At 45.7% G+C, this 117,694-nt stretch overlaps 2 protein-coding genes, 1 long non-coding RNA gene and 2 other non-coding genes across 9 annotated transcripts; all 5 read right to left on the bottom strand.

Moving 5' to 3' along the window:
* Positions 1–14,399: 14,399 nt before the first annotated feature.
* Positions 14,400–44,300, bottom strand: CCNB1IP1 (cyclin B1 interacting protein 1). 4 transcript variants are annotated; one of them, XM_068271533.1, is made up of 4 exons: positions 44,273–44,300; positions 32,650–32,959; positions 25,653–25,953; positions 14,400–14,681 (listed from the first exon to the last, which is right to left on the bottom strand). In XM_068271533.1, exons 2-4 carry the CDS (start codon positions 32,944–32,946, stop codon positions 14,521–14,523), a joined length of 759 nt encoding a protein of 252 aa, XP_068127634.1. In that variant the 5' UTR covers positions 32,947–32,959; positions 44,273–44,300; the 3' UTR covers positions 14,400–14,520. The 4 variants fall into 4 exon arrangements, with proteins under 4 accessions (XP_068127634.1, XP_068127633.1, XP_068127635.1 ...); XM_068271532.1 differs by having other exon boundaries at positions 44,223–44,285; XM_068271534.1 differs by having other exon boundaries at positions 25,830–25,953; positions 44,223–44,285.
* A 14,227-nt stretch (positions 44,301–58,527) lies between these two features.
* On the bottom strand, positions 58,528–69,473 carry LOC137521881 (uncharacterized). Its single transcript, XR_011022233.1, has 8 exons — positions 69,364–69,473; positions 68,011–68,066; positions 66,122–66,199; positions 65,461–65,489; positions 63,156–63,214; positions 62,721–62,814; positions 61,863–61,890; positions 58,528–58,733 (listed from the first exon to the last, which is right to left on the bottom strand). It is a non-coding gene; the product is annotated as an uncharacterized lncRNA (long non-coding RNA).
* LOC137532940 (small nucleolar RNA SNORA79) lies at positions 59,440–59,584 on the bottom strand. Its single transcript, XR_011024079.1, has one exon. It is a non-coding gene; the product is annotated as a small nucleolar RNA SNORA79 (small nucleolar RNA).
* On the bottom strand, positions 63,288–63,433 carry LOC137532943 (small nucleolar RNA SNORA79). The gene has a single exon (XR_011024082.1). It is a non-coding gene; the product is annotated as a small nucleolar RNA SNORA79 (small nucleolar RNA).
* Positions 69,474–75,330: 5,857 nt separating the features above from the next.
* Positions 75,331–117,198, bottom strand: LOC137554876 (granzyme-like protein 1). 2 transcript variants are annotated; one of them, XM_068271530.1, is made up of 5 exons: positions 117,139–117,198; positions 113,111–113,261; positions 96,452–96,587; positions 90,790–91,059; positions 75,331–75,638 (listed from the first exon to the last, which is right to left on the bottom strand). In XM_068271530.1, exons 1-5 carry the CDS (start codon positions 117,191–117,193, stop codon positions 75,483–75,485), a joined length of 768 nt encoding a protein of 255 aa, XP_068127631.1. In that variant the 5' UTR covers positions 117,194–117,198; the 3' UTR covers positions 75,331–75,482. The 2 variants fall into 2 exon arrangements, with proteins under 2 accessions (XP_068127631.1, XP_068127632.1); XM_068271531.1 differs by having other exon boundaries at positions 90,803–91,059.
* Positions 117,199–117,694: the final 496 nt, after the last annotated feature.

Below are 117,694 nucleotides of genomic sequence, written 5' to 3'. Positions count from 1 at the left end.
TGTCTGAATCACACCAGGAACAAGCATGCAGCTAATCTTGTCAGATCTGTCAAATTTGTCATAAACACCTGATCTGCTGCATGCTTGTTCAGGGCCTATGGCTGAAAGTATTAGAGGTAGAGGATCAGCAGGGCTGCCAGGCAACTAGAGATGCGAAGTTCGGATCTTTTTAATGATCCGGATGATTCGAATCCAATCATTGAAAAGATCCGGATCTTTGATCCGAATCTCGGATCATTTTACAAGGGAAGCATTCGGGGGTGAAATGACTAGCAGGACAGGAGAAGGGGAGGGGGGTGGACACACAGAGAAGGGGAGAAGATGGACAGAGGGCAGGGAGTGGACAGAGAAGGGAGGAGGGAAGAGCAGAGAGCAGAAATGTTTGTTTGCACACAATACCCACATGCTGCAATCATATGCTTTACATATATTTCACCTATATGTTCATCTGTATACTCTGCATGCAAACGTCGCACAGTGAAAGAAAGCATTCCCCAAAGCATTCCCAGAAGTGAAGTGAAGCTGTTTAGAGTGCAGTGCAGGAGGATCATATTGCACAGCAATCACAGTGCCTGCAAAGTTACTGAGCTGTGCTTCTGAGCCAAAAGCTTCCAATTTGTTCACTGTGCACAACTGGAACAGACAGCCTATAATGAGCAGCACATTGCAGCCAGTATGTGTGCTCTACACATATCTGGCAGCAGTGGCACCCATGTCCCCTCACTCTCATCTTCCTGTCCCTGGCTCACCTCCAACAGAGCGATCCATCTCTGCTCTGCTTCCAGGACCCCGCTGGCTGTCCGCTGAGAGGGGGGCGTGTCGCTCCTGGCCCCGCCCCCTTTGCGATCCGAATCACTCATTTTGATGATTCGGATGATTCGACTCACAAAAGAGATTCGGATCAAAGATCCGAATCGTTCATGATCCGGACAACACTACAGGCAACTGGTATTGCTTAAATGGAAATAAATATGGCAGCCTCCATATCTCACTACAGATCTCCTTTAAACAATACCAGTTGTCTGGCAGCCCTGCTGAACTATTTGGCTGCAGTAGTATCTGAATAATAAAAGAAACAAGCATGCAGCTAATCTTGTTAGATATGACAATAATGTCAGACATACCTCATCTGCTGCATGCTTGTTCAGGGTCTATGGCTAAAATTATTAGAAGCAGAGGATCAGCAGGACAGCCAGGCAACTGGTATTGTTTAAAAGGAAATAAATATGGTAGCCTCCATACCCCTCTCACTTAAGGTGTCCTTTAACTCAGTAATGCTGCAAGGGTCAATGGGAGTTTATTTCAGTAACCACTGGCGCACGGAAGGGGGTGTTCCGGGTGTCTGGAACACCACCCCCCACCCCCACCCCCGCACCGAGACCGGAAGTGGGGTGTGTGCGGCGAGGGTCTGACTGAGCAGTATGAGCAGGCCTTATGCTGCGGTGTGCCTCGCTTGCTGCTGGCGGGTGACGACGAGAGCTGCGGGGAGAGAGAAGACTTTTCACTTATGGTGCCTGGATCCTGCGCAGCTTCTATGTACTTCCTGTCCCGGCCGGCGTCTGTCGCTGTGGTAGTAGCGCCCCCAGGGATGACGTAACCACATGTCATCAAAGGGGGAGCTCTTGCCGATGCGATGTGTGCCGGGAGAGGCTGAAGATAGAAGCTACGTGCAGGATGAAGGCAGGTAAGTGGAAATTCCTTTCTACACGCAGCTCTCCCCGCTCCCCCCTGCCTAACTAACTTATACTGGGGCATATACCTATCTAATCTATACTGGGGGACATATACCTATCTAACTTATCCTGGGGGACATATGCCTATTGCCTATCTAATCTATACTGGGCATATACCTATCTAACCTATACTGGGCATATACCTATCTAACCTATACTGGGGGACATATACCTATCTAATCTATACTGGGGGCATATACCTATCTAATCTAAACTGGGGGCATATACCTATCTAATCTATACTGGGGGCATATACCTATCTAACCTATACTGGGGGACATATACCTATCTAACTTATACTGAGGGACATATACCTATCTAATTTATACTGAGGGACATATACCTATCTAACTTATACTGGGGGACATATTCCTATCTAATCTATACTGGGGGACATATACCTATCTAACTTATACTGGGGGACATATACCTATCTAACTTATACTGAGGGACATTTGCCTATCTAATCTATACTGGGGGACATATGCCTATCTAATCTATACTGGGCATATACCTATCTAACCTATACTGGGGGACATATACCTATCTAATCTATACTGGGGGCATATACCTATCTAATCTCTACTGGGGGACATATACCTATCTAATCTATACTGGGGGCATATACCTATCTAATCTATACTGGGGGACATATACCTATCTAACTTATACTGGGGGACATATACCTATCTAACTTATACTGGGGGACATATGCCTATCTAATCTATACTGGGCATATACCTATCTAACCTATACTGGGCATATACCTATCTAACCTATAGTAGGCATATATCTATCTAACCTATACTGGGCATATACCTATCTAACCTATACTGGGGGACATATACCTATCTAAATCTATACTGGGGGCATATAACTATCTAATCTATACTAGGGGACATATACCTATCTAACTTATACTGGGGGACATATGCCTTTCTAATCTATACTGAGCATATACCTATCTAACCTATACTGGGCATATACTTATCTAACCTATACTGGGGGACATATACCTATCTAAATCTATACTGGGCATATACCTATCTAACCTATACTGGGGGACATATACCTATCTAATCTATACTGGGCATATACCTATCTAACCTATACTGGGGGACATATACCTAGCTAATCTATACTGGGGGCATATACCTTTCTAATCTATACTGGGGGACATATACCTATCTAACTTATACTGGGGGACATATGCCTATCTAATCTATACTGGGCATATACCTATCTAACCTATACTGGGCATATACCTATCTAACCTATACTGGGGGACATATACCTATCTAAATCTATACTGGGCATATACCTATCTAACCTATACTGGGGGACATATACCTATCTAATCTATACTGGGGGACATATACCTATCTAATTTATACTGAGGGACATATACCTATCTAATTTATACTGGGGGACATATGCCTATCTAATCTATACTAGGCATATACCTATCTAACCTATACTGGGGGACATATACCTATCTAATTTATAATGGGGGCATATACCTATCTAATCTATACTGAGGGACATATACCTATCTAACTTATACTGGGGGACATATACCTATCTAACTTATACTGGGGGACATATGCCTATCTAATCTATACTGGACATATACCTATCTAATTTATAATGGGGGCATATACCTAGCTAATCTATACTGGAGGCATATACCTATCTAATCTATACTGGAGGCATATATCTATCTAATCTATACTGGGCATTTCAGGAATCCCCCCTTGAAAATCCTGGATTTGCCCCTGGTAACAGAGCTTTGTCTGTGTGCATGTAAAATAGCCATTGTAGAAGACAGAAACTGGCAAATATGTTTTCTTCCTGTGAATGGATTAAAGTATTAAAAATGAGTAGTAAAAACCTCTTGTCCTGTGTGAATTACTCTTGCAGCACAAAGGGAATTTCTGGTCAGTCCCACTGCAACAGGACTCCTAACTAGGCGATCCACGAATATACATGTGAGCACATGGCAGCACCCTAAGGCCCCTATTACGCTTAATGTGATGCGCTGCATTGCGTTTTGAATGCGTTTTTTTTTCTATAGCAGTGCACTGTGTAAAAAAAAAAACAGTTTTTGGCCTCTTGCACACTACATGCGATTCCAATTTTTTTATACGATCCAATTTTTGATTCCGATTTAAAAAAGTACTGCATGCTGTTTTGCTTTTTAATCGGAATAAAAAATCGGAGCGTATAAAAAAATCAAAATCGCATACAGTGTGCAAGAGGCCTTGCAGCATATAAAGAAGCCATTGGACTGCTCATCAGTTGTCCTTTCAGTTACAACTGACAGCAATTGATATAGTGTAAAAAGACTCTAACTGCACTATGTGTCACCTGCTGAAACAGTTGTGGTTATGTACACTGCCATTCAGCTGCATCATACAACAGCAACCAAATGGCGATCAATCACCTGTATATTCTACTAGTCACCAACTAATGTACTGTGGGTGGCCAACCAGTTATTTATTGCACTACCCAAATATGAGGTGCGACTCCAGTAACCTACTTACATGTAACCTAGCCAAAAACTGGAGTCGCTACATGTGCATAAAATTCCAATTTATTCAAGACTTATACATAACAGTATACTGTGTCATACTTGCACAAGTACAGTTGGCGGCATTGAGGAGGAGACAAGCTGTGGTACGCAGCACTTGGAACGCGGAAGGAAGAGGCGAGTAATTACTTCCCGGCCCCCTGGTGACACATGTGCAGCGCTCATAGCTGGAGGGCGGATCCAGGTAAGGGAGGGGAGGTCTGACCCCACCCTCCCATTGCTGTTCCCACTGCCCCCCCCCCCCCTCTACTAGCTGCTACCCCCTCCAAGCTACCTATACTGAGGCAATTATACTACCTATACGGGGGCAACTATACTACCTGTACTGGGGCAACTATACTAGCCACCTATAGAGGGGGCAATTATACTACCTATACGGGGGCAATTATACTACCTACTAGTTGACCTAAGCCCGTTTAAAGACGGACTCTAGATTTTTTCACGCCACTGCCAGTCAGTGCGCTTGCGCGCGCACCCGCCTGCCGCGATACCGGCTCCCTGACCCCGTCCTCCTGTCCCAACGGCTGTCTGTCCTGCATATATGCAGTAGTGCAACACACGGACACAGACAGGATGACGCAGGGACACGGATATTATTAGATAGGATACTGAGGCAACTATACTGGAAGCAACTATACTGGGGGCAACTATACTAGCTACCTATAATGGGGTAACTAGACCTGGCTACCCTATACAGGGGGCACCTATACCTGCCTACCTACCTATAATGAGGGGTACAATTTTTGGGTGCTGTGCGATCGTTCCAATTGCCTCAGGCAGCAAAAAGTCTAGTACCGGCCCTGTCTACGACGCAGCGATCGGGAACAGTGAAGTAAACAAACATACACTTATAGATGTGCAGCAGATTTGACCATCAGATAGCTTTCTGTCAGATGCCTGTCAAGTCAAATCTGACAGGAATGTATCTGATGTGTGCCACACACTAGGAACAGATTTCCCAGATTTCAGAATGAAATTTATGGGAATCTATTGAAAACCGATCTAAATGCATTTATTGGACCATTAGATCCAATGCAACTCTATATGCCATCGATCTGCTGCCAGCAGCAGATCAACCTAGATTTTTCATCCTGTCAGATAGATCAAATCGATAGAAATCGTCTGCAAATTGATTGATCGACCAATGGATCGGCAATCGATTTCCGATCGACCGATTCAATCGAATCAATCAATTGATCAAAGGCTGAAATCGACCAGTGTATGGGGAAAGTGTTTTTTATAGCTGTATTTTGTTATCAGTGAGCTGACTGAGTCCTGACTGGAGAAAAACTGTCAGTTCCATAGCTGATTATAGACTCTTTCAGGCAGGGAAAAAACAAAAGGAGCACAGCACAAGTGTCTGTATACGTGGCACTGTATATACACATGTCTGTCTTACCATGTCACGTCATCTCTGGTACACTTTAAGTGTACAGCTGGCATAACAATGTACATTTGCTGTCCCATCAACAAAAACTCAACACACAGCTATTAAATGTCTAAACTGCTGGCAAGAAACGTAAGTACACCCCCAACTGAAGAATGTCAGAATTCTGTCCAGTTATACATTTTTCCTCCCTGGGGTCATATCACTCATTAGTGCTACAAGGTCCTCTGAAAAGATATAATAAAATATATACAAGAAGAGAGGTGCACTCACTTGTGAGATACTGTATATGTGAATGGGGCTGTACCGCTTCATACTCACATTAGACTAGTTGCCTGTACACACAGGCTCTAATAGAAATTGTCAGTAACCCCCAATATCAAGGATGATAACAGTTCCACACGGCAGAGCTGTCTATGCCCTGCGCATTGCTGCTAAAACTATATCTAATGTAACAAAAAAATTCAATTTTTATTTTTGGTTCCCCCAAATCACAAATTGCACAATTTAATGTTCAAAACCATTTGTATGGAAGTGTTCTCTCTTATCGCCCCAACTGAATGCTAAGGAATTATCACATGCAGAGCAGATTAAGGCTACGTCCACACTGGGAAGCTGCATTGCGGTTTCATTAAAAAGGAAAGAGTCGCATGGAACATTATTTCTGAGGTGCGACGCATATAGTGAAGCATACAGTACATAGATGGTATGCTTCACTGCCACTATTAACGCTTCCCATTATGCATGCATTGTATTATGACTGACGGTCACACCACACTACTAGCGCTGTTGTGAACGTACCGTTACAATATAATTACATCGCTCTAGCAATGGGATTATATTACTGGGAGGGAGCTCCAAGCTCTGTACCTTGGCTACCCAGACACTGCTTTATTTGATCTGAGGAAGCGGACTGAGCTACGTGACACGCGTTATCATTTTTGTGTCTGATTATTAAAATTTCTTTCTAATATTGGCGTTGCCCCTTCTTCTTAGAGGTAAGACATTTTATATTTATTACAACCAAGGCTATTTTTTGGGTTCCTTCTCCTTCCCAGTGATATTGTTTACAGCCCCCTAGCTAAGGGCTCTTTCACATCAGAGCTTGCGTTGGAGAACGCTCAAAGCATGCGTTTTGTTGTATGCCTTTTAATGCGTTTTGATATGCGTTGCACTGCAGTGAGTGTGCGTTTTTAATCCGTTTTCAATCCGTTACTGCACATAGAAAAACGCAGGTAATTTTTTTTCTTTTAGTTTTCAACTTTCTACATTGTTCCTCTGTTGCATTCTGGGACTGATTGCCTGCGTTAACGGATTGAAAACGCGCATAGTGTGCGTTTTACATTGACTAACATTGTAACGCATAAGCTAGCGTTGGCTGAAAAACTGCGCCTGGGTGCAGTGTAACGCAACGCACAAAAAGGCTGCGTTATATGTGAAAGCTAAAATGAAAGTCTATGGACTTTCATTTCACTTTGGGTAACGCAAACTTTACCCTTTGCGTTGAAACGCAGAAAATCTGCCCTAATGTGAAAGAGCCCTAAGAGATTGCTGTCTATTGTTTGTTTTGTGTACCCAAACAATTGTTTTTTCTGGAGTACGATCCATACATTTGAAGACAACCCGAGTGGGGACAGAATTTCCTCACTTGCTTTTATACTCTGCTTGCTGGTCTTGCAACCCACCTTTGTGATTAACTCATCACTTTGTATTTATCCAGAACCTGACATTAATATACTAACAACACGATAAGGGGCTCCTGGTTTCTCTCTGTATTTTTCCTGTATCCATAGGAAATCTTGGGACTCCTCTGGACTACACACCTCCCCACATATTGTCTGGTGCTACATACTGCAACACCCCACTGTGAACATAGCCTATGGGCAGAGAAATTGGTTCAGGCAAGTTGTGAGACTAGGGCTGTTTTCCACTAGGAATAGCAATTGCATCGAGACCTGACAGGTGTCACGTTGCAATTGTTGCAAACTCAATTGCAAATGTACGCAAAATGCAGAAGGATACATCACACAGCACAAATGGAAATGATCCCACGTGATTTCCATTAGTGTAGCACGAAGCGTTTTGCGTTTGGAATCGGATCATGAAAAGTCACTAGTAGAAAAAAAAGCTCAGGGGGGGGCAACAATTATAACTGTCAATTTTAAATACATTTTCCTCCCTTCAAAGGTGTAGAATCACTTTGGCAGTAGTGTGGGGGATCTCTAGAAGGTAGGAAGGTACCAACGTTCCTTCCCTCCTGGACTAGAGGTCCCCCACACTACTGCCAAAGTGATTCTATCAAGTGTACTTTACACGAAAGAGCAAAAGGGTAATGTACCATGTTAGCCATCGGTAAAAGCAAGAAGTTTAGAATCGGGATGATATTAGAATCAGGACGATACCATTTATTGGCTAACTTAAAAGAATAAGAGTAAGCAAGCTTTCGGCTGTATAGCCTTCATCGGGCTTCAGTCCTGTTGGATTGACCTATTGGATCTAACAGGATTGAAGCCTGATGAAGGTTATATAGCCGAAAGCTTGCTTACTCTTATTCTTTTAAGTTAGCCAATAAATGGTATCATCCTGATTCAAAACTTCTTGCTTTTACATGAAAGAATAATGGACATGCGCCATACATTTGGGTGGTAGACAGAAACAGAGAGGTGTCCACAAAAGAGCCTGCTTGAGTGCTGGGGCCTCAGAAGCTACACTACTTGCTAGTAAGTGCAGAATAGCTAGGTAAAGTAGCTTCAGCAGTGGTGCAAAGTACCGCTAGAAGGTAGGAACTTACCTCTGTTCCTACCACATCTTTGAAAGGGGAAATATTCATTAACCAGCTGGGCGGTATGGACGAGCTCAGCTCGTCCAGTACCGCCGGAGCCTGCCGCTCAGGCCCTGCTGGGCCGATTTGCCCCAAATAAAGTGCAGCACACGCAGCCGGCACTTTGCCAGCCGCGTGTGCTGCCCGATCGCCGCCGCTCTGCGGCGATTCGCCGCGAGCAGCGGCGAAAGAGGGTCCCCCCAGCCGCCTGAGCCCTGCGCAGCCGGAACAAAAAGTTCCGGCCAGCGCTAAGGGCTGGATCGGAGGCGTCTGACGTCAGGACGTCGGCTGACGTCCATGACGTCACTCCGCTCGTCGCTATGGCGACGGTGTAAGCAAAACAAGGAAGGCCGCTCATTGCGGCCTTCCTTGTTTATTCTGGGCGCCGGAGGCGATCGGAAGAACGCCTCCGGAGCGCCCTCTAGTGGGCTTTCATGCAGCCAACTTTCAGTTGGCTGCATGAAATAGTTTTTTTTTAATTTAAAAAAAACCCTCCCGCAGCCTCCCTGGCGATCTTATCAGAACGCCAGGGTGGTTAAAAAAATGTCAGTTTATTTTTTGTTCCCTACAATTGAATGAGCTGATCGGCATCTCATAGTTATTTGGGATGAAAAAAGACATACGTACATCGAGTTCAACCAGTTGCTAACCAGTTAGTATTGAGTTGCTAACTATTAAGAGCCACTAAATAGGTGAGTATTGTGACGCCTCTGCTTATAATTTTTTGTATATATTTTTTTAAACTTCTACAACATACCTGTTTCAATGTTATTTCATTATTTCATAAAAAATAAGCTAATTCACTATAGTGCCCCTTTAGCGCTATTGTGAAAATTAGGCTATTAGGGTAACTTTGTAAAATGTAGCTAATATTAGGCGCTTAAATTATTTAGCCTTTTTTTAAAAAAAAATGTGGTCTTGAAAGGTTTTTTGACAGCATCTGTAGAGATACAGCCCGACATTTTCTCTAGCTATGCAACGTATCCCCTCCCACAAACCCCCCACCACCGCGCGCTGTTACAACTGATTTACAGATCATTACTCCGTGCTCAAACTGTACGGGATATGTAGACTGATCAGGGAGTGCTGGGGAACATCATAGCTCTGGACACAGAAGGAACCAAGTCATTTCTCTTGCTATCCTCAGCTGAGAGACACAAAATCAGCTATTACAATGCAGCAGAGTCAGCGGAGGGGGACAACAGGCAGGATCACTACATATGCTGTCTAAAACCTCTCAAGTAGACATTTAAAAATATTAAGTATTTGATGCTTCTAATATAACAGGGTTATCCGACTAGACTAATTTTCACCATAGTGCCCCTTTAATTTATCATATAAAGGCGCGTATTCAGGGCTGGATTTACCATAGGGCACTGTATGCACGTGCCTACAGGCGCCTGACAATAAAAAGGCGGCTCACTCCCCTCCTCCAGTGCCTCCCTCCCTCCTTCCCTATACAAAATCCCGAGCAGAGTGTAAATGAGCTCTCCCTTCAGTTGGCCACACCACTAGCTACTTAATACTTGGGGGCACCTCTAGCTACTATATTAACCACTTGATGACCCAGCCTTTACCCCCCCTTAAGGACCAGCGTTGATTTTGCTGATCTGTGCTGGGTGGGCTCTACAGCCCACAGCAAAGATCAAACACCAGGCAGAGCGACCAGATGCCCCCCCCTTTTTCCCCACTAGGGGGATGATGTGCTGGGGGGGTCTGATCGCTCCTGCCTGCGTGTGGCTGGCGGGGGGGGGGGCACCTCAAAGCCCCCTCCACCGCAGGATTCCCCCTCTCCTCCCTCCCTTCCCCGGAGATCGGAGGCTGCACAGGAATGGATCTGTCCTGTGCAGCCTCTAACAGGCTCCTGCCTGTCATGTGACAGCGATCCCCGGCCGCTGATTGGCCGGGGATCGCTGATCTAGTACAACGCTGCTACTGTTAGCAGCGTTGTATAAATGTAAACAAAGTGGATTATTTCCACTTGTGTTTACATTTAGCCTGCGAGCCGCGATCGGCGGCCCGCAGGCTATTCACGGAGCCCCCCGCCATGAATTGACAGGAAGTAGCTGCTCGCGCGAGTGGCTGTTTCCCGATTAATTAGCCTGCAGCCGGTGACGCAGATGTGTGTCGCTGGTCCTGCAGCTGCCACTTTGCCGACGCGCGTTATGAGTGCGCGGTCGGCAAGTGGTTAAGGGATACCTGTAGCTACCTATGACAGGCAAGGGAAATACTGAAGAAGTGACAGCCAGCACACTTGTGGTGCGGTTCAGTGGGGGTTTGTAGAGGGTGAAGTCTATGGTGCCAGGACCCAGGACATCTGTGCCTGTAGCCTCCTGTGATATAAATCCGGTCCTGCTCGTAATTATTGTTATAATATTAAAAATCATGTTGTAATAACCGGGACAAATGGGCAAATGAAATGTGTGGGTTTTATGTATCAAAGCACAATTTATTTTAATGCTATAATGGCTGAAATCTGAGAAATAATAATTTTTTCCCTTTTTTTCTTATATTTCGGCCAGGCCACTCCACCGAGACTGCCCTCACCAAGGTCGTCAATGACCTCACGCTTGCCAAGGCCGAAGGAAAATACACTATCCTTCTCCTCCTAGACCTCTCATCAGCATTCAACACTGTTGATCACTCCCTGCTACTCCAGTCCCTGCAATCTGTGGGTATCCAAGACCGTGCCCTAGCATGGTTTTCCTCCTACCTCTCAAATCGCTCCTTCAAGACCTCCTTCAATGGTTCCTCCTCAACCTCCTTCCCACTTTCAGTTGGGGTCCCCCAAGGCTCTGTTCTTGGTCCCGTGCTGTTCTCCATTTACACCGCCTCCATCGGAAAACTCATCTCCTCTCTGGGTTTCAACTATCACCTATATGCAGATGACACCCAGATTTACCTCCATACCACTGACCTCTCCACCACCACCATGGAGAAGGTGTCCTCTGGTCTCTCAGCTATTTCATCGTGAATGTCTGCCAGGTTCCTAAAATTAAACCTGGATAAGACTGAACTCCTAATCTTCCCGCCCCGTGCTGCTTCACCCCCCACTGACCTCTATGTCACTGTCAATGGCACAATCATTCATCCAACCACACAAGCCCGCTGCCTGGGTGTCACCCTAGACTCGGCCCTCTCCTTCACCTCCCACATCCAAACCGTAGCTAGAGCCTGCTATTTCCACTTACGCAACATCTCCAAGATCCGGCCTTTCCTGACCCCAGACACTACCAAACTCCTTGTCCATACCCTCATCATCTCCCACCTGGACTACTGCAACTCCCTCTTGTCAGGCCTTCCTCAAAACCGCATCGCCCCCCTAAAATTCATCATGAACGCAGCAGCCAGACTCATCTACTCCTCCCACCGCTCTGTCTCCACAACTCCCCTACGCAAATCCCTTCATTGGCTTCCAATTCACTTCAGAATCAGCTTCAAGATCCTATGTTTGGCATACAAATCCTTACACAAGTCCTGCCCAACCTACATCTCTGACCTGGTCAGCAGATATACACCTGGCCGCCCACTTCGCTCCTCCAACGACCTCCTCTTAACCACCCCACGCATCTCGCACTCCCATGCCAGACTGCAGGACTTCACTAGAGCTGCCCCTATCCTGTGGAACTCTCTCCCACTGCCCATCAGGCTCGCTCCCACCTTCAACACCTTCAGAAAAGCACTCAAAACTCACTTCTTCAAGGAGGCCTACATCAACTCAACACTACCCTAATCCTTTCTGCCAATAACTTCTTGATGCACCGCCTCCTTTTGTGTCACCAGCCCCTCCCTCTAGATTGTAAGCCTTTGGCAGGGCCCTCTCCCCTTGTGTATCATACTTGACTGTGTGCACTTTACCCAGAATTTGGAACTGGTAATCTTTTACCACTACCATTCCAGTTTATGATCTGGCATTGTACTATTATCTGCATTGTGTTGTGTATCTTATTGCTATTACCTGTATTGTTGTATCTATGGTCTGTTACCTGTATTGTTCTGTCAACCCTGTTATCATTGTCTGTAATCCTATTTATTGTACAGCGCTGCGTAATATGTTGGCGCTATATAAATCTAATAAATAATAATAATAATTCCCTTTAAAATGTATATAAAATGAAATAATTCTTAGCAAAAAGTACCATCCAAAGAAAGCTTGATTTTCTGGTGAATAAAACAAGATACAGATCATTTCAATGTAATAAGTAACAATAAAGTTATTGGCGATACAACGGGAGGAAAAAAACCTGTGGTTGGGAAGTGGTTAAAGGACTTACGAGGCCAGATTTGTAAAAAATACATAAAAAAAGTTAGATACCTGTGTGTGTTTGCAAGGCACGGAGGACGCCGTCCGCGCCCTCCGTGCCGTTCCACCTGGTCCCCGCTGCTTAATATGCCCCCGAACGACCCCCGACCGCACGGCCCGGGTCGGGCTCTCCAGCCTTCAAAAAGCTGGCCGCGGCTGCGCAGTCCGCATAGCCGCGAGTGCGGCTGCGCAGCTCTAAGGCCAACTCCCCGATCGACGCTACTGTTACGTGGATCGGGGGGTTGGCCTTAGAGCTGCGCAGCCACACTCGCGGCTATGCGGACTGCGCAGCCGTGGCCAGCTCCGGCGGCCATCTTGGTACAGGCTGGGGAGCACGACCCGGGCCGCGCGGTCGGGGACTGTTCGGGGGCATATTAAGCAGCGGGGACCAGGCGGAACGGCACGGAGGGCGCGGAGGGCGTCCTCCGTGCCTTGCAAACACACACAGGTATCTAACTTTTTTTATGTATTTTTTACAAATCTGGCCTCGTAAGTCCTTTAACCACTTTACCCCCAGCGGTACGAATTTCTCCGCCCCTTTTTACCCTCCTAAAAAACCAGGGACGGAGAAATCGGTACCTTCCGCGCTACCGCCGCTGTCCGCGCTCCCGCCGCTCGTGCGCGCGCACCCGCCGCTCGTGCACGCCGCCGCCCGCTCGCCCGGAGATCAATGAACGGGAAAATCCATTCCCATTCATTGATCTAGCCCCCGCAATGATCTGCTGCTTCTTTCAGAAACAGCGAGATCATTGTGCGTCTCCCAGCCTCCTACTGCTTCCTGTAAGCGTCCTTCCGGACGCTTACAGGTGGCATGTAAACAAACACTCTGTGGCCATCTTGTGGCCAAATAGTAAACTACACCCTAAAAGCATTTTACATATACAAACATTACATTTACACAATAAATTAACTCATTACCTCCCACACTCCCCAATTTTTATTTTTTTTTTGTAATTAAAAAAAAAAAAAATACAATAAAAAAAAAAACATAAATAGTTACCTTAGGGACTGAACTTTTTAAATATTTATGTCAAGAGGGTATAACACTGTTACTTTATAAACTGCGGGCTTGTAATTAGGGATGGATGCAAAACTGAAAAGAATGCACCTTTATTTCCAAATAAAATATTGTCGCCAAACATTGTGATAGGGACATAATTTAAATGGTTTTATAACCGGGACAAATGGGTTAATACATTTCATGGGTTTTAATTACAGTAGCTTGCTTTATTTAAAAACTATAATGGCCGAAAACTGAAAAATAATAATTTTTTCCCACATTTTTTCCTATTTCCCCATTAAAACACATTTAGAATAAAATAATTCTTGGCATAATGTCCCACCTAAAGAAAGCCTAATTGGTGGCAAAAAAAACAAGATATAGTTCATTTCATTGGGATAAGTAATGATAAAGTTATAGACGAATGAATGGAAGGAGCGCTGAAAGGTGAAAATTGCTCTGGTGGTCAGGGGGTAAAACCCCTCAGTGGTGAAGTGGTTAAAATCATACATTTGGAGCAAATAAATGAACAAGACACAGAAGCTAAATATTCAGTAAACCTGGTATTTTATTTACTTAAATAACAGTATTAAAAACAATTAAAATTCAACATAACCGTGGCTGAGGAAATGTGACCATCCAGATTTTTATTTGTAAAGGGTTTTTTACTTTATCTTTTTGGAATTTTACATCCTCATAATTTTGAATCCTCTGGATGAAGGTGCATTATGCTGCTCTTGTCTATTCAGAGGAGAGCAAAAGGCTGAGTTTCTAGCATCATCAAAGGGGGAAGAACAGAAGAAGGGTGGAGAAGGAGCCTCAGATGATCTCATCCGTGGTGGGTTTCCTAAAGGATAAATAAACTTTATCAATACTGTGGATGTGTACAGCAAATGTGATACAGTATAAATTACTGTATATCATACTAGCACATTCAGGGCAGAGACATCAGCAAGCAAGAAAATGTTCAGGAAATTTTGACAATACTTTTTTGTACTTTTTCAGTTGCAGGCTGCTGAAAAGTTATTTTAAACAGAAGATGGATTCACATTGTGCACATTGCATAACGCACGCATTGTAATGTGTGTGAACTGCAGTGGAGACTTTAGACATCAACTCAAAACCTGAGGCCCCTTTTCACACTTCCACCGGTGTGTCATGTCACAAAAAATCAGTGCATCTTGGCACAGAAGCAAAGATAGCCCTACGGAGCTATCATATTGATCGTGGTACAGCACAGCGGGTACCAGTGCAGTAATGGTGCCCATACACGTTACAACAAAAACAATTGATTTTTTTTAATAAAAAACTGAACAATTACCCTGTTTTATTGATAAAAATTGGGCAGGTTGGAAAAATCTTTATAATCAACCTAATGGAATAATCAAATGAAATTATCTAATGGAAAAAAAATGAAGAAATTGTACCATGTATGCGCACCACAACATGCAGTGTGTTAAAGCCCCGATCACACTGCTTAATTTCCATTGCGATTGTTCTTCAATCGCAATGCAATGGCTACGAAAACTGGCATTGCACCTTAATGGTGCAGCACAACTGTAAAGTGAGGCCTACATTATCATAAGAGTAAGCCTCGCTGCCAGCACATTGTCATGTATGGCAAGAGTATCCCTTGTGTTGCCCCGACGGAAGACATCACATTGCACTGCAAGCAATGTGATAGGCCCATGCGCCGTTATGCGCCGATTTGGTGCAAAACAATGGTGCAAGTGTGAAAGGACAATTACAGTACAACATGCATGTTTCCACTGGAAGTGAGGCATAATTGGCTGGTACTGTATGCCTCACTGTATGGCTGCACTGTGTGGTACAACCTTTTGGGACCATTGTACTGCTATTGAAAACGAATCACAACGCAACAGCGAGTAACAGGTGTAAAAGGGGACAGCATGCAGCGAGTTGGAACAACGTTATCCGTTACAACACAGAGATGTGAACAGGCCCGAAGAATTGTGTGGGGAGTGAGTTGACATGCAACATAACTGATGCAGTGTGAAAGAACACTAAGGGCTGGGTTACACTGCCTCTGTTGCTGTCCATGTGAAGAATAGGTCTACACAGTATGTTTACCTGCAGATACTTCCTCGGTTCCAGAAAGGCATCATATTTCTAGTAACTTACACCAACAATTTGTGGTGAGGCATCTGTCGTATGGACTCACATGTTGTGGTAACCGCAGCCATATTCAGATGTGACAAGAGGCGGTTCTTTGCAGCCTAATAACAGCACTGCAAACGCTACCATTCAGCTGCATTATATTGTAGCAGGAAGCCTCTCAGTGGCTGCCAGACTGGAGGCTAAACTGTCTAATAGGCACACATTTCAGCCTCCTGTGTGAAAGAGTATTAAAGGAGTAGCTTAGAAAAATGATTTTACCTCATAAATGATGCACTCAAATAGGGGTGTGCAGTTGTAGTCTCCACTTTCTTAGTGCTGAGGCCTATTTTATGGTTTAGTCACTTTTCATATTCACAGGATAGAAATAAAGCAGCCAATAGCTTAACTAGCTTTTTTGTCAGGGCTGGTGCACACCAAAAACCGCTAGCAGATCCGCAAACGCTAGCGGTTTTTGAAGCTGTTTTTCAGGGCCAATTCACACTAGAGCGTTTTGCCGCGATTTAGGCAAAACGCTCAAACGCTAGCGCTTTTTAAAAGCGCTAGTGTAGTGTAATGAAACCCTATGGGCCCGTTCTTACTTGGGCGATTTGCGCTAATAGCCGCAAATCGCCCAAAAACGCAAATGCGTTGCCTGCACCATTTTCAGGCGATTTCCCGGCAATCGCTTTTCAGTGCTATAGAAGTGCTAAACGCAATCGCGGCAAAATCGCCGCAGTGTTCAGTGATTTTTCTGCGTGAAATCGCAGAAAAATCACTCCTGCAAAACGTCGGCAAAAATCGCCGGCGTTTTGAAAACGCAAGTGTGAATGGGGCATGTTTACAGAGATTTTCTAAACATGCCTAGCGTTTTTTTAGCGTTTTTGTGTAGCAGATTTTATATGTTGTTACAGTAAAGCTGGCCCCATTCACACTACAAATCGCTAAACGCTAATGCAAACACTGAGCGATTTTCTGGTAGTTTTTTGCAAGCGATTTTTCACTGTACAGAGAGCGTTTTTCCAATGTTTTTTCAGCAATTAGCGTTTTGCGATTTCTAGTTCAATATAAGTCTGCAGAATCGCTCCAGAATCGCTCAGAAAATGCTGCAGGTTACGAGTTTGCGTTTCAGCAAATCGCTTAGATGAGAACACTTCAATATACTTTCATTGTACACAAGTTTTTCAAAATGCTAGCGATTTCCAGCAATGCTGAAATCGCCTGAAAAGCGCTCTAGTGTGAATGGGGCCTTACTGAACAGCTTCTGTAACAAAAACGCTTGGAAAATTGCTCTGATCTAGCGTTTTTCGGAGCAGTTTTCCACTTTCCTATATTATACATTGAGGCAGAAATGCCTCAGAAATCTCAAAAATGCTGCAGGACCCGAGTTTGCGTTTGGGAGAAACGAGCCGCTCTGGTGTGCACCAGCCCATTGACTATAATTAGCCAAACGATTTCCCCCCCCGAAAGCGTTTAAAAAACACTCAGAACCGCTCTTGGTGTGCACCAGCCCTAATTCAGAGAATTCACCACGCTGACAGTACAAGAAGCAAGGCATGCATACTATACACACATCTCATGTGCTGTACAGTATTGGCTTTTGAATATTAATCTTATAAGAGAAAACCTCTGATGAGTTGAAACAACTAGGGATGATAAGTGAGATGCAAATCATTTCTCCTAACATTCAAATGTATTGTAAATTATATGCAGCTTGAAATTGGACCACTCAGTATAACTTCCTGTCAATTTTCATTGGTCCAAGTTCAAGCTGCATATACTGTCTTATAGTCCAAATGCAGGGAGTTCCTGACTTGTGAACGCCTGCCAATACGAACCTCCAACCCGCTGCAATGTTGGGGACTCCCTGTACTGTGACACAGGGGGACAAACCGAGGACACAGGGGGACAAAAAAGGGGCATAGAGGAGGACACAAGGAGGACTGAGGTGGACACAGAGATACACAAGAGATACAAGGAGGCATGAGGTACAAAGGGAGCATAATCCACAAGATGCCCCTTCACCATGGATGCACCAGGTTTAGTATACAGTGGCTTGCAAAAGTATTCGGCCCCCTTGAAGTTTTCCACATTTTGTCATATTACTGACACAAACATGAATCAATTTTATTGGAATTCCACGTGAAAGACCAATACAAAGTGGTGTACACAACAGAAGTGGAACGAAAATCATACATGATTCCAAACATTTTTACAAATAAATAACTGTTAAGTACTTAAATGATAACAGGGTGTGCATAATTATTCAGCCCCCTGATTCAATACGTTGTAGAACCACCTTTTGCCTGCAGTTACAGCTGCCAGTCTTTTAGGGTATGTCTCTACCAGCTTTGCACATCTAGAGACTGAAATCCTTGCCCATTCTTCTTTGCAAAACAGCTCCAGCTCCGTCAGATTAGATGGACAGCGTTTGTGAACAGCAGTTTTCAGATCTTGCCACAGATTTTCGATTGGATTTAGATCTGGACTTTGACGGGCCATTCTAACACATGGATATGTTTTGTTTTCAACCTTTCCATTGTTGCCCTGCCTTTATGTTTAGGGTCGTTGTCCTGCTGGAAGGTGAACCTCCGCCCCAGTCTCAAGTCTTTTGCAGACTCCAAGAGGTTTTTGTCATGATCGCTGCTGCAGCAGGTATTGCTGGAAGTAGTAGTGCTGCAGCTCAGGCAGTTCTGATCTCTTTCCATGCAAGCTGCATAGCTTTGTCTGCCTTTCCCTGCTGTCAGCTTGTGACTGATTATCATTCACCTGTGTGGGAATCTGCATGTCTGCTCCCATTGGATGACCTCAGTATAAAGATCTTCTTCCTGCAGGACTCCTCGGGTTTTCATAGCTTCAGTTTAAGCCTGTCTTGCTGTCACTTCAGCCCCTGATCGTGTTTCTTGTTCTAAAGATACTTTGCTGGTTTTGCATCATATATTGGTTGATTGCCCATATATATGCATACCAGCACGTTTATTATTTTCCTTGTATTCGTGTTACGTTGATACATCAGTGACGCTGATATATACGTACACGAACTGTTTATATCCTGTGTTCAGCTAGTCAGTTCTAGCACGTTGATCACCCGTGCTGAGCTAGTTATCCTGTTCCTGGTCCTGTTTGTGGATTGCGTTCATCTCTGCGAGGAGATAACGAATCCTTCTGAATCCTGTCCTGTTACCGTTTGTGGATTGCGTTCATCTCTGCGAAGAGATAGCGAATCCTTCTGAGTCCTGTTCCCTGTATCGTTCCAGTCCTAAGTCAGTGTTCCTGCTTATGTCATATATCGGTTCATTGCCGATATATACATATGTTAGTCAGACGTTACAAATAGTTTCATTGATAGCTGTAATTGTAATACGCTAGGAAATCACACTTATTGTATATCTATCTGTGTTACGTTCATCTATCTTGATCCTGCTATTTCCTGACTATCCTGTCCTGTCTTTGTGAGGCACGCCATCGCCGCTACGCATTGGCTGCCTCATTCCAGTCTGTCTTGTTGTGGACGCTTGCTGTCACTGAGTAGCGGCTAGCTAGCAAGCGTTTATTCTGTCTACCTGTCCTGATCTCCTCAGTTCTGGTTTATGCGCTCAGCGCTACTTTGCGCTGAGACGTTATAGCGAAAGCATTGTTTGTGGCTGTCGGATCTGCACCGGCTCTGTGCGCCACAATCTCCTTTTGGAGTCAGTCCTCCCCTCCACTATACTAGGGATAGCCTGTTTCCTTGTGCTAGTGTGTGTACCTCCTCCACGTCAGCTCATGCGTTGCATGCTGACTGTGGAGAATACACCACCAAGCCTTACATTATGAAAACCCTATTACCAATCCCCATTGTGGGGGGGATTCCCAGAAAGTATGACACTGTTAATTATGGTTCCTGTTCCTTTAAGAAAGTTGAAGAACTTAGCTCTGAAACAGAAAATGAGTTTTTCTCTGAATGTGCCAGGTTCCTGGCCAATCCCGATCTCCAAGCGACTCCTGTTTCAACCTGGGCACTCCAATTAAGTTATATTTTGTTTAAAGGGGAATTATTTCAGTGGGCATTTGATGTTCTCAATCATTCCGATTTGAAAGAGAGACCGCTGGAATTTCTAGCGTTTGTGATCCATAACTGGTTGCGCATAGATCCATTGCCTTTTCCTCTAAATGAACTCCTGGCAGCAGGCCAATCAGCTTCCCCTTCAATTGTTTGCAAAAATGATCAGCAAGCAGAGAGTGTTCCTGATAATTTTCCTGCAGCTTTGAATAAATCACCAAAGGCAGCAGGGTCTAAGGCAAAACGCAAACGTTCTAAGAAACGTGTCCGATCTGCAGAGTCGTTATCCTTAGCGATTGAGACCTATAATGAGATTCTGCCATTAACAGATAATGAAATGCAATTGTCTTTCAGGGGAGTTAAATGGACTTATGAAACTACTAATGAACTTTCATCCCTGGCTAGGGAAAATAAAGATTTTTGTTTAAAAGAATTATCTGAGTATGATTATGAGGAGATATTACAGAGTATTGAACAAATCAACTTATTTGTGAACCAAGGGAAGTTTGCATACAGTACAGTTCAACACTTGCTACAGGTATTGGAGATTCTTAAGAATAAGGAATCTGCCAATCACCTGCTAATTAACCCAATATATGTCCCTGCCACAATCATATCTGCAAACTGTGATCAACCTAAATGTTCAGCTAGGTATGCATGGGATCCCCCATTCGAGAAGGGAGAGATGGAAGCCCTGGTCTGTGAATGGAAGAATGATTCAAGTTCATTTTGTCAATTTTACAGTGCAAAAAGTGAAATGGTATTGAATGCATGCATTAAGTCAGCCTATAACCTAATAGAGACTGGTGTGTGTAGGTATGACTGTGTGGCTCCTTTGATTGATGTGTGGGAACTGATTTTGGATGATTTTTATGTGACTCCGAATTCGCAAATATGGCGTTCTGACCCGCCTGCTTCAGCACCTTTCGCTGATTCAGCAGGTGATTCGGAGCTCTTTTTGTGTGAAATTGAAGTTCCTGCAATTCCACCCTGTACCATGGATAACTCAGTGTTACTTCCCAGTAAAACAGAAGCCACTGATACTTTCTTAACCTTGCCCTGCACAAATTTCTCAGCAGAAAATCCAGAGGTCCTGCTGACTTCCGAGTCCAGTCTAGCCAGTACTCATGAGTCTTTGTTCAGTGAAACAGACACCAGAAAAATCTTGCCTGCCTCTGCAAACACTTCTGCAGAAATTACCTGTGTTAATAAAGTTCAACTCCTGTCTGATCCAGCAGATGCCAATAGATGCACTACATCAGTTTCCGAGTCCCAGCAATCCTGTCTAGAAACCTCAGAACCCCAGCATCTGAATTTTCCAATTTTACAAATGAATGGTGATTCAGATGCGCAAACATTGTGTCTTGATCTTCCTGTTTCTACACCTCGCTCTAGCTTCGTGAATAGCTCAGAGCATCTGCTATGTGAACCTGAAATCGCAGAATTATTACCTTGTTCAGAAAATGTTCCAGTAAATTTGCCCTGTATCGTGAATAGCTCAGAGCATCTGCTATGTGAACCTGAAATCGCAGAGTTATTGCCTTGTTCAGAAAATGTTCCAGTAAATTTGCCCTGTACCATGAACTGTGCAGTAGATCTCTCCTATGAAGCTCAGGTCACAGAATCCTTATGCTGTCCAGCAGGTGCTTCCATGGTTTTGCCCTGCAATATGGACTGTTCAGTGATCCTGTCCAGTGAAGCTGGAGTCGCAGAGTCCTATGCTTCACCCAGTACTTTGGATACTTCAAACCCTCTAGCAGAAGACTCTGAGGCACTGCTTGCCTCAGTGGGTGTTGCAGCAATATTCACTTGTTTAGCAGCTGTCTTAGAATTAAAGTCCTCTCTAAATAAACTTGATGAATCTTTGTCTGATTAAGCAGAAGTCATTGAAATATGGTCCTCGTCAGCAAGTGTCTTAGATACCTTGTCCTGTACACAGTCTGATTTAACCAATATTGTGGAGTCCCTCTCCAGTGTTGTAACAGCCGAGGAACTCCAGCCCTGTCCTCTGAATGTTTCAGAAGTCTTGCTCTGTAACATGAATAATTCTGATTCTCTGGTCAAAATAACAGAAGTCTCAGAATTTCAGTCTGATTTAGTAAGCATTCCTGAAACCCTGCCTTGTATTTTGGAAAATTCTGATTCTCTGGCCGCTGTGGCAGAGGTTCCAGAGTCCCCTTCCTGTCCAGGGAATTCCTCAGTTTTGCCTAGTCCAGTGGGGGCTGCTGCAATACTGACTTGTTCTGCAGCGGCTCATGAGCTCCAATCCAGTGTATTAGATGAGTCTCTGTCCAGTCCAGAGGTAGTTGTGGAGTTCCTATCTGGTTCAGTGCATACATCAGAAGATTTGTCCTGTCTTGTTAATGCCCCTGAATCTGATTTGTTACTGACTTTGCTGGAATCAGCGACATCTAAGTCTGATCCTGCATTCTCGTGTAAAAGTCCAGTAGTTGCGAAGTCTAGTCATGATGAATTTTTGTCCAGTCCTGGTTTCGGTCCTATCTTGGCTGACCCTGAGGTTCACAGTTCCTTGACATGCCCAGAAGTTTCTCTTGTACCAGTGTGCCCAGATGTGCTTTGTGTGCCAGAATGCCCAAGTGTGTCTAAGGTGTTAGCGTACTCAGATGCTTCCTTAGGGGAGACATGTTCTGATGTTGCCAGTCTGCCTGCATGCCCAGAGATGGTTCTGGTCCCTGAAAGCCCTGATCTTGATGTTTGTCCTTGTAACCCTGACTCGGGAATTGCCATAGGTTCCATGGGGATTCTTGATAGTTCTCCATGTGAGCCTAAAGGGCGTTCTGACCTTTTGGGATCTCTTTGGAGCTTTAAAGTGTTCTGGGAGATCTCTGAGGAAGCTTGTCCTGGTACCTTGGACCGGTTCAACAGTGGGTTTTGTGTTGGTAAAGACAGTTCCGGTGGGCATTGCAAAGGCTTTGGCATTTTTGGACGGTCCCTGAAAGGCAGTGGGTATCGCTCCGAGAGCTTCGGGGGGCTTTCTTCTGGAAATCATGGTTCTGATGGGTGTCACACTGAGACTTGTAGTACTGATGGGCATGGTTCTGTAGGTTCTGGTTCTGATGGGTCCAGTCTTGTGGGGACTGATTCTGGAATTTGGTCTTGCCGGGCTGTCCCGGTCATCATGAATTATCAGTCAGACTGTTTTGTTGGGAATTTCAGTTTTGAAAAGCGTCTGGAATCCGCTTTTAAGGGCGGGGGTACTGTCATGATCGCTGCTACAGCAGGTATTGCTGGAAGTAGTAGTGCTGCAGCTCAGGCAGTTCTGATCTCTTTCCATGCAACTGCATAGCTTTGTCTGCCTTTCCCTGCTGTCAGCTTGTGACTGATTATCATTCACCTGTGTGGGAATCTGCATGTCTGCTCCCATTGGATGACCTCAGTTCAAAGATCTGCTTCCTGCAGGACTCCTCGGGTTTTCATAGCTTCAGTTTAAGCCTGTCTTGCTGTCGCTTCAGCCCCCGATCGTGTTTCTTGTTCTAAAGATACTTTGCTGGTTTTGCATCATATATTGGTTGATTGCCCATATATATGCATACCAGCACGTTTATTATTTTCCTTGTATTCGTGTTACGTTGATACATCAGTGACGCTGATATATACGTACACGAACTGTTTATATCCTGTGTTCAGCTAGTCAGTTCTAGCACGTTGATCACCCGTGCTGAGCTAGTTATCCTGTTCCTGGTCCTGTTTGTGGATTGCGTTCATCTCTGCGGGGAGATAACGAATCCTTCTGAATCCTGTCCTGTTACCGTTTGTGGATTGCGTTCATCTCTGCGAAGAGATAGCGAATCCTTCTGAGTCCTGTTCCCTGTATCGTTCCAGTCCTAAGTCAGTGTTCCTGCTTATGTCATATATCGGTTCATTGCCGATATATACATATGTTAGTCAGACGTTACAAATAGTTTCATTGATAGCTGTAATTGTAATACGCTAGGAAATCACACTTATTGTATATTTATCTGTGTTACGTTCATCTATCTTGATCCTGCTATTTCCTGACTATCCTGTCCTGTCTTTGTGAGGCACGCCATCGCCGCTACGCATTGGCTGCCTCATTCCAGTCTGTCTTGTTGTGGACGCTTGCTGTCACTGAGTAGCGGCTAGCTAGCAAGCGTTTATTCTGTCTACCTGTCCTGATCTCCTCAGTTCTGGTTTATGCGCTCAGCGCTACTTTGCGCTGAGACGTTATAGCGAAAGCATTGTTTGTGGCTGTCGGATCTGCACCGGCTCTGTGCGCCACAATCTCCTTTTGGAGTCAGTCCTTCCCTCCACTATACTAGGGATAGCCTGTTTCCTTGTGCTAGTGTGTGTACCTCCTCCACGTCAGCTCATGCGTTGCATGCTGACTGTGGGGAATACACCACCAAGCCTTACAGTTTTCTTCCAAGATTTGGCTCCATCCATCTTCCCATCAACTCTGACCAGCTTCCCTGTCCCTGCTGAAGAGATGCACCCCCCGAGCATGATGCTGCCACCACCATATTTGACAGAGGGGATGGTGTGTTCAGAGTGATGTGCAGTGTTAGTTTTCTGCCACACATAGCATTTTGCATTTTGGCCAAAAAGTTCCATTTTGGTCTCATCTGACCAGAGCACCTTCTTCCACATGTTTGCTGTGTCCCCCACATGGCTTGTGGCAAACTGCAAACGGGACTTCTTATGCTTTTCTGTTAACAATGGCTTTCTTCTTGCCACTCTTCCATAAAGGCCAACTTTGTGCAGTGCACGACTAATAGTTGTTCTATGGACAGAGTCTCCCACCTGAGCTGTAAATCTCTGCAGCTCGTCCAAAGTCACCATGGGCCTCTTGACTGCATTTCTGATCAGCGCTCTCCTTGTTCAGCCTGTGAGTTTAGGTGGACAGCCTTGTCTTGGTAGGTTTACAGTTGTGCCATACTCCTTCCATTTCTGAATGATCGCTTGAACAGTGCTCCGTGGGATGTTCAAGGCTTTGGAAATCTTTTTGTAGCCTAAACCTGCTTTAAATTTCTCAATAACTTGATCCATGACCTGTCTGGTGTGTTCTTTGGACTTCACGGAGTTGTTGCTCCCAATATTCTCTTAGACAACCTCTGAGGCCGTCACAGAGCAGCTGTATATGTACCGACATTAGATTACACAGAGATGCACACTATTTAGTCATTAGCACTCATCAGGCAATGTCTATGGGCAACTGACTGCACTCAAACCATAGGGGCTGAATAATTACACACACCACACTTTTTGCAGTTATTTATTTGTAAAAAATGTTTGGAATGATGTATGATTTTCGTTCCACTTCCCACGTGTACACCACTTTGTATTGGTCTTTCTCATGGAATTCCAATAAAACGGATTAATGTTTGTGGCAGTAATGTGACAAAATGTGGAAAACTTCAAGGGGGCCGAATACTTTTGCAAACAACTGTATATTTTTTCCCCTGTGTTTTGTTCTCTAAACCTAGGTGCATCTTATGGTCAGGAGCGTCTTATAGTCCAAAAATGTCAGTAATTTACATGAAATTTTAATGTTGGGAGACATTATTAGCATCTCATTGATCATCCCTACTAACAATTAAAATCTGCAAAAGGATGCATTTACTTAAAATGTTACACCCAAATCTTCAGCTTTCTGAATGGCCATAAACTATTCCTGCTAACCTTGCTGTCTGTTTGCAGCTGCCTCTCTGTTAGCCAAAGACAAACTGCGGAGTTTTAATTTATCATATTGCACCTGGAGCTTTTGGTACTCTCGATTGCGCTCCATCAACTTTTCAGAGAGTTCACTGTAATTTCTTTTGTACTCTTCCAAGAGCTTCTTCATGGTTGTTACTTCACCTTTCATGCCAGCTAACTCAGACTCCTTGCTTTGTATTTGATGGCTGTACAGCTTTTCCATCTGTTTCAGATGTTGTTCTGCTTTGCTATAATTATACTGCTGGTATAATCGCTCATGGTATACCTAGATGCAATATAAAGACGCATCAAACAGTACTACAGTTATACATTTAACCTCATGTCTTTTAAAAATAAACGCACAGTCTTACTTTAAAGCACGACTACTTATATATCATTACTTTGTGTCTTTGAAAACCTATAACCTAGAACCGTGCATCATTTTTAACTCCCAGGGCAGCTCAATAGAACATTAAAAATGCATGCTAAATACAGTATAAGGCTCATTAATAAAAAAAAAACCTTTCATTTTACCTCATATTTTTACATTTAGGGCTCTTTTCCACTATGAAATGTGATCGCGATTGCGATCGCGGTTCAGATCGCGATCGCAATCGCGCTTCAATTTCCACTATGCGATTGCGATTGAGCTACTATACTCATTATAGTCCAGCTCAATCGCATACAAAACGCGGCAGGACAACGATTGCGCTTTGACCAAAATCGCATCGCAATCGGATCGCACTAAGGGCCCTTTTCCACTATGAAATGCGATCGCGATTGCGATCGCGATTCTAATCGCGATCGCAATCGCGTTTCAATTTCCACCATGCGATTGCGATTGCGATTGAGCTACTATACTCATAGTCCAGCTCAATCGCATACAAAACGCGGCAGGACGACGATTGCGCTTTTACCAAAATCGCATCGCAATCGGATCGCACTAATGGAAATTGCTGCTGCAGTTTCCATTAGTTTAATGTACCTTGCGATTTGCGATCAGAAGCAAATCGCAAGCTAGTGGAAAAAGGCCCTTAAGGGTTAATTACAGGCAGTATTCTTCTACATCCTAGTAATCTGTCTGCAAGCAGCAGAAAATGGAAGGGAGATAAGGACTCTTCTAATTATACTTAATTGCTAAGCAGCTGAGATCAAACAAACCCATTCAGCATTAGGGAGGGGGAGGAGGGGGAACACTGTGCTTCAGACAGATAAGTCACACTTGATGAACTTCACTGCCATTGTCCAAACCAGGACAATGGCAGTGAAAAGGGAGCAGTGAGGGTTAAAGTGAAGTGCAACTTTTTTGGATGCTGCATAAGAATCCCCAAACAAGAGAGGAATAGTCCACAACATGTCAGACCTGTCAATTTTTATAGTCCACTGTATGTGGCGAAATCATAAAGTAGTTTTACCTAAAGAAATACACACCTGCTCAACTGATCTATTACAAAAATGTAAAAATAGCCACATTGATTAGCAGTCTGATATACCAACATCCACTGCATCAACACCCCATAAAAACAATTGTGGCATTATGAGAAAGGAGGTGCACCTCACTGACTGATCTAATTGCCTCGGAGCACTCCCATGCCTCCCACACAGCAAGCTCACAGCACCAACACCAACATGTATCAGCCCCTCTCCAGAGTTCCATCCGTTTATGTAACAGCCCTCAGTAATCAATGTAAATAATAGCCACTGAACACCACTGGGTAATTTCATATAGTGGTAAACACAGAAGGATGTCACAGCAGTCACAATGTAACCGTTCCGATGTGATCCACTTTCTCCACTACTAAGAAGTGTAGGTTGCGTGTTCAAGAACTTTAGGCTTGTCCAGCTGAACCCAGCAATCTTTGTCAGTCTCTGTAATGATATCAAACCTGGTGGCACACTGTCTATTCAAGAGAGGTCCAGCAGAGATTTAGGCTCTATGTACACATACTATGGGCAAGCTGGCTTCTCAGCATGCATACATACTCTAATGGCGTCAGTCACATGACTGCAGAAGCCTAGAGCTCACTGGACAAAACATGATGAAATTGGTTTACTGGAGTAAGTGTTGAGAAGATGCAGCCTCTGTAATCATATGACTGATGCCATTGGTGGATATATGCACACTAACGAGCCAGCTAGCCTGATTACGTGCACATATTATGTGCACATCTTGTTTAGTTTTCATGTCAGCTAGCCTGGATTATGTACACATATTATGTGCACACCTTGTGTAGTTTTCATGTCTTTAATAAGGCTTATTAAATAGACAAGTATTAAACTGCAAGGCAGCAAGTGAAGAAAAGGATGCCACTAGTACCGTGTGTGGTGGTGAGCTCCTCGTATGTCAGCTTCATTGAATGGATTACCCAGAGGGATTCTGTGCTGGATTTCCCTGTTAATATACTGGGGGGTATTGGATAGATACTGTCCAAGATAATACCCTAATATCCCTGGCGGTGTGCAGGATATTTTCCTGTGAGTTATAAGCCTAACTGTCACTGGAGCTACTGGCAACTTTTTCATATACTAAAGCCCAGAAACACCAATCATGAAACAAGCTGTGTCTACTGAAAGCAAAAGTACAAAATATACAACCAGTGTAAAAATACAAAAATGCAAATAATATGCTGCACTACCTATAAACAATACACACTTTCCAATAAAATATATATAAACAGATAATAAATTGAAAGTCCTGGTATACAGGGAGTGCAGAATTATTAGGCAAATGAGTATTTTGACCACATCATCCTCTTTATGCATGTTGTCTTACTCCAAGCTGTATAGGCTCGAAAGCCTACTACCAATTAAGCATATTAGGTGATGTGCATCTCTGTAATGAGAAGGGGTGTGGTCTAATGACATCAACACCCTATATCAGGTGTGCATAATTATTAGGCAACTTCCTTTTCTTTGGCAAAATGGGTCAAAAGAAGGACTTGACAATGAAGCGTTTCATTCAAAATAGTCAAAAGGGTCGCAAGAAGCGTGTAGAAAAACCAAGGCACAAAATAACTGCCCATGAACTGAGAAAAGTCAAGCGTGCAGCTGCCAAGATGCCACTTGCCACCAGTTTGGCCATATTTCAGAGCTGCAACATCACTGGAGTGCCCAAAAGCACAAGGTGTGCAATACTCAGAGACATGGCCAAGGTAAGAAAGGCTGAAAGACGACCACCACTGAACAAGACAAACAAGCTGAAACGTCAAGACTGGGCCAAGAAATATCTCAAGACTGATTGTTCTAAGGTTTTATGGACTGATGAAATGAGCGTCAGTCTTGATGGGCCAGATGGATGGGCCCGTGGCTGGATTGGTAAAGGGCAGAGAGCTCCAGTCCGACTCAGACGCCAGCAAGGTGGAGGTGGAGTACTGGTTTGGGCTGGTATCATCAAAGATGAGCTTGTGGGGCCTTTTCGGGTTGAGGATGGAGTCAAGCTCAACTCCCAGTCCTACTGCCAGTTTCTGGAAGACACCTTCTTCAAGCAGTGGTACAGGAAGAAGTCTGCATCCTTCAAGAAAAACATGATTTTCATGCAGGACAATGCTCCATCACACGCGTCCAAGTACTCCACAGCGTGGCTGGCAAGAAAGGGTATAAAAGAACAAAAACTAATGACATGGCCTCCTTGTTCACCAGATCTGAACCCCATTGAGAACCTGTGGTCCATCATAAAATGTGAGATTTACAAGGAGGGAAAACAGTACACCTCTCTGAACAGTGTCTGGGAGGCTGTGGTTGCTGCTGCACGCAATGTTGATGGTGAACAGATCAAAACACTGACAGAATCCATGGATGGCAGGCTTTTGAGTGTCCTTGCAAAGAAAGGTGGCTATGTTGGTCACTGATTTGTTTTTGTTTTGTTTTTAAATGTCAGAAATGTATATTTGTGAATGGTGAGATGTTATATTGGTTTCACTGGTAAAAATAAATAATTGAAATGGGTATATATTTGTTTTTTGTTAAGTTGCCTAATAATTATGCACAGTAATAGTCACCTGCACACACAGATATCCCCCTAAAATAGCTAAAACTAAAAACAAACTAAAAACTACTTTCAAAAATATTCAGCTTTGATATTAATGAGTTTTTTGGGTTCATTGAGAACATGGTTGTTGTTCAATAATAAAATTATTCCTCAAAAATACAACTTGCCTAAGGCCCGGTTCACATTAGCGGTCGCCGTCCGGAAACGCCGTGCCGGAGCCGGACCGCATGCGGAACGGACGGAACGGACGCACGGCATAGCAATGAAAGTCTATGCGTCCGTTCACATGCGTCCGTTTCGTCCGGACCGGATCCGGACCGGATCCGGACTCCGGCGTAAGACCCAACATGCGCTATTTTTTGGTCCGGCTCCTCCGGCAGCCGTATCCGGAGCGGAGCCGGACTGCACCATCCGGCCAATACAAACCAATGAGAACCGGAGAGCGCACAACACACTGGCTATAAAATCCGGATGTTCTACCCCACTTCCTTTGCGTATTGTAGCGGCGATTTTGGATGGGGACACATGGGCAAGCATTTTGGAGTGGAGCAGCAGTGACTTAACGTGCTGGAGATGTTGGCAGTATGTCGGAGGTGGAGGTGAGTGCTAAACAGCGGAGGGCCTGATTCCACAGGTCCACCTTCTGCTGACCTCCCAGACCCCAACATTTTTATTTTATTTCTACTCTCTTTTGCCAAACGGATCCGGATCGCATCCTGATGTACACCTGTACGGTTCCGATCCGGATCCGGTCCGGATCCGGTCAGGTCATCCGGTCCGTTTGGCAGAGAACCGCAAGTGTGAACCGGGCCTAATAATTCTGCACTCCCTGTATAGTGCGCTGTGGTCAGTACTCTCAGTTCTGTAATCACCACAATATATAATCCACTGCGCTCTTCTCAGGCACCTAAAAGATAACTGCACATAGCGTAATACTGCTTCAAAAATTCAATTTTCACCAAAAGTCCGTGTACAAGTGACCAACGGTGCAAAAACACTGTGCTCCCACCACCTCATGAATCAAGAGGCTCACCAGATGCAGACCACCTAACATCAGGTGGGAATTACGCTCTATCTGTATGTATCAACCCGCACATCAGTGACCATACCCAGCTTCAGCTTGTAAAATAGGCTTTTTTAATAAAACAAAGATAAAACTTCATTGCGCAGTATGTCTGCTCAAATACAACTCAACTGCACTTCTCGCGCACTCCAGCAACTTACAGGATTTAAAATGGGATGGTGTGTTACAGCGGTGGATCACCCAGGCCTGGCGTGCGCCGTTTCTGCCTCCAATTCCGCATTCCACCCTCACCATACGACATGCGTCAGGCGTACTGGCTCCGCCTGACGCATGTCGTAAGGTGAGGGTGGAACGCAGAAAGAGCCAGGTGGGAGCGTACGGCCGAAGAACGCGAATTGGAGGCAGAAACGGCGCACGCCCAGCCTGGGTGATCCACCGCTGTAACACACCATCCCATTTTAAATCCTGTAAGTTTTTGGAGTGCGCGAGAAGCGCAGTTGAGATGTATTTGAGCAGACATACTGCGCAATGAAGTTTTATCTTTGTTTTATTAAAAAGGCCTATTTTACAAGCTGAAGTTGGGTATGGTCACTGATGTGCAGGGTGATACATACAGATAGAGCATAATTCCCACCTGATGTTAGGTGGTCTACATCTGGTGAGCCTCTTGATTCATGAGGTGGTGGGAGCACAGTGTTTTTGCACCGTTGGTCACTTGTACACGGACTTTTGGCGAAAATTGAATTTTTGAAGCAATATTACGCTATGTGCAGTTATCTTTTAGGTGCCTGAGAAGAGTGCAGTGGATTATATAGTGTAGTGTAAAATACAGGCATAGTGAAAACACCCAAGCAGCAGCACATGCGCACACACACACGCACAAGCTACATGCCTCCTTGAAGGCCGTTATGCTAGGTACACACAATGAGATTTACTGGCAGATTTACTGTCAGATCGATCATTTCCAACATGTCCGATCTGATTTCCGGTTCATTTTCCATAGACGTGAACAGAAAATCGATTGGAAAGCGATCAGAGATCGAAAATTAGATGGGACATGTTGGAAATAATCGATCTGACAGTAAATCTGCCAGAAAATCTCAGTGTCTTTACCTAGCATTAGGGCTGGGCCCCACTAAAAGGAGCGATTGCACTTTGTGTATTGTTTTTTGCTGCATTTTCCGGTGTGATTTCAGATGATTTTAAAATGTTTGTTAATAAAATGAACAGCGCTTTGTACAGCAATCGCAATTTAGTGGGTATTTTTATTTTTTTATATTGTGGGTAGTAAAATCGCTGCAAAATCGTTTTTGAAGAGCGATTGAAAAGTGATTTTGCAATAATCCTATACATTGTATTAGAGCGCAAACACAGCAAAAAAGCTTCAGCTCCTGCAACTGCAATTTGGGGTAATCGCAATCATTCCTGTGGGTTCACCTCCATCCACTTTCATTAGCCTATCGCTTTTTGGAATCGCTAGCAATTGCCACCAACTTCAAAGCGCTGCTGAAAGCACTCCTGTGAGTCCCAGACCATTGTGACTGTCTAGCATGTAGGCAGGCATGGCTTCAGGGGGACCAGGAAGGATGAGTTGCCAGGCAACCGAGGATAGGTGGATTGGTGCAATTTTTATTTTTTTTTGCAAAACATTTTTATGCATAAATGATTTAAAAATAATGTTGTATTAACGGCATATAAAATGGTGCCAAAACACCAGCTTTTAAGAAATTCTCTTCAGTAACATTTGGCCTATTCTCAAAACATTCCTTTCTTTCACTTGTCAACACACAGAAGGAAATGACCAGCACTTCAGCACAAAATGACCAGGGTTACAAAAATCTTCTCATGGCTCCATATGTAATGTGCCACTGTCATAGTAAACATCCATACACAGTAGCAAAACAAGAGCGAGGCGGGCACCAATACCTGAGTATTGGTATTCCTTTATTTCACGCTTCATTTCTTCTTACCTGGTAAGTCCAGAATGCCAAAGCACGAGAGCAAATGTCTAGAACGATTTCAGGACGCAAGCCAGACAGAATGATAGCCTTTTGTTCCTCAGAAGGGCTTAGCTCAGTCCGAGCAATATCCATCCTACCCGAGAGTGTGTTGTTGCATGCTGGGCAAGTAGCTGGAGACTGACTGAATTCCATATCTCCATGCTTTTCACAGAATATATGTGAACAAGAAGTGACCCAGGCATAACCAGACAACTTCACTCTGCACTTAGGAAAGTTGCACAGCAAGAGATCATCGCACAGTGACATCACTCTTTGCTACCTGAAATAAAACATACAAAATTGTTAAAAAACACGCTGATGACACACACGGATTTCTAGTTTTTAAAATATTAGTCTGCAGAAGTCGTTTTGTATAAATTATGAAATATTACATTAAATGGCTGTTTGTGTGATCATATAACATGATAGGAGATTTAATGATAAAAGTCAAAAATATATCACTGTCGTTGCCAAATTAGCCAGCTTTGTCTCCCAGACAGTAGTATTAGATAGCCAGCTGTGTCTCCCAGACAGTAGTATTAGATAGCCAGCTGTGTCTCCCAGACAGTAGTATTAGATAGCCAGCTGTGTCTCCCAGACAGTAGTATTAGATAGCCAGCTGTGTCTCCCAGACAGTAGTATTAGATAGCCAGCTGTGTCTCCCAGACAGTAGTATTATGCTGGGAATACACAGTATGTTTATTCCCGCTGAATCGAGCCGCTAATGGGGACCGCTGATAAAATCCGACGTGCCCGATCACCCGCCGGATCGATTCCCAGCTCGATACCGCGGGCAGGACAATAGAAGAAAACGAGCAGAAGAAGTGCCCGCGGGGACGAGCGGGAATCGATCCAGGCGCCCGCGGGGACGAGCAGGAATCGATCCAGGCTCCCGCGGGGACGAGCAGGAATCGATCCAGGCGCCCACGGGGACGAGCAGGAATCGATCCAGGCGCCCGCGGGGACGCACCGGAATCGAGCCAGCGGCTCGATTCAGCAGGAATAAACGTACCGTGTATTCCCAGCATTAGATAGCCAGCTGTGTCCCTATGCTAGGTACACACTATACAATTTTCTGTTATGCTGAGGATACACGGTACGTTTTGTACCGTTTATCGAGCCGCACGATAGATTGCGGCGTGTCCCCGCGTGCAGCCGGATCAATTCCCGCTCTTACCCGCGCGCGGCTTCTTATCTTCCACTCGTTTCTTCTATTATCCTGTATCAGTATCGAGCGCGGAATCAATCCGGCGGGGTATCGGACACGTCAGAAATTATCAATCGAGCCATTAGCGGCTCGATTGATAAAAAAAAGGCACCGTGTATGCCCAGCATAAGATTTACCTGCCAGATAGATCATTTCCAACATGTTGGAAATTATCTATCTAACCATCTATCTTCCTGACAATTAGGGATTGTTCTACTCAGCAGGAGATAACCAGAACACAATGCACCAGAGTTAGGCCTGGGGCACAACAAAACCGGTAGCAGATCCACAAAACGCTAGCGGTTTTGGGTGCGGATGACAGAGATTAGTCCCAGTGCACACCGAGCGGATCTTGATGCGATCCGCCGGCCGCATCCGCCTGAGCATCCGCGTGGCTAATGTATCTCAATGGGCTGGTGCACACCGGCGGTTTGAGGTTTTTAGCAAACCGCAAACGTGCAGCAAGAGGCACGTTTGCGGTTTGCTAAGAACCTCAAACCGCCGGTGTGCACCAGCCCATTGAGATACATTAGCCACGCGGATTTTCAGGCGGATGCGGCCGGCGGATCCACCCGGTGTGCACTGGGCCATAATGACCAGTCTCCACAGAAAATAATCTAACAGAAAATCTAACAGAAAAATATAAAGCCCCATCTACGCCATACAATTTTTTGTCCAATTCGATTCATTGATTCGATTCAATCAGACATGTCCAATCGGGATTCGATTTGATTCAATTTGCCATGAATCGAATCAAATCAAATCAAATCGACCAAAAAAAATGTATAGTGTAGATGGGGCAACAGAAAAATCTAACAGAAAATTGTATGGTGTGTACTAGGCATTACACAATAGTATTAGATAGCCAACTGTGTCCCTGATGCTAGGTACACACGATGCGTTTTTTCAGTCGATTTTTCGATTTGTTTTTCTACTAAATTTTTCGCTTGATTCTCTTATCTTTTCTTATCAATTTCCATTCACTTCAATGAGAATTCGACCAGAAAAATGATCGAAAATAATATCGTACATGAGGGAAATTATCTATCGAACCATCTATCTAACACAAAATTGTATGGTGTGAACCTAGCATTAGACAGTAGTATTAGCCAACTGTGTCCCCAGATAGTAGTATAGTAGTATGAGGTAGCCAGCTGTGTCCCCCGATAGTAGTATGAGGTAGCCAGCTGTGTCCCCCAGACAGTAGTATTAGATAGCCAGTTGTGTCCCTTAGACAGTAGTATTAGTTAGCCAGTTGTGTCCCTTAGACAGTAGTATTAGTTAGCCAGTTGTGTCCCTTAGACAGTAGTATTAGGTAGCCAGCTGTGTCCCCCAAATAGTAGTATGAGGTAGCCAGCTGTGTCCCCCAGATAGTAGTATTAGATAGCCAGTTGTGTCCCTTAGACAGTAGTATTAGGTAGCCAGCTGTGTCCCCCAAATAGTAGTATTAGGTAGCCAGCTGTGTCCCCCAGATAGTAGTATTAGATAGCCAACGGTATCCCTTAGACAGTAGTATTAGGTAACTGTCTGTGTCCCCCAGACAGTAGTATTAGGTAGCCAGTCCCGCCCCCAGATAGTAGAATTTGGCAACGAGGTGTGACATCCAGATAGCATTATTAAGTAGCCAGCTGTTCTGTGCCCCAGAAGATCCTCCCTACACCCCCCCCCCCCCAGAGAGTAGTATTAGGTAGCCAGCTGTGCCCCTCTCCCCCAGATAATAGTATTAGATAGCCAGCTGTGTCCCTAAAGCCGCATCTACACTAGTAGATGCGGCCGCGATGCTCCTTATCAATCGAGCCGCTGATGCAGCTCGATTGATAAGATCCGACAGGACGGATCTCCGTACCGCCGATTCCCTGCTCGCTCCCCGCGAGGGGACAATGGCAGGGAATCGAGCGGAAGATAAGCGGCGCCGGCGGGGACGAGCGGGCACACGGAAGGGGCGATCCGGCGGCTAATCGAGCCGCCGGATCGCTGCAACATCTTATAGTGTAGACGGGGCTTTAAACAGTAGTGTTAGATAGCCAACTGTGTCCACCAGATAGTAGTATTAGGTAGCCAGCTGTGTCCCCCAGACAGTAGTATTAAGGTGGCCATACACTTTTAAGGTGCGTACACACCCGTCGTTAGCTTCTGTAGTGCGTGTGTACGCACCTATAGATTTGCAGCAGATTCGACCATCAGATAGATTTCTGTCAGATGCCTATCAGGTTGAATCTGACAGGAATGTATCTGATGTGTACCACACAGTAGAAATCTAATTTCAATAGATTTCAGAATGACAGCTCCATCCCTGGACGTGTTTAACCACTTGAGGACCACAGTCTTTTCGCCCCTTAAGGACCAGAGCCTTTTTCTCCATTCAGACCACTGCAGCTTTCACGGTTTTTTGCTCGGTCATACAACCTACCACCTAAATGAATTTTACCTCCTTTTCTTGTCACTAATACAGCTTTCTTTTGCTGCTATTTGATTGCTGCTGCGAGTTTTAGTTTTTATTATATTCATCAAAAAAGACATGAATTTTGGCAAAAAAAATGACTTTTTTAACTTGCTGTGCTGACATTTTTCAAATAAAGTAAAATTTCCTATACATTTGAGCGCGAAAGTTATTCTGCTACATGTCTTTGATAAAAAAAACAACCCATTCAGTGTATATTTATTGGATTGGGTAAAAGTTATAGCGTTTACAAACTATGGTGCCAAAAGTGAATTTTCCCATTTTCAAGCATCTCTGACTTTTCTGCGCACCTGTCAGGTTTCATGAGGGGCTAAAATTCCAGGATAGTACAAATACCCCCCAAATGACCCCATTTTGGAAAGAAGACATCCCAAAGTATTCAGTGAGAGGCATGGTGAGTTCATAAAAGATTTTATTTTTTGTCACAAGTTAGCGGAAAATGACACTTTCTGACAAAAAAAAAGAAAAAAAAAAGTTTCCATTTCTTCTAACTTGCGACAAAAAAAAATGAAATCTGCCACGGACTCACTATGCTCCTCTCTGAATACCTTGAAGTGTCTACTTTCCAAAATGGGGTCATTTGTGGGGTGTGTTCACTGTCCTGGCATTTTGGAGGGTGCCTAATTGTAAGCACCCCTGTAAAGCCTAAAGATGCTCATTGGACTTTTGGCCCCTTAGCGCAGTTAGGCTGCAAAAAAGTGCCACACATGTGGTATTGCCGTACTCAGGAGAAGTAGTATAATGTGTTTTGGGGTGTATTTTTACACATACCCATGCTGGGTGGGAGAAATATCTCCGTAAATGACAATTGTTTTATTTTTTTTTACACACAATTGTCTATTTATAGAGATATTTCTCCCACTCAGCATGGGTATGTGGAAAAATACACCCCAAAACACATTATACTACTTCTCCTGAGTATGGCGATACCACATGTGTGGCACTTTTTTGCACCCTAACTGCGCTAAGGGGCCCAAAGTTCAATGAGTACCTTTAGGATTTCACAGGTCATTTTGAGAAATTTCGTTTCAAGACTACTCCTCACGCTTTAGGGCCCCTAAAATGCCAGGACAGTATAGGAACCCCACAAATTACCCCATTTTAGAAAGAAGACACCCCAAGGTATTCCGTTAGGAGGATGGTGAGTTCATAGAAGATTTTTTTTTTTGTCACAAGTTAGTGGAAATTGATTTTAATTGTTTTTTTTTCACAAAGTGTCATTTTCCGCTAACTTGTGACAAAAAATAAAATCTTCTATGAACTCACCATACTCCTAACGGAATACCTTGGGGTGTCTTCTTTCTAAAATGGGGTCATTTGTGGGGTTCCTATACTGCCCTGGCATTTTAGGGGCCCTAAACCGTGAGGAGTAGTCTTGAAACCAAATGTCGCAAAATGACCTGTGAAATCCTAAAGGTACTCATTGGACTTTGGGCCTCTTAGCGCACTTAGGGTGCAAAAAAGTGCCACACATGTGGTACCGCCGTACTCAGGAGAAGTAGTATAATGTGTTTTGGGGTGTATTTTTACACATACCCATGCTGGGTGGGAGAAATATCTCTGTAAATGACAATTGTTTGATTTTTTTTTACACACAATTGTCCTTTTACAGAGATATTTCTCCCACCCAGCATGGGTATGTGTAAAAATACACCCCAAAACACAATATACTACTTCTTCTGAGTACGGCTAAGGGAGAAGTAGTATAATGTGTTTTGGGGTGTATTTTTACACATACCCATGCTGGGTGGGAGAAATATCTCTGTAAATGACAATTGTTTGATTTTTTTTACACACAATTGTCCTTTTACAGAGATATTTCTCCCACCCAGCATGGGTATGTGTAAAAATACACCCCAAAACACAATATACTACTTCTTCTGAGTACGGCGATACCACATGTGTGACACTTTTTTGCAACCTAGGTGCGCTAAGGGGCCTAACGTCCTATTCACAGGTCATTTTGAGGCATTTGGATTCTAGACTACTGCTCACGGTTTAGGGCCCCTAAAATGCCAGGGCAGTATAGGAACCCCACAAGTGACCCCATTTTAGAAAGAAGACACCCCAAGGTATTCTGTTAGGAGTATGGTGAGTTCATAGAAGATTTTTTTTTTGTCACAAGTTAGCGGAAAATGACACTTTGTGAAAAAAAAAACAATACATATCAATTTCCGCTAACTTGTGACAAAACATAAAATCTTCTATGAACTCATCATACACCTAACAGAATACCTTGGGGTGTCTTCTTTCTAAAATGGGGTCACTTGTGGGGTTCCTATACTGCCCTGGCATTTTAGGGGCCCTAAACCGTGAGGAGTAGTCTTGAACCCAAATGTCTCAAAATGACCTGTGAAATCCTAAAGGTACTCATTGGACTTTGGGCCCCTTAGCACAGTTAGGCTGCAAAAAAGTGTCACACATGTGGTATCGCCGTACTCAGAAGAAGTAGTATAATGTGTTTTGTGGTGTATTTTTACATATAACCATGCTGGGTGGGAGAAATATCTCTGTAAATGACACATTTTTGATTTTTTTTACACACAATTGTCCATTTACAGAGAGATTTCTCCCACCCAGCATGGGTATGTGTAAAAATACACCACAAAACACATTATACTACTTCTCCTGAGTATGGCGATACCACATGTGTGACACTTTTTTGCAGCCTAGGTGCGCTAAGGGGCCCAACGTCCTATTCACAGGTCATTTTGAGGCATTTGTTTTCTAGACTACTCCTCACGGTTTAGGGCCCCTAAAATGCCAGGGCAGTATAGGAACCCCACAAGTGACCCCATTTTAGAAAGAAGACACCCCAAGGTATTCCGTTAGGGGTATGGTGAGTTCATAGAAGATTTTATTTTTTGTCACAAGTTAGTGAAAAATGACACTTTGTGAAAAAAACAATAAAAATCAATTTCCGCTAACTTTTGACAAAAAATAAAATCTTCTATGAACTCATCATACACCTAACAGAATACCTTGGGGTGTCTTCTTTCTAAAATGGGGTCACTTGTGGGGTTCCTATACTGCCCTGGCATTTTACGGGCCCAAAACTGTGAGTAGTCTGGAAACCAAATTTCTCAAAATGACTGATCAGGGGTATAAGCATCTGCAAATTTTGATGACAGGTGGTCTATGAGGGGGCAAATTTTGTGGAACCGGTCATAAGCAGGGTGGCCTCTTAGATGACAGGATGTTTTGGGCCTGATCTGATGGATAGGAGTGCTAGGGGGGTGACAGGAGGTGATTGATGGGTGTCTCAGGGGGCGGTTAGAGGGGAAAATAGATGCAATCAATGCACTGGGGAGGTGATCGGAAGGGGGTCTGAGGGGGATCTGAGGGTTTGGCCGAGTGATCAGGAGCCCACACGGGGCAAATTAGGGCCTGATCTGATGGGTAGGTTTGCTAGGGGGTGACAGGAGGTGATTGATGGGTGTCTCAAGGTGTGATTAGAGGGGGGAAATAGATGCAAGCAATGCACTAGCGAGGTGATCAGGGCTGGGGTCTGAGGACGTTCTGAGGTGTGGGCGGGTGATTGGGTGCCCGCAAGGGGCAGATTAGGGTCTAATCTGATGGGTAACCGTGACAGGTGGTGATAGGGGGTGATTGATGGGTAATTAGTGGGTGTTTAGAGGAGAGAAGAGATGTAAACACTGCACTTGGGAGGTGATCTGATGTCGGATCTGCGGGCGATCTATTGGTGTGGGTGGGTGATCAGATTGCCCGCAAGGGGCAGGTTAGGGGCTGATTGATGGGTGGCAGTGACAGGGGGTGATTGATGGGTGGCAGTGACAGGGGGTGATTGATAGGTGATTGACAGATGATCAGTGGGTTATTACAGGGAATAACAGATGTAAATATTGCACTGGCGAATTGATAAGGGGGGGTCTGAGGGCAATCTGAGTGTGTGGGCGGGTGATTGGGTGCCCGCAAGGGGCAGATTAGGGTCTAATCTGATGGGTAACAGTGACAGGTGGTGATAGGGGGTGATTGATGGGTAATTAGTGGGTGTTTAGAGGAGAGAATAGATGTAAACGATGGATTTGGGAGGTGATCTGATGTCGGATCTGCGGGCGATCTATTGGTGTGGGTGGGTGATCAGATTGCCCGCAAGGGGCAGGTTAGGGGCTGATTGATGGGTGGCAGTGACAGGGGGTGATTGATAGGTGATTGACAGGTGATCAGTGGGTTATTACAGGGAATAACAGATGTAAATATTGCACTGGCGAATTGATAAAGGGAGGTCTGAGGGCAATCTGAGCGTGTGGGCGGGTGATTGGGTGCCCGCAAGGGGCAGATTAGGGTCTAATCTGATGGGTAACAGTGACAGGTGGTGATAGGGGGTGATTGATGGGTAATTAGTGGGTGTTTAGAGGAGAGAATAGATGTAAACGATGGATTTGGGAGGTGATCTGATGTCGGATCTGCGGGCGATCTATTGGTGTGGGTGGGTGATCAGATTGCCCGCAAGGGGCAGGTTAGGGGCTGATTGATGGATGGCAGTGACAGGGGGTGATTGATGGGTGGCAGTGACAGGGGGTGATTGATTGGTGATTGACAGGTGATCAGTGGGTTATTACAGGGAATAACAGATGTAAATATTGCACTGGCGAATTGATAAAGGGGGATCTGAGGGCAATCTGAGCGTGTGGGCGGGTGATTGGGTGCCCGCAAGGGGTAGATTAGGGTCTAATCTGATGGGTAACAGTGACAGGTGGTGATAGGGGGTGATTGATGGGTGATTGATGGGTAATTAGTGGGTGTTTAGAGGAGAGAAGAGATGTAAACACTGCACTTGGGAGGTGATCTGATGTCGGATCTGCGGGCGATCTATTGGTGTGGGTGGGTGATCAGATTGCCCGCAAGGGGCAGGTTAGGGGCTGATTGATGGGTAGCAGTGACAGGGGGTGATTGACGGGTGATTGACAGGTGATTGACAGGTGATCAGGGGGGATAGATGCATACAGTACACGGGGGGGGGGGGGGGTCTGGGGGGGGGGTCTGGGGAGAATCTGAGGGGTGGGGGGTGATCAGGAGGGGGCAGTGGGCAGGGGGGGGGGGGATAAAAAAAATAGCGTTGACAGATAGTGACTGGGAGTGATTGATGGGTGATTAGGGGGGTGACTGGGTGCAAACAGTGGTCTGGGGGGTGGGCAGGGGGGGGTCTGAGGGGTGCTGTGGGCAATCAGGGGGCAGGGGGGGAGGGAAATCAGTGTGCTTTGGTGCAGACTAGGGTGGCTGCAGCCTGCCCTGGTGGTCCCTCGGACACTGGGACCACCAGGGCAGGAGGCAGCCAGTATAATAGGCTTTGTATACATTACAAAGCCTATTATACTATGTACATGCGGCGATCCGGGTGCTAGTAACCCGCCGGCGCTTCCGAACGGCCGGCGGGTTACTACGAGCGGTGGGCGGAGCCAGTCCCCGGCGGCTGATCGCGTCACGAATGACGCGATCGCCGCATAGCCACTCCCGCAGCCGCCCCCGCCGATGGGCGTATTGCGGTCGTTTGGGCCCAGTCTTTGCCGCTGCCCATCGGCTGGGGGCGGTCGGCAAGTGGTTAAATCCAGAATGAAAACCCACCTGTTCAGTTTGGCATTTGCAGAAATATAACTTTTGTTGTACTTCATCCTACTACCAATTACTGAATCTGAGAGAGCCTAAGCGCTTTGAGTCCTATGGGAGAAAAGCGCTATAAAAATGTTATTGTATTGTATTGTAACCCTATGGGCCATCGATCGGCTGCCAGTAGCCGATCGACCCAGATTTTCCGCAAGCTAATTAATCAAAATCGGCTTCGAATCGATTGATCGGCTGATTTAAAAGAATCGATTTGCAATCGACCGATCGATTCTATGGAATTGATCGGTCGAAAAATGGCTGAAATCGACCAGTGTATGGGCCCCTTTAGATAGCCAGCTGTGTTCCTTAGACAGTAGTATTAGGTAGCCAACTGTGTCCCCCCGATAGTAGTATTAGGTAGCCAGCTGTGTCTCCCAGATAGTAGTATTAGATAGCGAGCTGTATCCCTTAGACAGTAGTATTAGGTAACCAGCTGTGTCCCGCAGACAGTAGTATTAGGTAGCCAGACGTGCCCCCAGATAGTAGAATTCAGTAGCGAGGTGTGACTTCCAGATAGCATTAAGTAGGCAGCTGTTCTGTGCCCCAGAAGTTCCTCCCTACACCCCCCCCCCCCCCCCCCCAGTCAGTAGTATTAGGTAGCCAGCTGTGCCCCCCTCCCCCAGATGAGTATTAGGTTGCCAGCTGTGCCCATAAGATAGTAGTTTTACATAGTTCCCTTACCCCATAAAGGGCAAGCTGCAGAGGAGCATAATGAAGGTCTTCAGCAACATCTGTGAGGGCCCATTCACACTTGAGCATTTTGCCGGTGATTTCGGCAAAACGCTCAAACGCTAGCGCTTTTCAAAGCGCTAGTGTAATGAGAGTCTATGGGCCCGTTCTTACTTGGGCGATTTGCACTAATCGCCACAAATCGCCCAAAAACACGAAACGCAAACGCGTCGCCTGCACCATTTTCAGGCGATTTCCCGGCGATCGCGTTTCAGTGCTATAGAAGTGCTAAACGCGATCGCCAAAAAATCACCAAGTGTGAATGGCGATGTTTTTGGAGTTAACCACCAAAAATCGCCAGAGCAAAAGCGTTTTGCTAACAGCAAGTGTGAACGGGCCCTGAGACCCCTAAGCGTACTGTTTTTCTGCTCACCCTGCTAACCACAAGCTGCTCTGTTATGCGTGTCCACCCTACTCCATATACAGTTACTGATGGGTTGCTAGCCTCCAGGCTAGCGATGCGTCTATACAGAAGTCAGATTTTAGATTTGTGCATAAATTTGCATAATCCTCTAACAACTCTAAATTATTTGCATAAACATCCCTAATTCTAATAGCTACATCCCTCCCAACTTTTTGGCCTAGTGCACACCAGAGCGGTTCAGCAGCGTTTTCAGACCCGATTGCGGATGTGGAAACTCTAGGGTAATGTATTTCAATGGGGTGGTGCACACCAGAGCGGGAGGCGTTTTGCAGAAACGCATACTCCCGGGCTGCTGCAGATTTGGGATTGCGGAGGCGTTTCTGCCTCCAATGTAAAGTATAGGAAAACCGCAAACCGCTCTGAAAAACAGCAGTTCAGAGCGGTTTTGCAAGCGTTTTTGTTACAGAAGCTGTTCAGTAACAGCTTTACTGTAACAATATCAGAAATCTACTACACCAAAAACGCTTCCCAAAACCGCAAAATGCTAGGTGAAACGCTACAGAAAAATAAGAAAAAGCGTTTCAAAATCTAATAGCATTTTGCGGATCTACTAGCGGTTTTTGGTGTGCACCAGGCCTTTAAAATGAGAAAGAGGGAAACTTAAGCCACGCTCCAGCACACCCCTAGTCACGCATACCATAAAGATTTCATTAAAAAAAAATGTTGTTTTATAATTCAAACCACACTGGTCCTTTCTATCCTGATTCATTTTCCTTCATATTAACATTTTAAAATTAGTAATATATCAATTTAAAGGATGGAAATAAAGTTTAGAGTCAATCAAACACATTTTTAGTAGAGAAATATATATATTAACATAGAGAGAGGGACAAAGTCCTGAAAGAGGGACAAATGAGGAGTTAAGAGGTACAGATGGACAGGGCTCCAAAAGAGGGACAGTTGGGAGCTATGTAGCTATGCAGTTTTATTGCCTGGCTACACATGGTAGCCATGTGGGCTCAGTCAGGGCTGAAGCGCCTCAGAGAAACAGCCTGTATAGGAGGTATGCCCTCCTTCAGACGCTTCTCTTCCTTTTCACATCGCCATGCAGAGCTGTCTGGGCAGTGCTGCGTCATAAGATGTGACAGGACTGTTACCTGACGAAATTAAACGGCACTTCCCCCTCGCCCACAACCCTGGCCTGTACCTCTATCGGCACGTGCGCAGTGACGTCACGTGTCTTACACTTGTAGACGTACCGCTGCCCAAACATGCCCTACTGCCCTGTTCTTGCTTTGACGCAAACGTAAGCTCTGCACTGAGGTCAGTAAGCACGATGTCTGTATTAGTAACATTAGGGAGAATTGGTGAGCGTATTATAAGTGGGAAATGCTCACCACTTGCATAGCGCAAAACTGTCCCTTTTAAGCACATTCCTGTCACTTTTGAACTAATATACAGAACTGTAAAAAATAAATGTAAAAACCTACTAAAAACTCTAGAGCATATCCCCCCACAGCTCTTATTGCTCCGCTTCATAGGTAGTATTGCTATGTTTGACATGTCTGACTCCATTCGGTGTCCAGAAAAAAAATGGTCCTGGACAGAACTGTGTGTTTTGTCACCAAAGAACCACTATCGCGAAAAAAGTAGGCAGTTAAAATCTGACAGAACCGACAGGTTTTGGGCCAGTCTATCTCCACATGAGGGATTCTCAGGGTTTTCTTTGTTTTCAACCGCAGTTCCTGTACAGCAGTTTAATTGCCAAAAATAGTAAGATACCAGCCAGCCTCCCTACTCACTTGCACATTATTTTGTCAGTTAGACTTTGCAACTGCTTTTTAGGAAATACTGTTGAAAACAAAGAAAACCCTGAGAATCCCCCATGAGGAGATGGACTGGCCCAAAGCCTGTCAGTTCTGTCAGATTTGAACTGCCTACTTTTTTCCGCGATAGTGGTCTTTTAATGGACAACGGACATGTCAGAACCTGCCTGACGGATCTCAGGAACAAAAAGATGCAGACTCCGGCATCCTCCAAGCAATCTCCTTGTTGAACACGTGGCAAACAGATACAACAACGGCCCCTGCCTGACGGATCTGTTCCTGAGATGAAGGGAACAAAATGATTTTACTTACCTTGGGCTTCCTCCAGCTCCCATAGTCAGCTCCCTTGATGTCTTTCCGATCCCCTCCATTGTGCCACTATCAACCCTGGTCAAGTCCGCAACTTGGCTCAGTCACAGATTACTGCGCATGCACAGTTCCAGCCGTGCTTCTCCCCATTGCTCTCCCCTTTCTGGGAGCATTCTGTGCATGCACGGTTCCTAAAAATTGCAACTGTGCTGGCGCAGGCAATGGAGGGGTATGGCCCTGAACAGAGCATGCACATTTTTCTGCAACCCAGTTCAATTGTGGACCTCACAGCAGCACATTGAGGGAGCTGACAGACTACAGGAAGCTGGAAGAAGTTTCAGGTAAATAAAAATCCTTTTGTTCCCTTCATTTCATATTTACTTTAAAGAGAGCCCGAGGTAGGCTCATTAAATAAATAAATAAAAAAAAGTAGGCTACTTTATCTGGGGGGCTGAGTGGATCAAGTAGCCTCAAAAAACGCCACTCCCCACTGCTCCTGTTGGCCAGAATGGCCCACCTTCGACGCTGGAAAGATTCATTCTCTCACCAGCGCACAGGGAGGCGGGGGAGCGGCAGGAGGTGTAGCTAGGGAGAGCGGCAGTGTGGGGACACAGAGGCATGTCATGAGGCAGAGAACATTCCTGTGTCCCATCTGCCCCCCAAAGAACCACCTTGGGTTCTCTTTAAGAGGATCCCTCAACATCTCCACTGGTCTGTTGTGATCCATTTCAGGAAAGAATGATTTCAAGCCAAGTGTGAACCCAGCCTCAATGCCAATTGTCACACCTGATGGCCATGTCAGTTTCTGAGACTAGTGATACCACTCTGTAGGAACCTCTTTACAATGACCGCAGGAACAAAATCAGGAGACAAGGATCCAGCAAGGACATCACTACGGGGCAGCCAGCAACATCATGGGACACCAGTACACACTTTAGATTCGCAAATAGAATGAGTAGAAACCGTTTCAGCAAAGAAAAATCTAAAACAATTCATGGTCTCCACGCTGGCCCTGCTACATTTTTCATAACAAGTTAATTACACCTGTGACCTTCAAGGTGATTAGAACGCCTAATTTCAGGGTTTGGAGGTGTGTTCCAATACTTTTTGGCAATGCAGTATAGTTATAGTTGATTTCTGCTCACCTAACATTTTAATACTAGTTTCAGTGTAGGTCAACTTCTGGTCAAGAATTCGCTTACTTTTTCTAGGCATACAGTTTGAGCTCAGGGTGAAGTTATTGACTTAATTGCGGGTAGAAAACAATGATTTTCGCATTAAAGAAAACCTGAGGTGAAAATCAGTTTTACTCACCTGTGGCTTCTACCAGCCCCCTGCACCCTTCCCATCATGCCCTCACAGTCACGATCGGATCCTTCTGTCCCCCGTCGCCAGCTACTTTCACTTCGCCGACAGGCTTGGTCACGCGTAGCTTTCTACGCATTCCCGTCCGCAATAGCATTCTGCGTTAGCGCAGGGCACCATTGCGGACGGTAACGCGTAAAAGGAGACGCGTTGCCAGGCCTGCGCAGGCGCAGTTAGCCAAAAATGAAAGTAGCTGGCAGCAGGGGGACAGGAGGATCTGACTGTGACTGTGAGGGCACAGAAGAGCTGCAAGGGGCTGATAGAAGCCCCAGGTGAGTAAAACTGATTTTTTTTTTTTATCTTAGGATTAAGGATCCCTTTAACTTCTGTATAACAAGCCTGAGTACCCCCTGGGGTACATGTACTACACGTTGAGAACCTAGAGATTCTACAGATCCCTTCAGGCTACTTAATACGTCCAGTCATACCGGTGCTGCCGAATGGCCACTTTGGAACTCTGGTTGCGCACCCTCTTTGTACTTGTCTCGCAGCCAGGTCTTTAGCAAGCGCAATTATTACTATTGATTTATAAAGCACAAACATATTCTGGGAGCTGTACAAGGTAAGAAATAAAATGGATGTATTCCCTACCAGACATTTTATTTTTGTAGAATTACATTTCACAGATTTTGAAAAGATTTTTTTTCTTCAGTTTTGTTTAGCTAAATTACTTGAATCATTGAGATTAAATATCCATATGTCCAAGAATGTTACAAATACACAGGCTTTCATATGGTGTCCTAATTTTTTTCACTTGACTGTATCCCACAGTCAAATGTTATTGGTATGCACATTGTGCAAAAATAGCTGTAGACCTGCAAATTTTGTATAGCCTTCAGATTAGGTCAAGAACAGCATCTAGAGAAAGCGTTAAAGAGACTCTGTAACATTAAAAAGATCCCCTGGGGGGTACTCACCTCAGGTGGGGGAAGCCTCCGGATCCTAATGAGGCTTCCCACGCCGTCCTCTGTCCCACGGGGGTCTCGCCGCAGCCCTCCGAACAGCCGGCGACTGTGCCGACTGTCAGTTCAATATTTACCTTTGCTGGCTCCAGCGGGGGCGCTGTGGCGGCTTTCCGTTCCGAACTACACGGAAATACCCGATCTCATTCGGGTCCGCTCTACTGCGCAGGCGCAGGAAACTTGCGCCTGCGCAGTAGAGCAGACCCGACGGCGATCGGGTATTTCCGTGTAGTTCGGAGCCGACAGCCGTCAGAGCGCCTGCGCAGGAGCCAGGAAGGTAAATATTGACGTCACCGCTGCCCGGACTCCACGGAGGGCTGCAGCGAGACCCCTGACGGATGGAGGACGGCGTGGGAAGCCTCATTAGGATCCGGAGGCTTCCCCCACCCGAGGTGAGTACCCCCCAGGGGATCTTTTCATGTTACAGATCCTCTTTAAAGAGACTCTGAAGCGTGAATAAATCTCGCTTCAGAGCTCATAGTTAGCAGGGGCACGTGTGCCCCTGCTAAACCGCCGCTAAACGGGGGTCCCTTCACCCCCAAACCCCCCACTGCGACACTTGGTCGCAGACTTGGTCGCTCCTGGAGGCAGGGCTAACGGCTGCAGCCCTGCCTCCAGTCGTGTCTATCAGCGGCGCATCACCGCCTCTCCCCCGCCCCTCTCAGTGAAGGAAGACTGAGAGGGGCGGAGGAGAGGCGGAGATACGCGCTGACAGACGTGCGTGGGGCAGGGCTGCGGCGGTTAGCCCTGCCCCAACCAGGAAGCGTTCCCCCGCTGAAACGAGGGGATTTGGGGGTGAAGGGACCCCCGTTAAGCCGCGGGATGGCGGCGGTTTAGCAGGGGCACATGTACCCCTGCTATCTATGAGGTCTGAAGCGAGATTTATTCTCGCTTCAGACTCTCTTTAAAGGTGCATACACACATCAAACTATAGTCTTTGGAAAATGAAAGATCACAGACCAATCTTACCACCCTTCACGTAGTATGAGAGCCATACTCTACACAGTCTTTTCTATGGAGCTGAACTCCCCATCAGAAAAAAAAATCTTTGCAAGATGCTGCACACACAGATGCTGTACACATGCAAAAGATCAGTATCTGCAAAATCTCTGTTCCTGCCAAAAATCCATTCCTGCAAATTGCAATGATAGTCTATGAGATCTGCAGATCATCATACACACATGATTTAACTGACATTCATCTGCAGATCAAGCAATCATCCGCAGATCTGAAAATCTATCCTGGTGGATCTGATCTGCAGATGAATGTCAGTTAAATCATGTGTGTATGATGATCTGCAGATCTCATAGACTATCATTGCAATTTGCAGGAATGGATTTTTGGCAGGAACTTTTGCAGATACTGATCTTTTGTGTCTGTACAGCATCTGTGTGTGCAGCATCTTGCAAAGATTTTTTTCTGATGGGGAGTTCAGCTCCATAGAATAGACTGTGTAGGTATGGCTCTCATACTACATGGAATGGGGTAAGATTGGTCTGTGATCTTTCACTTTCCAAAGACTATTGTCTGATGTGTGTATGCACCCTTAGGATTTAATTTCTATGGCTTAGCAGCTGCATCCAAGCCATTACCAAGTGCAATGTAAAGCAGATACAGTACTGTCACATGACTGAGCAGAGGAGATGTTCTCTGGAGCAACCAATCACAGGTTTCTGGGTGTGGCAGACACTTGGAGAATGGTACTTGCCAAACTACATTGTGCCACTAATTGTGTACATTGTGCAAAGTTGGTTTGGAGAGAGGATGGAGGAATTTTGGTGCTGGGTTGTTTTCAGGGTTTAGGCTTGTGCCTCTTAGTTCCAGTGAAAGAAACTGAATTAAGGATGCCTAGTAATTTTGGCACAATGCCCTGATCAAACTTTGTGGTAACAAACTGGGACTAACCTCTTCCTGTGCCACCATAACTGTACACAAAGCAAGGTCAATAAAGACATGGACTAGCACATTTGGTGTGGAGTGGAGGAATTAGGATTCCCCAAGGTGGAATTCAATAGGTCAATTTTCAGGCTGGTACATTTGCTTAATCCTGCATTAACTCAGATTTGCATCTCATTGGCCATTCCCAGTTACAAGTAATTTTGTAACTCAATGGGCTCTATTCATAAAAAACTTGTGGCGTAAATACTCGTAGAGGTAAAATACCGCAGCGGTATTTTACACTTCTGGGTGGTCATTCAAAAAAATCTTGAAAGCTGCAATGAAAGAGCGGAGATCTCCCGCTGAAGGCTGGCGGTAAGCTGTCAGAAGGCATGCGGAAACACTTCAGCCGGCAGAGTCCCTCCGTGCACTGCTCTCTCTGGGAGGTCTGTCCCATTCACTTGTATGTAATCCGCAAAATCAGAGGAAGCGGTATTTCCCGTCCACATACCGCTTCCTCTAATCTTTATGAATGGCCATTTTGTTACTTTTTTTAGATAAATCTAGAAAAACACTGGAGAAGGCGGAAATTTCTCGCTCTGCTGGGGGATTGTAGATTTTCATGCGGGAACAGCTTTTATGAATGCCCACTTTGCTAAATGGACGGGAAAATCCGCTGTTTTGAGCGGAAAACTTGCGGTAAGGTTTTATGAATAGAGCCCAATGTCTTCCATTAAATATCTTAAAGGGCCTGGACACTCAAACAGCAGTGTAAAATAAGAGTTACCCAGTAAAGGCCACAGGAACTCCTTTTTCAGAATGTGTTTTAGGCCCAGGGCACACCAAAAAGTGCTAGCGTAATCACAAACGCTCAGGGCTTTCTGAAGTGATTTTTTTTTTTAAACGATTCTAGGCATGTGCAGATCGATTTTCTACACATGCGTAGCGATTTTTGGAGCATTTTGGTGTAGCTTTTTTATATTTTGCTACAGTAAAGCTGTAACTGAACAGCTTCTGTAACCACTTTCACATCAGGCTGAATCACCTCAAATTCAACACATTCAACACATCAGGCTGAATCGCCTCAAAAATCAGCAGAAATGCTTTAGGATCCACATTAGAGTTTGGGAAAAAAGCACATCACTCTGGTGTGCTTCATCCCATTCAAAGATATTCACCAAGCGCTTTTCAAAGAGCTGGGGATTTTAAAAGCGCTCAGAAGAGTGGAGTAGCTAGAGATCATGGGGCCCCATAGCAAAGCTTTCATGGAGCAGTTGTAGGCACTCTTTAGCAATGCCTCCTCCCCCTACCCTATGGATATGACTTAACTGGGCAATTTACATTTCCATGCAATCAACACACATAGTTTATGGGCACTGAGACACAGTCATTGTGTGAAGAAACACAAGAAAGTTAATGGTGAATACATGTCCCACCTGGGCCCCATAGCAGCCGCTATTGCTACGCCCCTTGCTCAGAAGTGCTCTTGGTGGGCAGACACAAGTGCGCACTCAGTAGGCGGCAGCAACAGTGTTGGGGAGACTTGCCCAAGAAACTCCTTACTGAATAGGTGCAGCTTACTGAACAGAGCCGAGATTTGAACTCTCATGGGTCACAGGCAGAGCCCTTAACCAGTACACTTTTCAGCCACTGCATGGTTTCTATAATATGTTTCCTGATTGTGTAAAAAAACAAAAGTTGCATACAAAGCTCATTAAAACATGCACAAGAACGCATACATATGTAACCAATATAAGTGTGCCTTCATGCTATCCATGTTGCGTTGCATTACATGCAACACTTTACCACATGTGAAGTTACTGCTCATAAAATCATGTAGGAACGTTCACATGCATTTTAACATTATGCTAACACTGTCACCAATGCATTTCTGGATGTGCATGAAAACCTACAGGTTATATAACCATTCATGCAATAAGCACATTTAATGAAGCTGTGTGTTGTTATGCCTGTACAGGAGTTCAGAATTATTAGGCAAATGAGTATTTTGACCACATCATCCTCTTTATGCATGTTGTCTTACTCTAAGCTGTATAGGCTCGAAAGCCTGCTACCAATTAAGCATATTAGGTGATGTGCATCTCTGTAATGAGAAGGGGTGTGGTCTAATGACAACACCCTATATCAGGTGTGCATAATTATTAGGCAACCTCCTTTCCTTGGTCAAAAGAAGGACTTGACAGGCTCAGAAAAGTCAAAAACATGCTGAGGGCTACAGCACTCTTAAAATTGCAAAGCTTCTGAAGCGTGATCATTGAACAATCAAGTGTTTCATTCAAAATAGTCAACAGGGTCACAAGAAGCGTGTGGAAAAACCAAGGCGCAAAATAACTGCCCATGAACTGAGAAAAGTCAAGCATGCAGCTGCCAAGATGCCACTTGCCACCAGTTTGGCCATATTTCAGAGCTGCAACATCACTGGAGTGCCCAAAAGCACAAGATGTGCAATACTCAGAGACATGGCCAAGGTAAGAATGGCTGAAAGACGACCACCACTGAATAAGACACACAAGCTGAAACGTCAAGACTGGGCCAAGAAATATCTCAAGACTGATTTTTCTAAGGTTTTATGGACTGATGAAATGAGAGCGAGTCTTGATGGGCCAGATGGATGGGCCCGTGGCTGGATTGGTAAAGGGCAGAGAGCTTCAGTCCGACTCAGACGCCAGCAAGGTGGAGTACTGGTTTGGGCTGGTATCATCAAAGATGAGCTTCTGGGGCCTTTTCGGGTTGAGGATGGACCAAGCTCAACTCCCAGTCCTACTGCCAGTTTCTGGAAGACACCTTCTTCAAGCAGTGGTACAGGAAGAAGTCTGCATCCTCCAAAAAAAACATGATTTTCATGCAGGACAATGCTCCATCACACGCGTCCAAGTACGCCACAGCGTGGCTGGCAAGAAAGGGTATAAAAGAACAAAAACTAATGACATGGCCTCCTTGTTCACCAGATCTGAACCCCATTGAGAACCTGTGGTCCATCATAAAATGTGAGATTTACAAGGAGGGAAAACAGTACACCTCTCTGAACAGTGTCTGGGAGGCTGTGGTTGCTGCTGCACGCAATGTTAATGGTGAACAGATCAAAACACTGACAGAATCCATGGATGGCAGACTTTTGAGTGTCCTTGCAAAGAAAGGTGGCTATATTGGTCACCAATTTGTTTTGTTATTGAATGGCAGAAATGTATATTTGTGAATGTTGAGATGTTATATTGATTTCACTGGTAAAAATAATTGAAATGGGTATATTTGTTTTTGTTACGTTGCCTAATATGCACAGTAATAGCCACCTGCACACACAGATATCCCCCTAAAATAGTTAAAAACTAAAAACAAACTGAAAACTATTTTCACAAATATTCAGCTTTGATATTGAGTTTTTTGGGTTCATTGAGAACATGGTTCAATAATAAAATTATTCCTCAAAAATACAACTTGCCTAATAATTCTGCACTCCCTGTATTATATGCAATGCACGTGGTTAACTTTGCCTCAGTGTAAGAAGCCTTAGGCCTCATTCACACTTCAGTAAGAAGTTTGAGACAAACGCATGAATAGGTGCGGCTTACTGAACAGAGCTGAGATTTCAACTAATGTGTCAGGCAGAGCCCTTACAGCCACTGCATAGTTCTTATGTGTTTTCTGAGGGGGGAAAGGGGAAGTGTCTGTGCAGACGTCCTGTGCCTGTGCAGACGTCCTGTGCCTGCACAGACACACGTCGATGCTCTGGCCCCCACCTCCGGTTCACTTCTGGAATTTAGTCGGATAAGCCCTGCGCCTGCACATCCATGCCCTCACTCCCGCTGACGTCACCAGGAGTGTTTTGCGCAGGCCCAGTACTGTCTGCACAATACAATCCTGGTGACATCAGTAGGAGAGGACACATCCGTGCAGGCACAGTGGTTTTCTGACTTCGAAGTTGGAAATTCCAGAAGTGAACCAGAGGCAGGACCAGAGCATCAGTGAGTGGCTGCGCAGGCACAGGATGCCTGCAGGGGACCATTAAAAACCCCAAGGTAAGTTCAAATTCCCACCCCAGTAGTCCTTTAAAGAAATTGTCAGGCAGAAACAAAAAAAAAAAAAAAAAAAGTAGTGCAACGTGTAAATTTTTACACGTTGCAACACTAACACGTAAAAATGTACGTGTTAATGCTGCTGCACCAGCGGGAATGCATAAAAATGCACACAATGCGGCCCACCGACCCCGCAGTCGGCAAAAACTAAACTAGCTGACGGAGAGGGGACCAGAGCAGCAGTGAGTGACTCTGAGTACACAGGATTGCTGCCTGGGGCTGGTAGAAGCCCCAGGTAAGAAACTTTTTTAGCCTGACTATTCCTTTTGAGTCTATGCTCAAAGACACTGGAAGCAAGATGCAGGGCAATAAATCTGGTCTTAAAGGAAACATCCAAGGTGTAAAAAAATAAATAAAAATCCACTTACCTGGGGCTTCCTCCAGCCCGTGGCAGCAGGCTTGTGCCCCTCGCCACAGCTCAAGGCTCCCGGTTTTCTCTGCTGCAGAATCAGATCTCGCCAGGTCAGCCTTTTCTGCGCTCCACGGCACGGGTCACGTGGTCCAGCCGACATCAGGACTGTACTGCGCAGTACCGTCCTGATGACGTCGGGCCAGACTATGGTGGAGCGCAGAAGACGCTGACCCGGCGAGGTCGGGTTCTGCAGGGAAGACAGTGAGCCTCCGGAGCTGCAGCGAGGGCACAGTACAGCTGCCACGGGCTGGAGGGAGCACCAGGTAAGTGGATTTTTTTTTTACTCCTTGGACCTTTACATTAAATTAGATACAGTGTCAAGGAGATAAAAGGTCTAGAATTGCATTAGGCCCAGCGATGTTCATTAAACAGCCCACCCATTATTCCTGGTAGTTCCATCAGCCCACTAAAGTACACCATACTTCATAAATGCTAACCAGAGCACAGGGCACAGGAGGGAGTCAGTAACCACTAATTCCATGTTTGTCAAGGTCCAGCCATGGGGAGGTGGACCATAGTTTGAGGCCCATTGTCATACAGCTTTTTGTTAAAGTAGACTCAAATTAAAAATACAAAATTGCAGAAATAAAATCTATTTTCTAACTTATAATAGCAGCCTTTTTTCAGCTGCATGATGACAAATAAATTGACCAGTTTATAATATATTTTACATTATTGGAGGAATTCCTCCCTTCCATATTGCCGGGACAGAATCCAGCAAACTGGTGGAGGAGATAAAACACAGGCTGCTACTGATGTCCCAGGGGAGGTGATCTTAGCTTGCGTGAGATGTCACATAGATTACACCCCTGTGAGGCAGGGTAGCTGATGACAAACACCCATGATCTAAAACCTCCTACTAAGCTCAGAAGTAATGGCTGCCCCTAGTTATTTAAAGAAAGGTGAAAAGCATGCACTGAAATGCTCATAGGCTTGAAGGAGTGTTTATCTTTGTATATGTCAGAGTGGTGCAACTATATATTTTGAATAAAACAAAAAAAATATATATATGTTTGGTTTGGGTCTGCTTTAAGTAGTTTGGGAAGGCACATTATGTTGGACCTATATAAAGCATAGGTTTTCATTTCCTGCAGTGACTGAAAGTGACCGCCTCAGGTAAAAAGTCTAGCAAATACAGGTCTAATGCCTGGTACACAATGAGTTTTTTGGCAGATTTACGGTCAGATTATTTCCAACATGTCCGATCTGAATTCCAATCAATTTTCCTCAGACATGAACGGAAGATTGATCAGAATTGAATGTTGGAAACAATCTGAAAAAACCCTTGCGGAGTGTACCAGGCATTACATATTTCTATACCATGAAGTGTACCCCTTTTTACCACCATTTGCTTTTGAAACTAAAACAAAAATTTGCTTTCCTAAAACAGAAAGAATTTGCGATAATTCAGGTTAGAGTGAGCTCGAGATGTCTCCCAGAGCACCACTGCTGAATATATGCAAATTAACCATTGTACCCTTAGAAGCTAAACACCTCCAGAACCGCTGGAATGCAATGTTGTGTCAGCTTGTTAAATTGTACAGAGCCATAATAATCCAACATGCATACAGACTGTTTCGGATTGTTTGATCCTCATCAGTGCATGGCATGGATTAATTTGGCTCTATGGAGTAGGGCTTGTAAACCGAGAGGTACAGACTAACCTGTACCTGTACCATGAGCTTGCTGGTTAGTCTGTACCTCTCGGTTTACAAGCCCTACTCCATAGAGCCAAATTAATCCATGCCATGCACTGATTAAGATCAAACAATCCGAAACAGTCTGTATGCATGTTGGATTATTATGGCTCTGTACAATTTAACAAGCTGACACATTGCATTCCAGCGGTTCTGGAGGTGTGTTTAGCTTCTAAGGGTACAATGGTTAATTTGCATATATTCAGCAGTGGTGCACTGGGAGACATCTCGAGCTCACTACAACCTGAATTATCGCAAATTCTTTCTGTTTTAGGAAAGCAAATTTTTGTTTCTTAACATCTTAGTAAGGGGGCTTTTAGGACCATTGTAGTCCCTTACACACTCCAATGAGTTCTGGGTCACCATGAGCTTGCTGGTTAGTCTGTACCTTTTGAAACTAGAACCAATAAAAACTGTTGGAAGCAACAGCACTCTCCTCCCTGGCCCCTGGTGGAAAAGTGTAGCAATCCGTCAGTGGAAGAAATTACCATAGTGCTTCTCATCACAAGTTGCCACAACACTTCACTTTGTGGCTGGATTTTGTACTCCTGACCACAGGAGAACCAGGGTACAAATCTTGACTCATTCTGTTCAGTAAACCAGCACTTATTCAGTTAAAGTCAAACCTCCAGACTAAAAATAGACTCAGCAGCACTGAAAAGACCTGGTGTTTCTTTAACAGTTTCACAGCATCAGACTTTGTTTCTCTTATACAAGCCTCACTTTTAGCTGCACAAAAAACTGCCCAGGCATTTTTCCCCTGATGCTGTGCAAAGCATGATGGGATTTCTGATGTTGTTGCTCTCATTCTGCTGTTTTAGTGCAATTTTTTTTCTTACATTTTGAATTTGACATTTAAAGCCTAGGGTGTGCAGCTGGGAGGGGTGATCAGGGCACAGGACAGTTGGTTGCTCCTTGTCACCTCCTTTCAACCAAAAAGATGGCTGCCCCCATGAATCACAAACATTTGTCTGTTCTTTTAAAACAGGGTGGGTAAGAGATTATATTACCTATCTATTCTACTTAACAAAAACTAATGTAACTTGATGACAGTATGTTTAGGCTGAAGTTCCCCTTTAACCTATTTTGGTTCCTGGACGTAGAAACTACGTCCAGGAACCATGCGCGCTACCGTGCACTCCCGGCCGCGGATTCGGTAGCCACGGAATCAATGTATCGGGCTATGGTGCCCGATCACCGATTCCTCTCCCCTGCTGAAAAAGCGACAGCTTCTCTCGGAAACTGTGCTTTTTCTGGCTGTTGCCTCCCCTCTGCGTCACTCTAAGCGTGTGCTACGCTTAGAGTGACGTCATGTAAACAAACTCATGGCCGCCATCTTGTGGCCAAAAAGTAAACCTACAACTACAAGTAAAAAAAAAATTAAAACCACACGCAATTACATTATAAAACCATACTTTACATCCCACCCTCCCAAAAATATCCAAATAAAATGTTTAATATATAAAAAAAAAAAAACATTACAATAAAAAAAAAACAAGTAAATATTTACCTAAGGGTCTAAAAACTTTTTAAATATCAATGTAAAGATGAAATATTTCTATATTTTTTTTTATTTTAAACTTGTAAATAGTGATAGATGCAAGACGGAAAAAATGCACCTTTATTTCCAAATAAAATATTGTCGCCATACATTGTGATAGGAACATAATTTTAACGGTGTAATAACCGGGACATATGGGCAAATACAATACGTGAGTTTTAATTATGGAGGCATGTATTATTTTAAAACTATAATGGCTGAAAACTGAGAATAAATTTTTCCGTTTTTTTCTTTCCGCCTTATTCTTCCTGTTAAAATGCATTTACAGTAAAGTGGCTCTTAGCAAAATGTACCCCCCAAAGAAAGCCTAATTGGTGGCGGAAAAAACAAGATATAGATCAGTTCATTGTGATAAGTAGTGATAAAGTTATAGGCTAATGAATGGGAGGTGAACATTTCTCAAGTGAAAACGACGGAACGCGAATGGGTTAAGGAGACCTTGGGCAAGACTCCCATATGGTGCCCTACATGGTACAATTCTCATTTTCTTCGATTAGATAATTTCATTTAATTGTTAGAGCGGATAAAAATATATAATATTTTCAACTTTATTTTGGTCGAATAAATGGTGGTGGGGGGGGGGGGGGGGGGGGGGTATGGGGGAATTTAGTGTTTTTATTGTACCATAACACTGCTACTGCCTACTACTGAGAGACACCTAGGACTCTATTCACAAAACATTTGCGGAAAATCTTGGAGGGAAAGCACAGCATCGGTATTTTAGACTTGTGTGCCAATTCATAAAAAAAGTTTACACTTGCGATGAAAGGTAGGGGAAATCTCACACTAAACTAGTGGTGCTGGCTGAGTTGATACATTTTCTCTGTGCAGAGAAATACTATAAAGGAGGCCGCCCCAGCATCCCTTTAGATGTGCATTTTTTTTTTTCAAAACTGCCTCTCCTTGCCCTGAATCTGTCTATTAGGCTTTCTAAACAATCTATTTAATTGCCACAACTTAAAAGAACTTCAAGAAATGTTACACATGCAGGCTTTCTGATGTGAAATATATCTGAAAACAGGTACCCAAGGGGTTAAAAAACAGCTTCGGTATTCTGGGATGCCTAGTTTGCTCTGTTCTCACTGCTTTTGCCTGGGAGGTCTGTCTCCATTAGCTTGCCTGTTATTCGCATGCTTATCACGTTATCTAAAAAGCCGGTATTCTCCATTCTCTTTTTTTTGAAGAGAAAGAAATGAACTCAGGGGAGTAGAACAATCATAGGTGTCCTGGCTGGTATCTGAAGTAAGAGTGCTGATCATTTTATCCAGCGATCTGCCCTGTACCATCTACCCACTTTGCTACAAAAATCTCAATGGCTCAGTCATAGAACAGTAGCCACACAAACCAAGGTCAACCAATGAGAATGCATTTCCTTTATTATTTCAGTCTTAGCAGCATAATGTACAGGAGAGATTGGCATGACATTACAAGTTCCTGCTGTTTATCACATGCTCCTTTTTCAGTATTAGAAAAAAACAATTTGAGCACTTCAAGTGGACACAGGAATCAGTAGTATGGTATAAATGTTGCAGTAATTCAAAATTCCAGCACCCTTCACTCAGGCCTAAAGAGAAAAAAATACAAAGTTGTTCAATGCACAAGTCTAAAGTAAAAAGATGCAGTCAGTTACAGTTAGGAGTAGCAATACAGTCCTTCCTTCGTAAAGTTGGGAAAAAAAAAAAAATCTATAATATTCACTTACCTGGGGCCCCCCTAAGCCCCCTGCAGCTGTCCTGTGCTCCCACCAGTCCTCGACTATCCTCCGGTTCCCCGCCACAGGTTAATATATGTTTCGGCTGACAGAGCCTGGCCACACATCCTTGTACTCGTTACCTTCATTAAGAGTTTCCTGCGCAGGAGCAGTAAGGGAAACCTTGTACTGCACTTGAAGGTAACGCATACAAGGATGTGTGTGGCCAGGGGCCAACTCTGGTCGGCTCAAAACAAAACCCACATCAGGGCACTGGAGCATAGGCCTGGCGAGGGCACAGGATGGCTGCAGGAGGCTTGGGTAGGCCCCAGGTAAGTGAAACTATCACAGTTAAGGTTCACTTGAAGTCACAGCATTAGAATTATGGACATAAAACCCAATCTGAATCAAGTTAATTTGTGCATGAGATCAGTCTAGCTTGCTACATTAGATGTTTTAAGACAAGGGTTTAGCTTCATACCACACCGTCAGATTCAACATACATCGTACAAGACTACATGTATTTAGCTAGAGATGAAACCAATCAACTGTACACAGCGATATGCAAACTTAAGCCATACAATGTCTTACCCCGCAAAATTCAGAGAGTGAATAGGTAGCCAACCCACCATTACACACTCCTGAGTGAAAAAGGCAATTTTTTATCTGCGACACCCTAAAATCCCAAAGCCCATATCTTGGGGCTGAGAGAGGAACAGATGTCACTTAGGCAGGAACAATACTGAGACTGCTGGAAAGAAATGCAGAGAAAAAAAGTGAACTGACCACCAGTGAATTTAAGGAGTGTACCGTTGAGCAGGGCGAGAGAGGTTCCAGCCTCAGGGCGCAGTGTAGGAGGGGGCGCACAACTCACTCAGCTATCCTTCCCCTATTGTGTTTCAAGCATAGAGAAATAAGAAAAGGGGATACATGGCAGTGACTGCTAGCCAGATAACTAGGGATTAAGGTGTTAGGGGCCCTGAGGCACCTCTTAGTCCAATAGCAATCAGTGTATGACTGCCTATCTAAAGCTTCCTCTACACCATTCAATTTCAGACGTGATCAGATTCGATTACATCGATTAAATCCGACATGTCCGATCGATCGTGTGATAGATTTTGGCTAGTTTTCAATACAAAACGATCACACAATTGAAGTTTGTCTGATTTAATCGAATTCAATTAATCCTGAGGGGGCTTTATATGTAGTGCACATTGCTTCATCAGTGTTTCTCATACTGGGACCCCTGGGGGTACATCAGCACCTGTCAAAATGGCGGATCTCACTCCCCACGAGAGAAGTGGCAGGCAGTGTCTTGTGTCCTCTCCATGGTTACCTGGCGGCACCTCATGACACCAGATGTGCCGCCGAAAGTGACCATGGTGGTAGGAGAGGAGTCCATTCTGGAAAGGGCTAAGTAAGTCTCTACTGAGGGCACCACCTGTACCTGGCCATCTATACTAAGGCACCTACAGGGGGAACGAGAGATATCGGCACAGGAGACTTGGGCGCAGGATACAGCCGGTATATTGCTTATCCTGCTGCCGCACAAGTCCCGGCCGTATTAAATACATTCCCCCTCCAGGCCACCATGGATGATGGGGAAATGAAATCATCCGGCTGGAAGCCGAATTATTGTGTTATAAAAGTAACTTCAGCTCCGTCTGACGGCAACAAAGTTACTCACTGTGCGCTGCTATAGCCGTAATTCTTATTACGGCCTATGGTGGCACCCGGCTGCGTCCAAGTCTCCAGCACTGGATTCACCGTGTTACGCTACCTACTCTGTGGCACCTAGCTAACCTACAGCGGGGCACTACCTGTGCCTGGCTGCATATACCAGGGCACCTATAGCTTGCTACTTATACAGGCACACTACCTGTAGACCTATACTGGGAGCACATATGTCGTGATACCTATACCTTAGTACCTATATGGGGGGGGGGGGGGGCACTTTTACCTGGCTAGGACAGGGGGACAAGAGGTGACAGGGACATAAAGGGGGACAAAAGAGGCACGGTGAAAACAGACGGAGGGAGAGGGGAAGCAATAGGGGAACAGAGGTGACAAGGGGGGGGGGTCAAAAGAGGCACAGAGGGGGACACACAAAGAATGGGTTCTGATAATACAGTCCCCCCCCCCATCCACCGCTTAAAAAAAGTGCACCTGAACTCTTGCACAGGACAGGGGAAAAAAAAAATATGCACCGTGTGTTGAGAGTTTAGCCTGTTTAATTCCCCCTCATTTGTGTCTAATCACAAGTCTATTGTGGTGAATCAGGAAGTAGAAACATTTTAGGATTTGCTTCAGCTGTACCAAGAATGTTTTTGTTTAATGATTATGCTGTTCTGTATCTTTTAGAGCAGCGAGGAGTTCTGAGTTCAGGTCCACTTTAATGCAGAGGACAGACTACCACCAATGACTCAGATGTAGTAGGACTGCTGCACCATACATCAATGCAGCCATGAGTAGTCTGTAGGGATGCCAATAATCTTGGACTTTCAAAGGAAAAAGGGAACCTGAAGTGAGATATATGGAGGCTGCCATAGTTGTTTCCTTTTACATTATACCAGCGGCCTGAGTGTCCTGCTGATCATCCTAGCATCAGTAGTGCCTGGAGCACTACTGAAGCATTCAGCTAATCTTGTCAGAAACATCAGATCTGCATGCTTGTTCAGGGTCTATAGCTAAAAGTATTAGAAGCAGAGGATCAGCAGGACTGCGAGGCAATGTACATGGTTTAAAATTAAATATGTCAGCCTCCTTATCCCTTTCACATCTGGCTCCCTTTAAGGCAAATTGTAGGTCCCCTGGAACTGGGCACACCCAAGCAGGCAGAAGTGCCTTCGATTGGGACAACTGCAACCTGCATAAAAGTTGCAAAGTGTAATTATGCGCATCATTGACCATTTCTAGTAGTGTGCACCACTGATAGGTGTCAAATCTTGGGGCACGTTTAGCCAAACTGAAGCAAGTTAACAAAAGTGCAGCATATGAAGTTACCTGTGACTGCATTCCTCATCCACAAAGCCTGTAGGGGAAGAAAAAAAAAAAAAGTCAGACTAGTGAAAGAATTCATAAGTGGTAAGAGACTGTGCAAGGCATTGCTCAGTGCATAAGTATAATCACAGATTTCAGGTGAAACACGGACTATGCAAACTCATCATGCAATACCACACGAATGCCAACATTTACGATAAAGGGAGCTCATTACCTGCCTGAAATATATAACATTCCAGTATGCAAGGTGTGCATTGCATGGCACACGTATGGTGTATGAACTGAAATGGACACTATAAACAAACATTGATGAATATGCAAAGCTCTGGCTAGATCAGAAACTACATGAAAAAACTGCACACAGCAAATCAGACTAGGGAACTGCCTGGCAATTAGCTGGAAGCCAAGCAAGCAGCTTCTGACAATTGACTGGCAGTTCCTGGAGTTGATCTGCCCTGTGCAAAGTTTTCCCCCTTTATACAAGTTCCAGTCAAATTGGAATTTGCATCTGCAACATTTAAGTTCAACACTAGCTGAGAACTGTTAAGGGCTTTGGGCGATACACGCTTTTACCCTCCGTCCACAAATGCAAGCCTGCACCCCAGTGTCTGCTAGCTCTTCTAGTAATGCTAGAACTCGCATGATGTAAACAGGTTGCATGATAGATGTGTACATCACAGTATACCGTCACCTGACCTATGCAATAATCATATATCAATTAGTTCCAGAAAATAATGGTTACCGAGTCATTCTAACACATCAGGTTTTATGAAAAATGAAAAAAGTTAAACTTTGCAGTCATGATCTGAGAGACAAGAAAAATGTTTTATTCACTGGATAAAGTAAAAAAGTAATACAGACCTTAAAATATAAGTAATCCTTTCTGATCTGTCATGGCATCTTGCTGATCACCTCTCATGTGTGTCCAGAACAAATACGACTTCTGCTTTGCGATCTGTAAGTTCAGTATTCACAGTTAGCTCATGTGGCCGTGACATTACTCCATTCCACTGATAACAGGATGATAAGGAAGTATTAAACTCAACTGTTCTAATACTTTTTCACACTGAAGTCCATCCTAGTCAGGTCAATGAGGTGTTAATTCTGGCTTGGAGGCAAATACAATGCAAACTGTATGCAGCGTGTAAATGGGCTAATCAACATCAGCGGGAAGCGCATTTGTATGGCCCAATTCCAAGCCACATACACTGCATTGAATGTGTAAGCAGGGCAGCATTATTAGCATATAATTGACCATCTCTAGTCATGATTTTGTGATGAATTATTCCAGCTTACCCTTCGCTTTGTGACACAACTCCCATCTTTGTACTTGAAAAGTCAACGTTTATAGGATACTGCAAAGAGACAAGTAGTTGGTAAGGAAGCCAAAGACTGCATTCAGACAGACAGACGCTATAATCATAAATATAATGTCTTGCCCCGCAAAATTCAAAGAGTGTGGACAGGCAGCCAACCCACCATAGCACACTCCTGAGTGAAGAAGGCAATATTTATCTGCGACATCCTAAAATCCCAAAGCCCATAACTCGGGGCTGAGAGAGGAACTGATGTCACTTGGGCAGCAACGGCAGGAAGTTCAAAAACCAGATGAGAAACCATTGTTAAAGCCCTACTTCAGGCACGGTTAATTTGAATTTGAGATTTTATACAAAAAAAAAAAAAAAAAACACACACACACACACACACACACTTGACTTCCCTCCAGACTGATAGCACAACAAGCCCATCATTCCTGCTGTACAGCACACGAGGAATCAGCCAACAGTTTGTGAGATGCCATGTTTCCACTGGCCTTTTTAAACACTGTTGCCCTGTAAGTATCCTGCAAGGTTTTGAGCTTCAGTTCCTCTGAGCAAACTCGAATAGGTTAATTAACTTTTTGTAGATTTAAATGCATGTTCCATTATAGATGTATTAGGTAGGAAGTTGAAGAATCCAATTCAACTGTAGGAAGCCCAGAATGACACTGAGGCCCAAGTTGCAGCTCTTGAGCTGACTGACCACTTGATGGTACCACCAATGTCAAGTGGCTTCACCACTTCTACACTGTGTGCAGTTCAGGTCATTGCCGCAACACATGGAGCTGCACTGCTACGCAAAGCAGTTACAATCCCATTTATAATGGGATTTGCACACAAATGCATGCAACCATACATTGTGATTCCGTGCTGAATAGAAACACATGGATAGAATCAGACAGTAGAGTCTATGTACTTCTGTAACACAGACATACAGTGTGCTTTGCTGAAAACCTGCTCAGCAAGGGTTATTTTTGCACTGAGCATGCAGCTCCCCACATGCAGCTTATTAGCTGGACTGACAGAATCAATGTGTTTCTTTGGAGTCTACAAACTTGCTTGAGTCTGAGGCACTGTGCCTGGAAAGGATCGCTGCATGTGAAAGGACTTTATCCAGCTGTCTGTGGAAGCTAAACATGCCATTTACAAATGTCTTTAACATATACATTTTTGCACTAAACTGAAAAATACTTCTTAAAGTACACCTGAAGTGTGAGGGATATGGACGCCAACATATTTCCTTTTATAAAATGAAGATTACATGTCTATCCTGCTGATCCTCTGCCTCTAATACTATTACCCATAGGCCCTGAACAAGCATGCAGATCAAATGTGTGACGTCAGACTGGATTGGCTACATGCTTGTTTCAGGTGTGTGATCCAGATACTACTGCAGCCAAAGATCAGCAGGACTGCCAGGCATCTGGTATTGTTTAACCTCCTGAGCAATATGCCCAACACTGTCAGGCATACCGCTGGCTGGCCTCAGGAGTCCCCCAGGAATAATCTATTAGATCTATTGTTGCAAAACCTTTAGCTAGCACTAGGCCGGAACCCCCTGATCCCCATCCACTTACATATTACCCAGCCTGGCTCCAGCGATCGGCACAGCCTCCCTGCACAGCTGCGGTCTTTTCTATGGGGAGGATCGGAACTGCGCATGATGGCGACATCATGCACGATCCTCCCCATAGAGAAGACCAGAGCTGTGCAGGGAGGCTGCGCAGATCGCTGGAGCCAGGCTGGGTAATGTGTAAATGGGAGGGGAGAAAAATCGGGGGTGCTGGCCACCTGTACTAGCTAGCCTAGTGATAGCTAAAGCTTTTGCAGCCAACAGATCTAAATAGATTTCTCCAGGGACTCTGAGGCAGCAAAACCCTCCTGAGCGTCGTAATGCTCAGGGAGGTTAAAAAGGATATCAGCTTCCATATCCCTCAGAGTTCAGGTGTACTTTAAAGTCCTGCTCCAGCCAAAGATCCTAAAGCTTAGTAGTTAGAATTATTTTTTTTTTCCCGTGTAATGAGGCCTCTAGCGGTCCTGTCCTGAAATTTTCATCACAATCCAAATGTGTCCAAAAATATAACGGCCTATTCTGCAAGTGGTGGCTAGTTTATTGGCATGTTACAAGTGTTTACTTTATGTTAGCTAATCATGACACTTTTAGACATAAGCAAAAACTATGCAAGTCAGCACAGATTTAGGAAAATAGTTGAGCCTGGAATGGGACTTTAAGGTCCAACACCTACTGGAACTGTTGCATACAGTAAGGCATTGACAGTTACCTGTGATTCGGCAGCCAGTTACACAAAGTCTGCAGAGGAAAAACCAAAAACAAAGTCAGACTATTTTTAGACCTAGTACTACATAGTAAGAAAAAAAAAACAAAAAAACTGCTGGGTATTGCTCAGAGCATATAGAAGTATAATCACAGAACTCAGGTGAAACACGGACTATGCAAACTCATCATGCAATACCACATGTATGCTAGCATTAAGAAAAGGGCAAGTTTACTTATTACACATTCCATAACCTGCGATGAACACAGACAGCTTAACCCAAGAGCCTGACAGAAGTGGCTCAATTACAGTACACTGACTCAGCAAGATATGAATTAATAAAGGCCTTTTTAAGTTCATAAATACTCCACCCCTGTGCACAAAAAAAAAAAAAGTGTAGGCATATGCCTCAGAGTGACAACTCATCTAGATACAGGACTACAAGTACAGTACAGCTTCACTGGACACTTGAAAGTAGCAAAATGAGCAAAGATGACTTTCATAACATGAAAGCAGTGGGGGTGCAGGTCAGGGCGCCACAGTAGTAGGCAGTGAAACTCCTACCCCAGAGGGCATGTATGGTTGATCAACTCATCCCTACCAGACGGCATAATATATAAAAAGATGGAGACCAGTGAAATATGGTTTGTGGAATAGTAATACTCACAATTCATGGCATCTTGATTCTACCAGGCACCTTTCCCATATGTGCTCAGATAACAGGGCTGGTGACCATGTCTGTTACCTGTAAGATAATCCCATATTTTACATTAGTTCATGCAGACATGCAAGTATTAGAGGCAGACTATTAGCACAGAAGTCAGGCAACTGGCATAGTTTATTAGAGACTGAAGATGTCAGCCTCCATATACCTTTGCATGCAGCACTCTGCAGCGATCGCATCAGAGGCTGTAGCGCCAAATCGGGATTGCTTCAGGAATCGCAGCACTTCCGCAAATCAGGGAATCATGGACGCTTGGCGATTTCCCCAAAAGCGCTCATAGTGGGTCCCTAGCCTTCCACTTCACGAATGTGTACAGTTTATGCAGTGCATCCATTTAGCATATCATACTAAATTTTCAGGCAGACAATAGCTACAAATGCAGGATATAGAGATATTTTTTGTCTCAGCTGTGCAATTCTGCTCAGGGCATGGACATAATCATAGGTTTCTCAGGTGAAACACGGACTATGCAAAGCTCATCACTGCAGAACTAAAGACATGAACAGTGTGCATACATAAAACTGAACCATCTTAAATCACTGGTGCAGAATCATATTCAGAAGCTGTAAGTTACCCGCAGCTGATGTATTTACCCTTCCAGTTTATGGTCAGCTCCCAAATAAGGATGGTCAAAGATGCAAATAACTGAGTGGATGTAAGATTATGCAAATATATGCCACATGAAAATGGACCAAATTCTACCTTCGCAGAAATCAATTTACAATTTCAAGCAGCATAAGTTTGCATAATCCTGCATCAACTCAGAATTATTTGAGTCTTATTGACCATGCCTAATCCCAAATACAGAGCTGTGATATATAGCAGACAAACAACGAGAACAGCGAAACAGTTGGGCTGGGTTCACAGTGGGGTCTTGCAGTGTAATGTAACAGAACATTTTAACATGCAGTACGCTGCAACCGTAAAGTCCCGTTTCCACTAGCCGCCGCATGTCCCACGAGACACGCGGCAGCACTTCCTCTTCTGCGAGTGTGCAGCTGAATCATGGAAGCCGTGCCATGCACAGCTATGGGATTCGCTGCCACTCGCACGAAAACTGCTAGCAATGTCGGCTGAATTGCTATGGCAAGCGATTCGGCTGGCGGCATTATCCCCTATGGCAAAGTTTCCACACGCGATTGGCCTGCAGGGAAACTCTGCGGATTCAGCACGATTTCCATGCTAGCGAAAACTGGCCGAGTCTATTCAACACTTAGAGAGCATCCTGTGCGATCCAACAGACTCCCCAATACAGAGCATGCAGTGCAAACTGAAGCAAACTTCATTGACTGTATACGATGCAACTTCTCCCCTCTGTTATGTTCCTGTTTTTACAGGGAACGTAATGCAGCTCCCACTGTGAACTTAGCCAAACAGCTGAATTCACTACCACAGAGTTTGGCTGGCTTTCTTTTGGAATTTGGGTTAGATAACAATATTGCAATTCCAAGTGGCAGAGAATGCCACAGACAAGACAGATTGGTATGTAGAAAGTGGGCATGGGAGGAGCTCCAAATAGTCCTCAATACAAAAAGATTGTTATTTAGCTTTTCCCTTCTGGGGAGATTTACACACTTGCTATTGGAGATGATCAATGACATGCAAATAATTCTGGCTTGCGTGCAAACATAACACCAGTTGTGTCCAGCTTGGAATTGAGCCAAGCAGATTGGACAAGCTGTACACAATTTGCGTGCAAGCCAGAACAACAAGCATCTCACAGACCATCTCCATCAGGAAAAATAGCCAGTAGAGACATCAAAAACGCTACAAGATTCTGTTCTGCACAACACAGAGCTGATTTATCAATGCTGTGAAATTTCTAAACTTACCCTCATTGCTAGAATGAATTTTAACAGCAGTTTCATCCTTGCTTCAGCAGTTCCACCTACAAAATAAAAAATACAGATATTAAGAGGGTAAATTGGGTTGCATCCATAAAGAAAACATTCATCCACTGGCCTAAAATAAACATGTGGCATAAATGACATCTCAGAGAAGCTGAGTTCAAACAACTCCCTAGCAGAACCATGGGGATTCCCACCAAAAAAAAATGGGGACCTTCTTTCAAAAGAAGGTAGGATTCCTGCTGGTCTGCTGCATCCCACTGGTAAGCCCCTTGTTTCTGCCAGGGCTAATATCTGTATGCCAGCGCTTCTCCCTTGCAGTAGTACAACACAAATGGGACAGCAACAGGTGGCCCAGATAGGTGGCAGAACACCAGATGCACAAAGTGATGGACACACAGATCACAGCATATACTGCACAGATCTGCATGAATGCACGGTTGTGCAACCCAGACAGTATTAACAATCAGCCAGGCTGATCTGCATGCGCAAGGAAGCAAAGCTTCAACAGGCCTGTACACACCTGGCAAGGTAAAGCAGCAAAGGGCACCTAAAGCAGTGGAGGGCACTGGGGCAATCGTAAACTGGGTCAGTTCACATGAAAATGCTGGGCAATCTGCAACCAGACAAATGTGAACCGAGCCTAGACAGAAAACAATTCAGTACTTCCAAATTAGGGAGCTATGATCAGTTTAACCACCTTGTCCATTCAATATAATTTTTTTCCCCCCAGTAAAAAAAAAAAAAAAAAAAAAAAAAAAAAAAAAAAAAAAAAGAAGAGGAGGATCCAGAAACCGACTTTAAGGTGGCTTTTATACAACTCTTCAGATGATCATTTGTCCAATTCAATCTTGTATCAATCACATTGATCCACTTTTCAGATCAATTCCATCCGATCAAACTAGATAGCAGTTATCCTTTTATTTTTCTGGTCTAGTATGTGTCCAAAAAAATCTTATCGTTGAAAGCCATGAAAAAAGTTTGCTCGACATGGGCTGCTGGGACTAGAGTGAGCTAGATCCCAGGAAAATACTATTTAATTGAAAAATCTCTAAATATGCAGCTAGCTTTAAAAACGTAGATTAGTCTCTAGCATCAAATCAGAAATTGTTCGCGCATGTGGACTAGTTCGAATAAAACACTAAAATATTCAACGAGAACAGGAGTGCATAATGCAGAGACCACGTGCTCCGCCATGCGGCCATCTGCCCTATACTAGTCTACTCTAACCATATATACATGATACAGTACAAGCGGATAGCAGCAGCACATGAAAACGCCGATGCCTGCACATTATACAGGAATCCGCAAACAGTAATACTAAACCAGTAACATTACCTGGTGGGATAGCAACTTCACACGCGTCTAGCCTGGCTGGGACACAAACGAATAGAGCTACCAAGCAAGCAAGTGAAGCAATGCAAGGCTTCCGGACCGGAAGTTATACCTATGGGCGGTACTTTTGCAAATTGTGCATCTCCGTGCACGCTGCGCGTTCCAGCACGTCCACCTCTGCAATGCGCATGTGCATGGATTTTTATTACGCGCGCTTGCCGAGAAGGACTTCCTATAACAATAACTTATCCTTTATAAAGTTGTTGGCTATCAGAACACAGAGCTTTCTTCTGTCAGTAGTACAGCTATTTAAACGGAAATATTTTAAATTGTGGGGCAAAGCATTTACTACTGCAAACAATTTTGCAATATGATTTTTGGCCTGGTGCACACCAAAAACCGCTAGCAGATCCGCAAAATGCTAGCAGATTTTGAAACGCTTTTTCTTATTTTTCTGTAGCGTTTCAGCTAGCATTTTGCGGTTTTGGGAAGCGTTTTTGGTGTAGTAGATTTCATGTATTGTTACAGTAAAGCTCTAAGGGCCCTTTTCCACCTGCAATCGCTAGCGTTCATGCTGAACGCTAGCGATTGCTGAATCGCAAAACCGGCGATTCCCCCGACGTTTGCGGCCGCGATTTTGCTATGCTATGCACTGCATAGCAAAATCGCGGCAATTATCGCTCCGCCGCGAGTTCGCGTTCCCGACAAAAGCGAATCGCGGTAGTGGAAATGACCTACCGCGATTCCTATGTTAAAAAGCAAACCGTAGCGATTGTAAAATCGCTAGCGGTTTGCAGTTTTGCGATTCAGCCAGCGCAAACGCGCTGGTGGAAAAGGGCCCTTACTGAACAGCTACTGTAACAAAAAACACCTGGCAAACCGCTCTGAAGTAGAGTGACCAGATTTTTGTAGGCTCAACCTGGAACAGGCTGGGGGGGGGCCTGCCGCGCCGGTAAATGGGTGTGGCCATAACATTCTATGGGCGGAGCTAACATAATGATGCAACAGCGAGGCATAAGAAAGCAGTGTTTATGCCGTGATGTGGTCAAACGAGGATTCGCATCATGGGTGTGCAGAAACTGTGTGATGCTATTTAATAGTATACCATAACTCCAAAGCAGAAAACACAGCCAACTATGACCATTAAATAATAAATGCAGCAACAGTTACCCCAGACACCACAAAATAAACGCAATGGGCAACATGTCAGCACAAAATAAACACATTGCGGGCAACATTTCAGCACAAAATAAACGCATTGCGGGCAACATTTCAGCACAAAATAAACGCAATGGGGGCAAACATGTCAGTACAAAATAAATGCACTGTGGGCAAACATGTCAGCACAAAATAAACGCAATGCGGGCAAACATGTCAGCACAAAATAAACGCTAGGAGGACACTGACTGTGTGGGTGAGGGTGACAATGACTGGGTGGGGGAGGGTGACACTCGGTGAGGAGGGTGACACTAGGTGAGGAGGGTGACAAGGACTGGGTGGGGGAGGGTGACACTGGGGGAGAAGGGTGACAAGGACTGGGTGGGGGAGGGTGACACTGGGGGAGAAGGGTGACAAGGACTGGGTGGGGGAGGGTGACACTAGGGGAGGAGGGTGACAAGGACTGGGTGGGGGAGGGTGACACTGGGGGAGAAGGGTGACAAGGACTGGGTGGGCGAGGGTGACACTGTGGGAGAAGGGTGACAAGGACTGGGTGGGGGAGGGTGACACTGGGGGAGAAGGGTGACAAGGACTGGGTGGGGGAGGGTGACACCAGGAGCGGAGAAGACACTGAAAGGGCGCTCTCACCCATTTCTTCTCCTCTTAGTTTAGCTGCCTGGTCTCCACTCTCCATGTGGTTGCCGGATCGTGTGCGCAGGTTGGGGGCGTGCCTGATGCGGCCAGGCGGCCGCTTCGATTAGAGGAGCTCTAGGGGCGGAGCTGACAGGCAGGAACAGCACGCTGAGGGACAGGGCTGATGCAGCCCGATATCAGCGCTGATTGGAGGGTAGGCAATGAGCAAGTTGGGGGCGAGGCAAATGTAGCTGGGTGGCCACGCCTACCAGAGTCCTTCCGACGGTGGCCAGAGTCCTGCAGCTGGGACGTCCCGCGGGCAAAAGCGGGACGTTTCCCGGGACACAATGGTGCCCGGGACAGGGGACCCCAAAAGCGGGACGTGTCCCACCAAATGCGGGACGTCTGGTCACCGTATCTGAAGTGCCGTTTTTCAGAGCGGTTTGCGGTTTTCCTATACTTATCATTGAGGCAGAAACGCATCCACAATCCAAAATCTGCAGCAGCCCGGGAGTATGCGTTTCTGAAAACGCCTCCCGCTCTGGTGTGCACCAGCCCATTGAAATACATTACCCTAGCGGATCCGCACCCGCAAGCGGATCGCAAACCGCAGCCGAACCGCTCTGGTGTGCACTAGGCCTCTCTGCAATTTTTTTGTGGATACTAGAATCACTGAACAAATGCAGGATGCTTGCCATTGCTGTGGTATAGAAGGGAACATGCAATTTTTAATACTGTACTTTGATGATATCCTGGAGTTTTGCATGTGATTGGAAAAGGATCGCAAAATGTGCCTCATGACCACCGTTGCCTCCTTCGTGTCCTCCCAGGTGCCTCCATTCACCTGCTATCGGCCTGGTAAGGCCAGTTTCACATTGGAAATTAAAGCCAAACAGATCGGATCCGGTAAAACGGATTTGGTTTCCGCTTCACCGGATCCGTAAGGCTGGGTTCACACTGTCAAACGGATCAGTGAAAACAGATCTGATCACTGGCCGTTTTCACTCCGTTGCCACAACAGCCTGGCAGGTGAGGGAGGGCTAAAACTTACCCAGGCTTCCATCATCTTCAGTTGCAGCCAGGGGTAGGGAGGGTTTCTTCCAGGCATCCGTCTTCCATGCTTCCTCCTTCCAGGTTGAAGAAGGAAGCGTAGTCACGTACAGAACAGATCTGTTCAAACAGACAGATGTGAACAGTTCCATGGGTTAACATTGGATCCGTTCCGTTTGTACAGTATCCGATCCGCGAACAGACCGTTTTTTTAACGCAAGTGTGAAACGGACCTTATCCTCATTTAGTCGGGCTCTTTGCACGACTGCGCACGCCCATCGTGTTCTTGTTTCTGTGAGCATTCTGTGCCGGTGAAGGTAGTACTGCGCAGGTGCAGAATGCTCCCAGCGATGTGAACGCCAAGGGCAAGGCCATGCACATGTAGAGGAGCCCAACTGAATGAGGATTATGGGGGCCAATAGCAGGCAAACGGAGCAACCTGGGAGGGAGGCAACTGTGGTCACGGGGCTGAAGGAAGCCTCAGGTAGGTATTAATTCTTTTACCCCCTTCGTTTCAGGCTCTCTTTAAGCTTCATTCACAGTGCGATGTTACGTCTGCATTGTAATGTGGAGCATCACAATGCAACATTCACAGTACAGCTGGTGCAGTCTAACAGTGTGCAGCATCCCAACGCACTGCATACTGTGACCCCAAAACGTGCCTGTTAACAGTGACTGTGAAGCATACTTTTCATTAACTATATACTTCACTGCATGCAACACAATGGCTGGATAACGTGCAGCACGACTTTCCCGCTCTGTTGTGCTTTTGGTGTTATAGGGAATGCAACGCGCCACTGTGAACCTTTCTTCAGACAATGAAATCCTATGGCCTGTTTCACACCAGACAGACCAGAGAGAATGTTTTTTATCAAACGTGTATCGTGTTTTCAAATATTGTGATTGTGTTCTAAGTATAGTATAGCAAAATTGTTGTAAAAAAGTAGCTGTGGGTGCTAAGAAGTAGGATGTACCATGATATTTTGTGCAAATGAAAAGCTGTCCCCCCTTCAATTCTAATGGCGCATTTGATCCTGCATTGTGTCTGGCCGTCACGTGGCCAGCCAAATAGAAACCCGGGAGGAGGGTGGATGAAGAGCACAGCAACAATAGCAATGCATATACAAGTTTAGTTAGCCTAATGCTAGATACACACAATACAATTTTCTGGCAATTTAGCTGCCAGAACGACTATTTCCAACAAGTCCGATCTGAATTTCGATCGATTTTCTGATCAATTTTTTGTTCACTTCTATGAATCTCTCTCTCTCTCTCTCTCTCTCTCTCTCTCTCTCTCTCTCTCTCTCTCTCTCTCTCTCTCTCTCTCTCTCTCTCTCTCAGATGCACTTAAGGCTCTGCCATATTTTGCTGCTAGTTCTAATAACACAGACTTCAGGTCCACTCTAATATTTGGTGCTACTGGGCCTAAACAGAGAACTTCCACATTGTTTGATTTGACGAGTTCCTGTTTTAAAAAACAGAAAATTAAGAGGACCAATTAGAACATACATGTCAATCGGGCCCACAGTGCGATCAAATTTGGCCCCCAAGTAGTTTCCCTACTTTGCATTATATTTGGCATGCAAGCACATGAGCAATACGCCTTTATGGCTAAGTGCTGAAACTAAGATGCCAAATGGTGAAGGAATAGGTGCCAATTCAAACAATGTAACTGTATAGGGGAGTAGTATATACTAGTGAACTGTATAGGGGAGGGAGGGGGCCACTGGACACCAAGGAAGTGTATAGGAGAGGGAGGGGGCCACTAGATACCAGTGAACTGTATAGGAGAGGGATTGGAGGGTCATTAAAGTGAACCGAGCATCATTTTTAACACCCAGGGCAGCTCTATAGCAAATTAAAAATGCATTCTAAAAATGTGGTTTATTATTAAAACAAACTTTCATTTTACCTCATTTTTTTACATCTAAGGGTTAAATTAGCCACTTTGTCCTTCCGTAAAGGACTTGTGGTTGCTGAGCAGGAGATGGTGGAAGACAGATAAGAAATCACCTCATTAGATTTAATTGACCACAAACAAACCCCCATTGTACTTCAAACAGAAAACATCAGTTACAGTTGAAGAATTTCACACCTAGCCTTGACAATAGCAATGCTAAAATAGCAGGGAGTGAGCTCCTGAACAATGGCAGCCCTTGCAGCTATTTGAAGCCAGGAGCTGCTTGGATCCCTTTAAACACCAGGGAACTGTATAGGGGAGGAAGAATCACTAGACACCCAGGGACTTTATAGGGGAGGGAGGGGCCACTAGATACCAGTGAACTGTATATGCGAGGGATTGGAGGGTCATTAAACACCAGGGAACTGTATAGGGGAGGAAGAATCACTAGACACCCAGGAACTGTATAGGGGAGGGAGGGGCCACTAGATACCAGTGAACTGTGTAGGCGAGGGATTGGAGGGTCATTAAACACCAAGGAACTGTATAGGGGAGGAAGAATCACTAGACACCCAGGAACTGTATAGGGGAGGGAGGGGGCACTAGATACCAGTAAATTGTATAAGAGAGGGAGGGGGCCATGAGACACCAGGGAACTGTATAAGGGAGGGAAGGTGGCCACTAGACATCATTGTAGGCATGCGACTTGGTTCTAATTTTTTAATTTCGGACCATAGTATATTTGTGTTTGACACCCCTGAATTAAAACACTTTCATTTTATTGTACATCATGGGGTTGATTCACAAAAGAGTGCTAATTGATAGCACGCAAAGGGCCATGCGCGCAAAAGTTTTGCGCCCGCGCGATAACTAACGTTTGCGTGCGATAACACAAACGTTTGCGCGTGAAAGTGCGCATTATCGTGCGTGCACGTTAGTTACCACGCAGGCACAAAACTTTGCATGTGCAAAAGTGTGCGCGCGGCACTTCGCATGCAAACTGCATAGCACGCCCGTGCTGTCAGTTAGCACTCTTTTGTGAATCAACCCCCATGTATGGTAACCCCATGTGGACCTGCAGCCTCTAGTATGTGGCAGAAGAATGGAGCACAAGGTCAGCATTCCAAATATTCATGAGCTAGAAATGCAAAGTGCACATTAACGTTCAGTTTTTGAAATACAGGCATATTTTATTTCATTATTCTACATTCTTGAAAAATATTCTGATCATTAACATTGATAGGCGCTACACTGTATTGCTTATTACATCTGTTGCATGTTCTTCCAGCTTAAAAGCTCCCAGACTAACTTAAACAGTTTGATTTTTATTTACATGTTATTTTAATGCTAGCTTAAACATTTGGACACACATATCGATCATTTATTTTTTGCACTTGATTTTCCGCATGTTTTTTGTGATCCAGTTGATGTAAGGAGAGAGGTCTGTGTACAAACCAGTGGGTGGTTTGTCATTTCGTGCCCCATGGTAAACGCCTTGAAAATTTTTGCCACAGAACAGAGGACCGCCAGAGTCGCCCTACAGGAGAGGAATACGCTGATTAATAGCACATTAAGAACATACTGTATTTAAAGCAGACCTGAAGGAAAAATAAACTGATGAAGTAAAAAATTGTATCTATAGTCCTAATCCTGAATAGGACTATCATGGAAAACCAGGACCCCATTTTGCGTCTAAAAGTTAAACATGTAGGTTTGAAGTTTTTTTCTGTGTCAGGTAAATTAAAAGGGTTTTTTTAGGCCCCTTTTACACATGCAGGTTAACCACTTGAGGACCTAGGGCTTTCTACCCCTTAAGGACCGGCCACTTTTTTTCCATTCAGACCACTGCAGCTTTCACGGTTTATTGCTCGCTCATACAACCTACCACCTAAATGAATTTTGGCTCCTTTTCTTGTCACTAATAAAGCTTTCTTTTGGTGCTATTTGATTGCTCCTGCGATTTTTACTGTTTATTATATTCATCAAAAAAGACATGAATTTTGGCAAAAAAAAGATTTTTTTTAACTTTCTGTGCTGACATTTTTCAAATAAAGTAAAATTTCTGTATACATGCAGCGCGAAAAATGTGGACAAACATGTTTTTGATAAAAAAAAAAAAAAACATTCAGTGTATATTTATTGGTTTGGGTAAAAGTTATAGCGTTTACAAACTATGGTGCAAAAAGTGAATTTTCCCATTTTCAAGCATCTATGACTTTTCTGACCCCCTGTCATGTTTCATGAGGGGCTAGAATTCCAGGATAGTATAAATACCCCCCAAATGACCCCATTTTGGAAAGAAGACATCCCAAAGTATTCACTGAGACGCATAGTGAGTTCATAGAAGATATTATTTTTTGTCACAAGTAAGCGGAAAATGACACTTTGTGAAAAAAAAAAAAAAGTTTCCATTTCTTCTAACTTGCGACAAAAAAAAATGAAATCTGCCACGGACTCACCATGCCCCTCTCTGAATACCTTGAAGGGTCTACTTTCCAAAATGGGGTCATTTGTGGGGTGTGTTTACTGTCCTGACATTTTGGGGGGTGCTAAATTGTAAGCACCCCTGTAAAGCCTAAAGACAAGACAAGACAAATAACATTTATATTGCGCTTTTCTCCTTGCAGACTCAAAGCGCCAGAGCAGAGCAGCAGCCACTAGGGCGCGCTCTATTGGCAGTAGCAGTGTAAGAGAGACTTGCCAAAGGTCTCCTACTGAATTAGTGCTGGCTTACTGAACAGGCAGAGCCGAGATTCGAACCCTGGTCTCCTGTCTCCTGTGTCAGAGGCAGAGCCCTTAACCATTACACCATCAGCCAACTGCTTGTGAAAAAAAAAAAAAGTTTCCATTTCTTCTAACTTGCGACAAAAAAAAAATGAAATCTGCCACGGACTCACCATGCCCCTCTCTGAATACCTTGAAGGGTCTACTTTCCAAAATGGGGTCATTTGTGGGGTGTGTTTACTGTCCTGACATTTTGGGGGTTGCTAAATTGTAAGCACCCCTGTAAAGCCTAAAGGTGTTCATTGGACTTTGGACCCCTTAGCGCAGTTAGGCTGCAAAAAAGTGCCACACATGTGGTATTGCCGTACTCAGGAGAAGTAGTATAATGTGTTTTGGGGTGTATTTTTACACATACCCATGCTGGGTGGGAGAAATATCTCTGTAAATGACAATTTGTTAATTTTTTTTACACACAATTGTCCATTTACAGAGATCTTTCTCCCACTCAGCATGGGTATGTGTAAAAATACACCCCAAAACACATTATACTACTTCTCCTGAGTACGGCGATACCACATGTGTGGCACGTTTTTGCACCCTAACTGCGCTAAAGGGCCCAAAGTCCAATGAGTACCTTTAGGATTTCACAGGTCATTTTTGTTTCAAGACTACTCCTCACGGTTTAGGGCCCCTAAAATGCCAGGGCAGTATAGGAACCCCACTAATGACCCCATTTTAGAAAGAAGACACCCCAAGGTATTCCGTTAGGAGTATGGTGAGTTCATAGAAGATTTTATTTTTTGTCACAAGTTAGCGGAAAATGACACTTTGTGAAAAAACACAATTAAAATCAATTTCCGCTAACTTGTGACAAAAAATAAAATCTTCTATGAACTCGCCATACTACTAACGGATTACCTTGGGGTGTCTTCTTTATAAAATGGGGTCATTTGTGGGGTTCCTATACTGCCCTGGCATTTTAGGGGCCCTAAACCGTGAGGAGTAGTCTTGAAACGAAATTTCTCAAAATGACCTGTGAAATCCTAAAGGTACTCATTGGACTTTGGGCCCTTTAGCGCAGTTAGGGTGCAAAAAAGTGCCACATATGTGGTATCGCCGTACTCGGGAGAAGTAGTACAATGTGTTTTGGGGTGTATTTTTACACATACCCATGCTGGGTGGGAGAAATACCTCTGTAAATGACAATTGTTTGATTTTTTTTACACACAATTGTCCATTTACAGATAGATTTCTCCCACCCAGCATGGGTATGTGTAAAAATACACCCCAAAACACATTATACTACTTCTCCTGAGTACGGCGATACCACATGTGTGACACTTTTTTGCAGCCTAGGTGCGCTAAGGGGCCCAACGTCCTAATCACAGGTCATTTTGAGGCATTTGTTTTCTAGACTACTCCTCACGGTTTAGGGCCCCTAAAATGCCAGGGCAGTATAGGAACCCCACAAGTGACCCCATTTTAGAAAGAAGACACCCCAAGGTATTCCGTTAGGTGTATGGCGAGTTCATAGAAGATTTTATTTTTTGTCACAAGTTAGTGAAAAATGACACTTTGTGAAAAAAAACAAAAATCAATTTCCGCTAACTTTTGACAAAAAATAAAATCTTTTATGAACTCGTCATACACCTAACAGAATACATTGGGGTGTCTTTTTTCTAAAATGGGGTCCGTTTCTGGGGTTCCTATACCGCCCTGGCATTTTACGGGCCCAAAACCGTGAGTAGTCTGGAAACCAAATGTCTCAAAATGACTGTTCAGGGGTATAAGCATCTGCAAATTTTGATGACAGGTGGTCTATGAGGGGGCGAATTTTGTGGAACCGGTCATATGCAGGGTGGCCTTTTAGATGACAGGTTGTATTGGGCCTCATCTGATGGATAGGAGTGCTAGGGGGGTGACAGGAGGTGATTGATGGGTGTCTCAGGGGGTGGTTAGAGGGGAAAATAGATGCAATCAATGCACTGGGGAGGTGATCGGAAGGGGGTCTGAGGGGGATCTGAGGGTTTGGCCGAGTGATCAGGAGCCCACACGGGGCAAATTAGGGCCTGATCTGATGGGTAGGTGTGCTAGGGGGTGACAGGAGGTGATTGATGGGTGTCTCAAGGTGTGATTAGAGGGGGGAATAGATGCAAGCAATGCACTGGCGAGGTGATCAGGGCTGGGGCCTGAGGGCATTCTGAGGGTCTGGGCGGGTGATTGAGTGCCCTAGGGGCAGATAGGGGTCTAATCTGATAGGTAGCAGTGACAGGGGGTGATTGATGGGTAATTAGTGGGTGTTTAGGGTAGAGAACAGATATAAACACTGCCCTTGGGAGGTGATCTGACGTCGGATCTGCGGGCGAACTATTGGTGTGGGTGGGTGATCAGATTGCCCGCAAGGGGCAGGTTAGGGGCTGATTGATGGGTGGCAGTGACAGGGGGTGATTGATGGGTGGCAGTGCCAGGGGGTGATTGATGGGTGGCAGTGACGGGGTGATTGATGGGTGATTGACAGGTGATCAGTGGGTTATTACAGGGAAGAACAGATGTAACTAATGCACTGGCGAATTGATAAGGGGGGGTCTGAGGGCAATCTGAGCGTGTAGGCGGGTGATTGGGTGCCCGCAAGGGGCAGATTAGGGTCTGATCTGATGGGTAACAGTGACAGGTGGTGATAGGGGGTGATTGATGGGTGATTGATGGGTAATTAGTGGGTGTTTAGAGGAGAGAATAGATGTAAGCACTGCGCTTGGGTGGTGATCTGATGTCGGATCTGCGGGCGATCTATTGGTGTGGGTGGGTGATCAGATTACCCGCAAGGGGCAGGTTAGGGGCTGATTGATGGGTGGCAGTGACAGGGGGTGATTGATGGGTGGCAGTGACAGGGGGAGATTGATGGGTGATTGACAGGTGATCAGTGGGTTATTACAGGAAAGGACAGATGTAAATAATGCCCTGGCGAATTGATAAGAGGGGGGGTCTGAGGGCAATCTGAGCGTGTAGGCGGGTGATTGGGTGCCCGCAAGGGGCAGATTAGGGTCTGATCTGATGGGTAACAGTGACAGGTGGTGATAGGGGGTGATTGATGGGTAATTAGTGGGTGTTTAAAGGAGAGAATAGATGTAAACACTGCGTTTGGGTGGTGATCTGATGTCGGATCTGCGGGCGATCTATTGGTGTGGGTGGGTGATCAGATTGCCCGCAAGGGGCAGGTTAGGGGCTGATTGATGGGTGGCAGTGACAGGGGGTGATTGATGGGTGGCAGTGACAGGGGGTGATTGATGGGTGATTGACAGGTGATCAGTGGGTTATTACAGGGAAGAACAGATGTAAATATTGCACTGGCGAATTGATAAGGGGGGTCTGAGGGCAATCTGAGCGTGTAGGCGGGTGATTGGGTGCCCGCAAGGGGCAGATTAGGGTCTGATCTGATGGGTAACAGTGACAGGTGGTGATAGGGGGTGATTGATGGGTGATTGATGGGTAATTAGTGTGTGTTTAGAGGAGAGAATAGATGTAAACACTGCGTTTGGGTGGTGATCTGATGTCGGATCTGCGGGCGATCTATTGGTGTGGGTGGGTGATCAGATTGCCCGCAAGGGGCAGGTTAGGGGCTGATTGATGGGTGGCAGTGACAGGGGGTGATTGATGGGTGATTGACAGGTGATCAGGGGGGATAGATGCATACAGTACACGGGGGGGGGGGGGTCTGGGGTGGGGGTCTGGGGAGAATCTGAGGGGTGGGGGGTGATCAGGAGGGGGCAGTGGGAAGGGGGGGAGATAAAAAAAAAAATTAGCGTTGACAGATAGTGACAGGGAGTGATTGATGGGTGATTAGGGGGGTGATTGGGTGCAAACAGGGGTCTGGGGGGTGGGCAGGGGGGGGGTCTGAGGGGTGCTGTGGGCGATCTGGGGCAGGGGGGGGGGAGAAATCAGTGTGCTTGGGTGCAGACTAGGGTGGCTCCAGCCTGCCCTGGTGGTCCCTCGGACACTGGGACCACCAGGGCAGGAGGCAGCCTGTATAATACACTTTGTAAACATTAGGCAGGAGGCCGCTGTCGGGACCATGGGCAGCGCGCACTAGCATCCAGGCGTGCAGCCGATTCCTCTGCATCGTCTCAATCTCTTGCCGCCAGCCGCTACTATGACTGCATATCAAAGCGACCTGCTGCACCGCTATGACAGGACAGCGGGTTGCCTATTAGCGCGTGTCACAGAAGAGCCGAAAAGAAAACGCAATCGCAATCGGGTTCCTGCACCGATTGTCGTTGCGCTGCCAGATCAAGATTTTATGTCTAGGGGGTAGCAGACTGTGAGCCTGGGAGTCTCTGGTTTCATAGCTGCTAGAGGAACTCTTTTCATGAAGTACGTTTGTTGACCAGTGAAGGCATGTTTGTTTAAATTAACTTGATCAAAAGATGTCCCTTCCTGGGCCAGTGACACCGAGGTGTGAAAGCTCTCCAGCAGTAAGCCCCAAATGGCAAGTGTTACTGTCTTTTGAAGAGACAGGATAACCTCCACAGGAGGCCAGACTGCTCGACTCCGTCGAAAGCAGAGAGAAAATGAATGCTGTATATAATTTTTAACCTGTGTAAGGAATACTGTTCATATGAGAGGTATGAAAGTTATCTCATTCTGCTGGTTCGGATCTGGTGAATATATTAATATTAAATGGAGGCCACTGACATACCCAGAACCTGAGGTATTCCACTACTACATAACCGGGCATGCGAAAGCACCCAAGTTTGATGTCATATGAACTGTCATATTCTGAGGAATATGAATCTGTGACCGTTATGTGTGTGCAGGAAGCGTAAGCCAAGATATGAAAACTGTCATATTTGGCACCAGAAACCCACCCAGAAGGTTAACCGCACCCTGTCCAGCCCCTGGGCTTACCCTGAGACCTCACCCAAAATTGTGGATTATTCAAGAGTGTTTGCCAGGGACTCTGTGAGAAAACGCGGAAAAGCCGCCGCGTGTGCTCAGAACAAGGCGGCTGGTTCCGCATCCAACGCAGCGGTTTGCACGCGTAGGCCTACATCTGCCAGTATGGCTGAACGCGGAGAAACCGCCATATGCCCTGATAGCGGTGCGGCTGGTTCTGCGTCCAGCGCGGCGGATGGTACGCAATACATGTCTGGTGTGGCTGGGACTGGTAGTCCACACAGGTTCAGAAGGACGCGCGCGCGCTGAGAGGCAGAACTTTTATGACAGCCAGAAGGGAGTCAGCTGACCAAGCCGGTCAGCTGATGATTCAACCAGTTCCCATTGGTCCAGCACTTAGGGGAGGCGCTGGAGAGCGCTGGGCTATATATACCGGGTGCTGGTCATTCGCTGGTTGTCTGCCGTTGCGATCACTACGTGGAAGCACTCAGACCTTATTGTCAGAATCTGTGTTACCATTCTGTTATACTTCAGACTAGTTCCAGGGTGTTGATGAGCAAGGACCTCACACCCAAGATTAGGGACTTGTGTTACCATTCTGTTATACTTCAGACTAGTTCCAGGGTGTTGATGATCAAGGACCTCACACCCAAGATTAGGGACTTGTGTTACCATTCTGTTATACTTAAGACTAGTTCCAGGGTGTTGATGATCAAGGACCTCACATCCAAGATTAGGGACTTGTGTTACCACTCTGTTATACTTCAGACTAGTTCCAGGGTGTTGATGATCAAGGACCTCACACCCAAGACTAGGGACTTGTGTTATCATTCTGTTATATGTCAGACTAGTTCCAGGGTGTTGATGATCACGGAGCTCACACCCAAGACTAGGCATTGTTTATTATCTGTTATGACTTTCTGCTTTCCTGACCACTCTTCTGTTCACTGATCCGGTACTTCGCTATATCTGATACTCTGTTGCCAAACCCTGCTTGCCTTAGGATTACCGAATCAGCCTCCTGTCTTTGTACTTTGTATGTCCGTGTGTTGCCGACCTGGCTTGTCCGACCTTGAGAACTATCTCCTCAGTTAAGAGACAGTTCACAGATCAGTCTGTGACATCCTCCTATTGGTGTCACTCACGCTCTGATCCTTTCCTCTCCCAGTCTGACCCCTCCCTGCGGTAGATTCTCAGGCTGCTGAAAGGTACTCATTCTCTAGCAGTATTCCTTACTGCCTTTGTACCTGTCCTCCTGATATTGTTCTCAAAGTATTACTGTTGCACCAAACACTCATATCTCTCAGGTGTCCAGAGGTTAGTAATATGTCTGATTATCGGCGATACTGCAGATCATCAATAATCAGGTATATATATGTATTTTTGGTGATACTGCAGATCACCAATAATCAGACCCTCTCTGTGTTACACCGATCGTTACAGACTCCTCATTTATTCCTCCGAATTCCATCTTCATGTGAGCCTGCTGCTGCTTTGAGGAAGAGCAGCAGCCATCTTGTCTGAACTTTGGCTCCTGAACTGAAACAAAGAACTTCACGTGTTTTCCCAGAAAGGACATATTTCACCGGACTGTCAGGTCTGCGGATCGTACCAACGCTGCAGCTTCCGGGTCGTCTGCTCGTATGGCTGGGGATGACGTCAGCGGCGCTCCGGCTGGGCTTCCTACGCATAGAGTGAAGGAGGGTGGACGCACGCGCTGTCAGCGTCGCTCCTCCTATTCACTCAGGAAGCGTGTCAGCTGACAGCCGGTCAGCTGACACGCATGGGTCCACCTTCGGATCCGGATTGGCCAAGTGGTTTGGGGGCGTGTTCTCCTGCTTACCCGGGCTTCTTAAGCACTGCTTTGACACTTGCTCACTGTCTGCTCTAGCTAACACTTCGCAGTGAAGGCTTCAGACCTTAGTCAGTCTGTGTGTGGCTTGAACCGGCAGGACCCCGGGGATTCCATACTACGGTATTTGTTTTTTGTTAAGTTGCCTAATGATTATGCACAGTAATAGTCACCTGCACACACAGATATCCCCTTAAAATAGCTAAAACTAAAAACAAACTAAAAACTACATTCAAAAATATTCAGCTTTGATATTAATGAGTTTTTTGGGTTCATTGAGAACATGGTTGTCGTTCAATAATAAAATTATTCCTCAAAAATACAACTTGCCTAATAATTCTGCACTCCCTGTATATATATATATATATATATATATATATATATATATATATATATATATATACACACACACACTCCTTCCCTATATAGTATATACAGTGATTCCAGAGGCAAGGGGGCGGAGATTGGAGTGGAGTTATCGCAGGCTGAGGGGTGGAGATTTGCCTGTGTTGATGATGACAAGAAAAACATGGCTGCAGTCATTGTATCACAGGAAGAAATAAATCATATACCGTTGAAGCTGTTTTCAGCTAGTTTTGCTGTGTAAAACATCTAAACTTTAGATAGGATATATAGACAAGTTCCTTGCTATAGTAATTTTTTCGTAACGGATCCGCTTTAAACCTGCGTTGTCTGCGTTGCATTACCCTCGTTTGCCACAAGGGGCCGCACAAGTAATGAAGGCTATGGAGACTTGTACACCTATTACTTCCTGCCCAGCAGAGGGTACATCACTGAGCAGGGGCCGGCACTATGCAAATAACACTGTCCATGCACTTTGCCGCGGGGTGATATGTTTGTCATTTTTTGCAGTGGCATGTGGCAGGAGCATCGCATCTTCATCGCAACACAGACAACAGATGTAAAACTGGCCTTAAAGCTAATGGGAACCCACTTTTTTTTTTTTTTTTAAAGTCAGATACTCACCTAAGGAGAGGGAGGCTCTGGGTCCAATAGAGCATTCCCTCTCCTCTCCCGGTGCCCGCTGCTGTCCTGGATCCCCTGTAGCAATATTCGACCGTTTCGGTCAAATACCGCTGTCTCCCGGCCGAAGGGAGGCTTCGGAAATGCTTCGGGAGCCCGAGTGCTCCCGAAGACGGGCCGCTCTACACTGCGCAAGTGCGAGCGCCCACTATGACGGACTTGCGTGTGCGCCGCCTGTCATCAGGAGGACTTGGCTCCTGAACACTTCCTTAGTCCCCTCGGTGGGGGATGTGAACGGAGGAGCCAGCGCAGCACCGGGAGAGGAGAGGGATGGCTCATTAGGACCGAGCCTTCCCTCTCCTTAGGTGAGTATCTGACTCTTTTTTTTAAATACAGGGTTACATTAGCTTTAATATTCTCCAGCTTCCACTCAGACAGATCTTGAACTTTTCAGCTTTTGTTAGGTAGGATTCACACTTGTCCTTTTTTCTGTGTGTTTCTGCATTGGAAAACTGAGAACCAATGTTAACCAATGGGCTACTCCACACTTGAATGTGTTTGACAGGTACACAGCACTGTCAAGAAAAACACATGCAGAAAATTAATAGACAAGTGTGAATCCAGCCTTAGGCCCTGGCACAAAGAAAACAGACCATTAGTGTATCGTTATGGAATGGATGCTAACGGACCCAATGTTAACCTATGGATACGTTTACATTGGTCTGTTCGAACAGATCCGTTCCGTATGATCCGCTGGACAGACCACAAGTTTGGATCTGCAGTCATTTTTTCAGATTGATGGATGCATTGCATTGCCCGCACGCTAATGGAATTTACATCAGAGGAGGCGCCTGGAGATGGCAGCCTCGGCAGCTTGCTCTGTCTTTCTATGTTTGTTTTATGTGTTTTTGTTTTTCAACATTGCCTTGTGCAACCCAACCCGGATAACCTTCACCAGTGAACAACTACTGAGCATTCGGAACTTAGCTAAATATAATCTACCCCTGGATATTTCATCTACTCTTGATCTTCTGGGGATTCTGACCAGTGGAGCTACAGTGCTGAACCAGGCAGTGAGGCTTAGAAGAAGAGGGAAACGCTCCGGGATCCAGACTCGCTTTCGACGCAGAGGACTGCGCTCTCCACTACCTGGAATCATACTCTCTAATGTCAGGTCCATATGCAACAAACTAGATGAGCTTCAACTACTGATCAGAACAAAGAAGGACTTTTATCTCTCTGCGGCTATTTGCTTCACAGAAACTTGGCTATCTGAGCTTATTCCAGACAACGCTCTGCCGATTAATGGATTTACACTCTACAGATCTGACCGGGACCCACTTACTTCTGGCAAAACCAAAGGTGGAGGACTCTGTTTCTATATTAATGATAGGTGGTGCACGGATGTTACAGTTATTAAGAGGATATGCTCGGCTGGGCTGGAAACACTCTTCATAAACTGCAGACCCTACTATTCACCCCGTGAGTTTTCTTCATTTATTTTGGCTGCTGTGTACATCCCTCCACAAACATGTATGCAGTCTGCACTCCATGAACTCGCAGATCAAATCACTGAGATGGAAAGGGAGTACCCAGATTCTTTTTTTATCATACTAGGGGATTTCAACAGTGCTAATCTTTCCAAAGAACTCCCCAAATACAGGCAACACGTCACAAGCGCAACTAGAGAAGGTAAGACACTTGACCACTGTTACACTACGACTAAGGACTCGTATCACTCTGTCAGCAGGGCAGCTTTGGGGAACTCTGATCATGCTGTTATACAGCTTATCCCAACATACATCCAAAGACTAAAAACTGCCAAACCTGTAGTGACCACAGTTAAGAAATGGACGAGTGAAGCTGTAGAAAAACTGCGGAGCTGCTTTGATTTAACTGACTGGAATTTATTTAAAGAATCCTCCAGTGACCTAAATGAATACACTGACGCTGTGACATCATATATTACCTTTTGTGAAGAGTCCTGCATCCCCACAAAAAAGTGCACCAGGTACAATAACGATAAACCCTGGTTCACATCACATCTTAGGAAGCTGCGCCTCGATAAAGAAAGGGCATATCGTACAGGCGATAAAGTCCTCTACAAAGCTGCGAAATACAAACTGCAGAGAGCCATTACCGCCGCAAAAAAAGATTATTCTCAAAAACTTGAGGAAATTTTTTCTAACGCCGACTCATCCACAATATGGAAATCTCTACATGAAATTACCAGCTACAGGAAGAAATCTCCTCCCCCCTCACTACATAACCTGCAGCTTGCAGATGAACTGAATACATTTTATTGCAGGTTTGACACTACCAACAAAAGCCAAACACAACAAGTCAATTTGCATCTCTGCCACAGGCAAACTGAACACTCTTCCTGCCAGCCAACGTCTCCACCCCCTGCGGTGCCTCAGCAACTACACAACACAGGAGGCCAGACACAATCTATTGACCTGTCCCCAGATGTGCATGCTCTAACAATATGCCAATCAGATGTAAATGGACTCTTTAAAAAACAAAACACCAGGAAAGCAATGGGACCAGACGCTGTGTCTGCGAAATGCTTGAATCTCTGTGCCGACCAATTAGCGCCTGTATTTACAGACATATTCAAAGCATCTCTAGAACTCTCAATTGTTCCTGCCTGTTTTAAAAGCGCAACTATTGTACCAATTCAAAAAAAAAAAAAAACCTACATGTTTAAATGATTACAGGCCTGTTGCCCTGACATCACTGGTCATGAAAGCATTTGAAAAACTGATAATGACTTATCTGAAATCCATCACAGATCCCCTGCTGGACTCTTTGCAATTTGCCTACAGGCCTAACAGATCCGCAGACGATGCCGTGAACATGTGTATGCATTATGTACTACAGCATTTAGATATCCCAGGAACCTACACCAGGATTTTATTTATAGATTTCAGCTCTGCATTTAATACCATAATTCCATCACTGCTGCACAGCAAGCTCTCCCAGCTACACATACCTGAATCCCTCTGCAAATGGATAACCGACTTCTTAACCGACAGAACGTGTTAGACTTGGTAAACTCACATCAAGCTCTCTGACAGTCAGTACTGGTGCACCCCAGGGCTGTGTGCTTTCCCCACTGCTGTACTCACTTTACACCAATGACTGCATCTCCACAGATCCATCTGTTAAGGTTCTGAAGTTTGCAGACGACACAACAGTTGTTGGTCTCATTCAAAACGGGGATGAGTCTGCATACAGGCATGTGGTGGGACAGCTTTCCTCCTGGTGCAGCAGCAACAACTTGGAACTAAATGCTCTCAAAACCATGGAGATGATAATAGACTTTAGGAGATCTCCCCCCCAGCACCTCCCCTTAACCATAAATGGATCCACAATAACCCAAGTAGAGTCATTCAAGTTTCTTGGGTCCACGATCTCAAACGACTTAAAATGGGACAACAACACCGCCACTATTGTCAAGAAAGCACAACAGAGAATGTACCATCTGCGGCAGCTGAAAAAGTTTGGCCTACCTCAAAATCTAATGGTGCAGTTCTACACTGCAATCATCGAATCCACCATAACATCATCCATGACTGTATGGTTCAGCTCCTGCTCAGCATTAGAAAAGGGGAGGCTGCAGCGCATCATCCGATCAGCGGAAAGGATAATTGGCTGTAGCTTACCTTCCCTGCAGGATCTTTACACTAGCAGGTGCAGAAAGAGAGCATCCAAAATTGCCTCTGACCCCTCTCACCCAGCTCACTCCACCTTCCAGCGCATGCCTTCAGGAGTAAGATTCCGGTCAATCGCTACCAAAACCTCTAGACACAGGAACAGTTTTTTTCCTCAAGCGGTAGCCATACTTAATGCTGAATCACGTTAGAGCTGCTAGGACTGAAAGTAATCAGCACAGAACTAAACATGAACAATTCTCACATTGCTTACTGCCACTATACTTATAATGTCCTTAACTTGTAATATTCACACTGTCTGTCCTTGTATTGTTTTTGTTTGTGTTTGTTAAGCAACTGCCAAGACAAATTCCTTGTAGGTGCAAACTTACTTGGCGAAAATAAATTGATTCTGATTGATTCTGATTTTGGAACGGAGCGTCGGAGATGGAAAACTGATGCCTTTAACCACTTGAGGACCCACCCTTTACCCCCCCTTAAGGACCAGCGCTACTTTTTATGATCTGTGCTGGGTGGGCTCTGCAGCCCCCAGCACAGATCATGTTACATGCAGAGCGATCAGATCGCCCCCCTTTTTCCCCCCCCTATGGGGATGATGTGCAGAAGGAGTCTGATCGCTCCGGTCTGCAGGCATGTTGCGGGGGGGGGGGGGCACCTCAAAGCCCCCCTCCGTGGCGAAATTCCCCCCTCCCTCTCCTACCTGCTCCCCCCGGTGATCGGTGCTGCACAGGACGCTATCCGTCCTGTGCAGCCAGTGACAGGCTGTCCCCTGTCACATGGCGGCGATCCCCGGCCGCTGATTGGCCGGGGATCGCCGATCTGCCTTACGGCGCTGCTGCGCAGCAGCGCCGTACAATGTAAACAAAGGAGACATTCGTCTCCTACGTTTACATTTAGTCTGCGAGCCGCGATCAGCGGCTCGCAGGCTATTCACGGAGACCCGCTCCGTGATCTGACAGGAAACGGGCGCTCGCACGAGCGGCCTTTCCTGATTAATTAGGGAGGCACCTGGCGACGCAGATCTGCGTCGCTGGTCCTCCAGCTACCACTTTGCCGCCGCACGGTATGAGTGTGGGTCGACAAGTGGTTAAAAACTGATCCGTTCCATGGATTCCATTAGTTTTTACAGGAATCAGTTTTCCATCTGTGCCAGTGTGAATTGGGCTTTATCCTTTTCTTGCATTCAGTGGTTTTTTTAAGGTGTGTACACATACACTACAACAGTCACCCATAGAGGACTCAGATTGGGTTCACACAGAAAAGGCATCCAGTTTTGTATAAGTTTTCTATGGCTTAGTTCACACATCAATCTTTACATTTCTGGTCCAGTCCTGTCCTTTCAGTTTTGTACGAGTTTTCTATGGCTTGTTTCACGAATAAAAGGTATACATTTCCAGTCCAGTCTAGTCCTGTCCTGTCAGTTTTGTATCAGTTTTCCATGGGTGTGTTCACACATAAAAGGTGTACAGTTCCAATCCTGTCAGGTTAAACTGATAGAAAACTGATTCAGAACTGACAGGACGTGACTGAACTGGCCCGGATATGTACAGATTTATGTGTGAACCAAGCCTCAATGCCAGGGCAACAGTTCTGGCCACAAACACATAAAGATGCATCCCTGGGCTACAGCTAAACAACATGTACTGTTACTATGAGGAAGAGGAGGGAAGACAGCGACCGCACAATGGAGCGGCTTCCAACGGACGGGGTAAGGATGGGAATGTTGCACTTGTCTTTTGCGCTGCTTAAAAGAGAACCTGAAGCAGGAAGTATATATATAGTCCCTTGTAAATGATACCAGTTGCCTGGCAGCCCTGCTGGTCTGTTTGGCTGCAGTTGTGCAAACAAGCATGCAGCTTATCTTGTCAGATTTGACAGAAATGTTCAGGGTCTATGGCTAAAAGTATTTGAGGCAGAGGATCAGCAGGATAGCTAGGCAACTGGTATTGTTTAAAAAGAAATAAATATGGCAGCCTCCATATCCCTCTCGCTTCAGTTCGACTTTAAAGAAAACCTGTAACTAAAAAAAAATCTCTCCTGGGGGTTACTCACCTCGGGTGGGGGAAGCCTCCAGATCCTATCGAGGCTTCCCCCGTCCTCCTGTGTCCACGGTGGTCTCTCTGTGTCCCTCCGAACAACGGGGATGTAAATATTTACCTTCCCGGGTCCAGCGCAGGCGCAGTATCGGCTCTCCGCTCGGAGATAGGCGGAAATAGTCGATCGCTGTCGGTCCACTCTTCTGCGCAGGCACAAGTCTCCTGTGCCAGCGTAGTAGAGCGGACCCGACAGAGATCAGCTATTTCATTCTATTTTAATGCTGAGAGCCGCAACAGCGCCACCCGCTGGAGCCAGGGAAGGTAAATATATCAAGCCTTGTCAGGCTTGTTGAGCGAGGATTGCGGAATGCTTCGGGGGAGCCAGTGCTGGATTGCCTGCAGCTACAGGGATGGGGAAGCCTCATTGGGACCTTGAGGCTTCCCCCTCCAGAGGTAAGTACCCCCCAGGGGACGTTTTTTTTTTTAGTACAGATTTCTCATCAGGTTAACAAACAAAATACTCACAAATGATGCGTACTTGTCTTTCTCCATGGGGTCTCCAGCACAGATAAATTCTTTTACATTGATGTTATTAAAAAACTTGGAGCACTCTTCTCTGGAAACCAGTTTCAGATCAACTTTCTGTAATTTTGATGACAACTGGTCGCTGCGAGTTCTAAATTTACCCCAGCCGGCAGTAGTGCAGTAACTTCCAGGGGTTGGGATCTCGTACTTCTTGCTCCGGACAATAGGTAATGGCAATACGAAGCGATTTGGAACCACTCTGTTCTTGAGCTTTAACACGAGGATACAAACAGGAAACAAAAGTGGAGTCAATTACATTACTGAATAATTAAAGAGTATCTGAAATGAAAGCCATCTAAGGTACTATAGTTACCTAGGGTTTGAGGCCTCTCAGTCCTTTGCTGTCTCCCCAGTTGGCTCCTGTCACCCGCAATACTGCCCGAAAGCCTGGCTGAGTTGCGTATGCGTGGCCTGGCCAGGCGTGCTCCCTGTCACATTCTTGTGGCTGGGAGCGTTGTGCGTTTGTGCAGTACTATTGCACAGGCGCAGAATACTCTCAGGGTCGGGAGCACAACGGGGTAGCACACCTGAACATGTGTGAGGAAGTGTGATTCGGACAGGATTTCGGGCAGTATGGCGGATGATAGGAGCCACCCGGGGAGACAGCAAGGGACTGAGCGGCCTCGAGGGGCAGCTTGAGGAAGCCTCAGGTAAGTATGGTTCCTTGAGTTGGCTTACATTTCAGGTTCTCTTTAAATTATGGATCAGATCAGAAAATGTAGCATAGAGAAAAATTATCAATCGTGTTAATATCTGGTTACACACTTGAGATAATGCACTTCAGTAAATTTCAGCTCAACTGTTAGTGGAAGGTGTGGGGTGCATCTGTGTGGAATGCTAAAAGCCATTACAGTTTGTCGCCCAGAGTAAAAATGCCTCCGGGCTTTTCAGAATAAACCTAGCAGCGGTGATGAACGGCGGGGCACTTGATTGCGACGGGATGTGGCCTAAACGGTCAACGCAGATGCGGCGACTAGCCTAGTGAGAGCAGACAGTGTCCATTCTCATAGGCTTGCATTGGACACGTTTTCCCATCCAATCTGGAAAACGTGTCAAATCCAGATTTTCTGTGATGTTTTCTTTCCATGCAACACGGATCCGTGTGTGATCCATGTTTCTGCATGAGTGGAAGCGGGTCCTATTTTAAACATAGGATCGGCTACCTGCATTTCTGCAGAGCTTTAAAAACGTATCCAAGGGATACGTTTTTAAAACAAGTGTGAACCGGCCCTAAAGTTGTCTGCCTAAGCACTTCTGCATACACAAAATCTTACGATGAACTGTCCCACACAGTCTAATGCTGGGAATACACGTTTCGTTTTTGCCTTCGTTTAAACCTTCGTTTCGATTGTGCCTTCTGTCCTTTTCGATCCCGAAATAATCGATCGTACGGTTAAAGGGGCACTATGGTTAAACTCTTCATTTTACATCCTTTAACATAAAGATTTGTATGTATACCAATGTTAATGATAAGTATTGTGGCTGATGGAAAGGATTTATTACACTGACAGTACACATATATAGCTAGGAGTCACGTCGGGTAGATTTACCTTTCTGACGCCGATTCAGCATAAACCACTGTGTGATAGGAGGCACTGTAACTGCTCTCCATGTTGCCGTTATATCTCTCCCCCCCCCCCGGGTCCGCTCACATAGGTTTATCCCAACTTATAACAACCAACTCCCGGCTCGAGCTCTTTGCAGGCTGCAGCAGCCGTACAGCGCAACACACAGTTGCTGTGGTAACCAGCTTCAAATCAGGGGTCCTTAGCGAGCAGCGTGGAACTATAGAGCCGTACAGCGCTGTGTTGCGCTGTACGGCTGCTGCAGCCTGCAAAGAGCTCGAGTCGGGAGTTGGCTGTTATAAGTTGGGATAAACCTATCTGAGCGGACCCGGGGGGGGGAGAGATATAACGGCAACATGGAGAGCAGTTACAGTGCCTCCTATCACACAGTGGTTTATGCTGAATCGGCGTCAGATAGGTAAATCTACCCGACGTGACTCCTAGCTATATATGTGTACTGTCAGTGTAATAAATCCTTTCCATCAGCCACAATACTTATCATTAACATTGGTATACATACAAATCTTTATGTTAAAGGATGTAAAATGAAGAATTTAACCATAGTGCCCCTTTAATATCACCACCCACGGTTTCGGTTTTTTTTTTCGATTCTGATGGTTTTGTTTTTCCAATGATCGAAGGCTGCATAGAAACGAAACGTAGTACAGGGACGGACGGCATAAACGAATATATAATCGATCTGAACAGCCATCAAGCCTACCAATGGCTCGATTAGATGGATAAAGAGAGATAATATCAAACATGTTCGATCACTAGTCGTTCGTTTTTGGGGTCTATTAATCAAAACTATAATGAGATTATGACTATTTTCACATACGTTTTCAACACTCGATTCGTTTACCAAACGAATCGAAGGCTAAAACGAAGGCAAAAACGAAACGTGTATTCCCAGCATAAGGGCTTGATTCACAAAGCCGTGATAACTGTTATCACAGCTGTGAAAAAGTGCTTTGCGTGCCTTTTAGCGCTTTTTGCGTGGAAAACGGTTAAACGCAAAAATTTGCATTTGCGCGATAACGCAACTTTTCACGCATTAACGTTCGCGTTGGCACGATCATGCAAATTTATTGCACGAACGCGGAACGTTCACGCACGAAAAATTTGCGTTGTTGCGCAAACGCAAATTTTTACGTGCCATAACCGGTTTCGCGCGAAGCACTTTTCACAGCATGATAACAGTTATCACTGCTTTGTGAATCAAGCCCTATATATATTCTCTAATGCTGGGCATACATGGGTCGACCAGGCGGCTCGATTAGCCACCGGATCGACTCCCGCTCGTCCCCGCCGCAGTCCGGATCGATTCCCGCTCGTCCCCGTGGGTGCTTCCTTATCTTCTGCTCGACTCCCCGCTATTGTCCGCCTGCGAGGATCGAGCGGGGTATTGATCCGGCGGGTCATCAGACCTGTCGGAAATTATCAGCTGGGAGCATCAGCGAGCCGTGTATCCCCAGCATAACACCTAGTTCCCCAACCCTGTCCTCAACAGTACATGTTTTGCAGGAAACCACACACAATCACAGGTGAGGTAATTAGTGTCTCAGCAGAGCTGATTAACTACTCTGCACTGTTGGTGGGCCTTGAGGACAGGGTTGGGGAACACTGCGCCTGACACAGAACTATGCTACTAAAAACCAATATGCTCTTATCTCTCCCTGCCATAATGCAATTCTCTCCCTGGCACTGATCTACCGACTCACACACACAGAATGCAAGATGGAGTGACTAGCCTATCTCATATACAGTATCTGCCTGTGGTAAGATCTCTTGTGATTGGCTGCTGGGCCTTGCCATGCATCCTAGGAGCAATTGATTTGCACCCAGGGCCGAGCCTGGGCGGGTGCAAGGCACCCAGGCACCTGCCTCTGAGAGGCGCCGCCCTGGCCCCGCTCTCCCCCTGTGGCCGCCGCTGCTCTCCCCCTGTGGCCGCCGCTCTCCCCCTGTGGCCGAAGCTTCAAGCTCCCTCCCTCCCTCTAGCTGCCGGCGCCGCCGCGTCAGACCTCGATCAGGCGGGCGGGCGCTAGGACCTAGCACGCCGCACTGATATGCGGAAGTGACATCACTTCCGCATATAGAGCGGGCGCGTCCGGCACCCTTTTCCTGGTCGGGTCGCCCGCTGATTGAGGTCTGACTGAAGCTGCTGCAAGGTGAGGGGGGAGCGGAGGAGGGAGCGGAGGAGGGAGCGGCGGCGGGGCGCGCTCCTGTCACTCACTACCTATCCTGGGCACAGATACCACCTGGCTACCTATCCTGGTCGCATATACCCGCTGGCTACCAATCCTGGGCGCATATACCCCCTGGCTACCTATCCTGGTTGCATATACCCCCTGGCTACCTATCCTGGTCGCATATACCCCCTGGCTACCAATCCTGGGCGCATATACCCCCTGGCTACCAATCCTGGTCGCATATACCCCCTGGCTACCTATCCTGGTCGCATATACCCCCTGGCTACCAATCCTGGTCGCATATACCCCCTGGCTACCTATCCTGGGCGCACATACCCCCTGGCTACCTATCCTGGGCGCACATACCCCCTGGCTACCTATCCTGGGCGCACATACCCCCTGGCTACCTATCCTGGGCGCATATACCCCCTGGCTACCTATCCTGGGCGCATATACCCCCTGGCTACCTATCCTGGGCGCATATACCCCCTGGCTACCTATCCTGGGCGCATATACCCCCTGGCTACCTATCCTGGGCGCATATACCCCCTTGCTACCTATCCTGGGCGCATATACCCCCTGGCTACCTATCCTGGGCGCATATACCCCCTGGCTACCTATCCTGGGCGCATATACCCCCTGGCTACCTATCCTGGGCGCATATACTCCCTGGCTACCTATCCTGGGGACACTGTCTTTTTGTCATTATGTGCATTTACTGGTGAAAATCTCTTATTATGTGCATTTACTGGTGAAAATCTCTCTTATTATGTGCATTTGCTGGTGAAAATCTCTCTTATTATGTGCATTTGCTGGTGAAAAGCTGTCTTATTATGTGCATTTGCTGGTGAAAAGCTGTCTTATTATGTGCATTTGCTGGTAAAAAAGCTGTCTTATTATGTGCATTTGCTGGTGAAAAGCTGTCTTATTATGTGCATTTGCTGGTGAAAAGCTGTCTTATGTGCATTTGCTGGTGAAAAGCGGTCTCTTGTTATGTGCATTTGCTGGTGAAAAGCGGTCTCTTGTTATGTGCATTTGCTGGTGAAAAGCGGTCTCTTGTTATGTGCATTTAAATGGGGAAAACCTGTCTCTTATGTGCATTTAGTGGGGAAATTTTGTCAGTAAAAATAATCTTTTGTCAGTAAATTTTTAGGTATTTGTCAGTAAAAAAATAACGTGAAAGGTTGGCAACACTGGCAGGCTGCGCGGCGCAACGGGAGAGATACAGGCAGCCCACCTCACGCTTGGGCTTGGCGGGAGGAGGAGCCGACAACAGCGAGCGAGAGTAGGGTGGCCGCAGGCAGCCATAAATACAGTGTGTGACTGCGTCACACTCGCAGAGCCTCTCAGCCTGAGTCAGTCCAGAGACTAGCAGACTCGCAGGAAGCCAAAGCCAGCCAGGAGCAAGCCCATGGAAGAGGGGTAGGAATGGGGTATCACATGCATGCGGAAAGAGGTGGAAGGTGTGGGTGTGATTAGGCAGGACACGGGTGTGGTTATGTGGTTGGGCACGGTAAATTTAACCACTCCCATAGGCGCCAGAGAAAATCTTGCACCCAGGTGCCAGGCACCCCAGGCTCACCCCTGTTTGCACCTGCTGATGCCCATTGCGCACTTTCCGACACATACTAAAACTTAGCACCATTACTGCCCCTCACTCTTGCTCGTGCTCGCTCGGCAAAATTACAACAGCATAGCAAATCACTGGGCCCTTCTCGCAAAAATGTTTGTTGAGCAAGACCTGATTTGCTAAGAAATCCAACTTTCCCTCTGTAATCACACACGTGTCATTTCTCTAAATGGACCAAAACGTTGTGATGGTGCTACGCTACCATTCAACCAACATACCTTTAGCATCATGATGTCGGAACTGTCGATTCCTGCTTTGTACTTAAAATGTGGGAAAATTTTACAGACTTTTATCTCCTGTGTGGAAATTTCTTTCTCCTCCACATTATGAGCACCCAGCCTCACAGTCATTTCTCTATAAAGGAACAATCACAAGAATAAAGCATTAGTGTTATATTTGATAGTATTTTAGATATACATTGCAGTATAAAACTTGTGGAATCTTGCTCCTATTGGTTCAAGCAAAGGTAAAGATTCATCACAACACCATGTACATTGGGAGTGACTCCTTCTTAATGCTGGATTACAGAAGCACTTAGTAACAAATTCTTTATTCATGTCTACAAATAATAATAACAGGTAGGGCCACAAAACAGAAAAGATGATTGGCAATGAAAAAAAAAAATACAGTATCTTTCTCCACACTCCTGATCATGTACATCATATCCCTCGATACTAATATCACAAAAAATAATTTCAGGCACCAAAAGTATAAGGTCTGTACAACAGGACTTAAGGGTCATTCATAGCCCTTTTTGCATTGTATTAGTGGTCCAACAAGGAAAGGACTTTTTGATGCTTCTAACCTGGAAAAGAGACTGGTGCTTTGTTATCACTACTGTGACCACAAGATATCCTGTCACTAGCTCTGCTTATGAAGCTGGGGGGGAAGTGGGATCTTTTCAGCACCACCACCTCGAGGATCCTAGGCACAGCCCTGAGTTTGTGTATTCTCCCCATGTTTGCATGCAATTCCTACAAGCATCATGATTTCCTCCCACTCCCCAAAACAAATAGATAATTGGTTCCCTAGAATTCATTTTAGACCAGGGCCGGATATACCATAAGGCACTGTAGGCACATGCCTACAGGAGCCCTGTAAGGCTTGGTGGTGTATTCTCCACAGTCAGCATGCAACGCATGAGCTGACGTGGAGGAGGTACACACACTAGCACAAGGAAACAGGCTATCCCTAGTATAGTGGAGGGGAGGACTGACTCCAAAAGGAGATTGTGGCGCACAGAGCCGGTGCAGATCCGACAGCCACAAACAATACTTTTGCGATAACGTCTCAGCGCAAGGTAGCGCTGAGCGCATAAACCAGAACTGAGGAGATCAGGACAGGTAGACAGAATTAACGCTTGCTAGCTAGCCGCTACTAAGTGACAGCAAGCGTCCACAACAAGACAGACTGGAATGAGGCAGCCAATGCGTTGCAGCGATGGCGTGCCTCACAAAGACAGGACAGGATAGTCAGGAAATAGCAGGATCGAGATAGATGAACGTAACACAGATAAATATACAATAAGTATGTTTTCCTAGCGTATTACAATTACAGCTATCAATGAAACGGTTTGTAACTAGAGTTGGGCCGAACCTCCGATTTTCGGTTCGCGAACCGGGTTCGCGAACTTTCGCGAAAGGTTCGGTTCGCGTTAAAGTTCGCGAACCGCAATAGACTTCAATGGGGATGCGAACTTTGAAAAAAAAAATTAATTATGCTGGCCACAAAAGTGATGGAAAAGATGTTTCAAGGGGTCTAACACCTGGAGGGGGGGATGGCGGAGTGGGATACATGCCAAAAGTCCCCGGGAAAAATCTGGATTTGACGCAAAGCAGCGTTTTAAGGGCAGAAATCACATTGAATGTTAAATGACAGGCCTAAAGTGCTTTCAAACATCTTGCATGTGTATACATCAATCAGGTAGTGTAATTAAGGTACTGCTTCACACTGACGCACCAAACTCATCGTGTAACGCACCGCAAACAGCTGTTTGTGTAGTGACGGCCGTGCTGGACTGGTGCGCACCATGGCGAGAGTGCAGGTTTTGGTGGCTTTACAGCCCATATGGTCAGTCACCTGGCTGATGTAGCTGAATGACAGAACAGTGACTGTCCAGCTGATCAAATTTGGTCTGACCACAATGAGGCAACGACCTTATTATCGTGGGTGTGCCCCCCGAGACACTCATCTAGGCGCCGGTCATTGCTCCATTGTGATACGCAAGCCCCTTCACCACGGCAAGGTAATGATCACGAAGGGGAATGGGCGCATGTTCATGCCTTTTCTTTTGTTGTTGCAGCTGCCCGCAGTGCAGCCAGAAAAATTAGGCAGTCATGTACACGCACCCGAAAAATTATTACAGCGGCCGCTGCTAGCAGCGGCCTAAAAAATTCAGCAATCCGCCTGGAGTCCCGGACCCTGTTGGTGGTGGCGGAGAAGGTAGTGAAGCGGCCTGCAGGCAGACATGCTGTGTGGAGGGACTGGGAGCGACTTAGTCTTCTTGGGGCAGGCCAGGCAGCCAGTCACACGGCGTGCAGGCAGAGATGCTGTATGTGCGGGGACTGACTTAGTCTTGGGGCGGGCAGCAGCCCTCCGGGATCCATGCCTCATTCATTTTTATAAAGGTGAGGTACTTAACACTTTTGTGACTTAGGCGACTTCTCTTCTCTGTGACAATGCCTCCAGCTGCGCTGAAGGTCCTTTCTGAGAGGACGCTTGCGGCAGGGCAGGAGAGAAGTTGGATGGCAAATTGGGACAGCTCTGGCCACAGGTCAAGCCTGCGCACCCAGTAGTTCAAGGGTTCCTCATCGCTGTTCACAGCAGTGTCTACATCCACACTTAAGGCCAGGTAGTCGGCTACCTGCCGTTCCAGGCGTTGGTGGAGGGTGGATCCGGAAGGGCTACGGCGAGGCGTTGGACTAAAGAACGTCCGCATGTCCGACATCACCATGAGATCGCTGGAGCGTCCTGTCTTTGACTGCGTGGACACGGGAGGAGGATTAGTGGCAGTGGTACCTTGCTGGCGTTGTGCCGTCACATCACCCTTAAAGGCATTGTAAAGCATAGTTGACAGCTGGTTCTGCATGTGCTGCATCCTTTCCACCTTCCGGTGAGTTGGTAACAGGTCCGCCACTTTGTGCCTGTACCGAGGGTCTAGTAGTGTGGCCACCCAGTACAGCTCATTCCCCTTGAGGTTTTTTATACGGGGGTCCCTCAACAGGCAGGACAGCATAAAAGACGACATCTGCACAAAGTCGGATCCAGTACCCTCCATCTCCTCTTGCTCTTCCTCAGTGACGTCAGGTAAGTCAACCTCCTCCCCCCAGCCGCGAACAATACCACGGGAAGGTTGCGCAGCACAAGCCCCCTGCGACGCCTGCTGCGGTTGTTCTCCTGCCGCTGTCCCCTCCTCCTCCTCCTCCTCCCCCAAAGAAACACCTTGCTCATCATCCTCTGAGTCTGACTCATCTTCTGCACATGACCTCTCTTCTTCCTCCTCCTCCCCCCTCTGTGCTGCCGCAGGTGTTGAGGAAACAGCTGGGTCTGATGAAAATTGGTCCCATGCCTGTTCCTGCCGTAACGGTTCCTGGTCACGCTCATTCGCAGCTTCATCCGCCACTCTACGCACAGCACGCTCCAAGAAGTACGCGTAGGGAATTAAGTCGCTGATGGTGCCCTCACTGCGGCTCACCAGGTTGGTCACCTCCTCAAACGGCCGCATGAGCCTGCATGCATTTTTCATCATTGTCCAGTTGTCGGGCCAGAACATCCCCATCTTCCCAGACTGTTTCGTTCTACTCCAGTTGTAGAGGTACTGGGTGACGGCTTTCTTCTGTTCTAGCAGGCGGGAGAACATGAGGAGGGTCGAGTTCCAGCGAGTGGGGCTATCGCAAATGAGGCGTCTCACCGGCATGTTGTTTTTACGCTGAATTTCTGCAAATCGTGCCATGGCTGTGTAAGAGCGCCTCAAATGCCCACAGAACTTCCTGGCCTGCTTCAGGACATCCGCTAAGCCATGGTACTTTGCCACAAATCTTTGAACCACCAGATTCATGACATGTGCCATGCAGGGTATGTGTGTCAGCTTCCCCATATGCAAAGCGGCAAGCAGATTGCTGCCGTTGTCGCACACCACGTTGCCTATCTCCAGGTGGTGCGGGGTCAGCCACTCATCCACCTGTTTCTTAAGAGCAGCCAGGAGAGCTGCTCCAGTGTGACTCTCCGCTTTGAGACAAGCCATGTCTAAGATGGCGTGACACCGTCGTACCTGGCATGCAGCATAGGCCCTGCGGAGCTGGGGCTGTGTAGCTGGAGAGGAGAACTGCCACTCAGCCAAGGAGGAGGAGGAGGACAGCGAAGAGCATGTAGCAGGAGGAGAGGAGGTGGCAGGAGGCCTGCCTGCAAGCCGTGGAGGTGTCACAATTTGGTCCGCCGCTTTCTGCTTGCCATCGTTCACCACCAGGTTCACCCAATGGGCTGTGTAGGTAATGTAGCGGCCCTGTCCGTGCTTGGCAGACCAGGCATCCGTGGTCAGGTGTACCCTTGACCCAACGCTCTTCGCAAGAGATGACACCACTTGCCTCTCAACTTCACGGTGCAGTTGGGGTATGGCCTTTCTGGAAAAATAAGTGCGGCCTGGCATCTTCCACTGCGGTGTTCCGATGGCCACAAATTTACGGAAGGCCTCAGAGTCCACCAGCCGGTATGGTAACAGCTGGCGAGCTAACAGTTCCGCCACGCCAGCTGTCAGACGCCGGGCAAGGGGGTGACTGGCCAAAAGTGGCTTCTTCCGCTCAAACATTTCCTTCACGGACACCTGACTGCTGCTGTGGGCAGAGGAGCAGGAACCGCTCAAGGGCAGAGGCGGAGTGGAGGAGGGTGCCTGTGAAGGTGCAAGGGAGAGAGCGGCATAAGCAGATGATGCACCTGAAGGAGGAAGAGGAGAAGGAGGGTGACTTTGCTTTTGTGTGCTGCTGCTGCTTTTGCTCAGGTGGCCATCCCATTGCTGTTTGTGCCTTTTCTGCAGGTGCCTTCGTAAGGCACTTGTCCCTACGTGAGTGTTGGCCTTTCCACGGCTCAATTTTTGTTGGCAGAGCGAACAGATGGCTTTGGTCCGATCTGAGGCACACACATTAAAAAATTTCCACACCGCTGAGCCACCCTGGGATGTGGGCACCTCAGCAGCTGATGCTGAAGGGCAAGTTGGCTGGCTGTACATAGGTGGCGAATCTGGCGATACATGGTGCCGGACTCTGCCACCAGCTGTTTCTGACGAAGAGCTGCCCCAGCTTCTTTCAGCAACTTCTATCCTCCTACTACTCTCTGACTCCCCCTCTGAACTGTCCCCCTCTTCATCTCCTCTATTGGGAACATACAGAGGATCCCTATCATCGTCATCATCGTAATCATCCTGCCCAGCTTCGCTTGCCTCAGAAAAATCCAAATGTGTAGGTCCTTCATCCTCCTTACACGTTACATCCATAGTGTTGTCGCGTAACGCAGACATATGAGCTGGTGAAAATTCATCTGGCTGTAACAATGGCTGTGCATCAGTGATTTCACCACCACTAAATAATTCTTGCGAAGTGTCAAATGCAGCGGAAGTGGTGCTAGTAGTAGCGCTGGTGGCTGAGCAAGATGAGGTGTTCTGTGTCGCTAAATACTCAACCACGTCCTGACAATCTTGGGAGGTGATGGGACGTGCCTTCTTCCGAGCACTGTACTGTGGGCCAGGTCCACACGAAATTACATTTACACGACCTCGCGCAGACCTGCCGGGTGGCCTTCCTCTGCCTCTGCCACTACCTCTTCCTCTTCCTCTACCTGTTTTGTCCATATCGGGTATGCACGGAGTGGTATATCACACTGCGTGCACTCACGTAGGTAGGTGGGTTCACTTAACTGCACAGGTATGCGCACTGATGCGGTGGGTTCACTGAACAGTACAGGTATACAGTGGCGGGTTCACTGAACACAACAGGTATGCAGTGGCGTGTTCACTAAACAGGTATACAGTGGCAGGTCCACTGAACAGAACAGGTATACAGTGGCAGGTCCACTGAACAGAACAGGTATACAGTGGCGGGTCCACTGAACAGAACAGGTATACAGTGGCGGGTTCACAGAACAGGTATGCAGTGGCAGGTTCACTGAACACAACAGGTATGCAGTGGCGTGTTCACTAAACAGGTATACAGTGGCAGGTCCACTGAACAGAACAGGTATACAGTGGCGGGTTCACAGAACAGGTATACAGTGGCGGGTCCACTGAACAGAACAGGTATACAGTGGCGGGTTCACAGAACAGGTATGCAGTGGCAGGTTCACTGAACACAACAGGTATGCAGTGGCGTGTTCACTAAACAGGTATACAGTGGCAGGTCCACTGAACAGAACAGGTATACAGTGGCGGGTTCACAGAACAGGTATACAGTGGCGGGTCCACTGAACAGAACAGGTATACAGTGGTGGGTTCACAGAACAGGTATACAGTGGCGGGTCCACTGAACAGAACAGGTATACAGTGGCGGGTTCACAGAACAGGTATACAGTGGCGGGTCCACTGAACAGAACAGGTATACAGTGGCGGGTTCACAGAACAGGTATACAGTGGCAGGATCACTGAACAGGTATGCAGTGGCAGGATCACAGTACAGGTATGCAGTGGGCTGAGGGCTCACTGAACAGAACAGGTATGCTGTGGCAGGATCACTGAACAGGTATGCAGTGGCAGGATCACAGTACAGGTATGCAGTGGGCTGAGGGCTCACTGAACAGAACAGGTATGCTGTGGCAGGATCACTGAACAGCTATGCAGTGGCAGGATCACAGTACAGGTATGCAGTGGGCTGAGGGCTCACTGAACAGAACAGGTATGCTGTGGCAGGATCACTGAACAGGTATGCAGTGGCAGGATCACAGTACAGGTATGCAGTGGGCTGAGGGCTCACTGAACAGAACAGGTATGCTGTGGCAGGATCACTGAACAGGTATGCAGTGGCAGTATCACAGTACAGGTATGCAGTGGGCTGAGGGCTCACTGAACAGAACAGGTATGCTGTGGCAGGATCACTGAACAGGTATGCAGTGGCAGGATCACAGTACAGGTATGCAGTGGGCTGAGGGCTCACTGAACAGAACAGGTATGCTGTGGCAGGATCACTGAACAGCTATGCAGTGGCAGGATCACAGTACAGGTATGCAGTGGGCTGAGGGCTCACTGAACAGAACAGGTATGCTGTGGCAGGATCACTGAACAGGTATGCAGTGGCAGGATCACAGTACAGGTATGCAGTGGGCTGAGGGCTCACTGAACAGAACAGGTATGCTGTGGCAGGATCACTGAACAGGTATGCAGTGGCAGGATCACAGTACAGGTATGCAGTGGGCTGAGGGCTCACTGAACAGAACAGGTATGCTGTGGCAGGATCACTGAACAGCTATGCAGTGGCAGGATCACAGTACAGGTATGCAGTGGGCTAAGGGCTCACTGAACAGAACAGGTATGCAGCCAGGAAGAAGTTAAGCCTAACTAATCTTTCCCTATATGAGAGACTGCAGCAGCTCGCCCTACTCTCACTAATGCAGGCACACGAGTGGCCGTAATGGCCGCCGCTGCCTGCCTTATATAAGGGGGGGTGGGGCTCCAGGGGCTAGTGTAGCCTAATTGGCTACACTGGGCCTGCTGACTGTGATGTAGAGGGTCAAAGTTGACCCTCAGGTGCATTATGGGGCGAACCGAACTTCTTCCGCAAAAGGTTCGCGTGCGGTACCCGCACGCGAACCACCTAAGTTCGCGCGAACCCCGTTCGCCGGCGAACCGTTCGGCCCAACTCTATTTGTAACGTCTGACTAACATATGTATATATCGGCAATGAACCGATATATGACATAAGCAGGAACTCTGACTAGGACAGGAGTAATACAGGGAACAGGACTCAGAAGGATTCGCTATCTCTTCGCAGAGATGAACGCAATCCACAAACGGTAACAGAACAGGATTCAGAAGGATTCGTTATCTCTTTGCAGAGATGAACGCAATCCACAAATGGTAACAGAACAGGATTCAGAAGGATTCGTTATCTCTTCGCAGAGATGAACGCAATCCACAAACAGAACCAGGAGCAGGGTAACTTACTCAGCACGGGTGATCACGAATACGCGCAAACTACCAAAACGTGCTGGAAAGCTGACTAACTGCACACAGGATATAAACAGTTCGTGTACGTATACATCAGCGACACTGATGTATCAACGTAACGCGAATACAAGGAAAATAATAAACGTGCTGGTATGCATATATATTGGCAATGAACCAATATATGATGCAAAGACCAGCAAAGTATCTTTAGAACAAGAAACACGATCGAGGGCTGAAGCAACAGCAAGACAGGCTTAAACTGAAGCTATGAAAACCCGAGGAGTCCTGCAGGAAGCAGATCTTTATACTGAGGTCATCCAATGGGAGCAGACATGCAGATTCCCACACAGGTGAATGATAATCAGTCACAAGCTGACAGCAGGGAAAGGCAGACAAAGCTATGCAGCTTGCATGGAAAGAGATCAGAACTGCCTGAGCTGCAGCACTACTACTTCCAGCAATACCTGCTGCAGCAGCGATCATGACAGTACCTCCCCCTTTAAAAGCGGATTCCAGACGCTTTTCAAAACTGAAATTCCCAACAAAACAGTCTGACTGATAATTCATGATAACCGGGACAGCCCAGTAAGACCAAATTCCAGAATCAGTCCCCACAAGACTGGACCCATCAGAACCAGAACCTACAGAACCATACCCATCAGTACTACAAGCCCCAGTGTGACACCCATCAGAACCATGATTTCCAGAAGAAAGCCCTCCGAAACTCCCTGAGCGATACCCACCGCCTTCCAGGAACCGTTCAAAAACGCCAAAGCCTTTGCAATGCCCACCAGGACTGTCTTTACCAACACAAAACCCACTGTTGAACCAGTCCAAGGCACCAGGACAAGTTTCCTCAGAGATCTCCCAGAACACTTCGAAGCTCCAAAGAGACCCCCATAGGTCAGAACGCCCCTTAGGCTCACATGGAGAACTATCAAGAATCCCTATGGAACCTAGGGCAATTCCCGAGTCAGGGCCACAGGGACAAACATCAAGATCAGGGCTTTCAGAGACCAGAACCATCTCTGGGCATGCAGGCAGACTGGCAACATCAGAACATGTTCCCACTAAGGAAGCATCAGAGCACGCTAACACCTTAGACACACTTGGGCATTCTGGCACACAAAGAACATCTGGGCACACTGGCACAAGAGAAACCTCTGGGCATGTCAAGGAACTGTGAGCCTCAGGGTCAGCCAAGACAGGACCAAAACCAGGACTGGCCAAAAAAAAATCATTATGACTAGACTTCGCAACTACTGGACTTTCACACAAGAATGCAGGATCAGACTTAGATGTCGCTGATTCCAGCAAAGTCAGTAACAAATCAGGTTCAGGGGCACTAACAAGACAGGACAAATCTTCTGATGTATGCACTGAACCAGATAGGGACTCCACAACTTCCTCTGGACTGGACAGAGACCCATCTAATACACTGGATTGGAGCTCATGAGGGGCTGCAGAACAAATCAGTATTGCAGCAGCCCCCACTGGACCAGGCAAAACTGAGGGATTCCCTGGACAGGAAGGGGACTCTGGAACCTCTGCCACAGCGGCCAGAGAACCAGAATCTTTCAGGATACAGGGCTGGGTTTCAGGAACACTCATCAGACCGGACTGAATTTCTGAGATTTCTATTATTTTGACCAGAGAATCAGAATTATCCATGTTACAGGGCAAGACTTCTGAAACATTCAGAGGACAGGGCTGGAGTTCCTCGGCTGTTACAACACTGGAGAGGGACTCAACAACATTGGTTAAAACAGACTGTGTACAGGGCAAGGTATCTAAGACACTTGCTGACGAGGACAATATTTCAATGACTTCTGCTTCATCAGACAAAGATTCATCAAGTTTATTTAGAGTGGACTTTAATTCTAAGACAGCTGCTAAACAAGTGAATATTGCTGCAACACCCACTGAGGTAAGCAGTGCCTCAGAGTCTTCTGCTAGAGGGTTTGAAGTATCCAAAGTACTGGGTGAAGCATAGGACTCTGCGACTCCAGCTTCACTGGACAGGATCACTGAACAGTCCATATTGCAGGGCAAAACCATGGAAGCACCTGCTGGACAGCATAAGGATTCTGTGACCTGAGCTTCATAGGAGAGATCTACTGCACAATTCATGGTACAGGGCAAATTTACTGGAACATTTTCTGAACAAGGTAATAATTCTGCGATTTCAGGTTCACATAGCAGATGCTCTGAGCTATTCACGAAACTAGAGCGAGGTGTAGAAACAGGAAGATCAAGACACAATGTTTGCGCATCTGAATCACCATTCATTTGTAAAATTGGAAAATTCAGATGCTGGGGTTCTGAGGTTTCTAGACAGGATTGCTGGGACTCGGAAACTGATGTAGTGCATCTATTGGCATCTGCTGGATCAGACAGGAGTTGAACTTTATTAACACAGGTAATTTCTGCAGAAGTGTTTGCAGAGGCAGGCAAGATTTTTCTGGTGTCTGTTTCACTGAACAAAGACTCATGAGTACTGGCTAGACTGGACTCGGAAGTCAGCAGGACCTCTGGATTCTCTGCTGAGAAATTTGTGCAGGGCAAGGTTAAGAAAGTATCAGTGGCTTCTGTTTTACTGGGAAGTAACACTGAGTTATCCATGGTACAGGGTGGAATTGCAGGAACTTCAATTTCACACAAAAAGAGCTCCGAATCACCTGCTGAATCAGCGAAAGGTGCTGAAGCAGGCGGGTCAGAACGCCAAATTTGCGAATTCGGAGTCACATAAAAATCATCCAAAATCAGTTCTCACACATCAATCAAAGGAGCCACACAGTCATACCTACACACACCAGTCTCTATTAGGTTATAGGCTGACTTAATGCATGCATTCAATACCATTTCACTTTTTGCACTGTAAAATTGACAAAATGAACTTGAATCATTCTTCCATTCACAGACCAGGGCTTCCATCTCTCCCCTCTCGAATGGAGGATCCCATGCATACTTAACAGCGAAACATTTAGGCTGATCACAGTCTGCAGATATGATTGTGGCAGGCACATGTATAGGGTTAATTAGCAGGTGATTGGCAGATTCCTTATTCTTAAGAATCTCCAATACCTGTAGCAAGTGTTGGACTGTAGTGTATGCAAACTTCCCTTGGTTCACAAATAAGTTGATTTGTTCAATACTCTGTAATATCTCCTCATAATCATACTCAGATAATTCTTTTAAACAAAAATCTTTATTTTCCCTAGCCAGGGAGGAAAGTTCATTAGTAGTTTCATAAGTCCATTTAACTCCCCTGAAAGACAATTGCATTTCATTATCTGTTAATGGCAGAATCTCATTATAGGTCTCAGTCGCTAAGGATAACGACTCTGCAGATCGGACACGTTTCTTAGAACGTTTGCGTTTTGCCTTAGACCCTGCTGCCTTTGGTGATTTATTCAAAGCTGCAGGAAAATTATCAGGAACACTCTCTGCTTGCTGATCATTTTTGCAAACAATTGAAGGGGAAGCTGATTGGCCTGCTGCCAGGAGTTCATTTAGAGGAAAAGGCAATGGATCTATGCGCAACCAGTTATGGATCACAAACGCTAGAAATTCCAGCGGTTTCTCTTTCAAATCGGAATGATTGAGAACATCAAATGCCCACTGAAAGAATTCCCCTTTAAACAAAAGATAACTTAGCTGGAGTGCCCAGGTTGAAACAGGAGTCGCTTGGAGATCGGGATTGGCCAGGAACCTGGCACATTCAGAGAAAAACTCATTTTCTGTTTCAGAGTTAAGTTCTTCAAATTTCTTAAAGGAGCAGGAACCATAATTAACAGTGTCATACTTTCTGGGAATCCCCCCCACAATGGGGATTGGTAATGGGGTTTTCATAATGTAAGGCTTGGTGGTGTATTCTCCACAGTCAGCATGCAACGCATGAGCTGACGTGGAGGAGGTACACACACTAGCACAAGGAAACAGGCTATCCCTAGTATAGTGGAGGGGAGGACTGACTCCAAAAGGAGATTGTGGCGCACAGAGCCGGTGCAGATCCGACAGCCACAAACAATACTTTTGCGATAACGTCTCAGCGCAAGGTAGCGCTGAGCGCATAAACCAGAACTGAGGAGATCAGGACAGGTAGACAGAATGAACGCTTGCTAGCTAGCCGCTACTTAGTGACAGCAAGCGTCCACAACAAGACAGACTGGAATGAGGCAGCCAATGCGTTGCAGCGATGGCGTGCCTCACAAAGACAGGACAGGATAGTCAGGAAATAGCAGGATCGAGATAGATGAACGTAACACAGATAAATATACAATAAGTATGTTTTCCTAGCGTATTACAATTACAGCTATCAATGAAACTATTTGTAACGTCTGACTAACATATGTATATATCGGCAATGAACCGATATATGACATAAGCAGGAACTCTGACTAGGACAGGAGTAATACAGGGAACAGGACTCAGAAGGATTCGCTATCTCTTCGCAGAGATGAACGCAATCCACAAACGGTAACAGAACAGGATTCAGAAGGATTCGTTATCTCTTTGCAGAGATGAACGCAATCCACAAACGGTAACAGAACAGGATTCAGAAGGATTCGTTATCTCTTCGCAGAGATGAACGCAATCCACAAACAGAACCAGGAGCAGGGTAACTTACTCAGCACGGGTGATCACGAATACGCGCAAACTACCAAAACGTGCTGGAAAGCTGACTAACTGCACACAGGATATAAACAGTTCGTGTACGTATACATCAGCGACACTGATGTATCAACGTAACGCGAATACAAGGAAAATAATAAACGTGCTGGTATGCATATATATTGGCAATGAACCAATATATGATGCAAAGACCAGCAAAGTATCTTTAGAACAAGAAACACGATCGGGGGCTGAAGCAACAGCAAGACAGGCTTAAACTGAAGCTATGAAAACCCGAGGAGTCCTGCAGGAAGCAGATCTTTATACTGAGGTCATCCAATGGGAGCAGACATGCAGATTCCCACACAGGTGAATGATAATTAGTCACAAGCTGACAGCAGGGAAAGGCAGACAAAGCTATGCAGCTTGCATGGAAAGAGATCAGAACTGCCTGAGCTGCAGCACTACTACTTCCAGCAATACCTGCTGCAGCAGCGATCATGACAAGCCCGATGATGGAAAGGTAGCTCACTCCCCTCCCCAAGTGCCTCCCCATAAAATGAGAGGTAACTCAGCATTCCACTGATCAGATCTCCCTTCAGTCAGGGGCACCTCTAGCTACCTAATACTTGGGGGCACCTCTAGTGCATACATATGATTAAGCTGCCGGGAGATAAATGGCTCACCCTGCTCCTCCAAAAGTCTCAGCAGCATTAACCACTTCAGCCTACAAGGTTGAGATTTTTTTACATCTGAGCAACTTTCACCTCCCATTTATTTGCCAATAACTTTATCACTACTCATCACAATGAATTGATCTATATCTTGTTTTTTCCGCCACCGATTAGGCTTTCTGTGGGTGATACATTTTGCTGAGAATTAATTTATTCTAAACTAATTTTAACAGGAATATTAACAAAGAAATGGAAAAAAATCATTAATGCTCAGCTTTTGGCCATTATAGTTTGAAATTAATACATGCTACCGTAATTAAAACCTATGTACTTTATTTACCAATTTCTCCTGCTTATTACACCATTTAAATTGTGTCCCTATCACAATGTATGGCGCCGATATTTTATTTGGAAATAAAGGTGCATTTTTTCAATTTGCGTCCATCACTATTTAGAAGCCCATAATTTAATAAATCATATTGATATACTCCTTTGACATGAATATTTAAAAAAGTTTAGACCCTTAGGTAACTATTTATGTTTTTTTTTTATTATTATTATTGTAATTTTTTTATTAAAACTTGTATGCGGGTATTTTTTGGTGTGGGAGGTAAACGGGATTTTAAATGTTTCAAAATGTATTTATTCAATGTAAAGTGTTGTTTGGTGTAGTTTGCTATTTGGCCACAAAATGGCCACAGTCAAAAACTCCTGGGAGAGAACGATCTCGCTCCCAGGAAGAAGTATGAAGATGGGGAACTTTTTGATCTCAGAAAAGCCGCAGTGTCTGAAGAGACGCATAGCCCCCAACCGTTCCGTTTTCGGCGGGACAGTCTCGATTTGGGGGGGCTGTCCCGCTATCCCGTTATGACCCCCCAGTGTCCCGGGCGGCTAAGGGGGTCAGATGTGCAAAAAAATGATCGAGGCACCAGCCGGCGGATGCGGTGTGTGGGATGCGGGTCTGGGATAGTATTGTCCCTCCCTCCCTCCGAATGTGCCCCCCAGTGTCCCCCTGTATGGAGAGATAAGAGCGCAGCGGAGCGGGCAGTCTTACCATTCCTTCTCGCGTACGGGCATCTGGTCTTCCATCTACTTCCTGTGACGTCACAGGAAGCAGGAAGCGGAGAAGACCAGATGCCCGTACGCGAGAAGGAATGGTAAGACTGCCCGCTCCACTGCGCTCTTATCTCTGCATACAGGGGGACACTGGGGGGCACATTCGGAGGGAGGGACAATACTATCCCAGACCCGCATCCCACACACCGCATCCGCCGGCTGGGGCCTCGATCATTTTTTGCCTCCACACCCATGGGCACCCTTGACCCTTCTCCCCACCCACAATTATTTTTTAATAAAGGATATATATATATATATATATATATATATATATATATATATATATATATATATATATAATGATTGACTAGGGGTGTGGCTGGGGTGTATGGAGACGCTGTCGGCTTTTCTCCGGGTGGGGGGTCCGATCAGTGAAAGGGATTTATAATCCCTTTCATAGATCGCTGGGCTAACGGCCCCCAGCGGGAGCACGCACGGGGGGGGGGCCCGCGGGAGCGTGCACGTCCCGCGGAAGTGCGCGCAGCCTAACTGGACAAAAATTTTCGTCCAGTTAGGTTGAAGTGGTTAATTACTATTCCTCCAGGTCTCCTTGGATAGTGGAGAAAGAAGTGATTCGGCTTCCAGCTATTGCTGATGGCCAAATTACAGGGTTTTTATAGTAATTTGTGCTCAGTCTTTTGACGGCGCCCAAATTACTCAATAATTTCTATTGTGGCCTATGACAGCGCCATTTGAACCCAACACTTTGTTTTTACAGAGCTCCCCTCTAACTACTTAATACTGAGGATAACTCTGGCTACCTAATACTAAGCGGCACCTGTAGCTACCTATGACGGGTAAGGGTAGTAAGAGAGAAGTGATAGCTGGGCCAGCCAGCACACTTGTGGTGCGGTTCGGTGAAGGTTTGTAGGTTCATGGAGGGTGAAGTCTAAGGGTGCCAGGACATCTGTGCCTATAGGCTCCTGTGATGTAAATTTGGGCCTGCCTTAGGCCGGGTTCACATTGCCCGTACACTTGCGTTCCGCTAAACGGAGCGGGAACGCAAGGTCCTGACATGTCGGGAACATCCGCTCCGATGAGCGGAACGCAGGGAACGGAACGAACGTACGTAGCAATGTGATCTTTCCCATAGGGTAGTTATGGGTAGTTAGGGACATGCCTATATGCCCTGGTACTGCAGAAGATGTCAGCGATATACTGTATAAAAACACAATAATAATCCCTCAGGCTGCTTACTATTGTCGCTCAGGCCAAAAATGTAAGAAATTAGGCTCCTGTGATGTAGCTTTTATCACTCAGGCTGCAAAGATAGAACAATCGTTAGTTGTTGATCGGCACAATTAGTGGTACCCGATCCAATGTATGTAGAACATACATCAATGCAGACCGGTAAAAGCTGCTGCCTTAAAGGAATACTTAAAGAACACGTGACACCCATGCTATCCTAGAAATAAAAACACATCTATAAGTAGATAAATACTAGTTCTACTTACATAACAAATGTATTGCACTGTCCACATTATGATTTCTGTGAATTTTATAAAGGAAAAGCAGAGAATCCTATTCTAGACAGTTTCCATCTTAGTTACCTTTGAATGAAGCTAAACCTGACATAATTTCCTCCCTCACTCTTTTTTTCTCCTCTTGCTAATTGTGTATTTTTTACCACCCTCCTCCCAGAGTCTTGAGACACTCCCACTGAGGTCTATACTAGGAAGTGCACTGTCTTATGTTATTAGAAGGAGGGGAAAATAAAGGGAAGAGGAGGAAAATATTATAGATAAAAAGACCCCTCAGCATGTAACTGTTTTGCCAGATGATGGCAATGGCAATTAAAGGGCCAGTGCACCTAAGGTATGTGATAATTCCAAACCATAACAGCAGAAAAAGTTTTAAACGTTTTGAATGCAGGATTAGCATCTTTATCACTTAATACTCTCAGAACAGTTGCTGTTGAAATTCGATTTTTATGGTGACACTCCCGCTTTAAGGCTAAAAATCTTCACAGATCCTCTTTCAGTGTGAGCTACTGCATATTATACCATCATATTCTCGCTCAGGAATTTACATTTAATTTGTAGAAGATATATGGTATTGTTATTTTCTCACAAATATCATGACTCATTGAGTTGTTTGGGGGAATCTATTCTGCCTTTTCTCTAAAATGTATTTCTCAAAACCACTCTAAATAGTCATCTAGAAACTATCTGTATATAAATTTCTTGCAGTATCTGGATGACTGGTATTGTTGGACGACTCATTTCCTTGTTGCTATGCATAGATATAAGCAGGCATTTATGTTTCTTACATGGTAACAGACAAACAGATGGATGTGTCTCTCTAGGTGCCATACACAGTGCCATACTTACGTGCCATTACAGTGGGCTGCTGTCAGAACAATGTCCTCACTTATCAGGACTCCACCACATCTTGATAGTTGCCTGTTTTGTGTATAGAATGTCAGATAAGCCATGTATGGCATGGAATGGGGACTGACTTCACGTCCTCCGAAAATTCCATCTGATATGGAATAACAACAACAAATCATTAAAAAATGAATGTTCATTAGGCTGAAAAAGCTGGAATGACCTAACTAATGCACACAGCCTGCCACCATAAGGCCCTGTTCAGACTATGCGCGTTTCTAGCCGTTTTTCCAGAACGCGTACGGACAGACTTTGTGCATAGAAACGGCTACTAATGTTTTCTAATGGCCTCGTTCACATGTATGCGTATGAGACGCATACGATTCTCATCCGCATTGCTGCACGCAGTTCTGTGCATCACGCACAGAAACAGACGCAATGAAAGTCTCTGGACGCGTATCAAAAACGCGTACTATTGCGTTTTTTGCGTACGTTTTCCTCTGCGTTTACCATAATTTTTTTCTGTTTCCTGTGTGAAAAACGCAATAGAAAACGCATTCGAACTTGCATTTTATTTGCATCTCAATGCGTTCTGCAAACGCCCATAGTCTGAACAGGGCCTTAGACAGCAGTCATCAACCTTTGCACCAGGGATGCAAAGAAATTTCTCAATTGGCTGGGAAAGATTCAACTGCATAATATTGTGCATAACACAATAATGTGCATAATATGTCATTTCTCGAATACATCTTATGTTATGCACTTTATATTATGTGATTACAATATAATGTGGGAGTATGCCATATAAGAACTAAGTAGCCTGGTGCCCTCCCACCCACAGATAACTAAGTAGCCTGGTGCCCACCACCCACAGAGAACTAAGTAGCCTGGTGCCCCCCACCCACAGATACCTAAGTAGCCTGGAAGCTTCCCCCCACAGATAACTAAGCAGCCTGGTGCCCACCACCTACAGATAATGAAGTAACCTGGTGCCCACCACCCACAGATAACTAAGTAGCCTGGTGCCCACCACCCACAGATAACTAAGTAGATAACTAAGTAGCCTGGTGGCCACCACCCACAGATAACTAAGTAGCCTGGTGCCCACCACCCACAGATAACAAAGTAACATGGTGCCCACCACCCACAGATAACTAAGTAGCCTGGTGCCCACCACCCACAGATAACGAAGTAACCTGGTGCCCACCACCCACAGTTAACTAAGTTGCCTGGTGCCCACCACCAACAGATCACTAAGTAGCCTGGAGCCTCTCCCCCCCCCACCCCGAATAACTAAGTAGCCTGGTGCCCACCACCCACAGATAATGAAGTAACCTGGTGCCCACCACCCACAGATAACTAAGTAGCCTGGTGCCCACCACCCACAGATAACTAAGTAGCCTGGAGCCTCCCCCCCCCCTTACAGATAACTAAGTAGCCTGGTGCCCACCACCTACAGATAACTGAGTAGCCTGGAGCCTCTACCCCCTCCCACAGATAACTAAGTAGCCTGGTGCCCACCGCCCGCAGATAACTAAGTAGCCTGGTGCCCACCACCCACAGATACCTAAGTAGCCTGGTGCCATCACCCACAGATAACTAAGTAGCCTGGTGCCCACCAGCCACAAATAACTAAGTAGCCTGGTGCCCACAAGTAACTAAGTAACCTGTGCCCACCACCCAAAGCTGAGTAGCGGGTCCCCACTCCCAGATAACTGAGTAGCCTGGAGCCTCTCCCCCCCCCCCTCCCACAGATAACTAAGTAGCCTGGTGCCCACCACCCACAGATACCTAAGTAGCCTGGTGCCATCACCCACAGATAACTAAGTAGCCTGGTGCCCACCAGCCACAAATAACTAAGTAGCCTGGTGCCCACAAGTAACTAAGTAACCTGTGCCCACCACCCAAAGCTGAGTAGCGGGTCCCCACTCCCAGATAACTGAGTAGCCTGGAGCCTCTCCCCCCCCCCTCCCACAGATAACTAAGTAGCCTGGTGCCCACCACCCACAGATAACTAAGTAGCCTGGTGCCCACCACCCACAGATAACTGAGTAGCCTTAGCCCCCCCCCCCCCCACAGATAACTAAGTAGCCTGGTGCCCACCACCCACAGATAACTAAGTAGCCTGGTGCCCACCACCCACAGATAACTAAGTAGCCTGGTGCCCACCACCCACAGATAACTAAGTAGCCTGGTGCCCACAACCTAAAGCTGAGTAGCAGGTGCCCCCCACTCCCAGATAAGTAATCTGTTGCCATCCACCCCAAATAAGTGAGTACCCTGATGCGTTCTAACCCCAGATAATTAACCTCCCCAGCGGTATGGACAGAAATGTCCATCCATAAAAACATGCTGTGAACAGTATGAACGTGCATACACATCAATACTCTCCTGCACTGTATACTAGATCCTTGCTTGACACATTTTGGCAAGTTACAGGAAAAAAAAAGTTTTAAAAATAAATTTTATCACTTTTTGTAAAGAAATCCTGGGAAAATTGAACGCCGGGGAGGTTAAGCAGCCTGGTTCCCCTTATCCACAGATAATTAAGTAGACTGGTGCCCTACACTTTCCCGTAACATAACAGTCAAATGCAGAGCAGAAGTGGGCAAAGAGTGTTACTCTCCTCTTTTATCTCACTGCCGTACACTATTCAGAAACCCAGAGGTTGAGGACTTTGCTTTAAAGGGCATCTATAGTATGTTTCTTTTATATATTTTTTTTACGTATGAAGAAAAAATATACTTGTTTTATTTTATACACTTGCTTGACACATAAAAATCTCATGTCTACAAACTGGATTCAGCAAACAGGGTTCCCAGCAGAGGCTGATAGTTCTAGAGGAACTGGTTTATATATCCTGCTGTGAGTTGAGATTAGCACACCAATGTGGGTTTATAAAGTTAATACTGAGTGACTTAGTGAGCCTACTTTACTAAGATGGTAATAATAATAATCCGTGGTAGTATGCTAATTGCAACCTATTGGCATAGTATGGGACTACACACTATCCTTTACCCTCCACATACAGAAGATTTCCAGGTCATACCGCTTCCACCTCTGGAACATCTCCAAAATGTGCCCGTACCTGACACCGCCAAACTCCTGGTCCATGCTCTGGTCATCTCCTGACTTCACTACTGCAAGGCCCTCTTATCCGAACTTCCAGAGATCAGACTCCGCTCGCTGCCAGGCTCATCCACTCCTCCCAATACTCATCAACTGCTGCCCCACTCTGCAAGTCCCTTAACTGGCTCCCGTTCCTCCTCTGAATCACATTTAAAGGGAACCTTAACTTAGAGGGATATGGATGTTTCCTTTTAAACAAAACAAGTTGCTTGGCAGTCCTGCTGATCTCTTTGGCTGCAGTAGTGGCTGAATCACAGATCTATAACAAGCATGCAGCTAATCCAGTCTAACGTCTGTCAAAACACCTGATCGGCATGCTTGTTGAGGGCCTGTGGCTAAAAGTAATAGAGGCACGAGATCAACAGGAGAGTCAAAGGAAAGGACAAAGGAAAAATCCATACCCTTCTCAGTTTAGGTTCCCTTTAAGCTACTGTGGCCTATAAATCTACTAAATATCATCTACCATACCTCCCCCTTGTACATCTCAGATCTCATAAGGAAACTTGATCCCTCAGCTCCTCCAACATACTATGGATGTCTGTCCCATGCATTACTTCCTCACATGTGAGGCTCCAGGACTTCTCTAGAGCAGCCCTTAGGCAAGGTTCACAGTGGTCAGTTGCATAACGCACGTGTTATACTGAGCGTGTACTGCAATGGAAATTGGACATAGACATTAATACAAAGCCTGCAATGCAGCGAGTTAGAATAACGCGATCAGTTTCATCGTAGTACTGTGAACAGGCTCATAGAACTGTATGGGCAGTGAGCTGACACGCAGAATTATTCTGCAACACAACTGAGCACTGTGAACTAGCACTTAATACTTCAAAATGTTTTCTGCTACTAAGTGCACGGCTTCTCTCTGACCTTTCTGCATAAGAAGAAACAAAATGACTTACCGGCTGATATGCTGAGGATACAACAAGCCACAAGAAAGAAGATGATCAACCCCATAGCTAACTGCAGGCAGAGTGAGAAGACCACTTAAAAAGCATATATATATACATGGTTATGTTTAAAGATTTCCAAGAAGCTTATGTGGGCAGGTCTGTGGCTTATCATTAAGTAGAAGCAGGTTGTGGCTAGAGTAGTACAGTATTAGTAAGGTCCATACTATCTCTGTATATCTCAAAAAGCTTGTCTAGACTTTATATACCTCGATTCATTTTCCGTATTTCATGTGTCATGTATAGTAATAATAACCTATTTTTTTCAAGGCATATTAGCTCTCTGGTATATAGTCTGATCTTTGATGTCTCTCCTTGGAAAGACACGATCATTTCTCAAACTGGAAAAGTCAATATAAGAAAAGTGCATCCATTTTTCTTCCTGAAATATTGATTCTCTAAAATAAACATATAATGATATGTGTTGTACTAATAGTCTCATATTTTTATTTTCAGTTTAAGATTTGAATTTTTTTTAAACATCAGTCATGACAGTCTGATGTAAAAT

The sequence above is a fragment of the Hyperolius riggenbachi genome, chromosome 1 (assembly GCF_040937935.1).
Source record: "Hyperolius riggenbachi isolate aHypRig1 chromosome 1, aHypRig1.pri, whole genome shotgun sequence".
Classification (NCBI taxonomy): domain Eukaryota; kingdom Metazoa; phylum Chordata; class Amphibia; order Anura; family Hyperoliidae; genus Hyperolius; species Hyperolius riggenbachi.
This window is presented reverse-complemented; position numbering and strand designations above follow the sequence as displayed.

Excerpts from the sequence above, each read along its gene's own strand:
- CCNB1IP1 (XM_068271533.1), bottom strand. The coding sequence starts at position 32,946 with ATGTCACTGTGCGATGATCTCTTGCTGTGCAACTTTCCTAAGTGCAGA. Across the intron at positions 25,954-32,649 it reads TGGCATTCTGGACTTACCAG|GTATACCATGAGCGATTATA; the intron begins GTAAGAAGAAAT and ends TATTGCATCTAG. Across the intron at positions 14,682-25,652 it reads AGCTGCAAACAGACAGCAAG|GAAACCCACCACGGATGAGA; the intron begins GTTAGCAGGAAT and ends TTTATCCTTTAG.
- LOC137554876 (XM_068271530.1), bottom strand. The coding sequence starts at position 117,193 with ATGGGGTTGATCATCTTCTTTCTTGTGGCTTGTTGTATCCTCAGCATA. Across the intron at positions 113,262-117,138 it reads TATCCTCAGCATATCAGCCG|ATGGAATTTTCGGAGGACGT; the intron begins GTAAGTCATTTT and ends ATTCCATATCAG. Across the intron at positions 96,588-113,110 it reads GCAGCCCACTGTAATGGCAC|AGAAATGACTGTGAGGCTGG; the intron begins GTAAGTATGGCA and ends GTTCCTTTATAG.